Source organism: Dryobates pubescens, chromosome 4 (assembly GCF_014839835.1).
Source record: "Dryobates pubescens isolate bDryPub1 chromosome 4, bDryPub1.pri, whole genome shotgun sequence".
In the NCBI taxonomy this organism is placed as follows: Eukaryota; Metazoa; Chordata; class Aves; order Piciformes; family Picidae; genus Dryobates; species Dryobates pubescens.
In genome coordinates, this window is record NC_071615.1 from 23,912,345 (window position 1) to 24,056,523 (window position 144,179).

Sequence of the window (144,179 nt, forward strand, 5' to 3'; positions counted from 1 at the left end):
GAGGGAGGTTTGGGATGAGGAGGCACACCAGATCTGACCCATTGCTGTCATTCTTTTACTTTCCACTGTGCAGTGTGCATTTTTTAACCCCAGTTGACTTCATAGCTTTATCTGCCACCCTCTTTGGGAGCTGCTCTGCATCTTCTGATCCATACTACGACAAATGCCTAGCTGAGGAGTTTTCGTCCTGATGATTCATGAACATTTCCCAAAGGATAATTTAAAAGCTTTTGTTAAAATATGTCAGGTTTGTCTTGCTGGATTGAACAGACCTTGGAGGCATTAGTTTGCTGCACTGTGGATTACAAATGTGTCTATGCCAAAAAGCCAGAGCCCGATGATCCTGCTTTGGCTCTTGATTTTAGGGAAGGTCCTGAGAAAAAAAACACTTGAGCAAAACATCCACAGCTCTTCCTCTGCCTGGATAGATCACACTGCACATCACAAGTTTTGGGTCTAGCCTCCTTGGGTAGGCTTGGTCCCTGTGTTCAAGCTGCTGAGCTAAGACTGACATAGAGCCAAGATTTCCTTGCACAAGCAAGTCAGATTTTGGGAAAAGTTTTCATTGACTTTTAGGAGAAGTCATATTCTATGATGACACAAATGTGCAGAGCTTTGCCTGCAGTGATCCTGCTTTGCCTGCTCTCACATCCACAGGCAGCAGCCAGGATGCAGCGCAGCTTTTGTCTTCCTTCCGGATGCATGGTGCTGGAGGCACCCAAGGATTAGGTTTGCTGTGCTATTACATTCTCCTGTTGCAAGAAAATCAAATTGTTGGGTAAAATTCTCCTGATAAGAAACAAGAAGGTCTGCAAATAGACAAGGCAGAGCAGGTCTTTGTTGCCACACCAGCATGGTACAGACTGATAAAGCGTGAAAGTGTCTTCTGTAGCAGTTTTCATTAAAAGCAGACTGCTGGGGCAGATTTGCTGCAGGCAGAGGCACAGTATGCTGTAAGTGGCCCTTTGGTTGGACCTGCAGTGCAGACTTGCGCTCCTCACTGCACCAAAAGGAAAGGCAAAGCAAAGCATGGGTCCTGGCTTACGCTTGCACAGAGCACATATGCAGTAAACCCAATTATCCAACATTTTCAGAAGTTATTTGAGCAGGAGAAAAGCAAAGGAGGATGGAGGGATTTCTCACCATCTGGGAAAAATGAGACTATAATTACAAAGACACCATATCCTCTGCTTTCCCTGCTCTGGGTCTGAGTTCTCAGCATGAAATGTGCTGTTATCCTGTTATGATTTCAATAAAATCAGACAGAGCAGTGTGGCCATGTGGGCCAGCCAGGGAAACTCCACACTTGTGGACATGTGAAGAGGAAACACTGGATGTCTCCCTGTATGGCTCAAACAGAAGCCCCAGTGGAGTGGTTTGGTCCCATGCAGTGACTGCATCAAGGAACTGGGGATGGAGCCCCAGGTGCCTGCTGGTGTGTTTCTCCAGACAATGAAGGAACCATTTGCAGGCAGCAGTTGATTTGGAGGGATAAACATGAAGAACCAGAGGCCACAGCTGATGGCCATGCTCAGGGCCTGTGCTCTGTCTGCGTTTGGTCCAGAAATGAAGGCAGGAAGCTCAGTGAAGGCGAGCAACATTGGGAGAAAGGCAGCCCCACAGCATGTCTAAGGTCATGACACTTGACCACTTAATTTCTTTTCCTTTTTGAAACCTGATTATATCTATTTTTAGACCCGTGCTTGGGGAAGGAGAGGGGGCAGGGGTGGCCTGACCCTGCACCATAGCATGGCTCCACTGCTTTCCCTTCCTTGCATGTGCTTGTTTGCATCTTAAAACAATGGCCTCCTGTGTCCATGCATGTGCTAAGTTGCCAGTCAGGTTGGGTGTAGTATCAGGGTTACTTTCACCACCCCAAACGCCCTGCAGACTGATGCCCACCCTGCTGGAGCATGTGCCGCAGCTGGTTCAGACAAGGAGCAGCGCTTGCTCATGAGCAGCTTCCAAGGGGATTCACTCTGGGTGGAAGCAGGGAAAGTTTTGATGCAAAGGACTACGGCCATGGTCTGCTCCTTAACTGGGACAACACTGTGTGCACTGCTGATCCAGGGACAGCCAGGAGGTACTTGAGGAGAGGAGGGACTTGGGGACACCAACAGCAGAACACAGAAATCATTGATTTGGAGACTGATTATTGCAAAGCAGCATAGGCTCTGGGTTTGTTTGGGTGGGGTTTGTTTGGTTTGTTTGTTTGTTTGGGGGTTTTTGTTTGTTTTTTCCATTTAAGACTGGTAAAATCATGCTTGCAGAAATAAGGAAAAGGGGGTGACATAATCGTGGGTGGTGAAAAGCTGTCATCAAGCATAGTGTCTCTTTCATCATTTTAGCTTAGATGAGCAATAAGGAAATAGCAAAAAAGCCCCATGACCTCCTGGCAGACTTTTGTAGGCACACACACCAGCTTTCTCCCACTCCAGCTCCCCAGCTGCTGGGCATGCAAAGGGGGAAAGTCAGGAACTTAGCAGGTCCTATCAGCATGGGGATGACTGTGGGCAGGGCAGGGCTGTCCATTCCCTACCCAGGGGAAGCAGCAGGGACTGCCAGTGGGTGTTACTTCTCCTAGTATGAGTATTGCATTGTGTCTTTCCCACAACTCTGATCAAAAGTGTGCTGGGACCGCTGGCAGTGGGAATGAAGAGTCAGATCTCCAGTGCTTTGCCATTGGTGTTTTGGGGGAAAAAAAATGCTGAAGGTCATTTTGCTGACAATGGATGGGAAAGGAGGGACTTGCATCCCTAGGAATTGGTCCCTGTGAGCATTAGCACATAGCTTTTCAGGTGCTGGAAGATCACACCTCTAAGAAATGGAATCCAAAAGGGTGCTTTTGGCCTTACTGACACAGCAGAATCTCTCTTTTTTCTTCATTTCTGTTTTAAAGCAGAAGTTATCCTGTCCACCCAAGGCTTGACTTGTTTCACATCACTCATACAATGGCATCTCACAAACATGTACGATGGGACAAAATGGGACTCTATGGTAGTGATGATATTTACAGGTTATTTCATGTACCCCTGACAAACACACAGCTTCCTGCCTTTTTAGTCTTTTTTTTTTTTTTTTTAAAGCCCATGCTATGGTCAACCAATTCTCTTGGCTGCTTAGCAACAGGCAATTGAGACTGCCTATCAATTCTCAGTTTATAATAACCTGAGGCAGACCTAGATTTTTGTTTTCCCTTGAGCTTTTGTCCTCTCTTCCCTTTATAATAAACACCAGAAATGCAGGGGCAGTGTGTGTCAGAAATCCCCTGGTGGAATAGCTATCATTGTGCTGGCAGGGCTGCTCCCTCTGGCAAGACAGAGCTCCAGGTCTCACACAGCCTCCTCCTTCCCTTTGTTGAAACATTTGAGAGCTTCATTCTCCATTAGACCACATATCACAGTTAATTGATCTTTAAAATAGATAAATTAAAATGAAACATTTTGTGTTAAAAAAGACCCTACAGAGCGCACCTGGACAGACTGAATGCAACCTTCAAGATAAAAATTGGGTATTTCTGTCTTTGAAGGTATTATTTTTAAAAAGGCAGAATAGAATTAATTTTACAGGCTAATAGAGACCTAAAGAGCACTGCACTGCAGCTTAAAGGGCTGCAGCCAAGGGCCCCAGCTGTTCTCCCAGGAGGAATACGGCAATGGCAGTGCACTGAAGTATTGCTCCAGGATGCTGCCGTCTTGCATTTGAGAAGGGCAGCGGTACATGGCAATGATGAGGGGTGGGGTATTCAGCCCATCCTGGGAGGTGTCTGATGGGCAGTGGTGGGGGCTCTACGGCCAGCTTTGCTGCTACAGTTCACTTTCTCTGAAACACTTTTGTCCTTCACTGGTAGCACCTTAGAGATGCTGCCTGCTGACTATCACTGCCCTTAGGAAAGAGAAGCAACCCATAAGGCTTACAGTTAAGGCATACCTTTGGAGATGAGTGTGTCATCAAATGAAGTGACCATGCTCATTCTTTTCTGCCCCACAAGCAGCCCCAGGCCCAGAGGCTGGGATAGCCACAGGCTAGTGGGGATTGTGTGGTCTTTTCAGGTGTGATCTCTCCATACCAGTATGACTACACTTCTCACAGTTATTTTGTGTCAAACCTAAGCATTTGCATCACCAGAAGCATTTCCAATGACTGACATGGTTGTTATGAGTGGTGAACAGGAAGACCCCCATGCCCTGGATTGGCATCCCTGGCACTTATCTACAGCCTTCCCACTCACACACTGCTGCAAATCAGCTTCCTGCAGCCCTGCTGCTGACAGATGCTCTAACTCATGCTGCACTCCCTGCCCGTGGTGGCCCTTGCCCACCTGCAGGCAGCCTCCAGCTCTCCAGGCTGGGCTTCTCAGAGAGACAAGGGTTTTCTCCACTAGGAAACCCCATCTCTGGGCATGAGGTTTTGTAGCAAGACATATCTGATCACCATGGGTCCTTGTGTTCCCAGGCCGTGCTTCCCCTCCTAGGAAATTTGACTAAGCAAGGAACCACACCAGTATTACCTCTAGCCCCTCAAGGCTGCTGCAACTGGCTGTTGAAGGTGGCACTCTGCCACTGACTCAGTCCTTCTGCCTTTGCATCAGTGAAGACACTGGTGGATCATCTTGTGCATGAGGCAGAACGTGACCCTTGCCCACTGCAGTGGTTTCCTTGAGGAATAGGTTTGCTTAAATAAAACAAACAAACAATTAGAAGTAATTACAAAGTCCAAACCATAATAACACTGAAGATAGAAGAAACTTAAACAAGATTGAAAAGCTGCTGAGGAAATTGCTCTAGTGCATAGGAAAATGAGCCATACTGATGGTGTGTAATCTGTGTGTTAATTTACTATGCTCAAACACATGGCAATATATTGAAAATCCTGTTGGCAAAATGTCCATTCAAAATTAAATGCTTTAGCCTCGCCACTAGGATTTTCCTCGTATCAAGTCATATTTGTAATATACTTTAGTAAATGCAGTGAAATATTACACAGTTCAAACAGAGAAACCCAACAGGGAAATTATGTCCATTTCTATCAAACTAAAGAGCAGAGCTTTGTTGCTGGCATTAGGAAAACATCCCTGAGCTTCACTAGAGAGATGTTCTAGAAAATCCCTGTAGTTCTTAATAAATAACTGAAGACAATATATAACTGAGACACTTGTTTACTACCTCCAGAGTTGGATCCTAGAGGACCATTAAATTAATTTTTGATAATGTATGCTATCTTTAAAGTTATGCAACAATTCCACTTTAAATGTGCTCGTTGTACAAAAAATAATCCCAAGGTTGTAACTCCGGTAGCAGGAGGTTTGAAATGACTAATAAAGCAGAAAGGGAAACACTAGGAGAGTTTACAGCTACTCTAAACTTGTTTATGTCATGACTTCAGCAATGCACCACGATGAAAATGCTCCAGTGCAGTTCTCCCGACTTACAGTCCCTTCCCCCTGCCCAGAAGCTAGGAATTATGCAGGGCTTTCAAGTGTGCAGGGTCCATGCAAGATCCTAGCCATTTTAGTTATTTACCATACGTAGTCAATGAGGGGACATTTCCTGCTACTGTCTCAGGGTGATACTGAAAACGTTTCACAAATTCATTACCCAAGAAGACTTCAGTAGAAGGTGATGTTTGCAAAATGCATTTGTAGAGAAGAAAATCACCACTAGAAAATCCAGCCCATTTTAAGCAACTGCTAATGGCACCTAGGCTTCCATTCTTCACTGTGTATTTTACCTTAATGCTAACTCTGTCCTCCAGAAAGGCTGGTTTATTTTTTGAATAAATGAACACAATAAAGCATATTAACCATGACAGAATAACAAAACCAACACAAACTTTAAACAAACAAACAAGAGCAGGAGTACCAAATACTGTGTGCCATGGATGAGCCAGCATTTGATAAAGTCTCTACAGATTACTATGGAGACAAGCAGCATGCTAGAACTTATTTGAATGCACGTAGAGGGATGGATCATGAAGGTTTAAGACACAGAGTGACAATGCTGGTCTGTAATTTCTTGACAAGTGCTTTGTCACCATTGCAGCCAATGGTCCACGTTCACTCAATGGCACTAGTGCTTGAGACAAGTGGAAAAGAGGAAGGAGGAAGGCAGATGTGCTCAACACCCCAACCCCTTCATGCTCTCTTCTTTTAACTGCTTCTGAACAATGACATTTAGAACACACTAATCTCTCACTTGTACCTAAACAACATGAAGGAGAAACTCAGGGCACACCCCTGTCCAGAAAAACAACTATTTTCTCCAAAAGATACTTCTAGAGCAAACCAGCTATACAGACATACTGCCTTACTATACATCCCTAAACAGCTTTATTTTAATGACAGAGTATCTTCACACATGATTTTTCACATTAAAAAAGCAATTAATTTTCAAGGCTTCCAAGAGAGACATGTGAGCTGAGAAAGTCTGTCAGGACATGAAGATACCTGGAAAGGCAGTAAGGTCTGAATGGCTTTCAAATGGCTGCCACCAAGGTAGTGATGTGCTACTAAATTGTATCTAGAAAGCTCAGCTAGAACCTGCTCTTAAGATCCGCCATTCAGTGTTGACCATGACAAATTGCATTAGGAAGAAGATGGGCAAAACCTGTAAGTGCTAAGCTACGTAAATCCTAAACCTTATTGTTCCTTATCCTCATTTTTAGACCACAGCATAAATCACAGATGAAATTTGGTTCATGCCAGAAGATTACAGTTACAGTTTCCACACCTGCCAGAGATGGAAAGAGCCATACAGTAGTGACAGACATAATTAAAAAAATAGAAATAAATATAAAATTAAAGTCCTGATCTTGACCAAGAGAAGTTCACACCTGTGGGGCTTTTTGTCCCACACACTTTTCACCATCTCAAAACTGACACAGGGCATCTTGTGCTTCAGCACAGAATTCTGTCTAAACCAGAATGCATGTACGTCCCTTGTTTTACAGCACAGCTTGTTTGCCCTCCAAAGTCTGTCTTATCAGGACAGCAAAGATCTGAGCTGTGAAAAAAACATCTGAAACCGCGCAGGCTTAATTAATTGGGTTTGGGGTTTGTTTGGTTTGGTTTTTTTTTCCTCCCTGGTGGTAATACAGACTGCAAGAGACTCAGCAATTCCAGGCATCATACAAATATTAAGCGAAACAAGATTCCCTGTTGCTAAAACCCTTGTGAACTTGTTAGTCACATTTAGATTAATGCTTTATGACCTTTGGAGAAAGGTCTCAAACTCAAAGATTAAGCAGAGAGGAATGTGCATCTGATGATGCAATACACTAATGCTTTTGTGCTTAAATATTACCTGCCTAGAGGCATTGTCCATTTTGAAAACAGCAGCAGTATCCATCAGGAATTTTCCTTTACTTGAAATGTGCAAAACTGCAACAGAGAATTAGCTCGTAGCACTGCGAGCTGTTAACCTCTCAACACTGCCACAAAACCACAGAGCACTTTCACAAAGGCCATTCCTCACTTCTTCTGGAGATTTTTGTTGTTGTTTGGTTTTGTTTGTTTTGGGGGTTTTGTTTGCTTGGTTGTGTTCTGGGATTTTTTTCCTTCAAATGAGCAAGGCTCCTCAAGCCACCTCACTAGAGAGGCTGCTGTGACTGTTTGCCTTCCCTGGGGCTGCATAGGCAGTGCTGATGAAGATAGCATTGACTCACCCTTGGTAGCTTTGCTTCTCAGAGCCAACATCACCTTTGCAAATCCCTGCTAGCAGGGTGAACCTCTAATCATGTGGCCAGTGCCCTGGCTGCAGGTAGGTGAGAGAAATCAAATTGGTAGTGCTCCTTGTTGAGTACTTTCTAATAATTTTAATTAAGTGTGAAATTGAGGGATTGCATTTACTCTTCAATCATTTTTCAGTGTTGTGCAATTGTGCATTATTAAAGCTCTGTCTTGATGGACTGTCTAAACCCCATGCCAGCTGAAAACCAGAGTTACCCACGCCCTTGGATTGTAACACAAGCAAGATTTCAAAACTCTGTCTACAACTATGATCCCCGGACTCAATGAACTTGAAACATCCCATTAAAGAAAAAAACACAAACAACCCAGAATGAGAGGTTCCCAGGAGCATGGCAAACTGATGGGTGAAATAACGCGTGGGTTGGATAAAGCACTGTGAAGGAAACACCTTGATCTTGAACTGTGGCTACCAGATCACAGAACAGTCTTGAGGGGAGGACATCAAGTTCTTATCCAATTGCTGCTTTTAGCAAATGGTCCCAGAATATCCTATTACAGACACAGGGTGCACACAGCTACCACAGGCATTAGCTGACTGCTCAACTGTGCCCCTACAAAAATAAAAATCCAATGACAAAGCAGACTGTTAAAGAGAAATAATAAAACCAAAATTAAAACTGTTATCTCAAGCTCCATCAAATTGCCTTTTGCTCTCCTGAGCAGCTAGGCAGAAATGCTGGAACTAAATTAGGAAGAAAATTATAACCCTGCTCTTTTTATCTAACCTCAAGTGTTAAAACACTGTTTCATGTTGTCGTTACAGCTGTTACACTTGGCACAAACTTTGGCCACTCTTACTTTCCTGAAATCTCATTCCCTGTCACAATCCAAGAGAAGCTGACAAGGAAGTTAAGCAGCTCAATTTAAGGCATGTTTGGAGGATCTGTATTTAGCACAGCTCACAGTCTAGAAGGGGTCAATTCAAACCCTGTGTTCTTTTGGTAAACATGTTAGGAAAAACAAAAGAGTTAAAGAAAATAAATACTGAAACTTGCTCAAGATGTAATCACAAAAGAGCCAAAAGCTATGGAAATAACAAAAAAATACATTATCAGGACATAAAAGCTGTCAAGAAAATACTAAATTTGAGATCTTCTAAATAAGACACCTTCAAAAGCTTTTTCTGTTTTAAAGACATCACTGAGATCACAATCCATCAGGTTGGGTACTCAGATACACAGTGCCCCAGTGGAGGACATAGCAGATCTGAACATTTTTTCCCCACGCACAGAACTGAGATTCTATCTTGTATTTTAAAGTAAAATCATTCTAGTATTTATATGCAAAAGTATGATCTCTCTCTTTTGAAATTAACATTTTTACTGTATTTACAGCTCTATTTTCTCTTTACCAGCAAGACTGCCATCCCCTCCCCACTAACTGCCCTGCACTTCTACAAATGGGTACAATGTTAAGCTTATCAAGAAGTATTAGGGACGTCACATCTTTGGATGCAAGTACCACACACAAACAGTACATGCATATTCCCAAAGAATCACAGAGAAAACCCTGTTCAGACAAAGACTATATATTCTCAGAAAGACAACTTCAAATAAGCTTTAAAATTTCACAGGTGGTTTCAGTTTTTTTTTTTTTAGCTGTAATGTACACAAACTAAACAAGATTTATGTTCTCCACAGAGTTGTGATGAAATTTGGATATGCTTTGATACACCAGCTCTAATCTTCTACAAGGTTTTCCCTTTTTAAGTCTCTCTCATGATTCATTATCAACATTTTCTGTGTCTTAAGAAACACAAATACATGCCTATTAGTCCCTGAGGCTATATCTCAGCAGTTAATAGCCAAAAGAACAACAACAAAATGGGCATTATTTCACACAATTGTCATACACAGCTCTAAGACTAAAACTCACTTAGCAAGCTGTTAGAACAGACAAGAACCTGTAACACAGGAATTCATACAAAACAGACAGGCTGAAACATTGACACCTGACAAAATGGAAATTGCTGTTCAACCATGAGCGCATCTCAAGGTCACAGTATTAAACAGCACCAAAATAACTCCTTAAAGTGATAAACTTTGTCTTAAGCCTCCATCTCTTTTTATTCTGGTATTGAATCTAGCATTGAATTTCCTACTGACAGCTGCACTAAAATAATAAACCATTCACAGGGGCTGAATGACATGATCTGGTTTATTGACTCATGACGGATGACCGGCGTGTGTTTCAAGTCTTTGATCACTGGCAGAGATTCTCACTTGTTTTTCAAATGTTTGTTATAAATTTCTGAACAGGAGAAAGAAAAAAAAAAAAAATCTAAGCCAAACATAATGATTAGAACAGCAAGACATCAATTTAGGATTAGGATTTGTTGTTTGTTTGTTTTGTTAAGAGAATACTTTTTGAAACTTCATACCAAGCACACTTTTGGTTGTTGGCCACAGATCAATGAGAAATTCTGTACTGAATAATGTTTATATAGTAGATGTTAATATTAATTCAAACCCATTTTCATATTGCTCAGCTGCTGAGCAGGTTTAGATTCTGACAGGTGTGTCCTTCAGAACTTAGGAAAGCAAAACAAAACCTAACAGAAAAGGGAAGGACCACTCCCACAGCACATGAGGTGACCGCCTCTGGGCTTACTGCACAGACCTGAGACCCCAGCCTGGAGATAACAGAAAAGCAGGCTGCCATGCTACCCTTTGAGGGCTGACACATTTTGCCAGAGGACAGTGGCTTTTTCCCTTTGGAAGGAAAAGAGAAAATCCCAGACTGGAAGTGTTTAACAGCAACTATTTCCACCACTTCTACATTTAAACTCAGTCCCATTCTCTCGCTCCTGCCCTTACTTACTACAATCCCCATTCCAGGTCAGTCTTCACTGTCCCAGTTCACTTGTGGAAACATTGCATGCTTTACTTCATGAAGGCTCTTTGCAGTTCGTGTCTCCCCTTCAAGCCAATTGTAGTTGTCTTCTCTATGCTGAAAATAGAAGGTCCCTGTCTAGTCACTGCTGTGACATTCTCATCAGTCCTCAAGGAATTGCATCAGACTCTTGAGTCTACTCACCTTCCCTCAGACTGCTTTTTTAACTCTTCTGCAGTCAAACTGGAAAACTGCTTCTTGCCTGAAGAGTTGCAAGGTAAAAAAAAAATAATACTACACAGCTTTTATTTTTGAAGACACTCTACTGTCAGAGGGCAGTTACGGGAATATTGCTGGTCTGCAACTGATGCAGCTGGGATTACTTGCTTACCACAACTGGGACATGGCTAGTATCACCAATGCTAGATGGAGCAAGGGGAAGTAATATGCAATGGAAATTAACCACTTGGAAGAAACTATTAACTGACCTTCAAAACCTAGACAAGAATTGCTAGTAATTCAGCTTAATTAAAGACCTGAGAAAGTTGCAGCTTCCCTCTGGATGTTTTATAATGGAGTTTGAGATCACAGTGGGGAGTTTAAGTTTGGCAACTTGACAAACAATTGACACTGAGCCTGTTAAGAAAAGAAAACAAACCCACAACCATTTCCATACTCAATACAAATGTAAATACAAAGCAAGTACATATTTGACAACTCCTCTTTTGCAAATTGTTATAGGTGAACTCAGGTCTAGGAAAATTTAACAACTGGTTCTTCTCAAGTGGTATTTTGCAAATACAAAATGCATCTTGACATGTATTACAACAAAAAAGTGCTGACATACATTCACATCTTTCATTTTTTTCATGGAATAAAGTAGGAATAACACAATCCACTTGTTTGCCTTACTGCAGACTCCTTGCTTTTTACTCTTGCAGACAATCTCACACAAATCAATGCTTTCTCTCCTTAGATGTCACATTAAACTACTCATGTTTTAAGTGTTGTGAATGGGACTTGCAATCTGCTATAGTGTAAGTAGAGAGGATTGTCTGTATTGATGGAGTACATGCTGGAAAACAAACAGAATGATAGCTCCATTAAACTGACTGCAGACAGTGCAAGTGGCATATTCTGAAATTCTAAGGCAACAATATTGGAGCAGCATATGAAACTCTACTGTAAAGACCAAGTTAATGTAACTGCTTTCTTCTGCAAAACAGAAATACTCTGATGGTTTTTCCTGTATCTTTTTAAAAAGTTCAGTAACAGGTAATACGAAATGCCAATATTGCCAGCAGGTAACTTAGGTAGAGTGAATTCCTTAAGATGCTATCTAATGTCTGGTTTGAGTTGTACACTCTATTTAAGATCTGGCAATATGTAGGCATATTAAGACACACATGCACAATCTTGCAGACCTGCAATTTAATAGATTTTCATAATTCACTACAAAAATGAGGTTTCACAACTGGTACCATCCACTGGGATTCTCACAGCTGCATGGAGAAGGTACGGACGTCTTTCCCAGAAATGGCAATACTGTGCATTGTGCAAAGTGTCTAGGACTCCATCCTTCTTAAGCAGCAGTTAGAAATTTGTAGGCTGAATGCTTTTATCAAAATACAGATTTAAATAATTTACTCTTTAAAACACTCATATTTAGAGTCTCTTACATAAAATAAACAATTCATCTGATTATCAGATAAGTCCTCAGTTTTTCCAGTTCCAAGGTATACACAGCTCTCCATCCTGCAGCACAGAGTAGAAATGTGAAATGCAAAGGTGCATGCCTTGTAGGTATGGCAACGATTCCTCCAGCAGCCGCTTACAACAGTCTATCATCTGCGCACTGGAAACGCTGGGCTCCTTATACAGCCGATCCAAGGAAAATTTTTCAGTGGAAGTATCAATGAGCTCTTTTTCTGTAATCATCATCCTAGCAAATGACAACGGAGAGTGACAAAATTAGAACTTCACCTCTTAAAAAAAAACAACCAACAAACCAAACAACAACACACTTGAAATAAGTGTATTTGTAGGCTATATGCACGTACACAAAGCTGCCACTTCACGCACGGCTACAGCACAATTGAGATGTTGGTGCAGGTGAATAGCCACCCCTACCTCTGAGGCTAGACTGAATGTGCTTCCGTGACTACAGCCACCAGCACACCAAGGCAGAGCCAAATTTGAAAGCCTGCACCATGACCTTATTTTTTTTCCCCCTCACAAGTTAATGGGGGAAAAAAAATAACAAAACAAAAACTCCTGGAAGGCTCCGTTTTTAATGTAAGGGATGAAAGTGTGCACTTTGAAAGTGTAAGCTTCAAGAATAAAATCATTCTAGCAATTAGTCTGTCTTCTTAACTAAGACCAGTACTCTGCACCTCATCAAAGCAACAGATGACAGATACAGTCACCTGATGGATATTAAATGTGTCAGTTGGAGAAGTATAGGGATTTGGTTGGACACGTTGATCTTAAAAGCTTTTCTCAAACCTAAATGGTTTTATGATTCTATGGAGTTCATAGCTTGCAGATGATTTTTTGTATTCATCCCCTCACAAAAAATAGTTAAGACAGCCCACAGCAAACACAAGCTATTCAGAAAAAAAGGTTAATATACAGAATTAAGAGCCGCTGCAACTGTGACTGATCATCTGATGCACAGACAATTCAGATTTAGCAAGCTTACTGTGCCACGTTAACACAGACACACTTGAGAGCCAGCTTGGTTACAGGAACAGCTCCACTGCTGCCCTACAAGACAGACCCAGTGCCAAATGGGAGGAGACACAAAGTAGCACATTTGCAGACCTGCTGGGATGTGAATGAACTCAAGCTAAGCATGGACTCTGCTACTGTTGGAAGTCATAAGAACACTACTGTAGGGGCTTAACAGTACTTTTTCCAGAGCTCAGTATTCCAGAGCTTCATGTACTTGTCATACCACTAGGCTCAGCTGAGGCTCTCTGATTGCTGTACAAGAAGCCCAGCATAGATCTGGCAGTCCGGGATGAAGTGGGCCAGTAAGTTAACCTGGGCAAGCCTGCCCTCCCTACTGACCTATTTGTGCCATTCTCCTGTGTGTGTTCTCAAGTAACTGAGGGTGAAGCATGTTCCTGTAGGGTGAAACCTCAGCTTCCCTTGAAGCATACGCAGTTAGCTACACATAGCAAGAACTGCGAGTTAGTTTTCAGTCACTCCCACAAGAGGGCTTCACCTCTATCACAGTACAAAACTCCTCCTTGACATAAGCAATGGAAGAAGATTGATACTAAATCCTGCATTACTAGAAGACTATTATCCACACAGAAAAGGCAATTTTCTGCATTAGCAGCATTTGAACTCCTCAGCACATCAAGCCATAAGGAATTCACCCATGCTATTTACTGCATGCAAAACATTTATCTGCATGGCATGTGCTAAGTAAATCCAGTACATCTCAAAATACTTTATCTCAGCCCTCCCTTTAAGAATCACAGGAGGCTAAGGAAAAAAATCAGAAGTACAGAATGGGTTTTGTTCAAGGAAGCATTAAGTGGAAAAGGAGTTTTCAGCTTCAATAAAGGTCAACTAATTGAAATATGACATCTCCACAAAAAAAAGGTAGAGGTGATAAATACAGAATGACTGTTCTGCATTTCCTAAAGTACAAGAACAAGAGGATGACAAATGAAATCATCAGGCTGTGTGTCTATAAACCAAAGAACACCTCTTTCCTCCTTCATACACACATTGCATGTAATTCAGCTGTGCAATTTGCTGCCACAGGATATTTTGGAGCCACAAAATATAAATCAGCTCAAAATTAGTTAGACAAGGTGGTGGTGGTGGGAAGAAGTTCTAGTGAATGCTCTTTTTCCAGCTTCAAGTATTTTTTTGAATGCTGTCAGTTAGAAACTGGGAAGGAGCAGCGATTAAAAAAAAACAAAACCACCCAACAAAAAAACACCCACCCTATTTTTTGCCCCATACAGCCTTTCTATTGGCTAATGGATGATGGAGACAGACTTTCCATATGACCCAGTATAGTTGTTCTCTACCATTTTGTACAACCCATCCATCACCTAACGTACAAGATGTGAGGTATGTGGCTTTTGCATTCTTGCAACACAGCTGCTTGTAGTCTGAGGAGAGCCCCACATTTTTCTTGGATTTGTATACAATGTGGGGTACTGTCACGACTTTTGTTGAGTGAGTTATCCAGAAGCAAGTGCATACATTTGCTACAACATTCCTCCCAACCTCTACAGACATATGTCACACACGGAGATCTACGTAGAAAGCTGTTCAGCAGTTGTAACTTGTATGGCAAAAGTATAATCTAACTTCAAAGCTAGACCAGAGTTATGGAAAAATTTCAATGAGCCTCCATGTTTTACCACGGTCCATCTCCAAAATACATCCTCCATGGTCTCAACAGATAAAACCATGAAACTTTCAGTAAGACTCAAACCTAAAATAACCTTCACAAAAAAATATCTGGAGCTATCCATCACGTATACACCCATAGCAGTGTGATGTTTCAATGGCTCATTAAAAACTTTCCAAAGCAGAAAAATACAATTCCAGTAACAAACTCTAAAAGGACTGTAACACCTAGTTACCTCTCGTATTATTTAATTCAAAATAAATCCAGCACCTCTACTTCAAGCTCTTAATCCACAAAGACACAAGCAACATACAAGAGCAAGAAGAAAATTACCAGTTCTGATAGATATTACAAGTCATGGACTCAAATCTCTCACAACTGTGAAAGAGTACCAAGGAGGTATTTATTGCACCAATCTACTCCAGGTTTTTTTACTTCCCCTTGTTGGGTAACTAATCTGTTCCTCAATTAACTGACAGACAACTAGAAAGAACAATTCTCTAGTTGGTCTCAGTTACATTCGGTTTATATTTTGTGGCTTTCTTGTCACAATTTCAGTAACATAATAGAAGTTTGTTACGTTTTTAATGCAATTAAAAAAGGTCTCTTTAAAAACTCCATCTTTCCCCTGGGGATTACATGATTTTGTCTTGTAAGTAAAGATCTTTAACTTCTGAATAAGACAACTGTTTCTACTGTGTGAGGGATGGGTATTTTCTAACAATGGTTTGTGTTCACTGAACAATGAAATTTTTGACTTAGTGAAGTTGATGGGTAAAGTCCTATTTCCTAAACAGAAGGGGTTCTTTTTCCACCAAAAGAGCATGATTACATTCTTCAAAGCTCTCCTCCTCCTAATGAAACATAAGGCATGCAAAGATCTTAATAAGCCAAATTTATCAAGTCATATTAACACTTACTCCTCTTTTCTTTTCAGATTCTCTCTTGCTTCCTGTGCTTTAGCAAAAATAAACCATTGAAGTGTTGCTGGATCACAGACCGTTGGGATTGTGAAGTGTCCAAATTCATGTAAGCTTGGTGCGCATCTGTCACTAATGAGACATGAGGAGAAGTGAAAACAGAAGTTTCTTTTTCCTTTTTTTTTTCCCCCACAAGTATTGACATCAACTACTTTCAGAATTAATTCTGAAGATAAAAGAGTATCAATTAATTGCAATCAAAATAATTGCTAAAAAGATTGATCAAGTTTGGTTCAGGAGAATACAGAAGCATTGTAAATGTACCTTTTTAAAAGCTGTATTTCAAAAGTATCTGTCAACAATGCTAAAAAAAAATACAAATAGCAGCAACATACTACATAGCTGAATGTTAAGCTGGCAGCACAGAACCTTTGATTTAACCCATCAGAACACTGCAAGATAAAACCAGAACTTTGACTCTAACTTGAATGAAATAGGCAGGATTTTCTTCACTTTGATTTCTTCCTTGTTTGTAAACGTGCATTTAAAACCTTTAGAAACAAAGACTTTGATGTACTGAAAATCTGAGACAGAATTAGTTGTTTTCTTAGTGAAAGCAATAATTGGGGGAGGGGGAGAAGGAAGAGCAGGAGCTCTAAAATAAAGAAACTTCTCCTGCAAATACCTACCTTTCCAGAATCATTTGCAAGCCTCGCAGACTGCGAGGATGAAAAGGTAGTCTGCTGTCACATAACTTGTTATAGAAAGAGTCCAGAGTCTTATAGTACTCTTCTAGAGTCAACAGGGGTTGCAGCTCTTCAATATATATCACTTGTATGCCTCCCAGAAGCTGGCTTATCCGATCTTCCAAGAATAGCAGTCTTTTTTGAAGTTTGTAATAATTTGGCAATCTCTCAAAAATCTGTGCACATACACAAAACCACATTTCCTGTGTTATAAATCATCACGTTTAATTTCAAGAAGTAAAAAGAAACTATAAATAAAGTAACACTTAATGATGCAAACATTGAACCCAAGGGAAAAAATAGCAATCAAAGAATACCAAAAAATAAGAATTACAAAGTATATGCTTTTTGGGACAAGATATTGTGAAATAAGCTTGTACGTATTTTCAGTATTTATCCTACAAAGGCCTCAAGAGGCTACATCCAGACTGATGGATGGTGTCTTTCTCTCTATCTACAGAAATTCATAGTTAGAAATAAAAATTAAAACCAATAATAATCTGAGGCCCATGTAAAATGTTTTATCATCACAGTTACTGTGGTAGAGCTGTTTCACATACAGTCCAGATTGGTTCTCCCAGCCTGGTTTATACCATCTCTTAAAACCAGAAGTCTCTGTTGCTGGAATTGGTACTTTCCAAGGGTTTGGATTATAACCTAGTTTGTCTTTAGTCTGAAGGGAGAGCAGAAAGGAGGAAGGTACCAGATATCTAATTTACAAAGCCTATACCAGCAAAGATTAAGAAGTGATTAGACCCATGAGATGAGACATAGAAGGGTATAAGAGAGAAAGCTGGAACAGGGCAATGAAATGAAAGAGTAAAGTCACAGAGTAGTAACAGTCGCCTCTTACCATCTACCCAGTTATTACTGGAACAGTTTTACATTTAAAAAAAACCCAAACAACAAACTCCTGCTGTAAAAAGTCAAGTGATTTCAGAGTAATTGCTATACTGTGCCTTTGACCAGCAATCTACAGAGTGACTTGAACACTACTGCTTCGTTTTTCTAGTAATTAGCAACAGTACTTTGTGGTAGCACTCAGGATTGTTTTCTAAAATGACAAAAAGTTCTGCTCTCTAAAATACAAATTACTAACCAACCTCGTGAAAATTTTCAGACTTTTCTGTATTGCTTAACATGACCTTCAGTGCACTTTAAAATTAAAAGCCCTTGACTTCAGGTTCAAATATATACCTCTCCTCTATCTTCCAAAGCAAATACCACCACTACAACCACTCCATACGTTGACATATGACCCCTTCAGAAAATCCCTTGGCAGAAGTTAAAATGATGAAGCATTTCTCTTTTCAAAGAGGAGAGTGCATTTTTTTATTATTAGTCAGAAGAACACTTAAATTCCCATGGGTCTCAACACTTGCAAATTGCACAGCAGAAGATCTGCATTAAATGCTAGTTTCTTGGTTTGAGTATCTGCAAATCATTCACATTAACAAAACATGGTTTGTTTTCTCCTTAGGTAAAACATGTATAGGTGAAAATTCAAACAGCCACCAGAGAAAGATTTGTATTGTGCACTAAATTTTCGTATTATTCGTTGGTTGGAATATAGAATGTTCTGATATTCCAGCTCAAGTCCCAGTTGTGAAATTCCACTGATTATCTGCTTTATAAAGAAATGTTTTTGATAGAATTATCACTGACATTTCAGTAACTAAGATTCAAGAAAATCTCATGCTGATATTGCTGCCTGTTTTGTGATTCCTCACATTCATCATTTATGCCACCAGAAAAATCATCAACTCCAAACTGTACACAAGCAGCAGCAGAATTTCCAGTTGCTAAATAGATTTCTGCAACATTCACATTACCTACCTAGAAGAATGATGTGAAATGACAGGGTTGGGTAGCAGGCACTGACAGAAATGAACACTTCACAACTCCCACTTCCGTAAGAAACCTGAATTTTTCCACGGAAATGAGCTTTTCATGGATAATGAAAGATTTTGCCAGTGCTCATTTCATAGGCTGGAGCACCATATAATGAACTGGATTTCTCTGTATCTGACCAGAAGTAGGACTAGTTTGTTAATGAAAGCAGCAGGGAAGATCTGACAAAGGTTGTTGTAACAGCATATGACAGGATTAAATTTAGAATGCAATGTCATAGTCATGCTAAATATAGTAGCTATGTGTTTGCATTAAATTACTCATGAGTTATTTACACCAATTAGCATATTGTTCATAGCTTAAAAAAAGGGATGTCATTACAGGAGGCATTATTATTTACTTTGAAATCTTCTTACTTTGGTCCAATGATGGTGAACATCCATGGTCCCCAGCATTATGTGGCCTGCTGCACTCATACCTGAACGGTCTGTAAATATCACTGTGCGTCCTACAGATTGAACAAAGCTAATCTGGGTTATTGCAATTACTTCCACGACCATTTAAGGCTTATCCATGCTACTAACATGTCACAAGTACCACATTTCCATACCTCCAACACACACAAGTAGGAGCTTCTGTGTTTCTCAAAAGCTGAAAGACTGATTCTTGAAAACCCCAGTTCAGGATTGGGTTTTTTTTTTTATACAAACCTTACCTAGCATTTGCCTTCTCTCTGTTTAAACTTTATAGATATGTTTTAGTTACCTGGACTTTTTCATACTAAAACTACTTTTAAAATCAGGAGTATCTCAGCACACAGCACATTCAAAAGAATCTCCACAAGTCATGCATACAGTAGGAAAGTTTACACTATATGCTTAAAGTATATATAAATAAGGTAAGAGTTGGTAAAAAACCTATTAATTGGCACAATAATTGAACACTACTTCCACAGAATTCTCTGCAACATGCAAACTAATAAACACTTTCACATCAGGCTTTTGCCTTTAAAAAAGAGTAATAATAGAGACAACATAAAAAGACATTAAGTTTACTTTTGGGAGAACAAATCAGTTTTGAGTCTTTTAAGTGATGTACAAAGATCCTTAGTATTACTTTAGGGTAAAAGCACAGGCAACTATTTATCAAAATAACCTTCCACAACAGTCTTCAGTGTGATGTATTAATCTACAAGAAAAGGCTCAAGTACAAGCTCTTGATCTCAGAAGTGAGTTTTCCAAAATCCTTAATAGCAACACTGACTTCAAGGCATACAGCCCATCCTTGTATTCCAAGGCAAGACCAACTGTACCTGTAGAATTTCCAAGCTGCCCAATGTATTATTAAAGATCTTCAAAGATGGAGACTACAAGTTCACAAAATAAACTTATCTAGCACTCGGGTAAAACAAATTTGAAACCTGACAGTTTAAAACTACTGCTTATTGTCCTACCCACTCTGTCTTTTGACAAAGGACTAGGTGAAACCTCACATGAAAGCCACTCAGAACTGAGTATCTAGAGACAGGCATAAAACACAGGAACTACAATTAGATGAAACAGCTACTTTCATAGCTGTATGAAATGAATGGTAGGTCAGGTTTACAGAGTATTTTAGTTTTTCCCAAGAAAATACAGAGTTTAATATAGAGATTTTAGGGTATATGGATGGTAAGAGAAGACAATATGATTTTAAAAGCATTTGAGTGAGTCTTTAGCAACCTACTCGCTTTTTTGTCTTGAATCTACCATGTGTAACATCTATTGCTACCTCCATCCTTTCAGAGGTTCAGTCTGAACTGTTTACTTTCACTGTTAAGTCTACTGCCTTTGGTTCACTCAGTTTTCATTTATTAAGTAGTAGAACAGAAGACGAGTGCAGCAAATAAACTGTAAGGAAAGGTCACAAAAAAAATATATAGATTTTAAGCTACCAGGTAATTTTAAGTCATTACCAGCTTTGCAGTAAGCCTGGTAGGTTTGGTTTTGCAGTTATCAAAAGCATTTGTGAAAAGACCTAGAGCTCCTTTGTCACCAAAGACTCATGTTCATCTTGGAATCAAGACTGTATTAGGGTGTATGAAGCAAGCAACTGAAATACCTTTAACATTCTTTAATACTTCAGGCCTCTGTTGGACTAAGCGACCTAGACTGTGTAGCTGGCTGCAGCGGTGAGCAATACCCCAGCTTCTCTGCCACCTGAAGAAAAATACAATTGAAAGTACTTAGTTCTCAACATTATTAATAATAAAAAGTACAGAAGTTGAGATGCAGCTGGAAGTCTTACAACACAAAGTAACATTCATTCCCGCAGCAATGAAAGCAAAGGCATACTGAAAAGCTGTCGCATTATTTTATGCTATTTAAACAGACAAAAAGCCTGCATAAAAATTCAGTCTTTGTTAAAAAAGGTCTAAAACCCACACACAGAAAAAAATAAAACCAAAAAAACAACCTACTAGACAGAACTTGCAAATCTCTCCCCAGTAAGAAGGTTAGTCATGTGGCATGCAGTTTGTTTGTACTGTGTATAATGTTTGTCTAGAGGAGCAAATACTGTATCTAGAACAATGCTGCTGCTTTTTCCATTTGAGTTTCTAGCCCAAAAACATTACTATGATTCCAGTGATAAGCTGCTATATGTATTTTTCCTTGATTTAACAAATATTACTCAACTGTAAAATGAGGAGTCAGGACTTACACTGGAGATACATAGTTTTGACACTTCTTCCATCACAAATCAGACAAACTCCCAGCTAAATTTCAAGAAGTATTTAAAGTCCCAGTGTATTAAAAAAATTACATCCTTTGACAAACTTCTAGCTAATACAAAGCTGTCTCAAGTGGGTCTGTCTGGGATGGAGTTAATTTTCTTCATAGAGCCTCTCTGGTTTACATTTTTTAATGTCTTGACAGCACACCACTGTTCTGACTATTGTGCAGTGCTGGCATACTATCCAAGTTTTTGCTTTTTCTTCCCTCTGTCCTCCTCCATCAGTAATTAGGAGTGGGACACAGCCAGGACAGTGACTCCAACTGACCAAAGGTGTATTCCAGACCATATTATGCTCTTAATGAAAGAAGGATGAAGGGAGGACCCTTTTGATTATGTCATTTGTCTTCCCAAGCAAGCATTATACAGCAAGGAGGGTGGAACTAGATGATCCTTAAGATCCCTTCCAACTCTAGCTGTTCTGTTATTCTGTGCTGGCATTTGCCAAGGTTCTGCTTTCCAGAAGGGGCTGAACACCTGTCTGCCAATGGGGAGTAGTGAATGAATTCTTCCTTTTGTTTTGCTTGAACACACATAGCTTTGTTTCACTTCAGCTATTAGACTTCTACTTTGATCGACCACTTTTCTTGCTTTAGCTCTTCATATTTAATTCTGCCATTCCAGGGGAGGTGTATGAGAGAGCAGCTGTGTGAGTGCTTAGCTGCTGGATGAGGTCAAGCCACATCATCTCATTTAGGGAAAGCTACCTGACAAAAACCCACTCTGGGATTCAGAGAATGGCACTATGCCACAGCACTTATCAGACAATTCAATCTATTATAATGCATGGCATTCAACTAACTATTGTTACCTAGCAATATCACTATGCTTTCAGTAGCACCAGAAAGGAATGTAAAACGGTGGCTTTTAAACCCTACCTTCTCTTCAGCTGTCCTAAACTTACACATGAAATACAGCCAACGACCCAGTTATTTTTTCACACCCCTGTGAACACTAGCATTAGGCCACAGTATCACAAGTAGTAGTTGCCTATTAACATCCTTGCTTGTGATATTTCTGACACATAGGTTCCTTTCTGGATTATGGAAAATTGGTAACTCTTCATATAACACAATAGTTCCAGTGCATTTTAAAAGCACAAACTGTAAGAAAATGAAATACAAGGCACAACTAAACCCAAAACTATGCCTTTAATTCTGAAGGCTGTTTCAGAACCTTAAAACCCCCACTACAATAGAGTTGCAGAGGATTATAAATTACATCCAAAAACCTGGTTTATTTTTAAAGGAAGCCAGAGTTTTTTACAGGGTGAAAGGCTCAAAAGGCATGATTTCAGAAGCTTCAACTCTCTCTTCCCTGGTTAAAAGAAGAACTTAAAGACTAACCAGGCCTTGAAATAATCTTCTGGTTTGTTTTTCCATTGTTGAAAACCCTCACTGCCATTTTCCCATCCTCAATATCCCACACCAGAACTCACTCATTAGAAAGCACATTAAAAACAGATAGTAAATTCTTTTCTGAAAAATCCTCTAAAGAATTAAGATCAACAACTGTACACAGCCCTTTCAAACAAACAAATACCCTCCTCTGGAGTGTGGGGAACAAGACACTAGAAAAAAAAACAAACATTTTTACTAAGCCTTCACAAGATGTCAACATGTACCACATGAAAAGCTGCATTTCGCTGTCAATGCAGCTACCTTGGAGAACATTTACCTGAATTCAGCAAAACACCCCAAGTAAAGCAAATTGTAGTTCCTGTTTCAAGTGCTTATGCTTTTTGAGCTGATTGTAACAGAGACTTTTTATCCCAGTAGAATTTCCAAAGAAAAATATTATTCAGTTCAGTAACGTTTTCCCATATATGAAGTATGTCTGTTTTGCTAGAACAAGCCATTAAAGCTCAGGGTGTACACAACATTTCCCTGCTTTGACTGCCACAATACAAGCCCAACTGATCTAATTTATTACCTGATATCTGAGAGCTGGAGTTGATGAGAGAGTTCAAATTTTAAACGTTCTAGTTCTTTTCTAAGTGGCAAACTCTTTTGTAGCTTTTTTACTGCACTTGCTTCATTATCATCTAGCCAAGATCTGAAAGGAGGAGAGGAAAACAAAACAAAACAAAACAAACAACCAGCTGTATTATCTTTCTTGACAACAGTATGCCTGAATTCTTATTGTTAACAGATTAAGTAACCAGGTTAAGGGGTTTTTTAAAAGTAGAGGACAGAAACTGAAAATGCTTCAATGACCTTAAGATATCTACAAAGAAAAATCTGGTGCTTAATGTCTTTAGTGAGGACTAGGGAATCAAATTAAAAAGACACTGAAAGCGTTAAAATTGTAAGACTTAAGAGGTTTGAAAGATGTCGAGCAGCCTCCGAATTTAATGCGTTAATGAAAAATTTCCACACATCTGCCTTTTCAAAAAGCATAAGAAAACAACTGAAGTGATCACAGAAGACTATGAAATAAAGGGGGTGGTACTAGAGGGCTAAGTTAGGTATCTCTTGCAGAGCTGGGATGAATGCAGGTCAAAGTTTTACAGTTCTCGTCAATAATTGCAACCAGGCAAACACGACTCATGGAACACATGTAAAACTTGCAATACATAGATCATTCTGTTTCTAAGAAAAAGCTACTCGAAAGATTTAGCCTTTGTTCAGAGCACAAACTTACTTGCATACTCTTATTTTTACAAACGCTTCAATTCTCATACTGTATTTTAAGTGAAAAACTTCAGACTCTTAAGCAAGAGAGGTGCAATGCCAAATTGTCAAGGTATTAAAACCAACCTGTTAATATGTAACTATCTGTGAGATTTCTTGTGAATGTGTAAAAAATAAGTAAAATAATTTCCAAGTACGTTATATCATAGTTAAGTGGTTTACAGTACTTCTATTTGCAAGGTGCTAGGCAGGATGAGGGGTATTCTTTGCTCAGAAGACACTACTGTCATAGCTCTGTATTCCTTTCAAATGGCAGCTAGAACCTCATTGTTACAAAGTTTTTCAGGGCAGCATTTTTAACCCCTCCTGAAAATCAGCACATACAGCTTTTAACAGCAACCAACTTTAAATATTCAACACACTGAATTTAATACAAGTTCAGTGTACGATTGCTTCAATCTAAGTATTAGGGTTGGTATGCTGAGCAACAAATCAGATGCACAACACTAAAAGCTCTGGCAAATTAGAATGCATCCCAACAGAACGTGGTAACTGAATACTAACAATAAATGTAAAAAGCACATAGTTTTGTGTTACAGAAGGCCTGTAAGAGCTAAGGAAGTATTTGGAGCAAGTGGAACCTCTGCCTCCTTTTGAATTGCCACCAATATTCCACAAAACAGAAAAACTAGATCAAGCAGAACTGAACTGACCAAATGTGAATGCTGGGCAAAGAGACAAGAATGCCTCAGCTCAGCTGGCACTGCATCTCAAGAGCTCATTTAAACTCCCTTTAATTATAAAAAGCGTGACAGAATTACATGCTGGACAATAAAGTTTTGCATTGTTCAGAATGTTTATTGATTGCCTTTAAAAACCTCAGTACTAGAGTAAAACCAATTTAGGTTACAAAATATCAGTTAAATAGAAGCCTTACATACATTAAAGTTGTTTCCACTCTCTGGGCTTGTTCTAGCTCCTCCTCAGGATCCTTGAATCCAGTAAATGAATAATAAGTCTTATCCCATTTGATAGGTCTATTCACTGTGCTTCTTGCTTCCTTGTGGGGCTCAGAGTTCACATTCAAACTCTGAATATGCTCTGTAGACAAACTGCAGGAGTTGAGAATATCTAATACTGTGCTCAGGAGATCCCTCGTATGCAACGTAAAACTGACTGCTCGAAATCCTGTGAGGTACAATTCCCACAAAATTAGTATTAGTTAATTAAAATTATTTCAAATGCATTCACATTTCAGTTATTTTACATGAACCCAAACAAGGCACACATAGCTAGAAATTACAATTTCAATACTCACTGAAAAATTCTCATGCAGTTTAACCTTTAAAACTGTTTTATCTGAATCACTGGACTAATGGGAAACCTCACAATTTGCTCAAGTGTCAGCAGGACTTAGAACATTAAACTCATCTGTTGCATAAGGCGTATCAGTATACCAGAGACAAATATGGAGAATAAAATTAAATCAACCCTGATATTCCAACTTTGGTGGCATTTTCTGTACTCTCAAAACTAAGAGACAATGTGGTAAATTGATGCTTCAGGTATGACAACTTCTGATTGCACAATAAGTTCCAACTGAACCTACAGGTAGCCAGATATTAAGTACTACACATTATATACAATGAAAACAAGGACCAAACTGTTGTTCCAGTTAAACATAATGGTATTAGAAGCAGTAAAACTTTATTTATTTACGCCCTTATTCTGTAACTTGACCTCAACTTTGTAATTTCTCCTTCTTTCAATGCCTTTTTAAAGCTTAAGATATTTAATTACTTGGGATTGACCTGGCTGTCTGATCTCATACATATTTTCATGGTTTGACAGGATTTTATTCAATTGAAAATCCATTATGACTGCAGAAGGCTAAGTAATGATCTGAAAGACTACAAATACACAAAACTACATTGTACATAAAATAAAAGCACCTGAAGCACTGAAGGATTCTTGAACGTTAGAAGAGTTTTGTTCTCTTTCTCTTACATAAAAAGTAAGCTGAGTTGGCTTAAAGGAGCGAAACCCAGGTTTCTGAAGGTTCTCCAAGTAACCATTTAACCTCTTCAGAGAGTTTTCATTTACTTCCTGTTAAAAAAATAAAATAAAATCTAAATCATTAGATGATAAATTCTGTGATTTTTTTCATCTCAACCTTTTTTCAGTCTTACACACAGGATTAGTTATTACAAACTGTCAGCTACTCTTAACGAGTAGTGATATAGTTCACATTGTCTTGCATGAATAAATTGTATGATGTGCATACTTGCACCTTCTAATGCATTCCAACACATCACCTTTGAGGCTTTCAAATATATTGGAATCAACAGATTTCTTTACAATACACAGCATTACAAAATGATAGACCAAGTAATATGTGCTATAAAGTGGTCTGAAAGGAAACTGTATTTTCTTTATAACAATTCAACACAAAATATGAGTAATTCATAAAGGATGTTTGTTAATAACAAAAGTGCATCTTTCTGTTCTCTGGTAACAGTCATAGTCAATTCTACTACTAATTTTCTTCCTCTCAGCAGGAAAACTAGAAAATTTGCATCCTTAACATAGGACATTTACAAAGAAAGCATACAAAACACTTTTACCCTCTCTTTGGGATGCTGGCCAAAAAAATCTGGGTGCACAGCAAAATAGAAAGGTCTGAGAGCATTGATGGCATCAGCTCCTGACAAATTTCTTGACTGAAGAACACATTGTACCAGTATCTTCTCCAGACATAACCTAATAAAGTAATAAAATATTTAGGTATGATGCAACCAAGTGAGGAAGTGATACCAATTACATCAGAAACTGACAGAATGAAGTTAACATTCACAGTTGCAAGTATAGTAATTTAAAAATGGATTTTTTTCCCCTTGAGACTCATGAATCTGTATTTATAGAGAGCCAGGCCCAACAGGTTTCAAAGATGGTGGATGCTAACATGATTAAGACATGTAAGTACGTACAGTAACTTCTCCTTTCTCAAAGCAAGCTCAAATAAAAATTTCTCAGTCAGCCAATTCAAATGCTAAAGGCTGGGTTTAGTGGCATTTTTTGTAGTTATTGCTCAAGCAGTTCTTAAAAACACACACACACTTTTGAACCTCCAAGTTAAAAAGTCAAACCCAGTATTTTCCAAGCAGTGCCTAGGAATAATAATTACAATTCAATCAAAAGAAGTTCTGCATTAGTTTGAGGTCCCCATACTTGTGTCCATATTAAAAAAACAAATGTATAAACAACTGAATCTACTTTTCCAAACATACTCGTCTATAAATGACGAGCAAAAAACAATACTTTTTCACCCTTTGATTTTCACTGACAGAAGTAAACAAAGACTAAAAGAATTTTCAGTAGTAAGAAGATTGCATTGCCTAAGATGAGAAGAGAAAGTTTAAGAAGTTCTAGGAAGTTCAAAAAGTACAAAAGACTGAGCATTTCCAATTATGCATAAATTAAATGCTAGTTCTGCAATGAACACACCTGAAATGAAGACTGAAATGAAAGGCTAAAGTTCTGAATTAAAGACCACCAAAATTTCTTGCCATAGCTCAAAGCTCATTGTCAGGTTAGCAAAATTATTACCAAGAGACAGTATATGTTAAAAAAAGTGAGTTGGTAAACATTTAATAGCAGAATTCTTCTTCAGCTAATTCCACAGGCTAACAAATTCAATGGGCCAACCATTTCCTCAGTGACTGATTGTTTCAGTTTGTAACTCAGAGGGGTAGCGATTCTGCTCTATTAAGCTCTTTCACTCCTCACAGTATCACAAGAACTGCAAGCCCCAAACACCAAAATACACGGCAGACTGAAGGCAAAGCTGTCTTCAGTTTAGGGAGCAAGACAGAGGCTCTTTACCCCTTTCCAAAGGAGTGAAAGAAAATGCTCCATACAGGATTGGAAAGAATCGGAAATTTAAATGGAAGTACTACTCACCACTAAATACAACACTACAAACACATGCAAAAATACCCAACAATTCATATTCAACCCAGCTCCCCAGTCTGGGCTTCTCCAAAAAACAAAATAGGCCATCACCTTTCCAAAGCCTTCACCCAAATCAGGCCTCATACTCCAGGCCTTAAAGCCCCCAGGGCCCCCTCACCATACCTCCCTACCCAGGCCTGAATGATACAGTAAAAAAATCAGCTTGCTAGCACCAGGCCCCACTCCCCAGCATCACAAGAAAGATAGCTGTCCATGTTGGGAATGGAGCAGAGAAGAAGGGCCAAAACTGACTGTGCAGCCAGTTTATATACGGGAGATAAATCAGCAATATTATGGGATGGAATAACATGATTCCCTGTGTCTACCCATGATTCCCTGTGTCTACCCACTGGGGCTGGACTGTTCAGCTCCTGGTACCCTCTAGTACTCTGGAAGAATCATGTCTATGGTTAGGACATAGTCCTCAACCTGTAACAAAAGCTGCTTCCAATTCACAGAAAAACCTAGTTACTTTTATTAAGTACTGTAATGTAAGCAAGATTGTTTTACAAAGAGTTACTTGTTTAGCTTCCTAGGCCAAGTAATTTTCCTGGATACAGAAACATATGAGGCTATTTCCTGATTGCATTCATTAATTTAAAAAAAAAAAAAAAAGAGTAAAATGGCAAATGGTAGAGTAAATGTCAACAGTTGGGTTGTCAGGCAGAGGCAATGACCCTTACTTTACCTTTTGTCTGTCAACCCTTCCAGCCTTTCAATTAACGACATGAAAGCAGTTAAAGCTAATGTTTTCTGCCTAAGAGGTAGGCAAACATTTAATTAGAGGGTCTTAAAAGTCAGCTTGCTGAAAACAAGGACGTGTTTTTGTACCAAACTGGGATGGAAAAATCTGTAATGTAAGAGGAGTGATGAAGTTTCAAATTGTTATAACTGAAACCAATTTTTATGTGAGTGGATTACAAGAAAGACTTAAAAGATAAAACATTAATGGCAAACAGTTCTATCTTCTTCCTGGCTGCATCTCAAAGCTCAAAGACTAGTCATCACCATGATGCTAATTAAAGTAGCAGGAGATCACGAAGCTCCACAGCAATGCCACATTTTTATGTAGAGAAATTCTTCCCAACAAACAGTAAACTAACTAGTTACCTATCCAGTAGCAGTTTTGACTAACAGACATGCAAGAAAATCACATCCTCCTAGACACAGCTGACAGGAGGCATTAAGGAGCTCAGTTCGTTCTTCATCTTATTTGTACACTATCTCCCATGTCCACTCTAGAGCTACACTGCATTCTGTTTCCAGCAGTCAGGAAAAAGCATTCCAACATACCTGGAAACTATTAATCATACATCCAAATTTATTAACCAGAAACTTACATCTGGCATTCTACAAAAAACCCAGCCAAGTATGGCTAACTTTAGTTCTCTTGTTTTGTATCTAAACAACCCTGACATGCTAGTAGGAAGGCTCAGGATTTCAGCCAAAAGTCTATTTTGAACTTGCTTAAAAGAGAAACACTCAGAGGCCAAAATTAGTCTGCATGACAGAAGGAAGAATTCATTCACTGAAGGTGAAAGTACTCTGAGGCATCCTTCAAGTGAAGTGACAACATGAATAAATTAAAATAAATTTCAAGAGAGAAAACAGAGAAAGATGCTTATGGCTTTGCTCACAAGGAGCAAGAATTGTTTCAAGAGCTTCATTCAGATCTGAAGAGCAGAGAAAGGCTTCATGTTAAAATCAAGGTCATAACCACTTTGACAACAGCCGTCTCCACAAGAGATATGAAACACAATCTTCACTAGAACACATTATGCAACCATAGTCTAGGACTGATTTAACTTATTGATTAAATAATTCCCTTCAACTATTTTTTTTACTTCACATCTCTTTGAAGTCTAACTTTTTTGGTTTATAGCGTTAGCACTAAAAGGCTTTGTGTCATTATGCTCATTATTACAGACAGATTCTTTAGTTTTGAAACACCAAGTTTTAATAACTCAATAATATCTTAATAGGGGGGTTGGACAAGATGATCTTTCAAGGTCCCTTCCAGCCCCTGAAATTCTGTGATTCTATGAATGTATTTGATTTCATATTCAATTTTGGACTATCACTCCTTCATAATCAAGCTATTTTAAAAACCTTCTTTTGTTGACAGCTTCCCACCCCCCCTTTCTTTTTGTTTTACATGTCTCACTTGAGAACAGGCATATGACTTTTAGGGATTTTTCAACTGTGGATGCTCTGATGAAAGCTTCAAGCTGTAAAGCTGAGAAAGCCAAAGAAGTAAGAATTAAGCAAAAATACCAAATCACTTTTATGTATTTGCAAGTCATAAGCAAACACTTAAAAAAATATACTAAAGGCAAATTAGGTCAGCAACATACCATACCTTCTCCCGGCTCTCAAACAGCCAAACATTTCAGCAACTCAATGGTCAAGACAACTTCCAGCCATCTACTAACTCACTTAAAAAAAGAAAAGAAAACAAAAAAATCCTGTTTAGCAATGGACATGAGTATTTCCCCCTGTTATTTATCAGCGCATTCTCTAAATCCTAGGTGATAACTTTTAAAGACAAAGTAGTGACATTAAACTGAGAAATGGACACATAAAACACCAAGCTTTACATAAGAATGTTTTCAGTTTCCTCTACTAACAGTGACTCTTACAAATACTAAGAGTTTGATTCCAAGATAAATATTTAAAGGTATTCCAGTTAAGGAAAAAATACAACCAACCAACAAAATCCCACTCTTCCTGGTCTTGTAGTATAGAAACAAGAAATATAGAAGCTTTCTATAAGCACTAACACATAACAGATCATGGAATTCCATGCAAACTTTTTTACTTTGCAGAGTTCAAAGCTTTCAAACAAATTATAACAGTCTAAAATGCACATGCCAACTATTATATGGGGGCAAAATATAAAACCAAAGAGAGAGACATTGCTATACAACAATGCCTGGAAACCTTCATCAAAAGTTCACATGACATCCATTAAAATTAATTAGCAATCTTTACCAGGAACTTCTGCACTAAACTGTAACTGAGACTTTTCCAACAGGACAAACTACTTAGCATGTCAGAGTGCAAACATATACCTAATTGAGAGCTGCTCCCTATCGGCAATGTTTTCATGCACTTAAAAAACCCACAACTTTTAATTGCACTTTTCAAGATAACATCTGCACACTAAGTATGCCATTTTAAGACACCTGAGATATGCAGTTATCGGGGAAATACCATCCCTGCTCCAATATAGCACAACTCCTATGACTGCTTTGGAAAACACTGGGAAGTTTTAGAAGTGCATCTTACTAATATATATACTATACTATACTATATATACTGTATACATAGAAGAATATAAATTGTTCACTAAATGTTTTTCTAGCAGTGAATAGGATGAGAAAAAGATATGCTGAGCTAAAAGGTGCCCAAAATTCTTAGTAACTTTTGTCTTCTGGGTGGGCCTTGTGTCCCTAACAATGGTCTTACTCATAAACCAACCTAAATGCATGAACAAGCTCTGTGGCAATAAAACAGTTTTCTCTCTGTAACTTTAGCGTCAGGGATTAGGACAGGATAGAAAAACCCAACAGTCTCACTAATCTGCCCTGACACTTTATATAACCAGACAAAAGCATCATTGTTTCTTGTTTTAAATACTCTATTGACTGCTTAGAAAAATCGTTACATTGCTTAGTTAAAACGCCAGAATCTCCGGTTTTCGAGTAAGTTTCATCTGCACCCCACCTCAAACGTATGCTTACTAAAGCAAATCGAAGTGTTAATTAACTACGTTGCAGTCATTTTGCAGAAGACCTTGGAAATGTAATACTTCTACCTCACCACTCTATGGGGATGATCTCCTTCAGCTGTTTACCTGCGCTTCGCCCATAAGACACACGCAGAATACAGCGAGGAAACAAACAACGAGCCAGCGTTCTGCAAACAAGCTCGAGTGGAACAGATTCACCGCCTCTCGAAAGAGAAGAGGCTACAGCGATTTAAGTTTTAACCAAAACAGCGCCCGCACAGAATTCGCTGTGACAGTCACTACAGGCAGATATAACTTACTTAACGGCACAACAGTTACCGATGGATGTCGTGTGTCGCAGCCCCCCCCGCCCCTCAGATTAAAATGTCACGGAATAACGAACGCGTGGTCCTGCCTGACCGCCACGGCTCTCGGGCACGTCGATGCTGACCACCCCGGGCCGTACCCTGCCCCGGCAGGTGCCTGAGGACTCAGCTACCGGACAGCGACGACACCCATGGCGGCGCCGACGCGGGGAGGCATGCGCAGGCATCCACCACACCGTCTTCCTAAGGCAGCCTAAGGAGACTCCGCCGCCAGAGGACCCGAGTGAGGCGATCTCGCCCCCCGCCCCGCCGTCAGCCGAGGCGCATGCCCGCGCGCACGTACCGATACAAGCACGCAGAGCAGCCGCCGCAGCGCACGCAGCCTTCTGGCCCTCGGCACCCACACAATCGGCCCAGAAGAGCCACAGGGCCCGGGTCGCTTTCAACGCAGCAACCCCCTCACACCTCCCACCCCGCAGGCTCGACCTCGCACCGTTCTCCAGCCACCGACGCTGGCGAGGACCACCCCCGGGAAGGAAAGCGGCGGGAGCGCACTGCCTCCTCCTCTCCCCCGTGCTCCCCTTCGCAGGGGAGCTCGAGGCCCCGGCCTGGCCCCGCTTACCGCCACGGCCGGACAGCGCCCGCCGGGGCTCGGCCCCCATCGCCTGGCGCAGCCGCTGCGGCCGACGGCCCCGAAGGCGGCGGGAGGGGGCGGAGCAACGCTGAGGCAAGCCAGGAGATTCCCGCCGGGGGCGGGACCGTCACTCCCGACCTCGACGGCTTCTCCCCGCGCGGCCGCTCCGCGCAGGCGCAGTTTCCCGCCGGCGGCAGCGCGCGGAGCGGTGTTCAGGTTCTCCGGGGGGGTCGCGGCAGTTCGAGAGCTTTAGTAAATGTCAGCGTGTTGGGGGCCGCATGTAATGCCCATTGATGTCATGCTTTAGGTAATGCCGCTGCCCTTGGCTGCACGCTGCACACCTTCTGGTAAAACGAAGATGGTACCGCATCAGTTTCTCGAAGGCCTGTGACACAAGATGCGTTTCAGTGACTGCCGCTTCTTGTAGCGGAGCATATCCACAGGTGTTACCGGGGGACATAAAAGGAAAACCCCGAACAGAAAAAAATCACTGCTCTTTTGCAAAGAGGATGGAAGCAGTTTATCCAAATACCTGCACGCACTTGGCACTTTCCTTATCCTGCAAATGCAAAACGGGTGAAGAACTAGCAGCTCTGCAGTCCCAAAAGGAAAAGCAAGACCTATTTTCCTGCTTTCCTAATGCTCAGTGTGTATGTACATTCATACATCTAATTCTCTTCCAAGGTAGTTGGTATCAAGAAACAGGTGATGCAGGGACGTAAAGCCTCAGAATAAAAAAGTCTATTGCTGAAGAGTTTCAGAACAAAGGGAGACCAGCTGCCTGGGATTTGAGTTATTTGCATATACTCTATTGTATTTCCAAGCAGAATGGATAAAAAGAGGGCTAAAAAGGTTTAGGAACTATCTGCAGTTCAGTGAAGCTTTAAATCAAGTTAACACTCTCACCAACCTTTGAGGATTTGCATAACTTCCATAATGCACAGCATGTTTTTCACTTCCTGACAGAAGCCATCAATTATGTAAGCAAACTGGTTGCATAATTACACAGATGGAAAAATAAATTTAATTGATTCAACAGAAAAGTGTGCTGTTCATTTCACCTAGGATTTTTTTTTTTAATTCAGTGAGGAATAAATAAATTGGGAGAGGTAAGCAGCAGGTGACAGTACCAGATACCAGCTCCACTGCATAGGCAACGTCTTTTCTAATGGAGCCAAGAGCACCACTGCCTCTGCCACTCAAGCACAGAAATGAACTCTAAGATCAAGTTCTCAATGCTTACTGCTTACGGATATCACTACAATATTCCATGGGAGTAGCACTGTAGCTTTATGTTGTCTGATTATTCACTATCAGTTCCTAGGATACATCCCACTGGCTAAGCCAGCATGGTCCAAACATTCCTGGATTGAAAGCTTCTTTTATACCAGATTAAAATAATGTCTGAGAAAGTCTGTACTTTGACTACCTCACTCTCTAAATGAAGAATTCTAACCATTATGGTAAAGTTGCCATATGCAGCAAGTGAGCCATTTTCTCCTTGCTCCTTAGTTTCTGTTCTGGTACTTGGTCTGCAGATGGTCATAAAGTGGCATTAGTTTCTCCAGTCCCATCACATGCAATGGCAGAGAAGCTCTGAGGCCAATGTCAGCATCAGTTTTTGGTACTACCCATCATACTAGTCATTTTAGAAAATAATTATGCAGAAGGGGTGAAGACTTCAAAAACATAGACCTGGGATTTGCCAAAAAAACCCCAGAGATGCAAGATGCATCTGGAGAATGGCCTAGCTGTAGGGTCCATTTGAGCCTGCAGTTAAAACTGGAAGCTGGCCCTGTCCACAGTGGAAATTTTGAACCAAATTTATTCATGAGCATTTACTACATTATGTGCTATGGTGTGGTGAAAACCTGCGTATTTACCACCAGTCCTGGCTCACTGGAGAGGTCCCAGAAGACTGGAAGCTGGCCAACGTGATGCCCATCTACAAGAAGGGCCAGAAGGACGACCCAGGGAATTCCAGGCCTGTCAGCCTGACCTCAGTGTCAGGCAATGTTATGGAACAGGTCATCTTGAGTGCAGTCACTCAGCACTTACAGGATGGCCAAGGGACCAGGCCCAGCCAGCATGGTTTCAGGAAGGGCAGGTCCTGCCTGACCAACGTGCTCTCCTTCTATGATCAGGTGACTGCCTAGTGCATGTGGGGAAGGCTGTGGATGTAGTCTACCTGGACTTTGATACCGTCCCCCACAGCAAACTCCTGGCCAAGCTGTCAGCTCGTGGCTTGGACAGCAGCACTCTGTGCTGGGTCAGGAACTGGCTGGAGGGCCGAGCCCAGAGAGTGGTGGTGAATGGTGCCACATCCAGCTGGCAGCCAGTCACTAGTGGTGTGCCCCAAGGATCAGTGCTGGGCCCCATCCTGTTTAATATCTTTATCGATGATTGGGATGAGGGCATTGAGTCCATCATCAGTAAATTTGCAGATGACACCAAGCTGGGGCAGGTATTGATCTGTTAGAGGGTAGAAGGGCTCTCTAGAGGGACCTTGACAGGCTGAACAGATAGGCAGAGTCCAACGGCATGAGATTTAACACATCCAAGTGCCAGGTTCTACACACTGGCCGCAACAATCCCATGCAGTGCTACAGGCTGGGGTCAGGGTGGCTGGAGAGCAGCCAGGCAGAAAAGGACCTGGGGGTACTGGTCAATAGCAGGCTGAACATGAGACCAACTTATCACCCAATACCATTTAATCAACTGAACCATGGCACTTAAGTGCCTCATCCAGTCTCTTTTTAAATGCTTCCAGTGATGGTGACTCCACCACCTCCCTGGGCAGTCCATTCCAATGGCCAATCACTCTGTGAAGAATTTCTTCCTAACATCAAAGGTCTCTTCCAACCTGGTTAATTCTGTATTCTATCTATAGTCTGATTTCACACATTCTTAAACCTCTTCCTGCAGTGTATCATACTCAAGATTTGTGTTATGAGACATTCATCTAAGTGTACTTTGCCACTTACCTATCCTTCTGCATACCTAGGGATATTATTTATGGAGATGTAAATGGAATTAAATAATGACAATAATGACTCAGATATTTTGGATACATCATATCAAGACTAAAAAAACATTTATTAACATCTTAACAATTCCTCCAAACTGACCTCCCTAATGCTCTTCACAAAACACTGTAAAACAAACAACTTCTAATTCTAGCCTCGTATCTCTGTCCTCGATGTGCATTATGATACTCTCAAAATGCTTTGAAGCAGAATTGTGCTAAGTATTCCAAACAACACTATTCTGTTTAATTAAAACCCCCCTGTCCATACATAACAAAAGTAATTTTTCCAAGAGCATACCCTGTAATCAGTGAAAACTGAAGAAAGATATTCACAAAGGGAATTTCTCAGGCCACTAACAACACACTGAAAAGAGCACAGTGTTGTCTAGACCTAGCTACTGAGTGTAGTGCTTGTGTTTCAGTCTGCAAACAGGTAAAGGTACACTTTATTTCCTGTATGAAAAATTAAACAGGAGTTCTTTCAGCTACTAAGAAACAATGACATACCTAGGGAAAAATACAGATATTGTATTTTTAGCTGGCTCTGCAAAACTGCATCCTCTCTATTGTACTTCACTTTTGTTCTTTGGAAGACTCTTTTCATCTTTACAAGCTTGCTTCCCTCTTCCACACTGGAGTTCTGTCCTGTTTAGCACATGGAATTTCTGGCACCAAAATGGTTTTGTGAATGTTGCTCAAGAAACCTTTCTGCATCTTGATACACATAAAAATGACTAGATCTGTATGGCATTTCAAGTGGACCCAGACAGTACAAAAATGTGAAATACAGTACTTAGCAGTGAAGTTGTCTAAATTGCCCACTGGTTTATCACAGTGACAGGAAACAATGCTGTACTGACAGAAACACCACCAGTTCTAACAGAACTTCTGGGCAATGACGTGGGCAGCTTGCTTTGCTTGTTAATATAAAACATGACTGAGATTGCATCCTATCAGCTAAAGATGATACTCAGGAGACAGAGCCAAAACATTGCACAAATTTTACACAGTTCTAAGTTAAGCTTGGAGGTCAATGATTAACCTCTGTCGGGGGGAAAAAAAAATGGCAGCAACATTTGCATTTTTTTTCTGAGGATGAGCTAAGTGAAGAGTCAAGGTTGCTTATAATGAAGAAAATAATACCGTCACAAGAACATCCCAGCTTTGAAACCATACAGATTACCAAGGGAATTTTGTCCTTCTGTGACTCTCAAACAGAATATTTGCCACATCTGCTACCACTTACAGAAATATGGGATTTAGCTAAGGTTCAGATAACCACTAATTCCAAGGGAAATTAAGCCACAAAGGATCTTACAAAAAGTAATTACCAAAAATTACTTAATTGCTCACTGCCAGTTTTAATTTGTTGAAATCTTCCAGAATTGTTCTTGCCACTAATACTGGAGTGGCTGGACAAACATCAGTTTAGACCCCTCACCTGAAACTTAAATCAATTCTTATCCAGTCTTTTCAGCCACTGGGGAACAAAAGCAGCAGAATGCTACTGGACTTGACCAGGTAGACAGCCTTACAAATAGCAGAGCCACCTTGATGAATACCAAGTGCTGGAATTCAGAGTTTGAACTAGTGCCATACTAAGGTACTTTTAAATAAATGCCATCTGATTGTAGTACTGAGTCTACAATTTTTCAAAAGCAAAGAAGATAAGATCTTCTGAAAACACAAGAGCCTCTATCCTGTCATTTTTCTGTACAGGTGGCATACAAGAAAGGCTGTGATCTTGGTGGTCGTCAGATTCAATCCTCTGGGAGTAGCAACTCCCAGACTGGATGTGAGTGATATTGAAAAGGGTCAGGACCTGACCATGAAGAGAGTCAGACTGACATGAGATTAATGGCATGAATTTCATGACTAGAGTGGCAATGCCCCTCAACCGAAAAACCCACCAACACCCCTCCAAAACCATACAATGCTAGGACTATAATGTCTTTCATGATTCAGTGGCACAAAGGAAGAGAGCAGGACCACAAGAGCTGTATTATTGGCATGTTCAGTGAAGGCTGGTTCTGGAGATGTAAAGTAGCACTACAGAAGTGGGGAGCTCAGGCAAATACCAACTTTGACAGAGGTCCCATTGATTTGCCACAAGTTTTCTGATATGAAATGTTTGGTTCTTCTTATGCAGGCTGCAGGTCAGTAGATGAAGTATGTCTTAAGTAGTTCATGGTCTGAATCTGATTCAAGATTTGCAGATGGAAAAAAACCCCAACTTCTGAAAGAATCAGGAATGCTAGAACCAGCTTGCTAGAAGCTTCCATCTCATCATGCAGTTGGCAGAAAATGAAAAAATGGACAAACGCACTTCTCTCTAAAAGCGCAGTCAAGGGAGAAAGCAGGTTCTCCTTTTCAGGAGAACTTTGCATATATACAAATGTGAAGTATACAAGTAGTTCTAAAGATATGACTAAACCTTCAGCTGTAAGCAAGGTTTAGACTTAGTTCTGTTAAGGAAGGTGTCCTAAGTCAGGCATATCTCAAGTGATTTTGAAGTTATTTTACTCTCAGTGTTTTTTACTAGGTTTTTGGGAGAAAGGAAATTAAAATCTAAGGGGCACACAGATGGACCAATATCCTCAAAAAATACTGGGAGGAAGACAAAATAAAACATTACTTGTACAGACTACGAAGCAATGTGGGAAACATCTCACTCAAGAACAGGAGATACACTCAATCGATGCACTTACATACTCTCACACTGGGAGAAGAGTAACAGCGCTAGATTCCCTGTAAAAAAGGAGAATGTAGGTACCAATGCTGCAGCTTCCTTGTTATCTAAATATGCTATTACAAAACAACCATGTAAGTCAGTGTGACCATCTATATAGTGAGGGGAAAAAATCAGCTCTTTCTATGCTACTATCTGTGTTATCATCAATGTAAGCATTTAAAAACAGTGTAAGTTTATAAAGCCTTGCTGTAAATCTGTAAGGCACAGTCTGAACACAGTGGGAACTGCCTTAGTAATTTGTATTATTTTCAACAATTCTTTAACCACTAAACCCCAATAGTCTTTATTGTTTAATGACTACTGAAACAGCCAGACCTTCCCAGCCCATTTCATATTCTCCTGAAGCCATTTTAGAGCAGATGCAAGCTCCAAGCTGTAAACTCCATCCATATTAACATTCATTGTCATATGCTTAAGCAGAAGTTTTGGATCAGATATACGAGCAGCCAGGATGAGTCTCTCCACTGCTGCTTGATAGTCACTGTTATTCTGAACTGTTGGATCTTCACATCTGTTAAGTGAATTTTCACAAATATGAAATTAAGTACTGTAGAGGCCGTTTGTTACAGCCTGACACTTTAGTAAGATTACAAACATGGAAAAAAAAAAGTATTTGTTCACATAATTTATAATGACTTATGCTGATTTCTAGGCAAATTTTGGCTGATTATTCTGCAGAATTGGAAAAATAGAAAAGAAGTATATTTTAAACATCATTTAGGGTAATAAAAAGTAATAGGATGTAATGCCCGTGCAAAGTAGATCCGCAATATTCACAGCACATTTCACAAAGAAATGTTTGACCAAGACAACAAGCTATTCTGTATTTGAAAATGTACACTCTCAGTGCAGTAGGCATACTCAGGGAACACAGGTCATTCTGGAACAATTACGTTTCTGCTACAGAGAAGTAACAATAATAAACTTTCCAACATTTACTGTTCTTTAACCAGTTCAGAAAGAAGCATCAAAACCAAGTTTAAACCCAAGCATTCTCTTTCCCAGCCAGTGGAAGGTAAGATCTCCCATTACACAGTCACACAGATAAACACTATCAAAATGGTACACAAGTGACAACAAACCTTTTCAGTATTATTTGAAGAGTCTGACTGGTAGCCATTGGACTTTGAATATCACTGGCATTTGATACAAGAAATACTTCAATGGCCAACAGCATCTCAATCTCTGACAGGTAAGATGGAATCATCAAACGCTTGTGATATAAGTTTCCCTGCAGTGGTGGGTAGCAACCCATTGATAAAGCATCTGAAAGAAAATGCAGAAATAGAAGGACTCAGGATTACCAATACTATTTGCTTTGGTACATGGCTAAGAATGTGGAAAAAAACCTCATCAAACTCTTAAAGGGTTTTACAGTTTCACCTGTGAAGTGGCCTGGTTTGGGAACACAGTGAGTATTACTCACTTGTAATATTCATTGTTGTAAAATCTTATTTATCAATTAATATTATCAGTGATGATTAAAAAACCATGTCAGAAATTTCAGGATTGCAAGTGCATAATAATGCAAGTACAACTTAGGACAGGTCAGACAGAAGCTTTGTTTGGGATTACTTCTGCCAAGTGATCCCAATCCAACCATTTCAGAAAAAATTAATGTGACAATGCAGAGAGATGGCTCTTAGTAGACTCTATCAGAGTGGCAGACCCAGCATCAAGTTAGCTCAGAAATGGGGAGTTGAAAACAATCAAAGACCCCTAGCTTTTAGTTGAAATGAATTTTCTTTTGCAGGATAAACTTCTTAGCCCTGTGACAGTCTGAGACAGTTGGGGGGTGTTCAGCCTAGAGAAAAGGATGCGCCAGGAAGACCTATGAGGAAGACCTTGTAGCAGCCTTCCAGTACTCAAAAAAGGGTTACAGGAAAGATGGGGAGGGATTCTTTATCAAGGAGTGTAGCCATAGGATGAAATGTAGCAGTTTCAGGGGACACAGTCTCAAGCTGTGCCAGGGGAGGTTTAGACTCGAGGTGAGGAAAAAGTTCTTCACTGAGCAAGTCATTCGTCATTGGAATGGGCTGCCCAGGGAGGTGGTGGAGTCACCGTCCCTGGAGGTGTTCAAGGGGAGATTGGACGTGGCACTTGGTGCCATGGTCTAGTTGTGAGGTCTGTTGGGACAGGTTGGACTTGATGATCCTTGGGGTCTCTTCCAACCTTAGTTATACTGTGATACTGTGATACCGTAAGACAGATAGAGGGTAGATCAGGAAGAAATTCTTTATTCCAAGGGTGGTGGAAGACTGAAAAGGTCACCCAGAGAAGTTGTGGATGTCCCATGCCTGAAAATGTTTAAGGCCATGTTGGATGTTCTCTGGTTCATCATCTCTGAGATCCCTTCCAATTCAAACCACCACAGCTCTAAACAGAAGTACAAAGAAATCTAGTTTGCCTAGATGAAAAAGTGAAGATGATGCACTTTTTAACTATATCAGGGTTTTCAAATTATGAAATTAAATGTAAACCAATGGTATCAGAATTACATTTATTTCATTACAGGTAGTATGCATTGATTCATATTTTCAGCTGTCACTATATCCCAGGAAACATTTTGATTACAAATAAATTCCCAATAGTGACACAGAAATTACTGTTTTCTTACAAAATACACTCTTGCCCACTTCTCCCCTAAGATACTAAGCTGTTATGAGCATGTGTTATCCAAAGAATATAAGAGAAGGATATTGTTTAAGCAGCAACTTACTTTTGTAATAGGTCCTAGCTTTAGACCACAAAGAACTTCTTCCCAAAGCTGTGATTAATCCTCTAAGTAAAAAAAAGTCAATAGCTATGTTCTTTGAAAGCATGAAGTCTACTGCAGAAGATGAGACTCCAAGGTTCTTGCTCTCAAAACAGGCATTTATTAGCTTGTTAAAAAGGTGACTGTACTGAGAAATGTCTATAGCATCTGAAATGAAATAAAGAATATTAACTACAGAATTAAGATAAACATAAATCTAATTGAAGAATTGCTTCTCAATCAGTACCTAAATCAGGACTCTTGTTTCTGCCAGTAAAACAGAACAAGGTTAAGATAACTTATAATATTGCTTTATTCAACAAAAGTCTTTTCATAGAGTTAGTTCATTCATGTTAGAAGAGAAGTGTTAAGATCCAAGTAATAATTTGCTGACAAAACCATTAGGATGAGATTAAAACACATTTACTTGCCCAAGCCTATAAACACAACCTTCACTGACTTAGAAATTGCACCAATTATAATCACTTTGGTGCTTCAAGTTTTGCTTCTACTCTTATACTGAAGTGTCCACTTTCTCTTCTCTGTCATCTCGGCAAGCCTGAGCAAGCCTTTCATCCACCTCATGCCTCAAATTCTTTAAGTATTCTCTAAGTAGGTGTTCTTCCAACCAAACTCTACCCAGATATCTAAAAACACACCGTCAGTAACACTGAAACCTATGCATAGGAATCAGCTGAGTTTCCTCAGTGGAGCCTAAGTAATTATACATTTTACCTTGAAGTACACATCCAAAATCTGTCAAACAATTACAGCCCAAAAAGGCACCGAGTTTTTAATGTGGTATGTAGAAGCAGTTTTGGTTAGCTGTCTCAGTTCCAGAAACGCCCCATGGCCCCACCCCGATGTATTCATATAAAGTTAAGATAAAATGAAACACTTCAATGATATCCTTCTTTTACCTTACTGTATAGACTGTGTAAGATCCCTAAAGATTTAGTGGGTCCTTCCAGTTGCCTTGTGTAACTGAGTCCATCAGAAAAAGAGAAGAGGTGTATGAACTCTGCATGTGTGGGCATGTGCAGCAAGAGGTGCGCAGTGCAATGTTTTTTAACTGACATTACACTCCTTGGAAAACAAACAAACCAACCAACCTGAGCTTGTCTAAAACCATTGTACTTCTGAAAAAAGAAAAAAAGTTAGCCAGAAAACAAAAAGAACAGTAGATTCACCTGTTACATTTTTTTAGCTCTTCACACGGTACCTTTTTCTTTACTTACCAGAATGATTTTGAAAACCTGGCAGGTTCTGCAGAACTTCGAATGCCTGTCTGTATAAACTCTTCGCCAAGTATTCGTGTGCTAATGTGCATAACAGCCTATGCCGATCAAGGATGTCTGTTTTATCACAGGGCCACAATGGTGCATTTGTGGTCCACTCTGATTCTACAGCAAACAACAGTGCAGTGTTATTTCTATGAACTGAAACTGCTGGACACTGAGACTTTTGGCCATTAAGAACATACTGTAAACTGTAACAAAGACAAGTATCAGAATTTCACAGAAAATGCAGTTCTAGTTATTAAAAATTTATTTCTTATCACAGGCTCTAAGCTTTTATATTGTAAAACCTTTTCTTGAATATCACAGTAGTAAAATGGACTGCCAGTGGCATCTATAAATATGTATGTATACCAATACATACATAATACTGAATGCTAAATTTTAGATCCTCAATATTACTTTACAGAATACCTATTCTTGTTTACACTTCTTAAGTTTCTTCTCTTTTCAGGAGATCAGAATTTTTAAAAGCCAGTAATTACATGTCATTTAATTGCAAAAACATGATACCATTCTAAGGCTGTTTTCCTAAATGTGGATACTGTGGAGGGTAAAGAAACACTGCATTGCCCTGAGCCTGAACATTTTTTGACACTGAATGTTGCTTGGCTCAGAAGAAATCTGTGTGAGGCAGGGTAACTTTCCAAGCTGCACCTCTCCCTTATTATTGTAGTTCTTGAGCAGAATGGTGCTGATGGCAGAATATTGTGAAAACTCTTCTGAAAACCATTGAGTATTAGTAATAATATTTCTTACACGTGTCAAGAATTCTAAGCAGTAAGATAAGATTACATTTTATCTTTGTCCCAATATTAGTAACCTTATTCAGCTTAACCCTTATGCGAAATCTCTCATAGAAGGGAACTGTTCAAATTTAAGTAAAAACTCAAGGTTTTTTATAAGAAAGCTTACCTCTCAATACCCATGTCGCTCCTTCCAAACTTCCAGTTTTGAGAAAAATTTCTGCAGCTTTATTAACAATTTGACATCTTGATGCTAACCTCTCTGCATCTGTAAGTCCTTTCAAGACTGTAAAATGTATCTGTAGCTCGTGCAGTTTATCCAAAACCTTCCTTCCCTAGCACAGAATGGAAAGATAAAGGTCAGGGAAAAAAATACAGTAAAATTTCTAATGAAGATTTCTAATGTTCACCAACTCACTGCTTAACAGTTCCCAGCACACTGTTTCTCATAACATTATTTCTACTACACAATGTTCCGATACAGTATTTTTAACATACTTTATAAATAATTTGTATTTGCTTACTTCAGTATATTAGTATTTTTACACTTTTGATTCTATTCAGCCCTATATAACCTATAAAATTCTAAAAAGATTGCATGGAGAGTTTTAATTTGGCATCAGAGACGCATTTGTTAAATAATTACTCTAGCATAAGCCAAAGACAACACTGATAGTTGTACCCAGCAGGACAATGAACCGGAAAAAGTTGAACCTATCTGCTAACAATGTAAGAGCCAACAACTTAATGATCATATTCCAGGTTGATGTTTACACTAGTTTCCTTCAAAAGCTTCCTATTAACTTTTTGTTTGGCCTTTACAGTCAAAGAAGAAAGGCAGGCAGCAGTCTCAAAGATAATTAAGATCTGACCAATCTGAAAAAGATTATGAAGTTCCTAGACAGACAGAGACAGGCAGGATTCAGCACCTGTCCTGCCTGTCTGCTCCTTGATGGTGAAATAATGCAAGTGAAACTTCAAACCAGACATGTTTTAGCTCTTGCTTAGTGGGTAATCAATGAGGAGGGAGCTTATTAGAAATTGTGGTCATGTGTGCATACAGTGTGATGGTGGAACAAGGGTCATGGAGGTAGAGTTTCAGAACAGAGAAGCTGACAGAAAATAAAACCAGCTTATCAAGAAACTCCTTTTTTGAAAATGCTTTATGCTGTGAATTGGCATATGCTCAAAACTGGAAGGTCTACAAGTATCTGCAATGGTTTACATCAGCATAACCCATGAAAGGATAGTAGCTACATCACTGCAGTTAACATTTAAAGAACCCATTCAACTGTAGATGTGGTTGAAAGGGGAAAATACATACTGGAAAAACTCAGGTTACACATTGACAGCAAAATAGAAACTTGAAATCCAAGTGCAAATCAAGACAAAATACAAAATTAAGTAGGACCTGTATCTATTTCATTCTTCTAGCAAAAGGAAGGGCCACTAAGAGTTGGGTCTTCATAGGAAGATGAAAAGCATGCAGCTACAAATGATCTATAAATGAAAAGCACCCAATAAAAATGCAGTTATGGTGTAGGATCCTTAAATGGGAAAGAACATCTGATCAGTCTTCTGAAGTAGTAAGAAGTCAGGTACAAATAAACCATAGTAAAGTCCTTCAAGATAGGAAATAGGAACTGTAAATGTTGCAGAATTCTTTGTAAGTAAATATTCAGAATGTAGTCTAGTGCTCAACTCTGGCACAGGGGTTGGACTTCATCTTTTCAGGTCTGTTCAAACCCCTAACGTTCTGTGATTCTGTGAAAAGAAATGACTTATTCTTTTTCTTCTAGTCAGCCTCCTGTAGCCCAGTATACCTTTGTCCACTGCTGTACTTTGTGATAAGAATACATTACACTTATCCCAGTCCTTCCAATGAAAATTCTGTCTGCTTCATTATGTGGTAATTTTTTTATTACTGGAAAGAAAAAAAAAAAATTTAAATTTCACATGTAGATGCAGTTTCAAAGAAACTGCACACTTGGAAAACATGGTCACTGTGAAAATATTAAACACTCTTAAATACCTACCATTAAAAGTAGTAACTTCTGAGTGTTACAAAGTTTAGTAATTACAAGGTTTTACAGGCAGATTCTGCACCATTTTGGAAGCACTGTTGGCATTCTAGAGCAGTGGTCTCCCACACAATCAGGTGCAGGAACAAAGTATTTCCTGTACTATTAAAACAATCAAATAAAGTATTCTTTAAAGTGGGGCTTATTTAATCTTTATCACATCTTTTTTATTTCTATTTTGGTGTGCAATTTATAATGTAGTTACTGTATGCATGTACTATGGCACTAATATATTTTCTAAGTAAATAAATAAATTGGAAATAAATGCTAAAAATTTTTTACTGATAGAGGTGCCTATCAGTCTCGAGACCACTACTCTAGGAAAGACAAAGCTCCAAGCTACACCAAAATCTTCTGTCTGTATCACAACTGGAAGCTGTGATAGCTGTTTTGTAATATGAAAGCCTGTGGTCAGAAAAGTCATGTTATGTTATGCATGCAGAATAAATATTCATCATGTTTTAGTAGTTAATACAGGTTGAAAACAAGATCTGAGTCATCCATTATAATATGCATTAACATACTACTGACACTTCATTTACATATTGGTATTATTCCTCTCAAAAGTCTTTTCCAACCTGGTTAATTCTATTCTATTCTGGTTGCAGAAAATGGAGGCTCAGTGAAGAGGCACAGGAGGAGAGGGTAAGAAAACCTGCAAGAGCTATTAAAAAAATAGATGGTGTTTTGTGGACCCAGCCCTTGCAGAAAGTCTTGGTTCTTTAGAATGACAGAATTCTGAAAATGCAAATTACTTAAAATGAACACCCTCCAAAACATCCACCCCACCTAGTATCCCTTCAAACATACACATGATGTATTTTTCAAAGTACATTGAACAGGGTTACAAATAGATATATGGAGCTGTATTTACAGCTCTAAACTTTATGATGCTATTAAGAGTGTGACACTTTACATGACAATACTTAAATACATTTTCCTTTGTCCTGAGAATAAGACATTCTTATTCAAAGACCAATTTTGGTTTATCGTTTTCACAAAGCTCAAGCATTCTTCTTTCAGAACCTTCTTTGACTACAAGTGCAAGCACTGTGGATTTTACTTCTACTAGAAAATGGCTTCTACTGAGAATCTCAGCTGATTGTATTTGCACTTCAAACGTAAAATTCATTAATACTCAGAAAACAGTACACGAATTTGGGGTTTACCTCTATTAAAAACCCCTACAAATAGGGATAAACAAAAATCATTCCTGCATCTTAATTCTACCTGCATCAGCAAAATCACAAAAAGGAACTCCTGGTCTGTCTGTCTCAGAATCTTTGGTTAGGATTTCAGCAATACATGAAGAGAACTTCTGAAGATCATCAAAAAGTTCACATCCAGTTCTTCCATTAACATACAAAGCTCCCAGCTTTGTCCAATCACTCTTTTCCTTGCAATGCTGTGAAGAAGGCAAGGCATAAATATAAGCAAACCTGCTGCCAGAACAGCAAACAGAAAATATCTATAGGGTAGATTTAAAGCAGGAAAAAAAAAAAAAAAGCAGATGAAACACTACTGCCAAGAACCCTCATGTTCAATATGGCACACCTACATGTTGCCTAACTTGCATGGATTGCTAATAATTTTTGTCCCTCAAGAAATTAAAATCCTTTTTCTATTTACGTCATGACCATGACTGAGGAAGCTCATAATTTCTTAGTTGTATTTAAGAACTGGCATTCATCCAGCATTTCACTGTTGTTTTTTGGGTACTGTTTTGTATGATGCATGTCAAACTGATGTTTATTTTCTATATGTATTAGTCTTTTGCTTGCCTTATGACTTTGCTGGTAAAGGAGTGGGAAAAAACCATTGATCATTGATGGTATTAAATTTTGGTTTTAGAACCTGTGCAGTAAGTGTGGTAATATGTGAACTACATTGTAATTGTGCACAATAAGTAATCTGACCTCGAATATGAAAGATGCAAGCATCCAACTGCAGAATTTTAAAATAATACTTTCTTATTCTTTAAAATACCTTCTTAGTGTTGCAAATTACAGCCTTTTATAATTGTGCCTTTTTATATTAAATATGAATTCTATCTACTGAATAGGATATTAAATAACTTTTTGGTCTACTACCAGTTATAAGCACAACAAATTAAGCAATTACTTCCTCTGCCTTACAAGTTAGAACATCTTTGAGTTAAATGCAAAACAAAGATAAAAACTGTAAGTACATAAAATAATATACTGACATCATAGAAAAGTCAAAGACAGTTTCCTCCTGCATGTCATTCTTTCCCAAACATGTCTTTGCATAAAAGTATTTTATCATAATCTAAATATGTTTAATAATAAAGCCTAATTTTAAATTACATGCAAATTGTGATTTCTTCTAGGGTTAAAAGAAGTCATGGTTTAAATTATTCCAGCAGGCTTGGATAGATATACTGTACCTGAATTTCAGCCACTGCCAAATTAAAGTCAAAAAGCCAGTTCTTGTCAAAGTATCTTTCCTGAAATATTCTAGAACAACCACCAAAAAAAAAAAAAAGGTTAATTTTAACACATCCAACTGAACTAAACTATGAGCTAGCAGAAGGCAATCAACAAATTGCCATATATGAAGTAAAAATTGATGTGATTTAAAAAATTTTAAACAAAACCTGGACACTGAAACCAAACATTGTTACAATTACGCCTAGGGACGTCAGTACACATATTAAGCAAATAACTGACTCAGTAAAAATGTAAATAAAAGGCAAGACTTGTTATGTAAATATGTAACTGTATCATATGTATTTCTGACAAAGGTTAAAAAACGGTAATTGCATAGAAGGAAGAGTTATTCAGCTTCAAACATCTATGAGCATGTTTTATTCTGATGCTGCCCGTGGGAAAAAAGGCTACATCTACCTAGTGTGATGCTACCATGTATAGATACATAACCTATGCATGAACTAGCTAACACATGTAGTAGAAGTAGCACAGCAGCTGAGTCCTCATAGATACAGACTGCTTCTCAGTTTGGGCTGGAAGCACATACACATTGAAGCAGCTTGGAAGGGGCCATTCCTTTGTGAATCAGATTCTTCATCTGTAAAGTGATAAAAATTATCTCCAATATGTGCTAAGTTGCACTGGTAACAGAGATCCATAGCCAAAAGGTACAGGAAAAGTATGAAAAGCTGCAAATACTTTCTGTAGAGCTTCCACTTGAAACAGTGATGGCTTGTTTTCACACAGTAGATGCTGCACATTCACTTTTCTGTAGAAATCATAAGTTGCTTTAAGGAATCTCAAATTTAATTTCTCAGCTTGGGAGAGGGTGCGTGATATAGATGTGCAAGTGATGGGCAGGCGTCCATTTTGGAACAGACTTGGGCTGTCACATTTTGCCCAGCAGTACTTCAAAAATGACTCTCTTCCCTACCTGTACTGGCACAAGCACTTGTGCAGTCACACTAATGAAACTGGTTAACTACTTCAGATTCTAACTAATCCTCTTATTGTTTAGAAGGGTTGTTTATTGCAGAAGAACTGTTTGCTTATGCAAGCTGAAATGGTATGTTAGCTATTTCTAATTTGACTGTAGTTATACAAACTTGTAGTACAGCTGGGAACAGACTGTACAATGATGATCAATATGGAAAAATCTTACCAGAACTGCAGCCAGAATCAAAGTTTTGCCTTAAAAGTCCTTCATCTCTGAAGCACAGTAGACTGACAGTGCTTCAAAACACAATCATGCATGCCATGATAGTATTTTCATCCAAAACACTAAATTTGCACTAATAGCCTTTCAAACATAAATTTGTAAAAACAGAATCTGAAGAAGAATCTAGACAAATATAAATATAAAATAGCTCCTTAAAGACATACCTGGATTTTATGTTCAAGACAGTATTTATTTCCTGAGTGCAAACTTTCATCTGCTGAAGGAACTTAGTAACATAATCAAAATGTTCTAACTCAAGCAACATACCAGCATCCATGAGCTGTAATAACAAATAGGGGGAAGAAAAGTTAGTGTACAAAAAAATTGTGATCACTTACAGATTTCCAGAGGCAAGTAGCAAACAACATTGGGAAATATATGACACAGTGAGCCTTAATCAATAAATAAGGGATAAATGGAAACTTGTACCACAAATTCAGCTGCAAAGTAACTTTAAAAAAAAAAGTAAGTGCTGAAATAATATTGAAGTGATATATTTGAGTTTCAAAACAGGCAAGGTATTTCAAGAATTCCAAAAAGCAGCAATAGTATAATCAAAGTCATACCTTACGAAAGGTACTGATTAATGTAGGCACAGCGTCTCTTATATTCAATGAAGCCACATGCTCAAAAATTTTCAGAAGAACATCTACAGATGGCTAATTTAGACAAAAAAAGCACAATCAGTTTCGGAGTTCTCTTCAATTTGAAAGCTAGAGGGTTAGAGGGCTTTGTAATAGGAACGTCTGTGTTTTGAGTACCAGAATAAAACCAAACTTCTTACTGCAAACGGTAGAGTGTTCCCAAAACTAAGAGACTACAGATTGAAGATGTCAAAAAATATTGTGAGGTCACCTACCAGTGTGTGGATTTGTACAGTTACATTCAGTATCTGAAATACTTCCTGCAACAAACAGCTCTTGAGCAAAGAAATGAGAAGTTCATTCAGCACTTGAGAAGCAAAATCCATTCCTGGAGTAACTTCAGTGTAATATTTCACAAATATTTGGACTGGAAAAAAAACAATTAAGTCATTTCTCATTGTGGTAACTGATGCTAACTATTTAAACAAGTTATCTCCTAAATTTTAAATGCAATGTAGCAACCCTTAATTACCCATGGTATTATGGGGCAGGGATATGAAGGGAAAAAATGGGTGAAAGGACATTATTTGAATACAGTGTTAACTGTACTAGACTCAGACTTACTATTCTGAACATCATAAGACCTGTAGGTTTCAAGAAAGCTTAGCTGATTTGGGGAAGCACAAGAGAAATGTGCAAAACCAGGTTCAGCATCAAGCTAGTAAGGCCTTTCTAGACGTGAAGCTCCAGGAAGTGAATTGCAATATTATTGTTGTGGATAGTCTCATAACCTGGTCCAGTGCTAGAGCCTTAGTAAGAGATGTACTGTATTCTGCTGGTAGCCAGTGTTACCTGCATTACAATGCTCAGTACTTCATCATGGGAACACTGCTACGTAGGGTGCAACTGGATCCCACATTCATATTGTGCTATGCTCTAATACGTTTTCAAAAACTTAAGACTGCTCAGGACAAGAACAAAAGGAATTTTACAGAGTAGAATTTCGGATGTATCTGAACCAACTACAGTACTTGTAATATGTTAACCATAATTGTTTGCATACATGTTAAAGTGAAATGACTGAAGTGAAGCTGCACTCCTTTTTAAACTGCTGAATTCTAAAGTTTTTGAATTTGTGGGTTTTGCCCAAGGTGTTGAAAATTGCCTTAAAAATGTGGCTGTGTTAAACTTCTGCCCTGCCCCAGTTACTTGTTTCTACTCTGAAGTATTATTCTATTCAGCCTAAAACTTTAAGTAAGACTTAGTAACAATCTCCTGAGATAATTGTGCATCTAAATACCTAGCCTGGAACATGAAAACATATTGGATGTATTCTTATGGATCCAATTCATATGGATTCAATGTATTCCTTCAAAATCAAAACTTCCTACTCACTGTTGAAGTGATACCCATTTCTCTCCTGGCAGCCTATTTAACCTGATTTAAATAAACTTTAAATCAAAGACACATCAAAAGCTACTACTATGTCATACCTGCACGTTTTAGTAGGACTGATTCTTTGATATTAATGTATGCCCTAAGTATTGCCATGCAAATCTAGGAAAAGAGGGGGAAAAAAAATCTGAATTAAAGTATTACCTCAGTTTATGTCAAACAAAACTACCCACAAACATGAGTTCTATAAAGAAATTAGCTTTATGTTGTTCCTATTTAACCCATACATGCTGACAAACATTTAAGACAGTAACTTAGTCTATAGGCAATGGCACTGTGAAAAGGACAGCAATTCAAATAGCAATGAATGAAATGTTTGGGAAAGAAGCTAGTGGGACCACAACTGCAAGCATGTCTGTGTATACACTCACAGCAAACAGAAAAAATATTTTGAAAACAGTTCCTTCAGAATTAGAATAAATGTGGCAGACTGTAAACAGATGAAAGAGAAGCAAAAAAGTGAAAGTGAAAACACAATAAACAAAAATTACACAAAGGTACCAACTAAGAAGTCAAAAATCTAGAAATCAAGTTGGTTAACAGTGATCACAATATAGACTCACTCATAAGGACATAGATGAAAAATTTAAGAACTGATGTGATTTAATGAACCATCTCACTCCAGATCCACTTGATTCAAGAAAATAAAATCCGCAACTAGATATTTTAATATGTTATTTGCTATTGGATTATTCATAACATCTTAAGCTGTCAGTTTGTGTAAGATACATTTTGTACCATCTCTGCAGATGATGAAGTAAGTATCACTGAGATTAAATCTTAGCATTCCAAGTTAGAGAAAAACCCCACCCACCCTCTGAGACACCCTTTTATACTTCTGGAACATTTACAACTTTTTCTGCATAACACTGTAAACAGGTCATATTTAATACTATTTCATGAAATACTGAAAATCAAGAGATAGAAGATGCCCCCTAAATTATTCACATTATTATAGAACTAAATCATGTTCATTTTCATGCACAACTTGAAAATTAGACAAGATCTACTCAGGGAGGTTGTTACACAGCAAATGAATTACCAACAAAGCAGAAGATACTGTTTTGTGGCCAAGATGTCTTTCTTTTTAAAAAAACCATTAGCCTGTTAAGATCATCAAGTCAAAGTATATAAAATTTTTTACATGTAAGTATGTTGAATATAAACAAAGGTTATTGTTTTTATTTTGAAACAGCATCATAATATTGTTGAACTACAGTTTAAAATGTACCTTTCAGAAAATCATGTAGAATCTGTTACCTAATATATATGCAGGGTCACTTGGCAATGCATTATTTACTCCAAAACTACAATCCTGGGTGGCTGAGTGCATTTCCAAAAAACACTTTAGCACACGCTCACATTATGTAAATTAGTTTGCTTTCTTTTGGAATCTGTTTTCCCCCTGTAAATTCAATTTATGCCCACTGTCTCTTGTCCTTTCACTGGGCATTGCTAAGAAGAGTCTGGCTTCATTATCTTTTTGCCCCCTCCCACACACAGATAGACATTAAGATCCCCTACTCCCTCTACATACTTTGGAGAGTATTTAAAAGAGTCTTAACAGTTTCATTTACTTTGCCTAATACAAGAGAGAGTTCAATGTTTGAAATTAAACACATCTTAAAAAAACCCAAACACAAACAAACAAACAAAAAACTGGTAACTTCTAGAACTTGCTGAGGTTTAGTATGCTGATTTTCAAAATAAATGTTTTTATGAATTCAATTACTGCTGTGTTGTGTAATCAACCACAAATGTGAAGAGTATTAAATCCTTGTAAATTATGCATTAAAGCATCACCCAGTTACTTAATGAAAAGGAAGTAATATCTATTACAGTGAAAGGTATTTATCTTCAAAAATTCTGGTAATGATCATCACTGAAAGCATACTACAAAGTAAGTGGACTACCAGTCTGTACAACAGCTCCTAAAAAGATTTATTTTCCCTGTATTTGACTAGATGACTTTGCTGCTGCTTTACCCGTCTTCCATTTATGTACTTTGGTGCCACCATGAGGTACTTGGTTTGTTGTTATTTTTAAATGGACAGTTCTTAAAAAAATAAACACAAAACCAAACAAAACCTTCCAGACTACCAAGAAAATTTGGATAGGTTTGATAAGCAGAACAGGGAGTGTGCTGGAGGACTGCACTACAAGTAAAAGCAACGGAATGGATTTTTAATAGTTTTAGGCAAATAATCTAATTATTTTAATGTGTCTGCATATATGGAATCACAAACCATGATAATCCATAGAAACTACTTGAAAATTACTGATACTCACTACAGCCTGCCAAAGGTATTTCATAATTGAGAAAAAGGGAAAAGTCCCATACAAAATTACTTTCAAATGATCTTAGTATTTTTAAGCTGTCATAAATTTTCAAAGGCATTACACAAAGCATTAGAAAAAAAACAGCTCTCCTCTGAGAAATAAAATGAGAAAACATCAGGAAAACTAAAACCAAATTACACTGACATATTTTTAAAATTCTGACACAGTGTATTTAAGATATCTAGGAGATGGATAAGTTCCTTTAGATGCTACCCTTCTTTTAAAATGAGCATTTAAGTCTAACGAGTCTGACAGAGCAAGAGGGCAGTCTCAAGCTGCACCAGGGGAGGTTTAGGCTGGATGTTAGGAGGAAGTTCTTCATAGAGTGATTTGCCATTGGAATGTGCTGCCCAGGGAGGTGGTGGAGTCACCATCACTGGAGGTGTTTAGGAAGAGACTGGATGGGGCACTTGGTGCCATGGTTTAGTTGATTAGATGGTGTTGGATGGTAGGTTGGAATCGATGACCTCAAAGGTCTTTTCCAATCCGGTCTATTTCTATTATATTCTGTTCACCACAAGTTATTTTTACATTTTAATTCTGCAATTTCTTGCTTATTGACACCAATGATAAAATTGTACTCATACCAGTAAGAGAGTAGATAAGAAATAAATCTTCCAAGAAGTCATGAGGTGAAGTTTGAGCATTTGTCTTTATTTAGTTGTTTTAATGGTTATGTTTGCTTCCAAGTGACTTAGAGACCTACACCAAGTCTTGATTTCATATAGCCAGTTCCAAAATCTTACTGCATGCAGTTCCTGGAAATTCTACAGACTCATCTTTGTTGAACGGTTTTAAAACTACTTTGCCCACTGCTAGAAAACTGTTTTTGCTTGCAAATATTATGAGAATTGCTGCTGCATTTAAGGAGATTACAGGATGCTTAAACAAACATGCCCCTGTTGCACAAAACTTGCTAGAAGTAATACACCATAAATGGCTTTTGACTTAAATAACACATACAAGTCTACATTTCCTTATGGGTCTCTGATCATTAGGATAGAAATGTCTCAGAATCTCCCTAGTCTACTACTTTATATTTGTACAGCCTAATTCTTGCTCTTTTGCTGATGTCTGTTGGGAAGGAGAAGGGGAAGGGGAAGGGGAAGGGGAAGGGGAAGGGGGAGGGGGGGGGGAGGGAAAGAGACCAGACCAGGTTGGAAAAGACCTTTGAGATCATCGAATCCAATCTATCACCCAACACCATCTAATCAACTAAACCATGGCACCAAGTGCCCCATCCAGTCTCTTCCTAAACACCTCCAGTGATGGTGACTCCACCACCTCCCTGGGCAAGAAAGTCTACTAGCTCAAAATTCTACTATCAAAAAAAAATAGTTTAAGGTATCTTCAGAGGAAGAATTTCTAAACTTTTTTTTTTGATCCTCCAATCGCTGAAGTTCACTTTCTTTCTGTATATAAATTAAGAAAAGGAGTTGTTGTTTTGCATTCTAAAAGTGTTCACACACTCACAATGTGTTCCTTTCCTACCTTTTCATCCCCTTGCTCAGGAACATGCCGAAACCAGCATTTTGCTCTTGAACATCCACGCAAAGTCATGAAATAAAATTTGCAGTATTTACGGGGCAATTCAATCGCCTCAAGGATCTGCTGGACTGAATGAGAATCCTAAAATAAAATGAAATAAAACAAGCAGAAAACCCCAACTGATAGTATTGGTACAGCAAAAAATGCTCATCTTTTTTGAGACTATCGAAACATGTACAAATTATAAACAAAAGCAAAGAAGAGGTGATCTACAATGAAATCTTTGAAAGAACCCTCATGTCTATACTGTATTTGCAGCATTTCAAAGCAGACCAAGATCAATCCCTTGTCATGTCCTGTTAAGTGTCTAACACAAGAAAAATCTGCTTTGTAGACCACAGATAACAGAGATGAGTTAGAAAGGTGACAAAATCCTGCATGGATCTGGACAGCACCCTGAGAACTCTGAGGCATCAATTTCCTTTACCCTTTTTTCTCAGTACCCAGCATAATGGGTAATGCAGTCTGTCTTAAACTTGCAAAACCTTGTCTGTTTTTCAGTTCTACAAAAACAATAAAGCAAAAAAAAACATTGGCTGATTTTGCTTAAGATGGAAATGGAAACCAATAAAGTTCCACTGTGAACAGCTGTGCCCTCATTATTAATTTTGTTCTCACAGATTCTGTTTACTCAGTGATAACATCTTCAGAGTAGCAGAAACACAAACATACACAGGATATATAGTATAGAATAGAATAGACCAGACCAGACCAGACCAGACCAGGTTGGAAGAGACCTTCAAGATCATCATATAGTTTCAGACAAGGTAAATGTCTGAATACCTGTTACAAAATCTGTGCCAAAGGATCAGAAAACATTAAGGATTTAACAACTTACAATTGCATTTTGTTCCACCTTCCATGGCTCATCTCCGTAATTTCGCAATGGCATTAAAGAACTTTTCCCTGAAAATCTGTAATCTAAAAATCACAATGAGGGCAACAAATATGTCATGCAATAAAATGAATCATAATGATTCAAACTGATCTCATTTATCTTATTTTCCTTTACATCTACAGTTCAAGTCACAGCAATGATTAATGAACATTTGATGAATACAATCTAAACTCAGTAATTCCAGTTACAGTTTTCTTAATTATCCTAATAGACTTTACGCAAACTTCAAGAGAAAGCACAACTAAATAAAAAACTTCACTACTTCATCCAAGGTTTCAAATCTAACTTACAGAGGTAAGAAAAACTCCAGAAGTTTTAACTTCAAAGAGAAGAAAAGTGAAATCACTTCTTAGTAATCTTTGTATTTCCACATCACTAGCCATACATTTAAACTGCTTTTCCAGGACTGAAGAGTGCAGTATCAAACTTGAACCAAATATAAGTTTCCTAACTGAAACTTGGTTTTAGAACTTTTAATTATCCTTGTTAACAGACGTCTTTCTCTGAAAAATGAATAATGCTAATGGAAGATTGAAGTTCAAAATTTCAACTCCATATTTGAAGAGAAATAATAGGTTTTGAATGCCTTGCTTTCTAGTGCTCCCCTCAGGTTCCTTGAAAGACCTCAGTACTCAAAAGGCAGGGTGCTTAGCCCTTTCTGACAAACTATAGCTACTAAAGAACATCCAATAAGGATGCTTATTCTGCAAGAGATTTGCACTACATACATGGTTCTTAACCTGCATGCTATTCTAAACAGACAGTGTCACAGGATAGGAACCAGAAATATGATGTAATAATTTGACCCTACCAAACAGGATTCTGCTAAAACAAAACCAACCAATCCCAAAAATCTCATTAACCTACCATATAAAAGCTTCCATTTTTGCTTCTATGTATGCCAACTAAAACAAATTCAAGTCAATGCCTTGAGGAATTGAAGAAATTCCTTAAGATTTTATAGGTAAATAAAACCCATGTAAAAATGAGCTCTGGAGGATTCACCAGTACAAGCATACGATACCATTTGTCTGGGGTTTCATCACTGAAGCTTCACTGAGGTAATTTGGTGCATACTGCGGCAATCCTGACATCACCTGATAGTTCACGAGATCTTTGTATTTACAGTCACTGTGGAGTATTAAAAAACAGAAATTTGTTTAACCAAATTAAATGGATGCTTCTCCCATATACTAAATGACTAAAAAGGGGAATTAGGTGGATAAAAGATAAGAATTTCTTGAACAATCTACGCAATACTTTAAAACTTGCTGCAAATTTAAATAGCTAGCAGTCCCAACAATCTTACTTTCATTAGTCTCCTTGCTTGGTCCAATCTTATTATGATCTTAGCTGAGATTATTCTGTCCTAAAGTGTAACTAAATGAAATTCACTAAGTAAGTAGAAAAGTCACCCATGAATCACAGCTGACAGGATGACTGAGACGATTTCTGTCACCTCTGAACAAACATCTATTTTTCAGTTGTCTGTTATGTAATGTTTGCCAAAGAAGTAATCCACAAAGCTTTTGAAATTGCATTTGAAGAGGCAACTGTTATCTTTCCTAACAACTGACTCTACTCAGCACAAATTGTAGGCGATTTCAAAGGGAACTCCAATTAAAGACTATTCTAAATATTCCCAAATATGTACACCCCAGATACGTGATGTTTTCCAAAATAAGCTACAAACATTGACAGCAAAATGGGAAAAAAATAAAAATCTCTTTTCATGAGATCTTACTCCCCTCTCCCCTTCAATTAAGTATCTAGGTTCAGTACAAAGGAGATTACAGCCTGCTTGCTGTTTGGAGACAGAAACAGATCTACTTATCCCCTAATGAGGGATAGATACTTAATTCTTCTCATAGCCAGGTTAATTCAAATCTTTTGTAAGTTGCAGGCTGCTTTTAGTAAGAGTTTGAAATAGAAATTATATGGCAGGAAATAAATCATGTCTAATAATAATAAAGATTGATATTGGAGAATTTGGGTTTATGTATTGTATTGGTCACTGGGGGAGGGGAGAACTGACAGATTTAGTTACTCAGAATTTTCAAGCTACCATGTAAAATTTTTGTAATGCTTCCTTGTGATGCCAGCCTCAAATCTGACATCACAGGATTTCTGCAACTGTTTACTTTCAGGATAACTATCTCAGCTCTCTTTCTAATCTGGACATGAGACTACACAGAATTTTGGAAGGAACTGTAAACTACATAGCTCTACAATCAATTTATTTTATTAAGTAACAGTGTCACTAGAAGCAGAGTTTCCTCTAGTTGAAACTTTGCAACGGTAACATCTTTGGGTAAACCTAGAGAAAATACATTGACTCCAAATGAAGGCATAAATGTCTTCTCTCTAATCAGAGTGCTGCATTTCATCCAAGAAGCGAAGTAATGCAGTATCATTTGCACAAATGTATTTTATCTGGCATAATCTACTTACTGTATAGCATGAAGAACTACTTGTACTACAGAAGTAAATTTAAACACTTATTTTACCAGGAGGACAAGCTTGGAGTTCCCCACTGAATTACTGAAAAGATGCAGTGTTCTCCATTTAACGGATTTCTGGTACACTTCTAATTTGTCACAGAAGCATGACTGGTGCAGGTAAAAAGCAATGACCTTTTCTACGCCAGCTAAGTTTTCTTGATTAGTGTGAAAAGGACTCTGAATTATCTGTTATTTCTCTTCTAATTACTTCAGTATTCCATCAGTGAAGTGTACTTTTTCAACAGTCTTATTCTGCTTAATTTCTAGGCGGATGTTGAATGGAAGTTTCTCAGTCTGACACTTGAAGTCCTATGTACAATAAACCCTGTGAACAGAGCTAGATTGAAGCTAGTGGAAGAGTAAAACATGTTCTTAACTCCACATGCCATGCTGATAAGCATCTTTTGTCAGCCTGAATTTGAGTGTAATTTTGCAATTCTTTCATCAGTTTAGAAAGTCCCAAGAGACACAAAGGAAGGCTGAAAGTTTCACTGGTTTCTTTTTTTCCTAAGTTCTGGTAAGCACAGTTATGGCTGGAAATCTCTCTTATGCTGTACTTGCATTGAAATGCCAAGATGAGACACTAGCATAAAATGGTAACATTTCAACACCATCCAGAAGACAATATAACCTCTGTTGTCCTGTCAGTCTATGACTATACTTGTTTTGTACTTTGCACAGTGGAATTATATTACTTCCATATTTCTTTTCCTCATCACATAATCACACTAACATAGAAAAACTGAATTAAGACACTGATGGTGTTTCAGTAAAAACATCACATTTAATTTGTTTGGTAACAAGGGAACATCACAGCTTACATGCAGTATATATACCTTTTTTCAGCTTCATCCTTTTTTTCATGTTTAATATCAGGCACTCCATCTGCAAACAACTGTGAAGATATTTAAAATGTACTTTCATTTATAGAACAGCACTACTAAGCCTGCTACACTTCATATTACAGACTTTAAATTGTTGATGATTGTTGGAAGGCGTGATAATCTACTCTTAAAAACTGTAACTTGGACTGTAGGGTTCCTCATACACCATCTCTTTAAATGGACGCACTGCCTTTATGCTCTGTAATCTTTAAAACAGTGATTTTTACTTGGAAAATGGGTGATACGATTGTCTTCACACTGCTCCAAATGATAAGGAATTTTAAGGCCTACTGTTCAACTTCAGCTGCATGACAGATGTGTAGAAACCCACAAAAAATCCCATTAATGAAACTTTAAAGCTGTATTGAGGAGAAATCTAAGGCTTTTGCTCAGTTCCGCACCATGGTATCTAAGTTGGAAAAAACCCAAAGGTACAAGAAAAAACGACACTTCCTCACGTATTTGGGGGTGAGAATGTGAAAGGACTAGTACAGAACAAAGTCATGGAATCCTGGCTTTGTTTTGTCCATTATTCATGAAGTAATTGAACTTCATATGACACCACAAATTTGTGACAGCTGAAGAATTAGAGATGGATATGCTCTCAACAGATTTCCAACATTCACTTTTCAGTTCCCAAAATATTTTTTATGATTTCCTCCCTGTTTCGTTTTTGTCCTTCTCACAGTATTACTACTTGGAAAAGCCATCCAAAACCCCAACCCCCCAAATAGTAGAATACACACGTTCTGCCATTCCATTCCCTCCCCACATCTGCACAGCTAGTTTTCCATGCACAGGTTATGGGCTGCAGCATGTATTTTGTGGCTTAAGTTTGGTTAAGTTTGAAGTTGAATGTATTTACCATTGCCAAACAACAAAAAAGCAAACATTAGGATGCTGATTTTATAACTCTGCAACTCTATGAAATAACCCCTATGTGACTGATCTGGCAATATTGCAACAAGTACTACACCTCCAGTAACCTATAGTATTTGACACTTTTACCCTCTGTAAGAGATCTGGCACCAAAATTGCACTGTTCACTTTGAGCATCAGGTATTAGCAGCCTAATTCCATTTGCTGAAGAAAATGTTTCTATTCTCCCTTCAATTAATGATTTTGTCAAGGAAACTGATGCCCTACTGTTTGATTACCTTGTCAAATACCAATTTTTAGCCATGTGAATTTTAGAGTTTAACTTATCCAGTTAAAACCATTATTTACTCTTGCAAGAAGTGGAAAACAGTAAATACTATCAGGAGCTATGCCTGAGTGGCAGAAAGATGTAAATTCCAATCCATTGTTAAAGTACTAAATAGTATGAAAATTCAGCAAGTCTTAGAAGACCTAGACTTGTTATGTGAAGGAAGGAGGACAGAGAGAGTAGAAAGGTCAGATAAAGTCAGTGAGCATGAAAATGGATTAATGATCCCTCTGAACTGCCAGCATGTCAGTATGTTAACGTAATGACCCTTCTGTACAAGTAACGAGCCACAGAACGATCCTCTTCAGATGTGTGATGTCTATACAACTCTCCAGCTTTCCAACACCCCCCCACCCTTCTAAGACTGTGGTGAGATGCACTAACACCAACTTTTAAAACTAGGTATGTACAGTAGTGCTCTTAGGTGTTCATTGGAATAGTAATTATCATACCACTGATAACCCAGAATTACTGTTAACAACTGATGTAAGGGTATCTAGTTTCATTTCAATTTTGAAGATGAGTAAGTGACAAGGTGAAAAAAACCCACCAAGTTCTGTCAAGCAAAACATCGTCCATAGCACAGTAATAATCTCCGAAACACTGCCATCATTTTTATTACAGGAAATTAGAACAGTTAATGATAAAACAGCATTAGTAGTTAAAATTATCCAATTGCATGGACTAATTTCTTAAACTCTTTAGTGACAGGAAACATGATTTCTCAATACCTTTTCATCCACATCAAAACTCTTCAGAAATTCATCTAGCTCTCTCAATTTCCCATCTTCAAGAAAGTCCTCAGTAACACCTCCCAAAAGACTGCTTCCTCTGGAGGACTGGTGGGTTTCAGTATCTTTAGCTGAAAATTAATAAACACGTTACTGTAGGCATTTCCCAATGCCACAAAACAACAAGTCTTTTATTTATTTCATAAATATTACAAAGCCTTAACATGAATGACATTTAAGAACACCTAAGACTTGCTAAATATCATGCTTATATGTAAAATTATTTCACCTTTAAACATGCACCATTTCAACTATATACTGAACTGAATCTGCAGTTGTAGTTCTATCCAAGAGTTCTGTAATGGTCCCTGTAGAACAGTACAACAGGTTGATTTATACAACACTGAAATCAGCATTTTTTAAATAAATTCAGTTAACCTTAGTTACCAACAAAGCCAAATATACATAAGGTAATTCACTAAGCAAGCAAAGACTTAGTCTTTGCTAGAGAAGGGGATAAATTAATTGTAATGACACAGTGCAACCCTGAATTAGATATACATTGGACTCGATGATCTTTGAGGTCTCTTCCAACCTTAGTGATACTGTGATACATAGCTGTGAGAAACTCCAAAGTCCTGTAATACAATCAAGTCAGTGAGAATTCGGCATCAGGACATTTCATCACCTTTTGCCACAGGAAATGAACAGAACATCTGACTGCAGCTCACTGAAGGAGCTGTTTATACACAACAGAAGAGGCCTACATAGGAAAGATATTCACTATTTCATTGATTCTCATGAATGAATTTCAAGTGTACTGTATTGTCCAGATACAGGAAGAAAGAATCAGATTATTTTTGGAAGGGCTTTTTTCTCTCACAGTCACTAGTGTTTGTATGGTCATCAGTACTGAACACATCTGCTTCAAGACAATATATGTAACATTTCCACTTGAAACTGTACTATTTGTTGCCCTTCTTACACTGTGAAGCCACAGAGTAAGTGGCCATGACTTCACAATATGAGACACCAAAGCAGTAATATGTACTTCTACATAAATACATACATTGTCAGTAATTGACAAAAATCTTTTGTTCTGCACAGATCTTTTTAGGAAGTCATGTATCACAATAAGATACCATCTGCATATTAATCTAAGAGTTTGATGTGATCCTGAGTTTCTCAGATCTGTGAAGAAGGACTTAAACCTTTAAAAAAAAATTAATTACAAAAAAGGTAATAATAAAATACTTTTAGCCTCAAATTTCATTAAACATGAAGAATGCAACAAACAGAAGTTACAGGTACAGGACTTGCTTCCAGGTTTGCTTTCCATCACCTCAGTACTACAGATGCCACTAGACAGGCCGCACTTCCTCTTCACATTGCCTGTGTGCTCCCTCCCTATTCCTCCTCACAGAACTTGTGTCTGTCCCACCAATAAACTGCTGTCCCCTAGGACTGCAACGTCTTTCTTCATGGATGGGCTTTTCAGAAGGATAGCCCCTAAACTGTACTGGTGCCTGGTATTGTTCCTTCCCAGATGCAGGATTCTGCACTTGTCCTTACTGAACATTGTGAAGTTCACATTTGCCCAGTTCTCCAGCCTGTCCAGGTCTTGTTGGATGGCATCACAGCCTTGCAGTGTGTCAGCCATCCCCCCTCAGCTTTGTACCACCAGCGAACTTGCTGATGGTACACTCATTAACTAACAGAATTCCTAGCCTGTCGTATCAGTGATATGTTAAAACCCCCATAACCAAAACCTAACATACCACCACCACCCCAATACTACCATCACACAAGTCCTAGAGAAGTAGAGGCTCCCTCTAAGGCTCAGGCTTGTACCATTTCAAAAGGCATCCATTTTATAAATATTAAGAGACAAATCACTGTTACAATAAAAAGACACTAGTGAACTGACAAGTTCTCATTTGACATTTAAAGCCAAAAGCCTGGGTTTTGCTACAGAACATCTTTGTAGTTTTCTTCTCTTGATTATGCATTCAAAAATCTCCAAAGACTCTTACCTTTTAGTGCCCAATCACAGGAATTTTCAGTATCATTTAACATTCTAGATTCTTGAATAGCAGTGTGCCTGTTTTAAACAAAAAGTGTATTTAAGATTTCCATCTTGCATTAAACCAGACTTAAACTAACCAGTTATGTAAAATTGAAGTTCTCAGTAATCTACGGACAGAATCCTTATGTACAACATGTCTAGAACACTGTTCTTAAATCTCTCTTTTGGCTTTCCCTCTGTAGAGGGACCTTGACAGGTTGGACAGATGGGCACAGTCCAATAGCATGAGATTTAACACATCTATGTGAGAGGTTTTACACATTGGTCACAATGACCCCATGCAGTGCTACAGGCTGGGGTCAGAGTGGCTGGAGAGTGGCCAGGCAGAAAAGGACCTGGGGGTACTGGTTGATAGTAGGCTGAACATGAGCCAGCAGTGTGCCCAGGCGGCCAAGAAGGCCAATGACATCCTGGCCTGTATCAGGATTAGTGTGGCCAACAGGAGCAGGGAAGTCATTGTTCCCCTGTACTCTGCACTGGTTAGGCCACACCTTGAGTCCTGTGTCCAGTTCTGGGCTCCTCAGTTTAGGAAGGATGTTGACTTGCTGGAACGAGTCCAGAGAAGGGCAACAAAGTTGGTGAGGGGTTTGGAACACAAGCCCTATGAGGAGCGGCTGAGGGAGCTGGGGTTGCTTAGCTTGGAGAAACGGAGACTCAGGGGTGACCTTATCACTCTCTACAACTACCTGAAGGGAGGTTGTAGACAGACGGATGTTGGTCTCTTCTCCCAGACAGTCAGTACCAGAACAAGAGGACACAGTCTCAGGCTGCGCCAGGGGAGGTTTATGTTGGATGTTAGGAAAAAGATTCTATACAGAGAGAGTGATTGCCCATTGGAATGGGCTGCCTGGGGAGGTGGTGGAGTCACCATCATTGGAGGTTTTCAGGAGGAGACTTGATGGGGTGCTTGGTGCCATGGGTTAGTTGTTTAGGTGCGTTGGATTGGTTGATGGGTTGGACGCGATGACCTTGAAGGTCTCTTCCAACTTGGTTTATTCTATTCTATTCTATTTTAAGAAATTTACTATTATACAGCCTGGCTGCTTCTTAAGAAGTTAGAAGCTCCTACTAAAGACTTGCCTTGATTGTCAGAGGCTTGTTTTGGAAGAAGTTGTATTCTATTAACAACTGAAAGTTTTATAGTCTCATGTCTCAAAAAAACTGTTTAGCACCTCAAAGAAGATTCCTTTCCTCTTTTGCACATAGGTTTAGTGAAAGGGAAAGGATAAGGAGGGCAAAGAGTTAAAAAAAGCACTAGAAACTAATGCAGTTACAAGATGGTACAATGTTGAAAATAATTAAAACATTCCCTAAAATAGGGATAACAAAGTCACCCAGAAAGAGCAGAGGAAGAAAATTAAAGCACCCCTCCCAATAAAAACTAAACTAATTATCAGAGGAAAATTTTGTACCATTTCTATTTAAGCTTTACATTTTTCTTTGTAAGATGAAAAATGCAATCTTAGAACTCATTTATCAAACAGAAGTATCAAAGCTTAGTGAGAAAACAGACTAGAGAGTTGGTAAATTCATCCCATGAAGGACTAATCTCCCTTTTATGGAAGTTTCTATTTTAAACTTCTCTTCCTCCTTCAGTGACTTTTATCATCTCAGAATACAGACAAATGTCAATGCCTAATAATTTATATCAGGAACCTGCTGAAAATGCAGGACCATAAACCTCCATGATGAGTTAGTCAAATTACAGATACAAAAACTACCCATGTCTAGGGGTAGGAGAAAAGCAGGGAAGGAGAATGGCAGAATGGAACACTACTGCAGTGATACAGATCCAGCAAAAGAATAAGCTACATTTAAAAAGTAAAAAATACTTGTAAGTATTACACCCCTTTACAATTAAAAAACTACCCTCAAAGGGTATTTCAAGTCAGGCTATTTCAAGTCATGTATTTTTAAATACTATGTTGATTATTAAGGACATTACTCGTAATTAGCTTTGTTTATACCTTCATATTTCACTTCACTTGATCTAAACAAATTCCTTAGGATACATTTTCCTTCAGTTTAGAGGTTATTCTACTTCAAATTAATTTACTTACTGCATTGAATACTGTCATGTTTAATCAAATTTTTACACTTAAAATCAACTCCCAAATTAGTGAACTATTGTAGGGAAGCCCAACCACTACAACCAAAGTATACTGATAGAATAATATTTAGTATTATTATAATAAAAAGATGACATACATACCTAAATTGATCACCTACTGATTGTCTATTTTCTGAGATAACAGGATACTCTGGCGTAAGATCCTGCTTTTCATCTTTAATGCCGATGCCAGCATAGGCTGCCTCCAGAGGACAATTTTCAGAGTCTACAAGTCCAAGCTCCTTTTCATTCTTGGTTCCAAAAAGGTCAGGGTCATCCTGAATCACATCAATAACAAGGACATCTTTTTTGTAAGCTTCAAGGATATCTGGAAAATTTTGACTTTTGTGTTGTGGAACATTGGCTCCTGATTTGCTATCGCTATTTATTTCTAAAGCAATACAGCTGTCAACTGTATTCCAAGAAGCATCAGGAAAACTAGGTTTTAGTACATGCTCAGTAACACAGAAATCAAGCACAGAAGGCTCTAGTGGTCTGTCGAGAAAAGAATGTGGATATGAAGAAAAATGTTCATGCAGTGCAGACATCTCATTTGAAAGGTTTTCAGAGCAAAGGTCTTCAGAACGATCATGCTTAAAGTCCTCACTGTCAATGTCATCTACGTTTTGCTTCATGGAAGCTGGAGATGTAGCATAACTCACAACAGGAAGAGGTTGCTGCTTGGCATTTACTAAAAAAGTTTCTTCATCTGTTTCCTGCCTTCTTGAAACACTAGAGCTGTCAAGAACCTCTAGTGGGCTACATGTTTCTCTTTCAAATGAATGGCCAGATTCCAGTTTTCTGGATTTAGGCTTGTTTCTGCATGAAGGAATTTTGAATTTTTTCAGTTTCCTAGAGTTTACTGCTTTCATTGGCTTTAAAGCAGACACTAATGATACTTTACGGCTGCAGTTTATTCCGTCTGCGTTAGCTCTAGACGTATCAACCTGGACTGTCACAGACAGGCTTCTTTTTGCTACAGTTCTTTTTTCTTGTTTGTTTAGTTTTGTTGTAAATTTCAAGGTTGCCTTAACATCTTGTTCATCATCCTGGTTAAAAGCCACAGCACTTTTATCACTATTGACCAGTGATTCTGTATTTTCATGGCTCATTTTCGATGTCGCATAAGTATCCACGGCAGAGTACTCCGATGTTTCGAGTGAAGTCAGACTATTTTTATCTGTTATTTGACATGTAGATTCTTTGTTAATTTCTGATGATGATGTATACAAATCCAAGTGTCCTAATTGCCCAGTCACAGGACTCTTCTCTACAGCTTTAACACTGCTTTCACCAGGGGATTCTTCACAGTCAGCCCTTAAAAGTCGTCTTCTTTCTGAGACAGGCCTGTGTTTTTTGTGAACCCATGCAGAAGTCCTGGCACAAGATTCATAAGGCCAAGTATTTTTGCCAGTCATAGGTACCGCTCTTTGACAGGTCAACAGCTGCAATTTCCTATTACCTTTCTTCATTTTTTCATATGGCCTGCTTTTGTGAGAATTAGAAACTTCATGAACCTGAGCTAGCACTCCCAGGCTAGCCAAGTCAGCAGAATGATGTGCTACATTGTTTGAATTTTCTCCTTTTGCCATTACAGAAAGCTCAGATATCTTCTTAAAATCACCTTCAAATGCAAGTATTTCAGTGTCACTCTTTTTCCAGATTGATCTCTTTTGCACATCAAGAGTTTTCTTTCCTGCATGAAGATCTGATGTATGACCACATGAAGCTGACTGTGTAAATTCTTTATGACTTAATCCTGAAACTGTAAAGGAGCTTGACATGGCAACTGTTCCTTCTGTTTGTAATTCACACTCGCTGCATTCATTAACCACACCTGTGAAAATATTCTGCATTGTTGATTTCTCAGTGATTTTCTTATTGTTTCTAGGCTTTCTACCAATTTTCTGCCTTTTTTGCCTTAAACTATTACTGCTTTCACTCTGACAGCATGAAAAACACCCTTCTCTGTTCTGACGTTTTTCTCTATAACTCTCATTTTGCATTTCACTAGTGATGCAATTCACATCACTCTGCTCTACAGTACCATCAGGGAAAACATGTTTTCTTTTATCCTGGGTTACATGGAAGAGTTCACCTAAATTATAACTGCTGGTAGTCCCATTAGCTGAAGATTTCACAAACTTATTGATGTAACTACAAGCCTCTAATCTCACAAATGGATTCTTCTGTGTTGCACAGAGCAACCTATCACAATGGTTTAGGGCATTTCTGCAACATTCAGCATAACATTTTGCAGATACATTTCTCACTTTTTCAGCTATAGTTCCACTAAAACTTTGCAAGCACTTGATTTGATCAATTCTGGGGTTTGCTTTTTCACACCATACACCACACTTTCTTCTTACAGGATGACATGGAAAGCTTTTGCTTTGAGTCTCACCTAAAGTAGCAACTGGAGGAGATTTAGTGTAGTGATACTCCTCTTCTTTGGAATCTTCTGATGTATTTTGATTTGTCTTAAGCTTCTCCACAGCCTGTGTACTGAAGTCTTGCTCAACTGCTTTCAGTTCTTCCTTTGCTGATTAAAAACCAAAGAAGTGTCATTAAAATGTGTTCAGGGAAGAAGACTACCCTACAGCAGTATGTTATAAAGTGAACAAATAAAAAATATTCATGGCTACTAAATAACAAGGCACTGTATAAGGTTAAAACATTTCTGGAAAGATTTATCAGTTTCATTTTTAAATAAGCACTATTAGCAGACTCACAGTAACAAATGATGTTTTGTCTTCAGAAACAAATGCAAAGATGAACAGAATCTTAAGGTATAGCAAGGACATTGGAAGCTGTATATTTAAAACATAGGCGGAAACCAAACTACATCAAGTCTGGCAAGAAAATGCAGATTCTGTTCATACACTCAGGCTTAAAATCTTTTGTTTACACAGTTAATTCTCAGTAATAGGAAAGCTTGTTTGTAAGAACATAGCAGTTTATTTCAGATATATAATCCAACCAGATGCATTAGACCATTCAAGATCCAGGAAAACCACAGCACTTCTGTTTTTATAAAGCACTACTTTTTACTTAAAACCAAATATAGATTATGTAAAAATTGTGCATCTGAAAATTTGTCTGAAGAATGGGCTCAAGAATGAAGCAGCAGTATGTTTGGATTTTTAGACTTTAGTTTTCAAAGTAAGATACAATTCTAATATCTCAAGTTTTTCAGAATATGGTTTCTAGATATCAATAATAATCTACAACACACATTTCTTATTTAAACATACCCCCTTCAAAAGTGAAAAAGAATGTCTTCTAGACAATTATTGTGAAGAAACTTTTTAAAATCCCTTTCAAAAACAGTTCCAGTTTGATACAACACTCTCTAAAACATCAAAACACAATCTTTGTTTCTGTATTTTTTAGGAGTTTGCAGAGAATAGCAACTAAACCCCAGAAAGTTATCAAAATCCAACATCCTATAAAGGTGAGCACTAAAACAAGGTACTGTGATACATATAAAAATAATAATCAAATAATATAGAGATTAAGAATTTAGTGTCTCTTGTGCAGGACCTTCTATGCATAAACGAACCAACTGCTTTTGATTTTAAAAAATTTTGTTTTCTTCTCCCCATGCCCCCCAAAAGGGTATCTAGTCTTCTCTCTCCTTTGTGCAAAAGAACTGTTTTTCTCCTTCAAGAAAAGTATTTTCTCTCCCTACAACTCTATTTTCTTCTAAGACTAGTATTCACAGAACTGTAAAACAGACCCCTAGTTCTTATCTGTACATTTAGTTAGCAGCCACACACCAAGAGTCACTTTAAGGTAGCATACAGGCCACTCTTTCCTGCCCTCATTATTTTATTTCACAGAGACACATCTGCAAAAGGAAAAATACCTCTTGTTTTTAACACTTTTTAACGGGGGTCTCACTTCATCACCAGTTTCTTGTCCTGCAAGCCCAAATTATAGATCGGTACTTCCACAAAGGGGGACAAGCACTTACCACTTTCTCCCAGGCTGTCTGACGATTTCTGAGGGTTTGAGCTTTGCTGCTCTTCTTTCATGCAATGCTTGTGCATCTTTCCTCTAGTTGTTTGTTCTTGGCCACTTAGACCCTGCAGCAAGGCAGACTTGCCCCTGTCCCGGGGCCCTTGTAGTTTTAGTTTCATCAAAGATGCTTTGCCTTTCTTGAACAAGCATCTCTTTCTTTTCTTCTGTGTCCCTGGTTTCCTCAACTCAATTAAAGAACATCTATCCAACTTCTCTGGCACATCTACCAATTGTAGATGTTTTGGTTCGGACAAAGACTCCTGAGTCCCCAAATTCAGTATTGAGTCAGTGCTTTTCATTGCAGTAGTGAATGTATCCCTTCTGGGTTGCAGCACCTCTGGTTTTGGCAAACAGGCAATGCCATGGCTCTCTGTGCTCTCAAGTTCCTCCTCGGAGGATGACATTTGTAATTTTATTTCTGTATTTCCAGAGCTACCTGAACTGTCCTGGAAACTTGAGAGGTTCAGTCCTTCTGAGGTATGTTCTTCCCTTTCAATCTCTGCTGAGAACTTACTTTGCAAAGTAGGTACTAAGAAAAAGAGCTGTTCACCTTGTCCCGTTCCTCTCGTTAGGTGCTCTTCCCAGGACGCTGCTGCAGCCATGGTCACGGTCTGCCAATCTTTACATAACGCAGCGTGTGAAATTGGCAAAGCTACACCCTCGTCGCTTCTGGCAGTTCTCTCGCACTGATTCCCCTGTGTTTTTTCATCTGCGGGTCCCTGGCTACTGTCACCTTGCTCCTTCTGCATGGGTGCAAGTGAAGCACATTGCTCACAGGAAATGCTGGAGAGTATGGCAGGTTGCAGACAGGATGAAAAAGGCTGCTCAGATTTTCTCTTTGGTGCCAGGTGAGGACTCTTCTTGACTACATGGTTTTTTACTAAGTCGTGTTCTACCCCGGCAGTCAGAGAGCCTGGGGTGGTGACCATCCAGGCAGATGACTTCACCTTGCTGCCAGTTACCACCTTCCCTGACCTTAACTGCGGCATCACAGGAGCCTATAGACAGCAACAAACCCCAGGGCATTCATTTATCATCCGTGCACTTTTAGGGGCACCCCACCCAGCTAGCCCGGCAGGCAGGGCGGCAGAGGCCTAACCAGGAAGCGAGTACAACCTCCCTCGCGCTACTGCGTCAGGGATCACCCCTGAGGAGTTCAGCCTAACAGAAACAAAGCCCAGGCTGTCTAGGGAAAGTCCAGTGCCATCAACGACAACCCCCCGCCACCGTCCTCCCCGCCGGCAGCTGCCCCTCACGGCTGAGGGAGAAGGAAGCAGCTCCGCACCTCCCCCGCCTCAAAGAGTGCTCCTGGGCCGCCCATGCCACATAGGCCGCGGCCTCTGGCGCTATCCCCGCGACCACAAGCCACCCCCAAAACAGCCTCCCTCTCCCTTCGCCTCGTCTGTTATTCACCGGCTCGTCTCTCAACGCTTCGTCTAACCCTCGCCAGTGCCGCCTGCACGCGCCGCCAGCAGGCAGGAGCAGGCGTCACCCGAGCTGGCTAATGGCGGCCGGCGCAGGGCGGAAGGCGCCTGAGAGTGGCGGCGTGAGGGAGGCTCCGAGGCGGGCCGACGGGACAGGCAACCTTACACGGCTGCCATGCTGTCAGTCAGGGGCAGGCGGAGCGGTCTAGTTTTTTCGGTGTTCTCGCACTCTGGGCCAGCGGTGCCGCCTTCAGGGTATGAAGTGAGCACGAGAGTGGCAAACGCTGCTGCTGTGAGCGGCAGAGCTCGGCGAGGCGGAGATTTCTCAGTTTCAGCGGGCGTGCTTTCGTGCTGCTCACTTGTTGCCCGAAGCCCTGTGCCTCAGCGGTTAGGGGGCAAGGTGCCGACAGGGGTTCAGGGGTGGCCCGAGGTACCGCGGACCTGTGTGGAACTACCAAACCCTGGGAAATGCCAAATGGTGGCAAGCGTTGAACTCAGCCAGAGCTGAGAGACTGGTGGGGGAAAAAACCCACATCCTTCCAGGCTCGCTCGTTCTTTCACGTGTTTGTGAAGCAGCATTTACCTCCTCTGCCCGCAGCACTTTTGAAGCTCCCCAAAAATGACAGGCGATGCTTCTGTTTCCATAACTATAGTTCACGTAACCTTTCTATTTCAAATAACATAGTTTCCCAGAATTTGAGTTAAGAAAAAAAGAAACAACCAGCTCAAATATCTAGGCTATATTGTCTGAAATCAGCCAGAGTTGATGTTAGGGCTTCAGATGTGTTTATAAGTTCAACACGAGTATAGGACACCAAAGGCTCAGGACCATTGACTGCAGGACGATGTGCAGGAGTTGGCTTACAAAAACAATGTTGTACAAAGATTGAATCTAAGTGACAAGTGCTATGAAAATCATAACATTTTAAACTTAATTAGGATACTTCAATGCCAACAGTGAGATCAGCAAAATTATCTGGTTGATAAATCACTGTGTTGTGTGAGCAGCCCTTTTCTGTTCACAAGTGATTTTGAAGAGATCACAGAATCAGAATCACAGAATCACCAAGGTTGGAAGAGACCTCAAAGATCATCAAATCCAACCTGTCACCACAGACCTCATGACTAAACCATGGCTGAAGTGCCTTACGCACAAATTCATTCCACTACGGCTTAATACTTGGCGACGTTCACACTAGATGTGTCTTGGTTTGAGATGTGCACAGAAATAAAACCTTTCTGGAAGTGCAGAACTGTGGATGCAAAAGAGTAGTTGAAGTGTAAAAGCATTTTTTTACCAAGTAATATTGGTTCACTATGTGATTTCAGTTCATGTTACTCTTGTTTCTTCGTCTTCTGTTAAAGATAATACATCACTGTCCAAATAAAGACAGAGAATGGTGGAATTTTGGCAAAAGCTTTCCATAAATGAGAAAAGAACAAGCAAGCTGGGAAGCTGTTAACTATCTTTTGTCTGTCATCTTAGGTTGCATGTAGATGCTTAAGTACAACAAAAAAGCTGGCGAGGGGCTAACTAAAGCTAAGCAGAGAAGAAAAAGAGATTTGTTAGGCAGTTTCTTCCCCAGTTCAGTATTGTGCTTCAGGTCCTTGGGATAGAAAAGAACCAATACAAGGGAATTCACTGTGCAGCATTTATCATCATCAGTGTTCTGCATTCAGCTCTGGCAAAATCTAACCTTCTCCAGTTCAAATATAACCCTCTGCAGTGTGTAACATAGTCTTTGAAGTTTGATAGCAAGTCAAGAAAGATAAAGATATGCCAAAAAGTAATGGTAAAGAAAAACTGGAAGAATGACATATGAATTATCTCCAGTATAATTTTTAAGATTTAGTCAGTCATTTACAATGGCAAGAACTCTAGTCAGTCCAGATTTTTATGAAATGAATAAAAAGTGTACTTGAAATGGATACTCATTAAAGACATTCTTTGAAAAAAGGGCTGGAGCCTCAAAAAGGATATTTTGAAGCAGCTGTGGATTATGTTAAAAAACAGATTGCATTCAGTTTACAATACTGGTAAAAAGAGGTAGTATAAACATTGTCTTGTAAAGTGGATCAATTTAACCATCTTAAAAATGCTTGAAAGAAAAAGAGAATTTTAATATTATTTAAAGAAATTGTGTTGTTTATTAAAATGGCAGATTATTAAAGTGGAAATAACTTTATAAAAACATATTAAGAAGTCCTGTATCTCAATGCTATACCTAGATTTTAGAACTAATTCAACATTTGCTCATCTGTTGCTTTGTTTCAATGATTTCTTGTTGATTGTAGATACTTAGTCATGGAAATATGAGGTACCAAGTGTCTGGAAGTAAGAAAGTAACCCTGGTGCCTTAAAAATATGTATTTCCTGAGTAACCAGTATACCAGATATGTCTGGAAATTTCCAGAAAGGCAAAAAGAACTTGTGTGACTCTGTTTATGTGAAGTCCATGAAATTATGGTTTTCTTCAGAGGAGTGTGTGCACTTAGCCCCCCAGCTAACGCAGTTTACCTTAGGATTGTGGAAAAATTGTGGCTGGAGTTCTGATACATTTGAGTAACCTTCCAAAATTTTTTGAAGGATTGAAACTCATAAATGCATAAACCAGCTACATAGCTGAGGAAATAATACACATTTTTTACGGGATTGTATTTTAGGCTTTGCTAATACACTCACCTAGCAAGAGGAATTAAGTTGTCTTTTTTAGCTAGGGAACTGAAAAGCATTAACTTGAAAATTAATTTGGGTTCTTTTATGAGTCAGCATGGAAAATGTCCCCCTGGATCACTTCTTTTTTAAACTGCTGATACCTTTATGCTTGGCTGAGGGATAGATTTGTTAACTCTAGCAAACCTTAGTGGAAGGAGCTTGGCCATGTTGAGACTGAGATCTGAAGAACATGTGAAGTCTGTTACATTCTTAAAATGTGCCAGATTAATCCCATAAATGATACAGCTAAGATGAAACAGGAAAGAATTTTAGTCTGATATGTTTAAGAAAGTATCCTTTTATAACCCCAAGTATTTATCTATTAGCATTTCTGAGCTATTGATTTTGTGGAGGTAGCACCCAAAGGTAGTAAACATAGATATGATTTTTAAGTAACTTCTTTACTCCTTGCCTTTCATTCCAATAGATGGCTGCTTTGCAAGTAGGTGTATTGCTAATCTGTTGAACTAGAAGTTTTGTCTCAAGCTGTTCATGTATAGCCTCCTAAAATTGCCTTTGCTTTCCCTTCCTGGACACTTAGGCAGGACTCACTTCTTATACATGACAGCTTGTGAAAATCATGCTAACTATGCTTGTTAAAGTTCAGGTAAAATGTGCACATTAAACTCATGTCCTAGGTAGCTCAACTGTATAGGCATTAATCCATTTTATACTAACAGCTGTTTGTCTGCCTGTCTACCCTGGTACTATGAGGTCTGTTAGACAAGGGCCAAAACAGTGTTGAGAGCAGCAGAAGTACCTCAGAGGGAATGTGTGATCTGTTTTGTGAATTAGCTGATGGATTACACCATGTGGCATCATGATATGGACTAGTTGAATCCAGTGAGTAGCTGGATATTTCAACCTTTGTTTTCTCATCTGTTTTTATTGTAGAGATGTACAGGGTAAATTAAACTAACTTCATTTTCCATCAGTTTAAAGTGAGATGGAGGAAAAAGGACAGCTGGTGTATTTCATAATGAACCATCTGGCATTTCTTGGTAGATCCTCTGATTCCTAATTTACTACTGCATTGTGACAGCATGAAAATCAAAATTATTGATTGTGTGGAATCAATGTACATTTTGTGCTCCTTCAGTTTCTGTCAAAGGACAGTCATAGGAGGGATAAGGACTTCTCACATTGAGCTTTGCAAAGATTGAAAGTAATCTATACCATTTACCTGTCTTTAGGTAATCAAGCTGCTTGACATTTATTCTGGAAGATCGACTTTCCAGATGATCACATGTGACCAGAATATTACAGAAAGTGGCACCAATAGGCTTTAAGGTTCCACAAGGGAACTTCTGTGTGTGGATGTTTGTATTGGTTTATTACCCTTCATTTATGGCTTTTTTTTGCCTTTTTTTTTTCTCCCCACTGCTAGGAGTTTAAGAAATAAACTAACTAGCTACCTGGAATTTGAGATTCAAAAAAATACAGATGCAGTACAGGATTAACTAGTCAAATAGGAGACTACACATTCAGTCTCAGTTTATTTTAAAATGCTCTAGATAAAGCATATTTCTGCTTTCACAAGATAGTACATAACCATGTACCTGCCACTGAATATGCCTTTGGACTCAACATCTTTTAGTGACTGGATGAAAGAGATGGATTTATGAAGAAAACATCTGCACACCAGCAAGTACATGACACCTTCATCTCACTGCCAAAAAGGATTATGAAATGAGGTTTCTAAATGGCAAAATTAAAAAAGAAAGGAACAGAGGAAATGGAAGTTGAGTAAATCAAAGCTAGAAAAAGCCTAGGATTAGAAATGGTACGGGTGGAGTGAGATATAGATAGAATGTAATAGAACAATAGATAAACAGAAAAAGCAGTCCTAGACAGAAAACATACACTCGTCTACCTCTCGCTCCCCCCAAAAAGAAGACAAATGGGTTCAGAAAATGGCTCTAAAAAATAGAGGCAAGGTGAAGACAAAGCACAGCAATAGAAAACTTCTCTGTGGTTCAGACTGACTGAAGAAACGGTGGAGGATCATCTTCAGTAGTGCTCCTAGGAAAAGTCAAGAAAACCTTGAACTTTGAGTGGTGATAGTGATCAATCACAATCTAGAATCCAGATTTGAATCCTAATTAATCTTGCTGTTGGGCATTGAACACATTCAGTGCTCAAGGCTTTTACGTTCAATTTCTTGTACTATGCTTATCCACTAAGTCCTGACACCTCTGTCTGCTTAATAGCATCAGTATGGATCACATACTCAGTGTGGAGCTTCCTCAGAATAACTTGCTGTTCCTTTTCTTCCTTGGGCAATTCATCTCTACACATCAGATCACTCCAGATCCCTCAGTGTATTATATGTGTATAATACAAGTTTGTATGTATAGCTTTGAATCTGAGGAGTGTATTTACAGTTCCTGTATTTTTTCAGAATTTCAATGTGAGTTTTTTTAGTGCTGCAGATTTTTTTTTTGAGACAGTATTACTCTCTAGCAATGCATGTAGCTTTTACAGTGGATAAAGCAAAATTGTTTCATCTGTGATGACTCTATTGAGCAAATGGACCAACTATAAAGCTTCCCCTATCTAAAGCAGCATACAACTGTTTAAAAACGTTTACTGACTTTACTGCTGAACATTTTCTCACTGGCATGGGAATAGTTGTGTGAAAATTGACATTATTGGTTCATAGGTGCAGCAAATAGCTGTGTAGAAAAGGGGAGAGGAGATCAAAGATTGATCTACTTTTGCATTCACTGGCTTGCTTACTTCCTCATATGTGGTTAATTATGCTATTTGAAAACAACAAGCACATACCAGATGCTGTAGCGAGAGTCTGAGGTGAAATTCATTGAGGCTAAGTCAAAGCAAAGCATCCATTCAGCAGGGAGTTTCATCCAGCATAAATTCTTCAGGTAATACCAATATCACTTACATATATTCATACTTTGATGAGCTGAGTGGCTGGGTCATAGCCTTTAAGCAGTATCTCATCTATTTGTATTCTGTGTGGGGGAAGATAGGTTCATTTGAAATACAAATATTCCTTGCATGTATGCTCTGCTACTTAACCAGTGTTTGGGGATGGATAATTTCTTTTTCATCTCTTTACCTAGATCAATATTTTTCTACCCAGCACGTGAACTGGTCATGTGTGCGTGGCAGCCCAGGTTCCATACTGGGTTAACTGCAAGCATCTGCTATTCTACTTGACTGTCATCTATTGAGTTAGACTGAGCAGGTAAGTAATTATGGATAGTGTTATCTCTGGATTCAATATCCCACTAATTGCAACTCTTTGACTGCAGAGAGCTAATCAGAATGTCTTAGTACCTGTCAGGTGTAGACAAATGTGTAATTACTGAAGAAATTAGATGTTTCACTGTTAAAGGAGGAAAGACTTGCTGGACTGCTTCTTGGCCTTGCTGCTTTCTAGAGCAATTCCTTTGATTCTAAATAAAGAAAAACTCCTTTAATGACAGAACACTCACAGCAGCTCTGAAACAATGAGTCATGGCTACACTGTAGGCTTTCTACATAATATTACTATTACTATTTATTGCTATTACTATTACATGAATAGACCCCTAAGATGATTAATTATACTCCTGCTGCCCAGGCCAGTCAGCTGAGGATGGTTGAACGAGACATCTCACGTGCTCTTCTTTCACAAAGGTGTTCTGAACAGAGACTGTACATGGATAGTTTAAAGACTTTATTCATGATGATAATTAAAACTGTTATTTGGCATGTTGCTGAACTTGAGAATTGGGGTGCTTTGTATTAATGTAGAATGAGAAGTGAGGTTACACATTTGCCTGGAGTAGGGTACAGAAATCAAGAAAAATAGGTCTTCTCTGTTACTGCTTTATGCATATGCACCTTCCTTGCATCTTGGGAGCCTCTCTTTAAAATGCTTACTCAGCTATAATAAGGCTGGCAATAAGTAATAATTCTCATTTAATACCAGTGCTTTAGTCACCATTCAACAGACAAGGCAGACAGCAGGGCAGTCTTTTTGCTCCTAGGCTGCAGTGGTGATAGTACACTCACCTCTTGTGTACCTGCTCATGTCAATCAATTCCTTCCTGGCCTGTGAATAAATATCAAACATTGGGTGATTTTGTCTAAATTTGACTGTGATGGAATAGACACCACAGAGCTATTAAGTTCCTGCATATTTCATGAAGATGGACATCCACACAGATGAGATATCATCCATGGAAAGAAGGGCTCATCCTGTACAGATATCAAGTCATGTCCTGCTGCTTACAGAGGTACTGATTAGAAGCTCATCAACAAGAGTTTCAAGTGGGAACTCACTGTCAGGGAACATCTTGCTTATGAGAAGAGGTGCTGGAGGGGAGAGAGCCACCAAGGGAATTACATTTGCTATGAGGGGTTCATGACCAGAAATCCCCAAGTGGTGTTCTTGAGGGTTTCCTCAAAGTTGGGGCACACAGGTTAGTAGCTGCAAAGCAGTATAAATGTTTATGTGGATTAATATGTTTCTATATGCAATGCACCTGACTGATTTTTCAGGACTGTTCTAATAACTAAAAAAAAAATTTTTTACATATAGCTTATGTAGTGTAATAAAACTATAAATGTGAGTAAATGGTATCTTTGTTTACATTTAAAAATATAAACTGCTCTTGTAAATATGTAAATAATTACTTATCTTTGCAGCCTGTGTTTGAGTTTCCTATTCTGTTTTGATTCTTGGAAGGAGCCAGGTAATAATTTGTATTCATTTTGCATGCTCAGCAGTCTGAAAAGAGACAAGTGAAAGCAGTGAGTTGCCTTACGTAGGCTAAGAATGATGCCTTCAGGGATTCAGGTGATCAGGGTTAGGCAGGTGCTGAACTGAAACCTCTACCTGTGGTGCAGAATACAACTGATACCTTGCTTTGCCCCCCACTCCCCACCCCCCAACATTTATATTTCATCTTCAGGTAGTGGTTTGTCACAGAAATTTACATTGTGGTCTTCCTGGAGGGTGTTCTCTTGTTGTTCCATGCCATTGGGGAAATTAAAAAATGTAACCAAACCCAAATAATTGTTTTTAATCAAGAATCTGTTTGGATTTTTTCCTAAGGTTTTCTGTGCTGTAGCTACAGGCTTCTGTGAATACAATACATTCCCTTACTTCACAGGCTGTATTTATTAAAACACAAAGATGAATGAACAAATTGCTGCCTCTTAAAAAATGTCAGCACTTACTTTTGTTGCAGTCTTTTTCAGAGACCTGTTTTCTGTTACCCTCATCTTCCTCTTTGCCTAAGTAAATGTCTTCCACAGAATGAGATGAGGAGGTGAAAGAGGTTGTAAATAGTTCAAAGGCTGCACCAAGTCCTTCTGTTTGCTTTGGAATGTGTTGGTGCAGCTGGACATAGCACACTGCAAGAGGCTACCTTTGCACTCGGATATGCTCTTTTGTCCCCAGAAGACCTGAGCAATGAATGCTAGGCAGAGATTGTAATTTCAATTAGATTCACTTGGGTATTATTAGCAATACAAAACCCAACACAAGCCTTGATAAAATGTAAAAATGAGGCAGAACCCAGCAGCATCTGTTTGAGGCAGGCACAGCCCTCTAATGCTAGCAGGGGGCCTGCTAGGAAGCTCTGCTCTTGCTTCTGCAGGCTTTGAAGCATTATCTGATGTTTTAGTTGACCCTTTATTTTGAGTAACTGCTCAAGTTTCTGGTATTCTTTTAAGTGATGTAAGGGTTTAAAGATGGCCTGAAAGCTGTTTGAAATCAATAGCTGGTCAGCAGTTCCCCTGGTACTTATATCTTTCACTTCCACTGACGACTAGGTGCTAAGGGCATACTCCACTGTGAATGAAAACCAGTTTTCATTCAACAAATCCCTCCACGCCAGGACTGATACACTCACCTGGGTTTTTTACCTGCTGTTCTTTTTCAGACTGACAGCTAACCTCCTTGACCAGCATGTGCTGGTCCCATGAGCTGTAGTTTGTGCTCTGCCACTGTGGCCAGACTTCACACATGTAGAAACCTCCATGCTTTGGGAGAAGAAGGTAAAAAAAGAGAAGCAGGAGACCTTAGAGAGAAATACTAGCATGCTTTGTGAGGAGACTGCCATTTCTTTTTGCCTCTGTTCGCTGCTCCAGCATGCATGAAGACTTCAAGCTCTGTAATGTGAATTTGTGAAGTAAAAGCGAACTCAAACAGCATGCCTTATTAGTTGGATGGAGATTCAGAGATACTGTTCTAAAAACTATTCAATAATATTCACTAGAATACACAACATGAATTTTTATGATTCCCCTCTCTTAACACTTCCTTTATGTCAATTTTTTGGGGACACTTGTCATTTAAACTGCAGGCTTATTCTGGGTATCTTTGAGTCACAGAGCAAGGCATTGGCTGATGGAGCCTGCAAGTTGCTGCTGTGCCTTGTACATGTGAGGTTACAGCAATGTTTGCAGGGGCAACTGAAGAAAGAATATTATAATATATGGCCTTTAAATATTGACTAATTGATTTAGCGCTTGAAAAATATTTGAGGCTTGTGGATTTGCCTACTAAAACTGTTAATAGCTACTGCTAGCAGTCTCCAGCTGGATTTGGAGAACACTGTTGGTCACAGTGACCTTCCCTCCTGTTCATTTTTTGTTACTAAAAGTAGCTGGAGAAAAGAATCAGGAATGTAATTCAGATTATTCAAACTATAGTAATCTTCATGTTCAAATGTACCTTTTGTGAAATCATAGGATGTTAGGGGTTGGAAGGGACCTTTGAAGATCATCACATCTACCGCCTCTGCCAGAGCAGGACTGTAGAATCTAGCACAGGTTGCACAGGAACACATACAGATAGGTTTTGAAAGTCTCTAGAGAATGAGATTCCACAACTTCTTTGGGCAGGTTGCTACAGTGCTCTGTGACCCTCACAGTGAAGAAGTTCCTCCTCATGTTGAGGTGGAGCCTCCTGTGCTAGAATTTCTATTCATTGCCCCTTGTCCTATCCCAGGGTGCAAGTGAGCACAGCCTGTCCCCTCCCTCTTGGCACCCAGCCCTCAGATATTTGTAAACATTTATTAAATCTCTCATTCTTCTCCTCTCCAGACTAAAAAGCTCCAGGGCTCTCAGCCCCTCCTCATAGGGCACATGCTCCAGTCCCTCAATCATCCTAGTGCTGTCTGCTGGTATCCAGGGAAAAAAATTCACTCTTGCAGAAGTTTTTTTTTTTTTTTTGTCAAAACTTGTAATGTTGACCTGAAAAGCACAGATTTTCCCACCAAGCAAAATGATAATTATGGAAAGATTTCATTGTAACAGCCACCATTGTGCTTTATTTTATGAAGTACTGCTGGGTTTGTTCTTTTTGCATGGAGACAAAGCAAACCATGAACTGCAGTTGTGCATTATGAAAGATTTATGGAAAATAAAGTTATTTTAAATTCCCCTTCTTTCACCACCACCTCCCCTTCCCCACCAGATCTGCCCCTTTTCCACCCCACCCACCTCGTTTCCCCCTTTTTCTCCTCAAACACAGAGCACCTGGGCTCTGTTGGAGTCTCCTCCCACCCCAGGTGTGGCCACTTGGTCCTCCCCACCCACTCCCCTTTTTAATCCGCCCCAGGAAAGGCAGAAGCCCTAAGCTGAGCCCATCTGGGCTGGAGGATCCTCCTCTCATTGCTGGTGAGTGCCCATGGTGCACGCTGGGTGATGGTGGTGGTGACAACAAAGGCCGGGGGGCCTGGTGGCCCCCTGGTTGTTAGGACCAGAATTGATAACTACTCTTAATGTTATCCACGGGTGCTGGCTGGGTTTTCTTACTGAGGCTGAGCTCTTCTGTGTGGTATCTTGGCTGGCTCTGGGATATGTGCAAAAATAGTGGTGGTGAAGCAGAAGCTGTTTAGGCAGGGTGGAGGATGGTGTAGAGAGAGTAGGAGCTGCTTTGGGAAGATGAAGTGGGGTTGGGGGGAGAGTAGATTTTGTTGTTGCCTCTTCTTGTTTCCCTGCCCTTTTGGATAGGGCAGCCCAAGGTAGTGGTGGAGTCCTCCTTCCCTGGAGAGGTTGAAAAGCCATAGAGATGTGGTGCTGTGGGACAGGGGTTTAGTGGGGACCTGGTAGTGCTGGCTTGGACCTGATACTCTTAAAGGTCTCTTCAAACCAAAACAATTCTGTGTTCCTGTGACCCTTAGGGTGGGACATGAAGCTACTTGGCAGGTGAACCTTCAGGTATCCAAGGAGGGTTGTGTGAAGGATCATAGGATGTTAGGGGTTGGAAGGGTCTTTTAATCACAGAATTTTAGGGGTTGGAGGGGACCTTGAAAGATCATCTAGTCTAGCCCCCCTGCCAGAGCAGGATCACCTACACCAGGTTGTACATGAACGCATCCAGGTGAACTTTGAGTATCTCCAGAGAGGAAGACTCCACAACCTCCCTGGATAGCCTGTTCCAGTGTTCTGTCACCCTCACGGTGAAAAATTTTTTTCCCCTCATATTTACGCGGAACTTCCTATGCCTCAACTTCCACTCATTGCTCCTTGTGCTGTCACTGGGCACTACTGAGAAGAGCCTGGCTCCATCCTCTTGGGACCCACCCTTTATATATTTATAAACCTCGATGAGGTCACCTCTCGGTCTCCTCTGAGCTAAAGAGCCCCAGCTCCCTCAGTCCCTCCTCATAAGGAAGAAGTTCCACTCCCCTAATCATCCCTGTGGCTCTGTGCTGGACTCTCAAATAGCTCACTGTCTGTCTTGAACTGAGGTGCCCAGAACTGGACACAATATTCCAGATGTAGCCTCACCAGGGCAGAGTAGAGAGGGAGGAGAAACTCTCTTGACCTACTGGTCACACCCCTTCTAATCCACCTTCTTGGCCACAAGAGCACATTGCTGGCTCATGGCCACCATTCCATCCACTGGGACCCCCAGGTCCCTTTTGCCTTCCCTGCTTTCCAGCAGGTCTGTCCCCAACCTATACTGGTGCATGGAGTTTTTCCTTCCCAGGTGCAAGACTCTGCACTTGCCCTTGTTGAAATAAAACCATTTTAATGAGGAAACTAAACTGTGTCAGAGTTTAGGTATTTACAGAGACTTACACACTTCATTTTCCTTCTTTTATGAAATTCCCATGATAGCAGTTGTTTTCCAGAATCATAAAATGTTGTGGGTAGCTGCTCTGCTTGAAGTTACCATTGTGGTGCGAATGACAAAGCAGTGTAGTGAATTTGCAAAGATGTAGGCTTTGCAGGTGATGAAAACCTAGTAATACTTTGACACATTAATGAATGTAAACAGGAAGAATTTGTTTAGAAAACATAATGGGGGATGCTTTCTTGATTTTTATTCGCTGAGAATATCTTCAGAGGCTAACAATTTCTTGCTAAAAGTCTAAACACACAAGCAGATTTGCCTGTGTTAACTCGGTCCACTGGAATTACTATTGAGAGTGAAAAAGAGTTTCTTTAACAAAGTAGAACCACCTTTCCTAACTGCATCTGGTCTCTAAATCTCTTGATATAGTTTGTTATCTTGAAGTACTTTAACAGCATGCATAACCAGTAGCTCATAACAAATATTGTCTACAACTGCATCAGCAATTCTTGTGCATCTTTACTGTATTTCTCACACTGTAATATTTTGTGCTGTTTTGATCTCTACCCAGAGAGATTTACATTCCCTTCCCCTCTCCCTTTTCCTGGTAAGGTAAAGCAAATTAGGCAAGAGGAAGGAGAAGCAAAAATCATGGAAGAAAATGGTCTGGAATTGGTTTGGAAGTATAGAAAGTAATTTTTTAACAAAATATACATATAGCAGTAACAGGGGAGGTTACAGAGGTATAGAGTAAATAGAAAATACGCAAAACAAGGCCCAGCTGGCATTGGATTCACTTGATGCAAGTGGATTCAGTTGCAGTAACAGAGAGGTCTGTCAAGTAGGTGGTGTGCAGGGGAAGGAGAAAGAGCTTACAGGTGTCTTGCCTTAAATAGGCTTGCTGGACAGGAAGAGGAGGGGGAAAACCAAGTCTCTCTGCACACCTGGATCAGGTTTTCTTTTGTCTACCTGGGGGCTGGGTTCTTTTCAGCCCCCATCAAGGATGGGTGTAACCTGGCACACATTTAAACCTTAAGATAAAATAATTTAATTCAATTCATTCTTGCCTACATCTTACTGAGGGATTCTTAGCTCTTGGAGGCTTTGTTTTATCGTTTAAAGGCGATCCAAGAATTAAGGTTTTGCCAAAAAGGCCCCATCCCAAACCCACAAATCTGTCAGGATCCCACTGAACAAGAGTATTTCCTTCTTCAAGCAGAAAATTGGGCATTTTTCAGTAGTCCTTCTGATCATGCCTGTGACACATGACACGATGGGGAGAGGAGATTGCCTGAGGAAGGACAAATTGAGAAATTTCCTGCAGCAGTGTGGTTGTCTCAGTTAGTTGCCCATACCCTTAACTAGCGGGTGCAGAAATTGTGTCCTGGAGTACCCTTTCAGGGTGGAAGATTTCTGATTTCCACCAAAGATTTAAACTCTTCTGATGGATGTTTTTCTGAGCAGAAAAAGAATCCCAAGAGGGGGGAAAAAAGAATAGCCTGCCAAAATTTTCCAGCTGGCTCTTGCTGTTAATGCAGGGAGAATGCATGGTGTTTTTCATAGCTAATAAAGATGTTGATGTCCTACTTTATAATGAAGCTTAGTTTTGGCTGTTGAAATGTGATTCACTCTTCTACAGATTTAAAGCTGACAACATACTCAGTGCTATGCTTACTAGCTTAGAGCTCCCACCTAGCATCACTTTCTGCTGAATTAACTATGGTCTTTTCTATCCCACTTTTGAATGTCAGAAACCAGTTTTCTTGGAAGGGTTGAGCATCCAAAAACATTGTGCAGTCCAAGGAGTTCAGCCTCAGCTCCCTGCTTTCTTTTTGTCATCACTAGCTTGCACCAGCCTCTTGAAAATGTCAGCCTGTGACGTTGGCTCACAGAGCAGTGGCCACTCTATCAGAGTGACTTCTTGGATAGGACCTTGAAACACAAACTTTCTGCAGGCTTTACTGTGCTTTGTGCCAAATCCTCCAAGTCCATATGCCAACTGGTCAAGTAACAATAATCTGATTAGCTTGCAGTGACTAATGGCTTAATCTCTGCTGAAAAGAAGCGTGAAGAACCAGAGAGATGGAAGTTTTCAAGGAGTCTTGTTTTTAGGAAGACAGGTGGTGACAAACACTGGTGCTGGAAAGCTTTGTCCAAGGTGTCTATGTTTCCAGCAGATGGTGCTGCTCTGGTGGCCATGAGCAAGGGATCCTAGTACCAGATCTTGTCCAGCACTTTATGGTCTGCAACTTGAGATGCAACACTTATTGAGGGAAGTGCCACAGTGCAGTGTGGAAATGCTCTGTTTACCCATATGCATAGGTGCTGTGCAATCTGAGTTTCCCTTTGTGGCATTTTGTTATGTTTGTGTTAATCTTTGGTTCATTTGCACTATTAGTTTGCATAATTTGTATAAATGTTTTTTGCACTAGAAATTATATGTACCCTTATTTCATTAGTTGTCTTAGATGTGCCAGGGCAGTGCTGCTCTTCCATTTTTGATTAAAGAATTACTGAGGGTTTTGACAACAAAAGGGACTCTCTCATCCCCTCATCCTCTACTGTATTTGAGTAATTTGTAAATATGAACATCACCTAGCAGTTAGGTAAGCAAAACTGCAATTAGTGTATTTGTTTTATGAAATCACATCTTTTGCAAGCACTGTATTTGGGAATTGACACTAAAATTGGGAGTGGCCACCAAACTTTGACTTCTTTCTCAAACAGGAAGACACTGGCAGCAGTCAGAAGTTACTTTGCTGACATCATCCTGTCGTATGAAGGACCAGTTGTCTGTGGCACAGAGTTCCTGAGCAGTGGGGAAGGGATTTCTAAGTGACTTCATGGCTTGATAAGTCTAGCCCTAGCAATAGTAACTTTTTAATATTGAATTTGTCAAATCATCTGACCAGACAAACTTTTTAGGGCAGCCTTCATTATCATTCACATATTTTGTTTCTGTGAGGCACATGCCTCAAAGTCCTTAAATGTTATAAGCATGGGGGAGCAATACAAAGTATATGCAGAATATTGTGGACTACCTTGTGCTTTGAAATACCACCTGATTTTTAAAGACCTTGTTACAGAGGTCATAGTATCAATGTATTAGAGCCTTTGACATTCTGCGGTAGGAAATCTTTAACCCCAGAGTTAAAAGACCTGATTATCTGTGAGTGTAATCAAGCAGAATGAGCATATAAGAAATATTCACAAGTAACACAACAAAGCAGTGCAGTGTTGTTTCCCTTGCAAGGCCAAGGCCTTTTCATCACGTTGACTGTGGAGCTATAGCAGGGCTTGCAGTGTTTTCATCTTTGCCTTTATGATTATCACTAAGCAACTGGCCCCTCACTGTTTCTCTGCTTAGAACTGATTTAAAGAGATTTGCATCATCTCAAAACTTTTTCATTTTTAGAAACTGTATAACAAATGCATGGGCTAAAAGAAAAGTGCCTTAGATGAGTGACACTTCTTTATTGAAGAATTATGGATTACATTATCTACTCCAGCCCATACAAGAGTTCTATCCCATGCTCACTGAATCTGCATTAAAAGAGTGGTAGCTTATTCCAGAGATGGTGAGCTCTTGAAATTGCATCACACATTAGGATATCATCCAAGTAAAGCCTTTTGTTAGCCTCAGTTTAGGATCAACAAAGAGACAAAAGGATGTCCTGGAGTTTTTCCAGTGCAGATTTTGTCCCTGTTTCTTCCATTATGACATGAAGAGACGTGGCTGAAGGTACCATGTATTTCTGATACAGGTAGCACTGAGACATTTTACAGTAAAGTAGTAAGAGGAAAAAAATGTGCAACCTAGTCATTAGGAAATAACACACATGTGGTGTTTATAAAATGGCTATTGCTGACACGAGTTACCTGGTTAGTTCCTGCACAAATCTGACCACATTCAGTGTCAAATATCTTCAATGGAAAATCTAGTGACTCTCAGATCCATGGTTTGTTGTTTTTTGTGGTATGGGGTTTTTTCCTTCCTTTGGGTGGTTTGTGTGCTGTTTTTTGGGGGGTGTGTGCTTTATTCTGCTTCTGAATGCCATGAAAATTTGGGGTGGTGTGTAGCAGAAGTTTTTATTTTTAAATTGCATAACCAGCTAGGGAGTTAGGCTCATTGTTGTAGAGGACTTCCATTAATAAGTAGCAGGAAATTATCCGAGAAACTCCACTGCTTCACACAGATTATTGTGGTGAGTTTATCACTGGTTCAGAATCTCCCCCCTTATAAGTAAAGTTTCAGACAGCCTGATGTCTTTTCTTTAAGATGAGTTGTCTTTCATTAATGATTGGTTAATTTCATTAACTTGCAACTTCTGGTTTTGGATGTTTGGTTTGAACAAACCTCATCTTGATGTGCATAAAAGCCATTCTGCACTCTCCATTGAGATTGTGTGGAAGGGGGGCACATGTCATCTTATGAAGGTGGTATGAAAAATCCCATTTCTAGACTACAGGCTTAATAGGAAATGCCTTCCCCACACTCCACAGAAGCACCAGGGAAAGCATGCTTCTGCCCCAGAGAGTCAAGCCTTTAATCATAAGGCTGACAATGACTTACTGCAGTTTACAATGTGATTTTTGCACCCTGGTACTTGCTCAGAGCAGCCAGGTCTCTTCTCTTTCCCTCTTGCTATTCCTTGCGCTGGGCACACGCAGTGGACTAAGGTAGCTGTGTTCATGCCTGGAGTTGCAGAACTCCCCCTTACAGCAGCACAGCAAGTCACCATTTATTTTTAATTGCTCCCCACCGTGTAGGCCAATTAAAGATGAAGCCAGCAGGGCAAGGATCACTGGCAAAGGCTTTGAAGGGAGCAGACCCAGCATTTGCTTCGCCCGAAGGCTGCCATTCACACATTTGTGCAAGAATGCAAACAATTGGTCTCACTCAGTGGGATCGTGCGCTATCTAGTTCAGTCTGAACCGCTTTCTAGTGCAGATGGCAGTGAGCGTGGCAGCCCCACTGAATATTAACCCCCGGGTTAGAAACTTTCCAAATGAGATTTACATTTCTGACCCTCCTCGTTTCAGCAGGAAACACCTGCTAAAGCAGCTTTAGGAAATGGCTGTCGCTAGCAGCTTCTGTTTGAGCTCGGGTTTTCATATTCAGGCTTTACAGCTTGTTCTTTTGATAGTATGAGAGGGAAAATATTAGAAGATAGTGGGTACAGGCTCCATTTTTGGCTCCTGTTTCCTGCTGTCTTAATTACTCCTTTAAAATTCTCAATTGGCACATTTATTTTCCTAGCTTTTGAATCTTCCAGGAAAGAGGGTTGCTAGATATCTTAAATAGCTTGGTCATTTCCAGGAATTCCTAGATGAAGAGTTTACTGGGTAAACTGAAATTAGCAAGCAAATATTTTAGATGCTTTGAGAAAGCAATGAGTCTGCAAATTTGACAAGAAGTCAAGTAAGCAGACTCTGCTTTCCTCCTCCTGTGGAAGAGGGTTGTCATTTATGTTCAGTTTCACTCAGAACTGGGAAATGCCAGTGTATGTAAAGCTGTAAAGTAGGAAACTGAATGGAGTAAAATCAGGTTTATCCTGGGAAAAGTTTAGTACTGATTTGTTCCTGGATTATGTGCTGTTCCTTGCAGTGGGCTTGTACAAACTGCTGTCTGTGGCTCGCCCATCAGCTTGGCATTAGGGAGATACAGATGCTGGGCTCAGGAGAGATTTGGTGTCTCTTGATGTCTGAAGGAGCATCCTGCAGGTAAATTTCAGTCAAAACAAGACCAAGTTCTAGCTTTGTTCTTTTTCTGTGCATTACACAAGAACCCTGTTGGTCTTTCCATCAGCGAGTTCCCTAGGGAAGCCTCCCAGTTGAATACTGGTCAGGATGGTGAAAGAAGCAGCCAGGCTGGTTAATGATACTATCTTTCCCTGCTGGTTGCCTGTGCATCTCAAAGGTTACAAACTGCTGTATTGGCATCATTAATAAAATGATTTATAAATGCCTCCATTTGTTTTCCAGTGGAGAGGAAGACCCTGTAAGAGGAATCTTAGACTAAACAATTCACAAAAAGCTAGTTGTTATAAAAGTTCTGGCCACAGCTCATATCTGTACACAGGGGTTTTTCTAGACAAAGATAGTATTTTCAAGACTCATTCCACCTATTACCTGGGCATTTATTTTGCCATTTGCCTGGGGAAGTCCTGTGAAAATTCTAAGTGAGTTCTTCATAGAAAGTGTGATTGGCCATTGGAATGGGCTGCCCAGGGAGGTCGTGGAGTCACCATCACTGGAGGTGTTTAGGAAGAGAGTGGATGGGGTGCTTGGTGCCATGGTTTAGTTGATTAGATGGTGTTGGGCGATAGGTTGGACTTGATGATCTCAAAGGTCTTTTCCAACCTGGTTAATTCTATTCTAAAAGGGCCTATGTCAGGGTTTAATTGCTTTTCTTTATACAGCAGCAATGGAAACCAAGGTAGCTGAGTTGAGGCTGCAATTCCACCACGTGTAGGTAGGTTTAATTTCACGTGTATGTCACACAGCCTGATTTTGCACATCACAGAAAATAAAGCTTGTCTGTAAATCAGATGTTCCCTGCAGAAACTCCTGCAGGTGCCTGTGAGGTGGAAGGCCAGTGTGGCTTGGGTTATTCCCAGGTGCTCCCTGGGTCCTTGCATCACATCTCCCTCTTCTGCTCCTTAAGCTGTGCTGCCAGCAGGAAAGAGGAGGAATTTCCTGACGCGTGCTGAGCCCCAGGAGTGTCTGCTTCCTGAGCTGCTGAGCTCCCACTGACGTGATTCTGTGAAGAAACCTCAGTGCTGCAGATGAGAGAACAGCTGGCACATCTCTAGGGCTCAAATAAAATAGAATTTCTGGAGTTACTTTTGTTCTGATTCTGGTTTGTCTGTGCTATGAGACTTTAAAAAAACTTCCCTGCGTGCAGACTCCTGGGGTTACTGTGGCTTTCTGTGGCACATGAAATCCCTGTGAGAATCTGTTATGGATAGCCATTCAAGCAAGCTAGTTACTAATGTTAGTAAAGGTTTGGGGGTGGTTAGTTGTTTGGGTTGTGGTGGTGTTTTTACATTAAATGTATTTCAGCAGTAATGGAAAATTTTAATTAAATTTCATCCTTCATGACACCAAGAAAAGCACTGTTTATTTACAGAATGTTCCCATCTCTGACAGAGTCTTCCTAATTTTTAAGAAGCTAATCATTCTATACAAATACACATTTAATAGGAATTCCTGCATTTATTTTTTCCCTTTTAGAAATCTGTAACATTACTATATTGTAAGCAGGGGAATTCTCACAGGTTGTTTCTTCTGGAAAGAAATGAAGCTTCCTAAACATGTATAAATAATATCTGAAAGGAGACATTTGTTCTCTCTGAATATTGGAATAATATGGAAACTATATACATTTTAATCTGGCATTTAGCGATTGTACAGCAAGGTGATGTAACAGCCTTCACATGTTAGAGCCTGGCTACAGCAGGAGATGCAAAATTTTTTTCAACATGGTAGAGAATAGCAGCAAGGGAAGCAACAAAGCTGTGAGACAAGGGGCTTATCGCTCCAATTGCCAGTACTGTATGTTTTGTAAGTTAGGATATGACTGAATGTCTATTTATATCACTGTTACAGAAGTGTGTGTGTTTGGAATAAAATTGTTCAAAAGCAAGCTAGATGTGTACTCCTGTATGTTGCTAATCCTTTCACTATGATGCTTATATCATGAAAGCCCAACAGTTGTGTTACAAACCCCCCAATATTATGATAATTTGTCTTGTTTCCCTCATGATTGATAAATTCTCGATGCATAAATACATCAAAGGCAAGTTTATATACTAAAAGAGGTGCACGTCATATCGGAGGAAAGCAAAAACATTAGATAAAAGGAACCTACTAATATTCATGAGTACCTATCACCATTTAATAAGATGACATCCCATTCAGACCAAAAGCTATATCCTGTCTTGTATAACTACATTATCTCAGGCTGGGGATTTGACTTATATTTGTTTCCCATGTTTTTGCAGTCTTTGAAGGAAGACTTTTGTTCTGATTTCTTACTGGTATGAGAATTGCATTTCACTTGCCAGAGAACAGCTGTGTCTGCAGTTACTTCAGTAGTTTGGGTGTTTAAGTAAAAGAAAAAATGTTGTCCTTGTGGCCTAGAAAGTGCTTTATTGCTTCTCTATAGCCTAAATATATGTTAGAGCAGCTGGAATGAGGAAATGAACTCCGCTTGCCCTGACTATCCATGCTGTTAAAACAGTGTGCACAAAACACACCAGGCATTAGAGACATGAGGTATGGCATCCATAGCAGCTGAGTCACTGCTTCCTAGGGAGGGAGGGTGGTCACTGGAGTACAGGCAGGGCTCAGCAGGGAGACAGGGTGACCAAGCTGCAGGAAAGCAGATGGAAAGAACAATGCAAATGAGTGATGGGATGAAAAGATGGCTTTAGTTGAAGTTGTGAACTAAGACCGCAAGGACCTGGGTTCGGTATGTACTTTTACTTGGGCTCCCTGTGTTCTGGTGGGTAAAGCAACTTCAGTATTTCTGTCTTTCAGCCAACCATGGGCACCTGAGAGGTAGCAGTGTATCTGTATGCAGTACTAAATGGGGGAGGAGCTACGTGGAATTGCGATTACAAGTCAAGGTGCCCCTCATGACCATCTCTGTTTAAGATGATCATGATGTTGAAGGACTTTGATCAGCAAGCTCCAAATACCTTAGAGGAGTTATTTTTCCAGAGAGAGTTCCATGGGAGTTTCCCTGACAGGATTCTGGCTGGTTCAAGCCTCTACTACCTCTCCCAGAAGCTGGCTGTTGCTTTCAGAAGAGAGGGTTGTTCCACATAGGCACAAATATTTGCCTTTCAGTTTTCATCTGATTTCAGTATATGGGTAACACCCAGTATTCAAGAAATGTATATTTGCTGTTGATAGAGGCATTGCTTTTCTTTCCTCTATTGACATCAATCACAGGAACAAACATCTTCCTGAGCCTGTGCTTGAATGAAGCTGGAAACCAATACTGCAGAAGAGCTAGCACCAGCCTAATCCTGTGTTGACTCAGCCAGAGTCTTCCATCTCTCTTTTGCATCTATACTGAGAGGAGAGAGCACAAAACTGGAATTACTGCATTCCAGCAAGTATTTGGAATAGCATAAATGGGGACCTGTTTCTGTTTGTCTGAGATATATTGATCTCTTGTGGTCACGCTGAGTTGCACAGGGGATGGTCAATGGTATGCTTCAAGAACAGTCCAGTAAGACTTTGTGTATGTATTTTAAGTCCCCACTTCTATCATGCAAAGACTAAAATTACAAATGCCTTCTCAAGAATCATTATGCCCAAAATGTTAGCAAAAATTACTTTTTAATCAAACTTATGGTGCTTTTTATTCTCCTTGTGCAGCCTATTGTCTATCTTATTAGCCCAAATTTGCATTTAATGAAGCTGCATGCCACAGATTTTGTCACCAATTATCATTCTTTTCAAGGGAGGGTGTTTGTGATTTCAGCTTAAATATGGTAAATACTGAAAACTGTTGACATGTGGGGAACTCGGTGTTTCAGCCTACTCCCCATACCACCAAGAGCAGCAAATGGGGGATACCACCTGTCAAGTACTTGCTGTAGATACAGTATAGGTTCTGTGGAGTAAGAGAGATGTGGGAAATAAAAGTGCTGGAGGTTGTGATGCCATTGCTTGCCTCTGTGATTTCCACACGGAGCAGCCCAGCAGTGTGGTGTGGAAGGAATTCCATAGCTTGGTACAAAAGGCTGCATCTCAGTGAGCTGCTGAGCTTGGTACTGCTCCTTATACCACAGAGGGGGAGAAGTGTGCACAGGGATTTTTTTTTTTTTGTTTCTTTAAAAATGCATACTTGCAAGCCAGCAACTTACAAGAACAACACTGAGGATTATTTTGAAAGTGCTTTAAAAAGACTGCGAGAGAAGGGGACTGCTGATTGTTCAGAGCAATGCAAAGCTGCTGCTGCCTATTAATTTCATTCATCCTAAATACCCAGTCACAGTTTAATTCCTTGATGTACTGTATGCCCTTTTGTATATAATCAGACTAATTTGTCTTCAGCTGCAAGCAAGCGAACCAAGATTCATTTAGTTAAGCAAACTAAGCAAAAACATTCTTTGCTCACAGATGGGTAAACCAGTCAATATCTTAAGATAAATGAAGGGAATTTTGTTTTCTTTTCTTAGCTACTCTAAGGAGTCCTATGGACAGAAGAATGACAAAACAAATTTTGTCCTTCCATGTTTTTAATTAGTTAAACAGGGAAAGACTAATAGATCTCATCCTGGATTCTGGAATCCTAATTTGCAATATTGGGCATTGTTTTGACTTCAACTGGTGCTTTTAACAAATAGACTTTTCACTAGAGATTTTCAGAAAGACCACATTTAATATTAGATGAGAGGTACTTAATTAACGTAGGAAAGCGCCAACAAACTATCAGCCAGCACTGGCTTGTCTTGGGCTTGAAATAAAAGGTATTTGCTCTGTGCTGCCTGCCTAGCAATTACCATTAAATGTGTGTGGATTTAGGCCAATTCTTAATGAAAAAGGGGCCAGCTCACAGCAAATGTCACCCATGTTGTCTTGGGTTACACTGATAGTGTGGTGAATGAATCAAACAAAATGCAAACATTAAATCTGTCTGACCCCAGGACAAGCAGGGGAAGGCAGAGATCAGTTACGACTCCTCTTATCCTTGTGCCTTGTCTGAGGACATAAGGCAATAGCCAAATCTGCCTGTTACATCTCTCTTCCAGATAGCTAAAACAATTTGCAGAATAGCTGCAATAAGATGCTGTATTACCAAAAGACAGTGCAAACAGAGGGAGGTGCTGAAAATGGAAACCTTTTTAATCCCAGCGATCATGATGAATAGTACCAGAGAGAACTGTGCAGCCCTCTTCCAGCTATGTCTTCCTCCTGACTGCATGGAGGTGAAAGCAGATGGGAAAGGAAGAAAAGTCCACTGTCCCAGGTTCTGGCATTTTCTTTGTGGAGAAGCAAAGTTCAGGAAAAGTTGCAAATGTCTCAACTCTGTCACAGGGTTTGCATCTTCACAGGGTCAGAGAAGAGGTGAGCATGAACAACTCTTGCTTCTTATCTCCATCTTCCCAGAAGAAATTAAAAAAGCTGCAGGAGCAAGGGAGGAATGTGTCTTGTTCTGCCCCCAGGTTCTTGAGTGGGCAGTCACCACCTCCAGCTCAGGATGAAGTGGAAAAAGGAACAGTTTGCTCTAGAACCAGTGGAGACTGCAGTGAAGAGGTTTGTGTAGGAAAGAGGAGACTAGGTCTTCCGCAAGGACTATATAGGGAAGCCAAATACTGAACAACTGCAGAAATCCTGCTAGCCTTTGGTAAAAGCCTTTTGCTCATCAGAAGGCAGAGGCCTTAGGACTAGTAAGAAACCAGGGAGTTAGTTTTCTGTCTCCCACTCATCATGTGCTGGACCATGAAGGCCCACTGCCTGATTTCTCACTCATGTGGTTCAGCAGGGAGCAGGTGAGCAGGTTGGCAGCTCCCATGAGCCTCAACATACAGCAGAGGTAAAATGTCTTCTAATTCCCTGGGCTAAGATCTCGTATCATCATCACTGCCTTCCTTCTCTTTTTGAACAGTTTCTGCATGTCAGCTGAAGGTAAGGGATTTTCTCCATCACTGTCCTACCATCTTTCCCTGTCCTCTTCTCTGTTTCCACCTCCTTTTGGCCAACCTCTACACTTTGTGCACATGCAAATCTTTTTTTAACCCCTAATTCCAGCATTGTGCAAAATGGATTTTAGCCCTGAGTGGGTCGCCATTTCAAGCTTCTCTGGGATTTTGAACTCTTCTTGGGGCACCCAAAAGCTGGAGCATGCCCTTTATGTTGCACCCCCTCAAAAAACACTAACACTACCCAAGACTGCATGGCATGGAGTTCAGGGAGGTTATAGTGGGCTGCCAGTGCACACCCCAAGAGCGACTGCGAGGAAGCTTGGCTCCAGTTCCCTGAGCAGTGACTCGTGATGGTTGCATCATTTTAGTCTTATCAAAAGCAAGTTAGTGGTCCCAAGAAGAACAGTTGTTGCTTATCACTTTACTTTCTCCTGTATGTTTCTTTGGGGAATAGAATAGAATCAACCAGATTGGAAGAGGCCTTTGAGATCGAGTCCAACCTATCTTCCAACACTATCTGGTGGGTGTGGTCTTTGAGAAAATGAGTCCCTTTTTTGTGCAATCCTTAGGAATTGTCTGGGCTCATCCTGCAGCAGGTCAAGGTATCTGCTCGGAAAATAAATTCTGTTTAGGGAACTTCTTTCTTTACATTACCCAGGCACAGCAGCCAAATGGGGCTTTTTCTCATAAACTTCAGGGGAGAAGTGTAGAATAAACAGCAGTTATTTGGGAAGGGACAATCATATTTTACACTGGCTGTTCATCAGTGTAACCATACCTTCAGCCTCACAGCCCTCAGCTTTTCTGTAGCAAGCCTTTCTCTTCACAACCAACTTCAGATGCACTGAGGGAGTGACTTTCAAGTATCCACCTGCAGCGCTGGTTGCTTCCCATTAATGTCTTCTGGCCCCTCACCATTTGGACAGGCAAACTGATTTTGTTTGTTTGTTTGTTATTACATATATATTAAAAAAAAAAAAAGGCAAAAAGGAAATTTTCAGCTGCCTAGATATGTGTATAATTGAAGGAAGTGGTTAATTTTAGAGCACAGTGGGTTACTCTCAGCACTGAAATTAGTTTTGCTTTTGTTAGACCAGAGATCCATTTGTTGCTAACAGTTAAAGCACAAACTGGTATTTTGTATGAGAGATGAAAAATGAATTGATTGACTAAAACCTTCTGTGCCACTGAACATTACACAATGATCTAACTAGTGGTGAAACAAATAACTTATCACACTATTGGAATTACATCCACGTAGCAGGAAATTACCTTTTTTTTTTGTTCACAAAAGGACTTGATCACATGTCGTTATTCAGAGAGAAGCTGAAATCTCTGCAGGCCTTCTCTCTGTAGTCTAAAAAACCCTTTGCTTTTTACCATTGTAGTCTCTGGCAGCTAGAGGAAAATGTAAAATGATGACTGTGCTTGTATCGATTATTATCCTAATTCTGCTTCCAGTGAAGTCCATCACAAACCTGCCACAGCCTCCTGTGGGAGTGACTGCAGGCTGTGTATAATTGCTGTTACTTTGATGCAAATTTGTTTGCTTGACACTTGAAACTCTGCATTCTTGCTGCAGTTATGCTGTGAGCAGCATTAAATTAACTGGCTCCTCCCAGAAAAAGGCTGAGATGGCTTGTGCTCACCTACACTCTTCTGCTGGAGAAGTGACAGGCCCTGCCAACTGGCAACCGCTCATTTTGATGCCCTGCGTGACAACTCTGCTTCACATTGGCTCCTTATCTTGTTATTTATTTTATGACTTCTCCTGATTCTGACTTTCAGTCACCCGAAATTCTCTTTGCTCCCTATTTCTCCTGCCTAGCTTGATCTATTTTTTTGGGTCACAGAGAATGAAGAAACTCTGGTTGAATGACTCCTCCTTTAGTCACAGAAGAAGATGGTTTCTTCTAACATTTCTAAAGCTGTTCAGCATCTTATATCAGTTCTTTGCATTGTCTGAATGCAGTATGCATGGCCATTTAGCTTTGCCAATAGGGCACCTTCAGTGCTAATCTTTGATTCAGTCTGTTCAAGAGGTCATGAGGCTATGGCTTTATCCAGGGTGGAGGGTAGAGAAACAAAAATTGGCCACTTTTCATGAGCTCAGAGGTGCAATGTAAACCTGGACAAACCTAATGCTGTGTTATGCAGAGGAGCCACTACCAGGGAAGATTCGCCTCCTCCAGATTTCTGTAAGTGCATGCCTGGAGCAAAACCTCTTGGCGATAGCTCTTGAATTACCTGCTTCTGCTGTGGGCCTGGGCAAGGTTAGGGTCCCAGTTTAAACTCATATTAGGTCCTGGGTGCCTCCATGCATCCACTTGTTGCACACAAGAATCAGCAACCTATGCTACTTAATAACCTCCCTGGGCAGCACATTCCAATGCTTGACCACTCTTTCTGTGACATTTTTTTTCCTAATGTCCAGTCTAAACCTACCCAGTTGCAGCTTGAGACCACTCCCTCTTGTTCTATCACTAATTACCTGTGAGAAGAGACCAGCACCAGCCTCTCTACAATGTCTTTTCAGGTAGTTGTAGACAGCAATGAGGTCTTCCCTCAGCCTCCTCTTTTTCAAACTAAACAGTCCCAGCTCCTTCAGTCACTCTTCATAAGATTTATTCTCCAGGCCCTTCCCCAGCTTTGTTGCCCTCTTCTGCACTCACTCCAGGATCTCCACATCTCTCTTGTATTGGGGTGCCCAAAACTGGACACAATACTCAAGGTGTGGCCTCACCAGAGCTGAGTACAAGGGGACAATCACCTCCCTCCTCTTGCTGGACACAGCATTTCTGATACAAGCCACTGGCTTCCTTGGCCACCTGGGCACACAGCTTGTTCATATTCAGTTGCTTGTCAATTAGAACCCCCAGGTCCCTTTCTGCCAGACAGCTCTCCAGCCACACTTCCCCAAGCCTGTAGCCTCACACTGCCATCCTTTCTCACAGGGTTTCGAGGTACAAGGCATCCCATCACTTATCACTCCCTGGGCACCCACATAGACATGAAAGACAGCTAAACATTCCACTAACTACTGCCTTGGGTTCCCACAGCAAATGAGTAACTGTACAAAGCGCTCAGTGAAATATAAGCCATGACTATTTTCCCCTTACTCATCATGAAATAAAATTAAGGAAGTGACAAAGATACCAGCTGAAATACCGTGGGAAGGACCTAGATGTTGGCTGCCTGTACTAAGGAGGTGAGGAGCTCGGGTATGTGCCTATATAAATGCAGGTCTCCGGTTCCTGCTCAGCTGAGATGTTTCCAGATTGCACTTGAACACTGTAGAAACTACAGCTGCTTCTGTGGTGGTTCAAGAGGCAGCATGTTTTATTCCTCTTTTAAAGTGAGCAGAGAATTCATTTTACCTGGCAATTGCACATAGGCAAGGAATTTAATCTGAGAGCAAACTGGTCACAAGTCTTTCTTCCCTCCCAAAGCAGCATGTTTGAGGACAAGTGCCAGCCCTTGCTTCTCCAAAGCTCATGCACCAACTCCTCTGCAGAGGCTGAGACTGGAAGAACAGCTGATCATCTGTTGAGTCTGGAGAAACTTTTTTGTGGATGAGACTTTTGGGTTTTTATTCAGCTGACAAACAGGAATTATTTGAAACTAATTTGCATTGCAAGTGTGCATTAAAATGCATGAAGCCTGTAAGGCTGGAGCTGATGGAAGAAAAATGTGTGCAATTTGTGGAAACTGTGGATTGTTATGACTCCTGAATTGACGTTTTTATATGCTTCATTGTTCTTAGATTTGCCATTTTCTGTTTGTCGGATCAAGCATGTGATATACATTCCATGAGAGACTTTTCATTTTTCTTTTGCTGAAGACCTTTCAATGCAACCTATGTCGCAGCGTAGCCATGGCTGCTGGGGGCTAGGCTAGATGACCCAAGAGAGATCTCATCCAGCCTGAATTGTTCAAGCTAAGGTATTTCTTGAGAATTCAATGCATTACAAATCACAGTTAGGAAATGAGTACAGAGATCGTGTCTGGTGTCTCCAACTGAGACTGTTTTTAAATCCTTTCTCAGTTGTCTACATACAGTAAAATTGAAGGCAGAATTAAGAACTGTTATGCAGAAGGGTTAAAAAAATTGTTTCTTGAGACATAACTTTAAGAGGTATTTTTGATTTGGGGATGCAAAATGTTTTCCAGCACAGGTGCAGAGCCCTGTAGAAGTGTAATATATGCATAAATATACTGAATAACAGAAAACCTTGTTTATCTTAATCCTCTTTTGAAAGACACTTGGGGGAAATTCATAGATCCTGGAAGAGCTTCAGACTCTTGCAGGTGGACAAATTACTGGTGTTAAGATGACAAATGTAACAATCTTAACCACTTTTCATATGGTGCTCTCTGGGACCAAAGAGTCATAATATGTCACAGCATGCAAAACATTATGTCACCAACTATATAAACTATACTTCTTCTGGTCTAACAAATATACAAATGAAAGTTATGACAATATGTCACAAATTGGATAATCCCACATCATAGGTATCACTTCTCCATTAGAGGTATTCAGCGTTCCTCTGAGGATACAGATTTAGTAGGTAAGGTTCTTTTCATCCCCAGAATGATGATGAGCAGCCTCACCTTTAGCTCTGCAGACCACCACTGTTCAGACATGCCTGTTGCAAGTCACCTGGGTCACTGTCATAACTCAAACCACAGGGGCATGAGGTGGGTTACACCACATGTTTCTAATTCTATACAGAGAATGAAATTATTGGCAGCATGAGCAAAGCAGCAGTAGAAAAGAAGGAAAAAAATTAACATGTTGTAGTTATTACCCTACAGGAAACAGGACAAGCTGTCAAAGGAAGGATTGATTGACCGCTGCTGGTGCTGTCTAATCCTGGACTTGGATTTTTGGGAGCTACTGATGGATGGGAAGAAGGGGGAGCTAGGGAAGTCCCTTTTGTTCAGAGGTGCTCTGAGTGAGAGGCCAAAAAACTGGCATCCTCTGGTATGACAGAGGTGGTGACAGAAAAGCCCTGTTTCTCATGAGGCAGAATACAAAGAGAAGTTGTACAGCTTCAGGCAAGAACAAGCTATCCCTGAAAATAAAACAAAACCCAGTGTATTTTTAATGTTTGTGTGGCACTTTGAAGCTAGAAATTTTTATGAGTGTTAAATATTATGTTCCCTAATGTGTAAAATGGTAATGCTATTACATTCTGTCATGCAGAACCCCTTGGGATGCAAATTCAGAGACACAATAAATAACTGTAAAATAAAATAAATAAGAAAAGTAAAAGGAAGAGAATGAAATCCATTTTGGTGTGAATGTGCTCATTGACAGTAGACTTGCAGAGGCATTTTTCCTCCCTGGTTGGGCTGCAGAGCCCAGACCCAGCAGAGGTTGAAGAGGGATGCTCGCTGATGGAGTAGCAAGCTAATGGGTCTGGTTGGCCACCACCTTGCAGCCACCTATGGGCAGTGCCTGACAGCAGGTACATTCAGTTTGTGCAGAACTGATGGTCACAGATCCAATTCTTCTCCCCTTAGCCATTTTGAACTGGTGAACATAGGCAACTGTGCTGCCCAAACCATACACATACAAGCCATTAATGCAAAGCTCTCAGTGGCTTTTTGAGAGCCAATCAGCAGCTTTTTCCTGCTGCTTGTAGAAAGTGGCATCTTGCTGCCACCCATTTTTCCTGATTCCCACTGTACACTGCCAATGCTCTGCAGTCAAGGATGTGGCCCTCCTTCTCCTACACTTTGCTTGCATTATTTGTTTTTCCCTGAGTTTTTGCATAATTTGTGTGTGTTGTTGTCAAATTAAATGTACAGATCAGATCTGTAATCAGGGGTGGGGGGAGGAACAGGGTCATGCCTAACTAAGCTGCTTGCTGTGGTGAGGTGAGATAACAGTCCAGCTTTGGTAGCCAGGGGAGGGGATGGCAATGGTTGCCCTTTGTCCCTACTTTAGCAATTTTTTTGGCCACAATATCCCGTAGTATTCTTGTAGATGAAATGTAGTTTGGTTCTTAGGGGAGTTTGGGAGCTGATGCAGTTTAATGTTTCTACCAGTGAGCTGGGCAAGGGTCAGAGCACATTGGTGACAAGTTCCTGATGGCGCTCTGGCAGCTGCCAATCCTTACAGGCTCTGCTGCATGGACAGTCCCAGATCAGCCACCATTAATGCCCAGTGCCACTGGTGATGCCTTGCTGAAACCCCAAACCAGTCACCGCCACAGATGTCCTTGTGGTCCCACCAGCAAGTGCTGGTGGCTCTGCAGAGAGGCGGGGTGCTGAAGGCAATGTGCAGTGTGAAAACCCCATCCATTAAAAGAGAAAAAAAAGCCAAGGGATTGCTTCCCTAAACCCTGATATAATAAATGGAGCTTGATGAAATGTGCTGTGTGAGTGCAGCTTGTGTGTGGCTGTTTCTAGGGAGCAATTTTTTTCTTTTTGCATTTAATTAGCCAAGCTTAAATTAGCAGCATCTACTGTTGATATTCCTCTGTGAGCAGCTAGAACACTTTCAATCAGGATCCTTATTAATATGCAAAAAAAAGTGATTTGTTTTGATTTTGATCTGGAAGGGTTTCCCCCCTCCCTGCATTTCCATTTCAGTATCTTCTGCTCTAAACAAAGGTGAAATTACTGTGTTGTGGCCATGTAAGAGAGCTCAGGTTATCTGGGGAAAGAGGAAAGACTTGATGGAGAGTTTCAGATATTTGTTCCACCACATTTTACTGTGCTGAAAGAATACCCTGCTGTGGCATAGTAAGAGACTCACCCACCCAGGTTGCTGTGCTCCCTCACAGAGTTATTAAAATGAACATGATAGAACTTTGTTTGCTTCCCAAAGGCTCAGCCATCTCCTTCCCACTCAACCTACAGTTTTGAATAGGAGGAAGGTAGAAGAGTGTTTATTCCTTAATTCCTGATTCACTTCACTGGTATATTTACACTGCAGATGACAGAGATACATGGCCCCAGCAAGCCTCACACATGGCAGAAGGTTTCATTCGGTCTTGTTAAGAATGTCAGGTCGAAGGTCTGTTTCCTTCCTCCAAGGTTTGGGGGCTGATATTTGCAGCAACCTTAATTCATTCACCTCTCTAATCTGCAAGTCTTTGGAGAGGTGTGGACACTGAGATTGAAACAGGGCCAAAATGGCGATGCAGTCAGCTGAGACCTGAATAGGGGCTGTAGAGAATTGGCGGTCTCCCCCCACACATTGCAGCTGGGTACTGGGATTTTGTGAGCATCTTTATGAGCTCTGACCCTGTCTGTAGACAATGAGTTCTTTAAATCTCTTTCTGTGAGATACCCAGAGGGGGATGGTTGGGGCTTTTTATTATTACTTTTTGTTACTAAGAGTGTTTGGAAAACCATGCTGTGTGTCATAACCCCACTGGGTTATGTGTGATGTGTATATGGAGAAAGCTGGGGAAATGCTGAAAGAAAATATGAAAGGAACCAAATTTCTTGCCCTTTTAAGCCCCTGCTGGCACAGCAGGAGTGTCTGGAGGAGAGCTGTGCCTGCCCACTTCATGTCTTTGCAGGAGTCACTCAGGACACCCAGACCCTTGCCACTGCACCGTGGGAGAAGGACAAAAGTTTTGCTCCCCCCCCACTTAATCCTTTTTTTTTTTTTTTTTAATGTGGTTTGGATATTTTTTTTTCCCTCTGGGAAAATCCTGGAGTTTGTCACTCTTAATTTGGGTTATGTTCAATAATAGAGTGTCTGACTTTTTCAATTAAACTGTTTCCAAATATGGATTCTTCCTTCTATGAATGGATGTGAAAAAGTGATTTTTTTTTTCCTGACCAGATCTAACTATGAGACTTGATGGATTCCTGTCATGTGCTTAAATGAGAAGAGACCAAATTCTTCAGATGTATTCTAAACTGATTGATGTTGGGTTTGAACCAAGCAGATTGTGAAAAGCAGTGATTTACACTGCATAAATCATCTGGTCTGGCACTATTTGCCTTAGGCAGATTGTGTAATTACAAGTGTTGAGTAACAGGAGCATTATGCCTTATCTGATGTTCATACCACCTCCCTAGCCAGGTACATGTCCCAGACAGACATGGGGATACAAACTCAAGAGAAAGGAGGTTATCCCATATTAAGGAAGAGGACCTTGGTGAGGTGTAATGTGCTCATACTCCCCAAGCAATAGGTGGTACCTTCAGCCAGGGACCTGACTGCAAGGCCATAAGCCAGGCTAAAAGGGTTTGAGTAAACTGGAGACAGCACTAGTAGGGTAAACTGACTACAGGACAGAAGCTGTGGGACTAGCATGTAGAGAGAATGCCAGAGTGCTGCAGCCCTGCCTATGGGCCCGACTCAGGAACATTTCATTTTCACAAAAAAAAGATGAAGAAAGGGACTTGGATTTCCCAAATATTGCCCTCACAAGAAAGATGAGGGTGATAATAGCAGTGCTTCTGAATGACATTTCCTTCTGAGGACTGGAAGGACAGACTTTTGATATGTGTTTTCAGTGTGCCTTTCTTTAACTGCAGTTCCTCCTGTGTCTGGGCAATTGGAGCCCCGTGTGTCCCTGGAAATTAAAACAAAAACTGCCTTCAGTGGTATTTCCTGAAATGCGTTTTCATCTCATTGAATCTGTCCTAACAGCAGCCCTGAAGCATCCCAGATTTCATTTTCATCCAGCAGTGATCAAAAGCAACATCAGCAAGGAAAAAAAATACACAAAGCCATGCTGTGGGGATATTAATTCACATGACAAGGCAGTGCAGTTTGCTTTATTAAAAAAGAAAGCTTCCACAAGGGTTTTTGTGGTCACTGAGTGTTTTAGTCACCAAGAAACATCTGTATTTTGCAACTGGGTATTTTTCTGGGGCTTAGCTTTAAGGGCATACGCCTTCAGCTCCTGTGAACAAAGCTGCAGCCCCGGTGAAGGTGTCTGAATGCGTGATGCACATGGGACACGGGCAGCGAAGGGCAGGCAGGTGCTGAGTGGGAAGCTTGGCTGCGCTGTGTTGGAGGCATTGGTGTTAATGGTGTTTGGCTGCTGGAAATCTGCAGGCTCTTCCCATCTGCAGACTTTTTGGTGAATGTCCCCCTTTTCCTCAGCACAAAAATAACTATTTCCTTTGCAGAGGCAAAAGAATCCAACCCCAACTAGGTATGCTGTCTTTCACATGAGCTAAAATAAGGCAGTTCCACCCATAGCTACCAGCGAACGAGCTGTCTGTTGCAGTTCAGAGCACGGAAAGCTCATTTTGACTGCTCTGGCCCTGGGATTATTCTTTTGCAGGGGCACCATCACCCACTGCAGGTACCTGCCTACATGCTCCCTGTTGTATTGCAGGGGTGAGTGGGATTTCCAGCTTACTTTTCCATGACGGCAAATACTTCTCCCCCATGACAGGATGAGTGATGCTGTTCCCTTGGCATGTTCTGTTGGGAGAAGTCATCAGCTCTACTTCCCGTATCTTGTCATTGAACAACGAAGACATTGCCATTTTGAATTCAAGGCTTGAAGAAAGGGTGCTTTTAATTCAAGTAATAAAACTAGAAGGGCTTTTTCAGCAATGATTCAATACATTTGAGTTTAGACTAGCTGAAAGTGGAAAGAGATCAAAAAACATCCCTGGAGGAAAAGAAATGCTGCTTCTCACCAGAGAGTTGCCACACACTGATGTGGAAGGTGGTACTGTTGTGTGGTACCATTGTGTTATGTGTCTCTCTGGAGGGCTCTAAGGTAGAACAACAGAATTTATTTTTTTAGCAATTAAATAATAAACAAAATATATCAAAATCCAGTGAAGGGAGGGGGAAGTTACAGAGAATAGGAATGCTTTCCCCTGCAAACACCCTGCTGATGTCCAGAAGTTCCTGGGGCATATGGGGGTTTTATTCAACAAGAGTCTCCTGCAACCTAAGTCCAGAGTTGGGGTAAGTGCTGGCCCCTATGTCAGTTACTATGGAAACCTGTACTTTTACATCATAAGAAATAGTCATGTGAAAGCCCTGTAGGGTCAGTGCTAAAGCCTTTTGCCATTTGACCAGCAATAGGGCTGCTTGAATTCCAGGGAGAGCAGTACCTGAGAAGACTGTCCTGCTCTTTATTATTTGTAGGTGCTGGGCACCTCTCCTATTTCAGTCATCAGGGGTGGCTTTGAGGAGGGTAGCAGTTGGGTGGGTGCCTATCACTACCCACCTCCTGCAGACACATGCCTCAGCAGGACAAGTTAAAACCAGCACCAAGTGCTGCCTCTTCAGAGCCCCACCAGATCTGACATCTCTGTGGCAATGAAATTCTGCCAGAGTTTTGGAAATTAAATGCATTTGAAGCTGCCACTTCAGTCCATGACAATTCAGAGCATGAGATCCCCATGCAAAGGAAGGAATTAAAATACAGGTTTCGTCATCTTAACAACCACTTCCCTAAAGGCACATGTGTTTGGGAGACAGTGTATTTGGGCATTGAGATTTTGTCGAAGAGTCTTCTCTAGACTTGGGCTTTTCTTCCCAAACTGCAAAATTTTTAACTGAATCATAGAGATGTCACAGACTCAAAATATTAATACAGACCTGAGGTCTCTTCCCAGTTCTGCTTTTTTTTTTGTGCTGTCACAGCCCAGGAATTGTAGAATGGTGTGGGTTGGAAGGAACTTTAAAGATTTGTAGATTCATAGAATACCAGGTTGGAAGGGACCTCAATGATAATCTAGTCCAACCTTTCAGGGTAACAACATAATTTACATGAGATAGCCCAATGCTCCTGTCAAGCTGGGCCGTGAAACTGTCTAATGTAGGGGAATCTAACACAGCAAAGTCTCCATTACTTGTAACCCTCCTCTGAGTAGTTTATATGATCTTCTGCTCTGGTCTGCTGCTTACGCCAACCTTTGAGTGAAATGCTTATTTAGTCTTACTTTGTGATTTTTATGCTTTGTGGTGCCACTTCATAGCACAATGGGGATGTTTTGTCCTCTTATGTGTGCATGTGTGAGGCATGATTATATTGGGAGGACTCTTGATTTTACAAAAACAAACAAACATCTCTGATATGTACATTTGCATTTGTGAACTGTAAAAATCGCTGTCAGCCATTTACTACAGGGTAACCAAGCTGGTAACTCCAGGCATGTTGCAGTGCAGATCACCTTACAGCAATGCATACAGGGCTATGAAAATCATGTGCTAAAGCAGCATGATGTCTCTGCTGCCGAAGACCGACATTTCACAGCTGCTTTACCCACAGCAAGATAATGTCCACTCAGTGCCATCAGCTGAGTGGTGCTTGCTCTCTCCCTTGCCATTCTGCCATTGCTTTGCTTGCTGCTGGTGAGGCAGACCAGCCTCAGTATTTGCTACAGAAATGTCATCCTTTTCCCTCTCAACTCTTTTTCGCTTGTTCATTTTGCCTTTTTAGTCTGTTTTCCTGCTTTCTTTGCCACCAGCCATCTCTTTTTCTTTTCCCCCAGGTGCTGGATAAAGCGCAAGTCCCACAGAAATTATTTCAAAGCAACCAGCACAGAACAAACAAATGGGAGTTTCATAGGTTATTTAATTTGATCGGCCTTCCTATCAAAATCCTACTTTGGTGTTTAAAGCAGTCTCTGTGAACAAACCCCTTTTCTTCCTCCTTAGCATCACTGTGCTAAGATGCCTAAAGACTGCTTCTGTACTTTCTCCCTCCTGTTAAGCTGCTGTTACAGCAGTGAACTAAAATCTGGCTCAGGTTGGTGGGTACCAAAATTCAGTCCCACCTACTGTTTGCTTTGCAGTGTTGCCTGAAATACAATTTTAATTTTGCATTAGTAGCTTGCCAAAGAGGAGGCCCAATTAAAGTAACAAAAAGGAAATATGTTACTGGCACTTTTCATGAGGAACCCCACAATACTATAGCAGCGTGACTGCAAACACAGAGAGAGAGATGCTGAGCCCTACTGTGCCTGTCAGCTTGGCTTATGCATGCAGAGGGAAAAGAACAAAATTTACAAGGATGCTACTCTCTGAAGTGCTTTGTGTGCTGCCGCTGAGCTCGGGAAGGAGACAAAAGATAACTGAAGACTAACTGTAGTACTAAGTAAATGTGCTGAGAAAATAAATGTTAAAGGGTTCAAGGGTGAAATGAGGTATCATTTGCTTAAATACAAAAAGCACTTTTGGAATAACAACCTCTTCAATAAAACCCAGCTCATGAGAGATTACAGCCCAGCATTTCAGCTTTTACAGGCATTGCTCCTCATTTTTTTTCCTTTTTTTTTAACCCCCCAACACTGTGTTTTAAGATTATAAAATTAGGCCTTTCAACAATTCTAATGGAGTATTTTTTGAGGGGTAAACCAACAGTTTTGATAACCATATGCAAGTGGAGGAAAGAATCTGGAAAGCAGCAGAAAGCTCTCCAGGTGTACACACAGATAGCAAGGGGCTCCCATTTTGGAGGCTACCCAGAAGCCCAGTGAGTCCCCGTTCTTCCCTGTTCAGCAGCCAGGATGGAGTTGACAGGAAACCAAACTGTAGGAGCTTATTTAGAAATAACATCCACACAAATGTAAAAGCCACACTTAACTATTTATTTTGTTCATTCACCTTTCATGCTCATACCAAGTATTTCCAACTGCTGAAGGAAGCAAGCAGAAATGCCTTCCATTACCTGTAGATGATGGTCAGCTAGTCAGCCTTCAGTTCCCCTCATAAGATGACACAATCAGGATCCTCAATGACAAGCTGGAGTGCCTGACTTTCAGTAGTAATGCTACATTATGCCATGCATTAATTTGCTGGGAAATAATTTCAGAAAAGCATAAAGTGTGATGGAGTGAAGTTAGAAACAGGGAGTACAATAAATGCCCCGAAGGTACCTCTGAAATGTGATGTTCCCAAGAAATTCTTTTACAAAGGGAACTGAAAATGACCAGTCTCCACATAGACTTCAGGAATTATGGAGATAGTCTGTGAGGCTGCCTGGCAGTGGATATTAAGCATTAACATATTTCAAATGTTATGTGTATTTACCAACAGAAACTGAATAGGTCAGACAGGTTTCTGGCTCACAACAGAAGATGAAATAGTGTTTAGTTCTATATATGAATAGCTCCTCATGTAAATCGGTATGTATGCAGAGGTTATTGAGGCTATTTCATTGTTGCCTCCTGTTTCAAAACAATTGTGCATTTTACCCCATGAAACAAACCCTGGAGTGAAAGGTATTGAGCTTTAAAGGTTATAATGAAAAATGAGACTACCACACAGAGCACACTGTTTCTGTTAGCAGAGTACAAGTTTAATAAACCAGACTTTTTGTGTGCTGGTTTGACAAATTCATACTCCTCATTGCCATCCTGCCTGAACTAGAAGCACAGTCTTGATTTTCCTGTAATCAATGAGAAAATCTCAATGCTAGCCTTCAACAACAGGTTGCCGTCTCCTAATGTACAAGTGAGCTTCCATCCATCCATCTTTTAGATTATTCATGATGTTGCTTGGGGACTTTTTGCTATAAAAGGATTTCAGGGTTACTTCTGTAGGAAGCCCACATGAATAGAAAGATTAGGATGGGTCTAATGCAATGACCTCTGTCTCACTTGTGTTTCCAGGCTGTCCCATGCTATTTCTGATCTTGTGTATACCCTGACTGTGCCCCATATCTATCTCCCTGCCAGCAATCAGACATCCAGGAAGATATTTAAGCAATTTTTACTGCTGGCTTCAATGAGATGAGTTTAGATAACAAAGAAAAAATTTTTTTAATTACCTTGATTGTGTGCTTTCTGCATTTCTCCACTCATTGCTTTAGACATTTCTAGTGTTATGTCATACAGGACAACCATCAACTGACCATTAATAGCATATAGCCAGTCCACCTTGGAGGGTGGAAGGGAAAACCCACAGGAGAAAATCCAAAGCTGCAAAAAGCAGACGACTGCTTTCAGAGGTCAAAACTCAACAGCATTACAGTTTGACTTAAGGGTTGTATACAGCTATTAGCTTTCTGCTGACCTCCATGAACATGTTCTGGATTTGAGTGGAAAGAACTTTGCTGTAACCCACTCCTCTCAAACTGCTGGCACTGCAGTACAAGAGAAGCAGCAGTAAAGAGTCTACATTTCAGACCTGAAATGCGTGGCACATCTTACAGGGCCACTCTGCACCTGGTTGGTTTGAGTGCACTTTACTGTGTATGCCTAATAATTTATGAGCATTGATTAAGCAACATAAAAATCAAACATTTTGTTGATTTTTATAGGAGCAGCTGTTGGTATGGCTTCTGGACAACCCCACTATGTAGTTTTGGTGCTTTTTCACTCATTACAATGCTGAGGGCTGTTTTAGTGTCATTTCCAAGGAGGCTGGCTTCCTTCTTGGTATGTACAGCATCTTTACAGAGAACATGTGATCAGGTGTCTAGACAGGGAAGGAATCAGGACTAGTCACAGGTGAGGACCACAGCCACAACTCTCAGGAGCATGGAGCATACTGAAGCCTTTTTGTTTTTCATTCTTCACCAAGGCTTAATCAAAGTTACCTGTTCCTTAACACACACACAGTATGCCAGCAGGCAGTGACAGTGCTGCTGACAGCACTGGCCTGTGCCTGCTGAAACACTGCTCTGCACTGTACAGCAGAGCAGGGTCTCAGGCCAGACTCACAGAGATATTTAGGAGCCTAACTTCTATTTCAGACTTCAGTTGGAGGCTGGTGCCTAAATAGGAGTTGAGCACCTGATTACCTTTGCAGGTCTAGGCTTGGGTGAAGGCAGTCCAAGGTGCTCCACATCCCATGCCTGCCCATGAGAACCTCTGCTTCTCTCCAGCTGGTGGTTGAACTGTGATGCGGTGCGACCCTGGTGTTGTGAAGTAGCCGTTCTCCAACTGGTGACGGCCTGATTCACAACACCAGCTGCTGCACGGCACCCAAGGGGGCCCCACGACCAGGTACCCCACTGCCTGGCTCCTCCACGCTCTGCCCTCTTCCAAGGTCCATCTTCCACACCACCGCGAGCTGGAAAGCAAAGTGACAGGGTTAGGTCCATCGATCCCATGGGTTATATGCATGTTTAAAATGTGAAAGTGTGAGGGGCATATGACACAACCCCCCCTCCCCGCGCAAAACAGAAATGAGAGCGGCAAACTAGTGCTGCACTCAAGATCTGTGCTCCCCAGTTCCAGAGAGACAGAGACCTGCTGAAGAGTATCCAACAGAGAGCCAGGAGGATGACTGGGGGACTTGAGCATCTCCCCTAGGAAGAGAGACTGAGAGACCTGTGGCTGTTAAGTCTTGAGAAGAGAAGACTGAGAAGGGATCTCATCAATGTGTGTGAATATCTGAGAGGTGGGCATCAAGTGGAGGGGGCCAAGCTCTTTTCAGTGGTTCACAGTAAAATGACATGAAACAACAGGTTCAAACTTGAACATAGAAGATCTCACCTCAACATGAGGAGAAACTTCTTTACAGTGAGAGTGATAGAGCACTGGAACAGGCTGCCCAGAGAGGTTGTGGAGTCTTCTTTTCTGGACACATTCAAAACCTGCCTGGATGTGTTCCTGTGTGGGCTACCCTAAGCGATCCTCCTTTGGCAGGGGGGTTGGACTCGATCTCTGGAATCCCCTTCCAGCCTCTAATGTACTGTGACACTGTGATCTACTGTTTTGTAGAGGTTGGCACTGCAGCATGATGCTGGTAGTGGTACAGCTGCATTCTTGCTATGCATTTCCTCCATCTCAGGACGGATGTGGGCTTGCAGGCAGGGGAAGCAACATAGAAACTCTGACAAGCCCTCAGAGATACAGGAGAAACAGACTGCTCTTTCACAGATCCCAGAACATTGTCAGAATCAAAGTGATGCCTCAGGGACCATGTGGCTTTCTAAGCACGACACCACCATTTACCCTCATGCTTGTACATTGCCCTCTCCTTTGACATGGGTGAGATACCAGCAAGTGTGCTCCCTTCCTAGAAGCTCTCCAGTGTGCTGGCAGTCAGGAAAATGTTCCCATCCAACAGAAGTCCTGCTGGGACCCATGAATGTCTCAATATGCAAACCCTTTATTTGCCTCCAACACACCCAACCCTCAAGAGCTCACAGAAACTGAAGAACACATCCTATTGCTGACCAGAAAAGCTAATCTCTCAAATCCACACAAGTTGTTATGGGTTCCAGGACATTCACATTGCTCATGTGAAAAAGAAATCACAGAATCACGGAATGGTAGCAGTTGAAAGGGACCTCTGGAGATCATCTATTCCACTCCCCTGCTAAAGCAGGTTCACCTAGAGCAGGTTGCAGAGGATTGTGTCCAGGCTGTTTTTGAGTATCTCCAGAGAAGACTCCACAACCTCTCTGGGCAGCCTAATTCAGTGCTCTGTCACCCTCAAAGAAATTTTTGCTCATGTTGAGGTGAAAACTTTCTACATTCCCGGTTTGTGCCTGTTTCTCCCTTGCCTGCACAGGGCTGACACAGATGAGCATATCATTGTAACCTGCACGCAGTGTATCTCCTTGGTAGCACAAGAGCTCAGTGTTGCAATGCTGAACCCTACAGAAACAGCCCAGAGGAGGGAACAGGCCCAGGTTGTCCTGCAGTGTTTCAAGGACACAGGTTTCTCTGCGATTCCCCTGAAAATGCTGCGTGGGTAGTACAATGACTTGCTTGAAACAGGTCATTCTTTCGGGGTTATCAACTCTTTTACCGGGTTAATTCATCAAGGCACATGCAAAAAAATAAGCAAATAATAAACTTAATTCTGTGTATTACAGACTTTCCTCAGCAGAGCAAAAGAAAGCAGAAAGAGAAGATATTCCAGAGGGACAAGTTATGTAATTCAGTTCCTGGAGGAAATGGAGCTAAATTTTCTGAGGTCTGTACACACACAGAGCCTTGTAAAGTCTCAGTCAAGTTGTACTGGCAGATTTTTTTATTCAAAGAGCAGTTTCTGGAATTTTAACGTGTTGAAAAAGACCAATATATTTATATTTTACGTGTATCTATTATTCAGCCTTCAACCCTGATAGGAAGAGCCTGAAAACTGAACTTGTGTTGTGGCTGGTGCTGATCAATGGTGACACAGTAATGCCAAATGAAGGTGAATTGCCTCCCCTGAGCAGATCTGTCACTGCGTGTGATGGCACTGAGCACACTTGACAAAGCGCATTGTGTCACGCACAGAGTAATGCCAAATACTTTTTGTACATTCTCTGTTCCCTGGGAACACCAAAGTCTATCACTAGTAATGTGGGTGGGAAAAGAAAAGCAAGCTATATGAGCCTTTTACAAGGTTGTTTAAATCCTTCTGAAACCCTTCACGCAATCGGCACTGAAGTGTATCACACCAATTACAAGAAGCAGGCCACTGTATATGCATTGCTTGCTCCCCAAAGAAGCCAATTTAAAAGCCTTTTCAAGTAAAAACCAGTATTATATATTGTACAAGTAAGACATGAACAGTTCATCTAAGACTTTCTCTCCCCTTAATGTACTCAGTGGAGGTTGGGTTTCTTCTTCTTTACTTCTTTGGTCAATTAGTCCAACACAAGAGTACATCAGAGCTGAAAATTTATCATTCCCCTATTTTTACTTAGTATGGATTTATTAACTTATTTATTGGCAATAGGTTTCACATTATACAGGCTAGGGTCAGAGTGGTTGGAGAGTGGCCAGGCAGAGAGAGACCTAGGGGTACTGGTTGATAGTAGGCTGAACATGAGCCAGCAGTGTGCCCAGGTGGCCAAGAAGGCCAACGGCATCCTGGCCTGTATCAGGAATAGTGTGGCCAACAGGAGCAGGGAAGTCATTCTTTCCTTGTACTCAGCACTGGTTGGGCCACACCTTGAGTCTTGTGTCCAGTTCTGGGCCCCTCAGTTCAGGAAAGATGCTGAGTTGCTGAAACATGTCCAGAGAAGGGCAACAAAGCTGGGGAGGAGTTTGGAGCACAAGCCCTATGAGGAGAGGCTGAGGGAGCTGGGCTTGCTTAGCCTGGAGAAGAGGAGGCTCAGGGCAGATCTTATTGCTGTCTACAACTACCTGAAGGGAGGTTGTAGCCAGGTGGGGGCTGGTCCCTTCTCCTAGGCAGCCAGCACCAGAACAAGAGGACACAGTCTCAGGCTGCACCAGGGGTGGTTTAGACTGGATGTTAGGAAGAAATTCTTCACAGAAAGAGTGATTGGCCATTGGAATTGGCTGGCCGGGGAGGTGGTGGAGTCACCATCACTGAAGTGTTTAAGATGAGACTGGATGGGGTGCTTGGTGCCATGGTTTAGTCGATAGTGTTGGATGATAGGTTGGACTTGATGATCTCAAAGGTCTCGTCTAACCTGGTTAATTCTAATGCTACATGGTTTAAGAAGTTTTCTTACAATTTCAGCTAGGTTACGCATATATAAGTATACAATCTCCTAAAGAGCTGAGTAACAGCTACAGAACAGCATTCCCCCATGCTGTCCAGCCAGCTGGCTCTAGAAGCCCTAAAGACACTAGTGCATTAGGAGGAGAATCTCATCTCCGATAAAGAGTGAAATAAACTTCTGAAACAACCACCACCACCAAACCCCAAAACCCAACAACATAGATAATCTTGCCCAGGAATTAGCATTTTAAAATATATTTAGAAACAGGAAAATGTAATGAGAAACCATACAAGCAAGCAAGGTTCTGTATGCTGAGTTTCTGGGTGGTGGGCAGTGCATGGGTGCAGGGTCAGTGCAGGACTTGGGACATCAACTGCATCCCACCCCTCAAGGTTATTACCACCCTTTAACATCCTATGCAAATAGATTTCCTTGCTTTGATCACAGCAGTCTATTAATTCAGGCCTCTTGTCTGGTACATCTTTATCCTCTACAGGTTAATCCTGCCAAATTCCTTTGTTGTAGTACATGTCACACAGCATATAATATCCAACAATGCAATTTTGCTAATCCTGTTTCATCAGCTTTGTTGCCCTGTCTGGTCAATCCAATAGCGAAAAACTGCACATAAGGTTTTTGCCAAGATCTCTCTCTCTTGCTCTCCCCTCCTCCTGTATGGTTTCAATTAAATGGTTTGAGAGCAGAACATAGCATTTGGATATCAGCCAATGTCCTTCAGAAGCAGAATGTCAAGGCACTCGATTATATAGGTCTCCTAGTTCTTTCAGACATCCCACCTCCTCAGTCAGCTGAATTTACTAAATGCAAGTGTAAAAAATCAGCTCAAATCTCTTTTTAAAACACTCTCCATGCATTAAGGGCTTGAAGATGGCTGAATAGCAATGTATTTATTGCTCATTATCTTACTAAAAGATTAAATAAATGGCTAAAGACTCTCTCATTAACAGTTCTTTGTTGTCTTGTTTACTGTTTAGTGGACTCATTAACATTAATTATTAGAAGAGGAACATCAATTATTACAATAACCTTTGTCAAGCCTAGCAAACTCCCTGTTAAACAGCAAAGGGATCTGTATTTATCAGGCAGGATTTGCATGGACAGAAAGAAGAAAAAGAACCACTTAAATCCTCGAGGTTGCTCTAAGGCAGCAGAGATCCAGCATTGCTTGTTAAGTCTGGCATCAGCAGAGTGTTCTACTCAAGACCCCTAGACAGAGATTGAAAGGGTAAGTAAATCCTGAGCTTAACTCCACAAGACTTGTTTACCCAGCTCTAAGTGGCGAGATGTGAACAAAGGGATCCCTACTTCCTCTGGCGCTCCCAGGCTGTATTTATTACACTAATTATTTTAACACAGGGAACAGCCTTCTCTCTCCCTTGTCATCAGAGCAGTGCATATGCTTGTATAAAGATAATGCAGACTGCAGCATTGATTTCAGGACTCTCCATCAACATGCTGCTAGAGCTGACTGCTTTACTGCCTCAGGTGAAGGGCTTTTTTACACTGTTACAAGGTATTATGGCTTGTGCTGCTCCTCCTCCGATTTCTTTTTCCTTTTGAGAAAACCAATCCCAGGTGGAGATCATCTTCCCTGCCTGAGCAGAGATTCCACACTGTATCATTATTTTAAATGCACCATATATTTCAGCAGCTCTGGCAGGAGTTAAATATCAGCAGTAGCACATCCATTATTTAAAATACAGCGAGGAAGAAGGCTGAGTTACTAAGCTGGATCCCTCACCAATGACACTGTTCTCAGCCTAAATACAAGTGCTAGTCTGTGCCCAAGGGAAAAAATGAACCTTTTCAAAGGACCCTGAGCCAAATCCAGGACTCATAAGGTTATATTTATATACAAATAGAAACAATGGCAGCTAAGTGCTGCATTTATTGCAGATGCTTCCACAACTACAAGCTGTGAGCTGCTGAGAGCGAATACACAGATTTCTCCTTACACCAGCCAGATTTTAAAGAAAAAAAACCTCCAGAAATTTCTGAAAAGCTGCCCTTCTGCTCAGGATCAGCAGGAGCCTTCCTCCTTGCTGCACGCTCCCACCAGTGCAGTCCAGCAAAACCTTCCTTCTTGCTGCCCCTTGTAGCACATTGGCTCTGCCTGCATCTGCATGCCAATTAACAAGTGAAACAGTTAAGCTGTTTGTTAAATTAGTTATTCTAGCCCTATAGCCTCCTGGCCAGAGAGAGGTATGCAGAGATGGTGTAGCCTGTTACCTCTTCATGAATTTGTGCTGACAGGACACTCCATCCATCTTCACGTCTTTAGACAGCTGTGCTTACCTAGCAGAATGTAAATATCTCTGAACTTTGCTTACTGGATAAAAGGAAGCATTAGTTTCCTATTGCATTTCCTCCTACAAGATCAATCATACATGCAGGCTAGACACAGCATCCCTATGTTTGTAATTAATCTTGGAAAGGAAGAACATCTCTAATCGATTGCTGTATTTGTATGCAGCCTTCCTGCAAGAGAGGGAGTGGAAGGAAAAAATAAAAGCTGGTAACAGAATAATAATCAGCAGATCCCTTAATAAAGGCTGGTACATGCTCTATATGCACAGCAAGATGGTTTTCAGTGATCTGATTCTCTGTTGGAAAAATCACCTTGTACTCAGTGTCGATCACTGGGGACTTCAGGATTGCTTTTAGATATCCTGATGGAGGGACTTTGTTTCAGCATGGTGAAATTCAAAAGGACTTTCTGGTCTTTCTCTGGTGTTTTCACCAGAACAATACCTGTGTACTTCAAAATAATCTTTCATATGCTTTCTTTTGCTACGTGCTATTGATTGCAGACAACAAAAGTGAACATCACAGGGTTTGTCCACTGCCCTGTTTGTGCAGAGGAGACTCCTTCCCAACAACACATCTGTTCACAAAGGACATCTTCATGTTTTCCTTACTGTGTATGGAAATGTTTAAAATCCAGACAAAGGAAACATTTGTTAAGATACAACTCAAAACTCCCATATGTCAACCTGCTAGGTCATCTGCTTTCTGAAAATTAAGTTCTTGTCCTCTGAAAGAAAGAGGTGTGTGCAGTCACTGTCCTTATGAGGCTAACAGAGACAGAAGCCAGTGAGCACAGGGACTCACACAGAGTGTTTAAAACAAAACAAAAGGGAAAGCAAGCACTCTTCAGCAGTTACTAGGACCCAGGCCTGATTCTTGCTACTGTTTTAGATCTGTTTGCTTCATTGCACAAAATGCATTCTGCTCAGACATTTGCATTGGGCCAGCATAATCTTTAGAATGAGAAAATCAATATTCTCTGAGACATGTTTAGATGAAATGCACACTTCTGATAGGCACCATACTAGGGTAGGGTGTCACTGCCCACTCTAATTCAAAGGCATAATATGAAGATTTGCTTGCTGAATGCAATATTGAGACAAATCAGAGCCTTTCTGCCATTATGTGAGCAGCAGGAGGACAGCACTGCTGGAACTCCTGACAGAGCTCACTCTGTGGTACTTCACACAACCTGCTTTCCAGGCTTGGATATTTGGGTCCAAGTCAAAAAACCACACATTTCCAAGTATTGAACAGTACATGTCTAAGAGGAAGAAAAATCCCAACCCATACCCGTTTTAGGAAACTGATTTACAAGAATATAGAACAGCCCAAGTAAAACAGCACTTTAAATAGCAAAACTGATTGCCAGCACCACAGCTACATCAGTAGGGCCTGTGAAGACCTGGAAGCAGCCTTCTGCCCACCAGTATCCCACCACTGGAGCAGCTAACTATGTGGTCCTTGCTAAATGCTGTGCTGTAGTATGGCCTCTTCAGGGACACAGAGTGATCATTTCTACTTTGTACTGTTCCTTTGAATTTAAACATCTTTTAGCTTTAGAAAAGTTAAAAGTTTTGCCTCACATGAAAAAGGATCTCAAATATGCACAGAATACTTAAGTGTACCATTTTCTTCCAGCATACTTAAATACTGCAGCCTTCACATATATATTTATACACACACACACACAATTTTCACAAAGGACTGGATAGCAATGCCTCCATTACAGAAACTCCATAACTGAAAAACCTCACATCTGTGTGACAATGGGCTGGCTTTCATTTGGAAATCTATGACTCATTACCAGTTTTACCTGTTCATTGTTCAGAGGAATTATAATCAAAACCAAGTGACAGGTCACCAGTGTGAATATTTTTCACCTCTCTTCATCCACTCCCCATGTGATAGACACACAGCCCCTGGACCAGTGGTTCTGGCACCTAATCTGAAATGATGGACACTTCAGGAAAAGCATTTGGATGCTCATCAGCCCCTTGCCTCTCCCTTCTGGCTGCAGCAAAGGGCATCCTCCCTCACCTCATAAGGATTTCCACATCCGTGAGGTGGTAAAGGCTCAGATGCCTGCACAGCCCTTCATATGCCTCCTTTCTGCCATTCCTTTATCACAGAGGTCCTGGATGAAAACCATAAAGGTGCAGCAATTCAGCAAGCAGCATCTCACCTCCCTCATCTTCCGCAAGGCAGTACTACTGAGCATCATCTTGAGCAACAGAGGTGGGAGCTGCTCCCTGCCTTTCCTACTTTGCTCAGTCCCTGGTGTTTGACATTTTCAGGTGGATATCAGTTGCTCCCTCTCTTAAAAGATGCTGTTTTGCAAACAATGATTGCTAAAATTTAGGTCCTGTTCAAGCATTCAGTGTTTCATAAGATGCAGAGAAGATACAATCTGGCCACGAGCCACTAGTGATATCAAATACAAATGTGGGAAGTATTCGACTAAAGGGCAAATAGTAAGCCCAGGGCCGGGTACAGAGTGTTAACCTCCACTTTCTCTCAGTGCTTGTTTAACAGAAGACTTCAAGACACTTGGCTGACTTGGAAGTTTTGATGCCTTGCCAATTGCCTTCAGGCTGCAAATCATAGAAGATGAGATCTTCCTGTGGCGTTTGACTTTCCTGGCTGAAATCCAGAGAGCTCGGAGGAGCAGACAGAATGGAGAGAAATTATTTTAATGATAAAAACAATAATACACTCACTGCATATTCTGAGTAAAACTTGCATGGAGTGCAAAAGGAAGGGAATTTTCCTATTTTCTCAATGTCCTTGTGACTATCACTGTGCTTTGCTTCTATGTGTATTGCTCTCAAAACTGTAAGATCGATAAATGCTAACATTCTTCAACCAGCAATGACTTTCTCAATCTTGATCACTGAAGAGAGGGTCCTTCTCTTCACCTTTCCTCCTTAACAAAATTGAAGGTGAATATAAAGCCTAGTCTCTCCCTCCTCCCCTCAGCCAAATGCTACAGGTACCTTCAGCTCTTGTCCACCATACTTTTAAACAGCCAAGTCACAGTCCAGGTATGGGGAGAACTAACATAATGTGATGGCCAGGTTTACAGAAGATCTAATTAAGCTGTAGGAAATAGAGGCCTCCAGAACTACTAGTGTCTTCAGTGGATGGGAAGCATATTCAGCATTTGGGACAGAACCTCAGGGATCAGCAAGGCTGTTGTAGGTCAGAATGAAGACAAACCTTCTTAAAGATGCTGACTTTATTGGACAAGGTTTGCAACAACCTACCTTTCTCTCTTAAGTCAGAGATACCGGATGTCCATTATTGTATGAGCAAGAGAAGAATATATAGGAAGAATCTATCTATCTATCTATCTATCTATCTATCTATCTATCTATCTATCTATCAATTTATAAAGAATATATGCATTAAAAGACATCAATGAGAAATTCAGGGCTATGAACTTATACAAATACAATCTTCTTGGCAAAGGGGGTTAGACATGATTGAACTGTACATGCATGAAAGGTTGTAAATCACATCCTTTACACTCTTTCAAATATATTACACTGAGGTCAGAAATATCAGAAAAGTTAACCAGAGGTCTAATAGTGCTGCTTCTTAGAAACAAACAAAAAAAAAGACTCCAAACTCCTCCAAATTCTGCTGTTTGTTATGTTTCTTTCACAAATAGCTGCCTTTCTGTCCCAGACCTACAGAAACTGGCAATACACATTTCACAAAGCAGGCAGGAAGACTATTAACAATTAGCAGAATTATTCAGTTCTGTTGAAGCCAGATAAAAACCACAATCAGCATAAGAATCCAAATGGAAATGTGGTTTCTGGTCCTAGACTTCCCCCCCCCAACATCCCCAAACACACCAAAACAAAAAAATCAACCCAAAGCAACTGGTAAGGATAAGTATGCAAGATCTTCCCTTTCCTTTGCAAAGGCCACACTGCAACTGAGGTTAGTGCAAGCCAGCTGCACAAAGCCAGCCCCTCTTTTGTTACCAAAGTAGTGAAAATAAATGAACCAAAGTGCAAATACTTCAGAGATTTCCCATTAAAGATGCAAACTTGACAGAGAATCACATATGGTCAGTTGTACCACAGAAGCAAACTCACGGTCCTAAATCCAGCTGGTCTCCCTTATGACAACAGGATGCGTCTGTCTAGCAGCAGTCACTGAAAGAATGAAGTAATCCAGGGCCTGGAAGATAAGTTGGAAGGAGGCATGTTTGAGGATTTCAGCTTAATTAATTACAATGGATTTTATTATCTTCTGCCTTCAGTTTTGCTCTGTGCTTTTTCAGACTCACTCTCCATTAATGAGCAGAAAATATAATCCAGGAAAAATCAGGAAAATTCAAGAGTAAGAGTTCAGTCATTAAAAAACCCCAAACAACAGAACACCAAAACCACCACATATTTGGAATTCTTACTATACAATACTCATGTATTTTTTTGTACATGTATTATTAAGGCACTGACTGTTTAACACAAACAAACACAAGTATCTGAAGATGAGAATGGGTACCTAAAGACATAGCTGCAGAAACACACACTCGTGCAAATAGGATGCTCAGCAGTAAAGCTAAGCTTGGGTTATTTGCACGTTATTTTTTCTCTTCCCCAGCAGAGCTGACAATAGAGGTAACTCCTGTCATCATCACAGCCTCCTGCAAGGCTAACATGGAATTCTTCTCTCTGTGTGCACACGTGTGCAGGCAGCTTTTGTTAGCGTTTGTCTACAAAATTACAATAGGTGTCTTTTGTTGTGCACTGGCATGTGTGATAGCAGTTTAAAAGACAAACCCAAGTCCTGTCTTTAATATACTGTTATCAGAGGCATCTCCCTTCGGGACGTGTTATGGCCACCTAGCAGACACCTAGATGAGATGTGTGCTTCTTTGGAGAGATATTGCCACAAAGCATTCAAGAGAAAGAACGGTTGCTTAGCTAATAGATGCGCATAATTACTAATCTGCAATGTTCCTTAATAGGAGATTTTGACAGACAGTATTGAGTGGCATCATAAAGACCTGCCATAGTGCTGCTGAGTTTGCAAGTCATTCTCCTGGAATCCTCCAAGCTTAATTTTTATTAGCTGTAATTTCCTCCCCCCTCCTGCTTCAACAAATATTTGTTGATGACAGCCCATCACTGCCCTCCCCTTCAGGAGCAGTATGTCAGAACAGAAACATGCATCCAGATTTCCCTTGTCTGCATGTGCTGAGCATGAGCACTGCATCACAACCAGGCAGAGATGCTTCTAATGGAGAAGAATTTTGTTCCTGTTGTGAGAGAGGTTAATGTAAATGTTAATTCCTAGTTAAGTTGGAAGACTTAGGGGGAGACAGGTTATTTCCACAGAAATACATCTTGGGAGGCAAATCACCCTAACTCAGACTGAAAGTAGGGGGGGGGTCATGTTTTGCTGTCAGTATCAGACCTGCAAAACCATACATACCAGTTGGGTGTAAAGTAAAACCCTGAAACTCAGAGGTGGGTGACTGGTCGTGTTTCCCAGTGCTTTTCCACTGTAACCCTGTGTGCCAGCACAGCTGAGGGCAAGATTTCTTGATTCTTGCTATTCCTGTCCTGGAGAGGCAGGGTGGCCTGACTCACTGCTCAGCTGGTTTTGCTTCCGTGATTTCAGGGGATGGCCTAGATGCACTGCAAGGAATGAACCCCTCACCTTCCTTCCCACACTCACTGTTCTGTTGTGAAGTGCACCACTGAAACAAACCACAATGGCAACACATCTCGCTGCAAGTGAGAATGCTTGGCACAAAGCATGAGAAGTTGAAGCCCTGCTAGCAGACTATTTGGAGTATTTTCACGTAGCACGCATTTGGATTTTGTTCCTGTCTTTACATTTCCATTATACATGTCCACTCTTGCAGGAAGTGATAGTTCTCGTTAAAATTCCTTATTTGCCTCACTGTCCATCCCAACATTAAAGCATCCCAAATGCTTTGAACAAGCAACCCAGAAGCTTTCACCTTAACACTGAAAAGTGTGACTCTGAAAAAGCGTAAGAGACTGCGTGTGACAAGTTAATGTGGATTATTTTTGAAGGTGAAATAGGCACTGAGATCTGAGGGCAGTGGGCAGTAAGCTACACTCTTCCAACCATGGTTCATGATGAGAAAGGCCACTGAATGTCTGTGGCATACTGGGAGCCCTGTCATGCATTGCAAACATAATTGTGAAAGGTTTCATAAACAAATTAAAAGGAGGCTGTTAAATTCACCATTCTGTGAATAGATGACCTGAAAAAAAATGTTGTGAATCAGGTAAGTAAATAGAATTCTATCTGCAAATAACAAACCTACATAATTAATACAAGAATGATGACTAGATTGCTGTACTTTGAGTGGATTTGAGGCAGATGTGAAACAGGGGGCAATTATTTGCTACAGAGTAACTGCAATTTACTTGAATTAACTGCATAATACATTTTAGCCACAAATCCTTGCATTAATGCAATGTTTTCTGAACTTCTCTGGGAGAAAAAAAAACAGTAGGGAATCAAGTTCCATTTTACCACAGGACTTGCATTTTTTTCATCATCAATAAAATACATTTGTTCAGGCAGACCTCTGAGGTTGGGTGAGCTGTTGAGATGGCAAAGGCCAGGACCTCCAGGGAGAAAACAAGCACTGGCTACATGGCAAGCACTCCCTTCCAGCTGGTTTCACCCCAAATGCAAATGTGGATGACCACACCATGTCTCCTGCTGCTGTGTGCACAAATGCCACCCGAGGCACCCCTGTGGGCCTTGTGATGTGCTTGCAGGGTAACTCCTGTGCCTCTGTTTCCCAGTCACTGACATACCTACTGCATCACTCCCAGTTTCAGGCACATAAACTAATTACAGCAATGTTCCAGGGGAAACTTCCTCTTCAATTTGACATGCTATTCTTACAGCACACGATGATGAGAAAAATCTCAACTTGCTTCAGACAAGTCTGTTGATTCTATTAATAAATTACAATGCCAAAAATTGTAACAGCAGCGTCTTAAACTTCACCAGTGAAAAAAAGCATCAAGCAAAAAATACTAAAACTACTGTGCAAGGCATGCATTTGCTATATGCAGCATTTTGCCCTGCAGGATGATAATCCTAAAGTAGAATGAAAAACTGCTGAATCACTACATCTAAAAAAAAAATAAATGTATCCTTCTTCAAGCAAAATGTATCAGCCACATGAATCTGAAGTTAAGTGCTTTTCACCCTACATTAAAATACTTATTGAACTGAAAGAGATTGAAGCATGGAATGGAATGGAATGGAATGGAATGGAATGGAATGGAATGGAATGGAATGGAATGGAATGGAATGGAATGGAATGGAATAGAATAGAATAGAATAGAATAGAATAGAATAGAATAGACCAGGTTGGAAAAGACCTTTGAGGTCATTGAGTCCAACCTATCATCCAACACTATCTAATCAACTAAACCATGGCACAAAGCACCCCATCCAGTCTCTTCCTCCAGTGATGGTGGCTCCACCACCTCCCTGGGCAGCCCATTCCAATGGCCAATCACTCTTCCTATGAAGAACTTCTTCCTAACATCCAGCCTAAAAGAACTTCTTCCTAACATCCAATCTGGAAGCATAACTGAGACCTTCCCAAACATATGCTTCAGAGGAGCAGGGAATGAAATTAGAATCGTGTGCTCAGAAGTTGGTATTCAGACTGTTTTGTAGGAGGAGTGCTCTATCTGTTTTGATAACCCAACACACTGTGGCTGCTCCAGAAAACACCTCTGATGTGAAGATTGGATCCCATACTGCCTACATCACTTGGCAGTAAGGGCAAGATAGCCAACACCAGTGACGCTGCTCACACGGAGTAGGATTTAGTTCTACAAACCCTTCATCTGCTGGTGACGCTGACAAAACTCTGTGTGTGTGTGTGTGAAATAAATGCAGATCCTCACTGTAATTTGCAGCCTTGTGTACAAAGCTTGTCAAAAGCATGGGCAGTGTGCATAAATAGAGCAAGTCTCTAAAAGTGCAGACAAGTGTTCAATTTTTGAAGATGTATTTTAAGATGGGAGGCATATTTTGTCAGCTAAACAACTATTTTTAGAGGCACCAAATGCATCAGGTTCCTACCTTACTAAGCAGCACTACTGTAGTGGGTTGAAATTACCCACCCTCCTACCCCCCCCAACAGAAAATTGCCAGACTAGCTGAGAAGGAAGCAAAGGGAGCTATATTTACAAGCAAAACTACAATCTAGAGATATGTAATGCAATTAATATGTACAAAATATACAAGATTAAGATGTATTTACAATTTCTAAACAACACAAGAACCCCCCCTAGATAAAACCAGGGGGTTACCAACAGCTTCCTCCTCTCCCCCGGGGAGAGGGGGACAAGGGAAAGAGAAGAGCAGAGCTTGTTAGTACTTCATAGTACTTCTTTGTAGAAAGAGTGATTTGCCATTGGAATGGGCTGCCTGGGGAGGTGGTGGAGTCACCATCACTGGAGGTGTTTAGGAAGAGACTGGATGGGGTGCTTGGTGCCATGGTTCAGTTGATTAGATAGCGTTGGATGATAGGTTGGACTTGATCTCAAAGGTCTTTTCCAACCTGGTCAATTCAATTCAATTCAATTCAATTCAATTCAATTCAATTCAATTCAATTCAATTCAATTCTATTCTATTCTATTCTATTCTATTCTATTCTATTCTATTCTATTCTATTCTATTCTATACTTAGCCACAACAAAGAAACACAGCCAAGGTCAGGAACAGCTAAGCAAAAACCAGCTAGTATCTGCTAGAGTGAAAGAACGTGAAAAGCAAAACAGTTAATTTACACAACTGACTTTATGTTATTAATCAAACCAATGGGACTATTGAGACCTTATCACTATTTTCCTTCTTAAACACAATGGCAATTTATTTACATTCCACTACTTTCTATTCAGGGTTTGTGGAAAATTTCCTAGGCACAGCCTAAAACTGCCACAGCTATGCATATGGCAACTTCCACCAATGGTGGTGTAAATATATTTTTTAAAATAATACCCTTTTTCCCCCTCTCAACAAGGTTTACAGATGTGCATAGAAAAAAATACTGCAATTGAATTAAGCAGATGCTTATGACATTCCTCCTGGCTATATAAAGTGATTTATTGAGTTGCACTGCAGTCTTCAGCTTTTCAACCAGCTTAAGGCTGAAGAGAAGCCAGCCACTAAAACATTTTCCCATTTTTATTTATATTTTATTTAGGTATTTTTAGTTCAATAAACTTGAGGAAGAGTACAGAACCTACAAGACCTAATGGTCCAGATATGTAATTAATTCAGATTTGACAAGCAACGGCCATTTATCTACATAAACCAAATAAAATCTATTTTATTAAGCTAACTTATTCAAATCACAAACCTAACTGCTACTAGTGAGAATATTTTGCTTGGCAGAGGTCCTAAAGGTTCTAAAATTATGTATGCTATTTTTATTTTCTCCTTGGATTGGATTAGTTACTAAGCAACTGAAGAGTTCAGTTCTGTTGGTTAACAGCCATACTGTATTTCATAAAATCAGTTACTATATAGGATTTAAGAGCCCATGAAGAAAAGGTAGTACAGTACTCTTTTGGAAGGTATTTGCATGCAAACAGTTTTGTACAACCAGCTCTCCTGGCTTACACTTCAAATGCACATAATTACTGTCCATGTCAAGTTTATTTTTTCCCCAAGTTTTATCTCTAGGTTATATTATTTAAGAAAAGAAGTTTCTCCAAGTCAGCACTCCCCTTGACAAGGGAATTTTATCACTTTTCCTAAAGATGCTGCTAAGGGATTGGTGCTATATCAGCAGAATGTTTACTCTTTGGTGCAGAAGTAGGACAAAGCTTAATTTTATTATTTTTTTTCTTTTTTGTAAAGAAGGTAAAAAGCATCAGAGAAGATAAAGAAGGTGCTTTGAAACAGCTCTCACTCCTGGAAATGGACAAGAATTCTGTTATGAAGGCAGAATACTGATAACATCCTTTAAGGCACATTCAAATGTCCTGTCTTTAGCTGATCCATTGCTATCACCTGTAAGTACCTATGTCCTTCATAAGGCCATACTAGGGAGGAAAACTTACTTCAAGCCTCCCAGGACTGTGAAGCATGCTGCTGAAGCCTCACAAAACCTCTGCTGTGCACCAGGCTGTTCAAACCCACAACCTACCTGCCAAGCCCACCTTAAGTAGCTTAAAATGTGGAGCTGATGGTCACTTGGGTTTGGATGTTTCTCGGTAACTTCAGACTGTCAGCTCAACCCAGTCCCCTCCTTTTGCAGACGTACTCCTGTCTGAAGATTTATGTTATTTCCAACACCCCCTTACCTTTTTTTTTTTTTAACCCCATAGATGAAGCCTCTGACACCTAGGAGGAATGAAATATTCACTTCTACAGAGGGTTACTTTGGGAGAATGTGTACCACCAGCCATCCAGGCATATCCTGCCACTTTTTGCGAAACAAAAATCTCTGCCTAGCTGCCTCTCTGAGTCAGCTGACTGCCACTTTCCTACACTGATGATGTAGTGTGGCTGTGGTTCACAGAAGTGCTCTGACACTCCTCACCTAGGCAGGATCCTAGTCCAGGGATCTTTCAGAGCTGGACATTAATAGCACACATTTGTGTAACCAACTGCCATGTCAATCATCTTCCCTCCTCATATGCAGCTAGGTCAGGTGAACTGCCTTCCTTTCCAGCCTACAAGAAATAAACCCTATTAAGCTTGCAGGGCATTTCTAAGCTGAGGATGCACTGAGTACCTAACTTTGCTTGCTTAGTTGTGAGAAAAAAACAAGCTGAAGCAAAAAGAGTGCCTGACAGGGCTTCTCTTCCCTGTGCAAATCACTAGGAAATACCCAGTGAGCAGAGAGACAAAGAGAGATGCTGGAGTGCATATCAGTCCCACAGCTGCTTGTGCTATCTGTTTCTTCTAGGCAATGTATTTAAGCTCATCTCCATAAATAGATGCTACTGGATGATGATAGATGTAATTGGAAATGCTTAAAGCAGCTACTCTGTAAAAATAATTTGCATTCATTGGGTTCCACCTGGGCCCTTGCTGTACTCTCCTTCCTCTGCTTGCTTTGACAGGCAGTGAAAAAAATGGGTCACTTTCTGCTGCCTTGAATATTTTATCACTAAAAAGGAAAAGCAAAAACTCGGGTGTTCAAAGGGATTCCTTGTCCACATCTCTGCACAGCTTCAGCAATCTGTGTAATCTCAGGAGCTGACCTCCCAAGATCCACACAAGACTTCTGACAAAATCGCTGCCCTGATACCACAATGCTTTCACTTGCGTGGCTCCTTGCTGTCTCAAGGCTTACATGCACACGCGCACACACACACTCAAAAATCTGCTTGTAGATACCAAAGCTGACCCACAGCATGTAGTGCACTATTCTGGTAACAAGTTCAGGCAGTTAAGCTCCTTCTTTCAACTACAGCCTGTTCTTTAAGCATCATTCTTCTATAAGTTTTAAATAAAGCAACACTTAAAGAATGCCTACATAGGTACCAGCCCACACTGCTGCAGGACAAAATAAAAGTCTGTCTTCTTCCAAACTAAGGAGCAGCACAATTGCACTCAAACCTGCCTGCTTCAGGACCAACAACCTCTGTACAAGTGAATACAATTACCTGCAATGAGCTATTTTGAAAGGGAAGGGAGAGAACCTATAGTTGTGACACTTCCTATGTCTGCTTTCCGGCCAAGTGCAGGGAGAGGGAAATTTTGATCACTTCTGTGGTCCTGAAGCAGGCAGGGCTTTATCAGGGAGAGAGTCAACACTACAAATGACATCAGGATCACTGATTCCTTTTTTCAACAAGATGCCGCACTGCAATATAGAGTGCTGTGGCCCACAATAAACTCCCTTAGCCTATGTTTGGGTACAAAGCACATGTAGTGATTTTAAACTGTTTAAATACTGATGTTGAATAGTGACATGAATGAAATGCATTGGAAAACATGGGGTATTTAAAAATCAATGGGAAATGTATGAAGTGCTGATCGATAGTTCCAGTACAGAAGTCAGCATTGCTGGTAGACATGCTATGCTGCAAAAGCTCAGAAACAATCCCCTACCTTAACACAAAGCAAAGCACAAAGCCAGTCCTTAGACAGTTGTGGGGTTTTTAGGGTCATCTTCTTTTGCTTTTCCAAATGGTTGCCTTAATGTGCAGCAACACAGCAGTTCCACTGAGAGCCTAATGGCCACACAGAGTTAACATGATTGCAGGCATTTGCACTGTTAGATCCAAGGAATAATATCAAGAGTCAACATTTCCACAATGGAATTGCCACTTTGAAACTAGCTGTTGTACCATCTGTTATAAACCCATAAGTGAACCACAGAAGAGCCCCTTCAGAGATCCCTCTTATCAGATGCTATCCTGCAAAACCTCTGAGCAAGGCTGACTAGGAGGTCTGCCTTTTCAGCATGTACACATGACTTCAGTAGGACTGCTCAGGCCCAGGTCTACTTGATCCACAGCAGAGCTTTCAAAGACTTCTTATTTTGAAGGAAAAAAAAGATAAGCAAGGAGGTTGAACCTTACAAAAGAAGGAATTCTAATAGAAATGCTTCAGCAAACACAAACTCTTCTAGACCTGCAACCTATATTCCAGTACAAGTTCATACTCTACAGCCTGCTCCTGCAGGGTGCTATGCTTCGGTGTCTCCCAGGACTTGCCTGCAGCAGGGTATCACCATCTGTTTCTGTGCAGTAGCTTCACCCTTGCAGCTCTGTCTCTCACTGCTCACATACAGTATTAGTCTCACTGCACTACACAAGGACTCGAATTTCATTTTCTTGATTTTCAAACGAATCCATTCCCCAGACCACACCCATGCAAGTCAGGCTGCTGATTTAAAATGACAGTACTTGCAGGTTTGCAAAATCAGGTCAGAGTGAAGATCAAAAAACATTTTAAAAAATCCTGTTTTGTAATGCCTGAAGAAGGTATGTGTGGGAGAGAAGGGGTTTCTTTCTGAGGAAACAAAACACACAGTGAAACCTCAAGGAAGGGAAAATGAAGCCTTGCCTCCGAATCGAGACAAATTTGTGTCTTACTGGCACAAGTAAATTAGAGGTGAATGCTTTGTCAGGAGCTGTGCTCTATGGAAGACAGCTAAAGAAGAATTTAAGATTTCTGGGACGGGAAGTGTCACAAGAGATGAACACTCTATGATTTAATTATCCAACTGGAGGGATAAATTAGGCTTTTGACTTAGAATTGCATATAAAGAGAGCAATTAGGCTTCTCTTTAAGAAAATTAGCATATTTTTTAAGAAGGGAGCAATAGTTTAAAATGCTAGTATGAAATAGTTACTTACATGCAATGGTAATAGATCTCTATGCTATGTGGATAGAATGGAATGGAACGGAATGGAATGGAATGGAATGGAATGGAATGGAACGGAATAGAACAGAATAGAATAGAATAGAATAGAATAGAATAGAATAGAATAGAATAGAATAGAATAGAATAGAATAGAATAGAATTAACCAGATTGGAAAAGACCTTTGAGATCATCAAGTCCAACCTATCATCCAGCATTGAACTAGATGTTCCATTGTTTTGTGTGAGTATTCCCTTTTCAGAGCCAAAAGATCTTGTGCTGGTTTACAGTGTTAAAAGATCTGTCCCAATGAGTCCATTTTCAGTGCTCCACCTTGCTCTGGAGTTTTGTCCATTTCTAAACACACACTGCTGCTATGTATCTTGGATGTGTATTGTTCATAGGTTATTAATACTCTTAAAATTGGTACATGATGTGAATCTGGCTCTTGAAAGGGGCTCTGCATATACCTGTACATGCTTAGCTTGGGTTCCAGTTTTCATTACAGATTTTTGCCTAACAGTACACTGTAGGAGTAACCCCTTCCTCCTCTTCTCTTCTTGTAAGAAGTTATGTGTGTGTGTGTGTGTATATATATATGTACCTTTACTCTCCAGGTTCAGTTGGCACCACATTAAGCAATTACAGTGATAGAAAGGGCTTAATTTTCCAAAAAGAAACAATAAATCTCCATCAAGCTTCAGCTTTTCCAAGAGACTAAATCTGTATGAGCCCTTTGACCAAAATAAAGCCCTGCCAATCTATTCTACCTGTGGAATAAGCCCTAAACCATTAGCAAAATATTAACAGATTTAAGGTTTAAATTAAGTGATTTTCCAGATCAAGATCCTTTATGCTGTACAGCAACTTTCAATAAACGATGTCCTCTGTTTGGAAAAAAAAAATGGAGGGAAATCTTACCAGTACAGAGGAGAGTACTTTTGACCCTGTCTCAGATTTTGTTACAGTGTCCTTATTTGAATAAGCAACAATTCTGAAGAAGTCAATGTCTGCTCTGCTATCATATTTCTATCTAACAGCACTGTCCAGAGCAAAGAAATCAGTCAATACTATGCATACAGAAGCACTTGGCTTGCACAAAAGGAGTCCCTGAGGGTTAAAAAACCCCCAAACAACAAAAAACACAACACTTTTTGAAACCCTATCAACATGCACACAGATTACACACCACAGAGCTGGCTAGTATAAATCTGAATGCATTTAATAGTCAAGTGAGGAGCAAGACAGTAACTCTGAAGCAAGTCTTTCCTCCTTGTGTAACTCACTGTCCAACAAAACTTTAAAAGAGTAATAATTTTCCATTTCTTTTACCATGCACTTTCATGGTCAGATAATGAACTTCTCTAAATGAACACAAAGTAAAATCAGTGTAGGTTTTAGTGCATTAAGATAAAGACACACTAGTTTAATTTTCAACTGAACAGATTCACACAGCTCTGTTTGAAACCCCAGGATTTCAATAGTAAAAATCTAATATGATTTGGCCTCTTTTATACACAAAATGGGTCGGTGGAAATAAGATGTAACATCTGCAGCTTTACACATTTCTCATATTCATTAAGTTTTTATTACAAGTGATACTGAAGGAGAAGGTGTTAAAAGTAAATTAACGTGCAAAAGGTATTACTGTTAGTTATCAGTTAGGAACTTGTGTACGTAACTTCTCACTATAACACAGCACCATGAAAGACCAGGATGTATGTTTACATTGCAAAACATCAGCTCTGCCTTCTGTAAATCACATAGCTTGACTTATTCCAAGCTGAATTTTAGTTATGAACATTTGTGAAAGTATAACAGCAGTAAGCATCATGATGACTGAGGTCACTGTAGGAAAGCTTCCTTGGGGGATATCAAGTGCTTGGGTCTCACTGGTGTCAACCAAGCTGCTAGTGTGGTTTTCATCTGCTCCCAGGGGAGAGCCCAGGCAGAAGCAAACATGTGCTAAGGCTGCAGCTATCAAGGATACACCCCTATAATCTTGTGCCATTGGGAACTGATCTGTTTACCCACACCTTGTACTGGTGCTCCCACCTAGAACAGACCACTCACTAATGGGCAGGAGCAGGTCTTTAGGACTTGGTACATTCATGCTTTTCTGTTTTTGTGCTGACAACTGCTGCTTTGATGTCCTGTATTAAGGACTCAAGGTCTAGAGTATTTTTCCCCCCTCTATCTGCAACCCCCTGAAAATGCTGCTTTGTACCTATTCAGAGCTTCCTCTTGGGAGCAGGTTCTTGTGACAGCTTCCCAAGATGACAGGTGAATATGTAATTCTCTCTATGGTTTAGTAGTGTAAACTGTCCTCATCTCCCATGCTGTAGGTAAAGTTCACATGGTCCAGGCAGAGCTTCTGAAGAAGCTGTTAGAGAATCATAGCGAGTGGGCTGTGGTTGCCAGATGTTTGTCTATCTGTTTCCCACTTGCTAGTGCTACCTCGTCACATAACATCAACTTTGAGCTTCAGTGGAAGATTAATGCTCTCCTCTGCTTCTATTCAGGAAAGTTTCCACATCACCACCCACACTGGAAGCTGGGGAGTGAATTTGCACAGCCCACTATCAAGGGTCAGTAATGCCATGTAACAGCAAGGCATTCCTGGCAGAGGTGGAGTTGTACTAAGATCTGCTCTTATAGAATAGAATAGAACAGAATAAACCAGGTTGGAAAAGACCTTTGAGATCATCAAGTCCAACCTATCACCCAGCACCATCTAATCAATTAAACCATGGCACCAAGCGCCCCATCCAGTCTCTTCCTAAACACCTCCAGTGATGATGACTCCACCATCTCCCCAGGCAGCCCATTCCAATGGCCAATCACTCTTTCTGTGAAGAACTTCTTCCTAACATCCAGCCTAAACGTCCCCTGGTGCAGCTTGAGACTATGTCCTCTTGTTCTGGTGCTGGTTGCCTGGGAGATGAGACCAACCCCAACCTCCCCCCTGAGCCTCCTCCTCTCCAGGCTAAGCACCCCCAGCTCCCTCAGCCTCTCCTCATAGGGTTTGTGCTCCAACCCCCTCACAGCTTTGTTGCCCTTCTCTGGACACATTCCAGCAACTCAACATCTTTCATAAACTGAGGGGCCCAGAACTGACACAGTACTCAAAGTGTGGCCTGACTACATTTGCCAGTTTAAAGCTTTGCATATATTTCTGAAAGTGCATGGTAAAGAATACACACAAACATTCAATGCCTTGGATTTCTGCTAACACCACCACCAACAGCACATATAGAAGCCTACTTAGATATAACTACTTAGAAAAGAAAAAAGATCACATTATTCTCAGGAGACAATAAATTATCTCCTCACTCTTTTCTATGTTCAGGACAGCAGGTTGAGTATAAAATATTATGGACATAATTTAGCAAGTAAACGTTGTAAATTCTTACTTAAAACAGTATTTTATGATACACTGTCCCAAGGCTTTCTTTTGCTAACACCATTGGATACCAAGGTCTTACATGGGGACATGTCTCCCTGGCAACCCTCTCCCTTCTTGTATATACTGGTCTCAAGAGAGGAACAGCATGCCTGAATTACTGCTAGCATGGGCATGAAATACATTAATGCAGATCTTATAAAGGCTGGGTTTGGAGGCTTATAAAAACCTATATATTCTTTTGAACAGTTAGCTCTGGCAGCAAGCCCTTTAATCTAATAAAGCCTCATTATGTCAATAACAGACCTCATGCAACATGCAAATCATATAGCTGCTGTAAAGCAGCACGTGTGAGCATGAATTAGCTGTCAGGAGCACAGGTCTGGGCTGAAATTATCCCCAGTGCAAAGGCAAGCGATTCACAGCGAGTCACACTTCTCTCTTGCAACATCCAAGGGCTCAGAGCCCACTGCAGAATATAGGACGTCCTCTGTGGACTTCAACAGTCCTAGTGATAAGCCCCCTAAAATGAGGCTTCTTTCCAGTCTTGGGCCACCCAGACAAGTTATTCACCTTAACCTAATAATGGGAGAAGAACCTCCTCTGCTGTTGCAATAAGAGAAATGGCTACACGGTACAAGAATGATGACCTCAGAGTGAGTTTCCAAACAACACATCCTTAGGTGAGTAGCCTCCTTCTGTGTAACAGGGGCTACACCCAGGAGCAATGAGACTGCAGAAACTGGCTTCTTCATCAGACCTCTGGCCAGGCATAAGAACAAAGGCTGTGAGAAGACACAATTTGTGGGCTTCAAAGGCCTGTGTTTCAGAAGGATATAAAGGGATACGCCGTCCCTCTTAAAAACAGGCCCTTGCATACAGAAATGAACCTAAGCCAATATTGTTATATCTTAAAACAAGTCAACTGCCACAAACATGCAGAGAAACAGTGTGAATTTTATTTTATTACAAAATAAAAAGGACACTGATACTGTGCTTGGAAATTTTATGATCTGTTGACTTCAGTATCAATTCCCTGCCTGGTCAACATTACTGAGAAGGGTTGAGGAGGTATTTCAAGGCTTTAGGGACTGCTTTTCTTTAAATTCATTTTGCTTTGCCTTTTTTTGTTTGGTTGGTTTTGGTTTTTTGTTCAGCAGCAGTCCCTAAAAGCTAAAGGTTCCCACAGCATCCCCAAAGCCCACTGGGACCATTTCTGTGTGTGGTCTGGTCTGGAAATGTCAGGGCCACTGCTTCTCATCACCTCATGGATTTCTAACACATCCAAAGCATGACAAACCCTCTCCCCTTTTGCTTTCCAGCCCTTTCCCTCTCACATCAGCTTGTGAGCCTCTCCTCTCATTGCACCAGATTCAGCTGTGCAGAGATAAAGACTCTGATTTGCTTTGCAGAAGCTAATGTGGAGGGGGGGTGGGGAGGGAAAAAAAAAGGGAGGGGTCACAGGAAAAAAAAAACAAAGGCAGGAAAACACCAGTTATGGAGGAATTTGGTGTTTTTACCAGACCAGCTCTGGGCATCAGCTCCAGTCAATTCTGCCCAGGCAATGAAGTCATTCATCACTCGAGGACCCACATAGGTTTGATACCTGATGCAAAGCAGATGATTCGATTGCTTTCATTGATTCAGATGAAATACCCGAGCAGAGCTGCGGCTGGCCGCGGCTAGAGCGCATGCACCATTTGCGATGGTTTAATAAATAAACCATTGATTACAAAATGGAGCCTGATAAATCCTGACAGGGCAGATCTGCAGCTGTACCTCTCCTCTGACTCCTATAATTAATGGCTTAGTACTGTGCTACTGTTAAGTGAGGACCAGCTCATCTAGAAGCAATAACACGTTAGAGACGTTTATGCAAATGTGCATAATTACTGCACCCGGCATAACTGACAAGGTCACTCTCCTTGTTTTGGCTGAGATTTTCTTGGTGGAGACCTTCAGTGTTGGCTGGGGATGTCTTGACAGAAGACAGACCATTTCCAGCATCAGGGCTTCAGCTGGCTTAGAGTGTGATGCCATGGCAGGGAGGCAGGAGACAAATGCCCCAGCAAATCGGAAAAGCCCTTAAGCTCATGTATTATGCAACTAGCAAAAGATGCTAAAGAACATGCAAGGACTGACTGGGCTCTGGATGGTCTGCAGGCTGGGGAAGGGACCATGATACACTTTGGTACAGGTTTTAAGAACAACTTAATGCAACACACCCCTTGACAAAGAGCATCTTGCAAGACTAGAGAGAAATTTGGACAACTACAACCTCATAAAGTGCCTTTCTCCTAAGCAACAAAACTACTGCCTTGTTGTGAACAGTTCTTTAAATGACCTATTTTTCTCTTGAAGAAATGCTGGATTTAGAAGACTGCAACCAGCCCATGAGCTTTACTGGTATGTAAGAAAGGAAACTCAAGCTGAATCAAATGGTGTTCATCTGTCTGTGCAAGTACTCCTCCCAAAAATGTCATGCACATCCCCAGAGTTTAGCCATGACTCTAAGCCATAAGGTCTTCAGCCACAGCCCCCAGTATTAGCAGCTTTTGCCTCTATGCACATGGGTGACAACAGGAGAGAGCTCCTGTCTTTCTATAACTGACATATATACTCTTCCAAGAATGTGCTCTGGTATCAAGCTGGGTTAATACATGTCCAATTTCCAGTGAAATTGCTTTACTATTTACCAACCTGCCAGGTATCAAAGAAATCTAATACAACAGCTAACCATTTACAAGAGTCTCATTTAACTTCATAGTACTTTAACGAGGTTGCAGCTTCCTGATCACATTCATCTACAGTTTCAAGGCAAAACACCAGATCCTTAAAACATAAATATATTGCAGACGAGACTAGCAGAGAGAGGAGGAGGAAGAGAAGGAATTTAAGTTTTCCTTTGACTCCCTCCAGACTGACTGGAGACAGAAATAGACGCATGATTTAAAAAACCCAAACACACTAGATTTTACTACAAGAATTTTTTTGCAATTTAAAGAGCTGACTTTACCCATTTCAATTTGAATAGGAAATGGTCTTTGCAAACATAAAGCATGGACCTACAGAGTAATGTCCATCAGAAAATATTCATCTGAGTTAATTCTGTTTCCCCAATGAAATAAAGTGCAACAATAAATAATGGCTAAATGTACGATACCATGTAAAGTCTTTCCCTTTATTAATCTTAGTATGGTTTATGTGCTATGCATTTTTAATACCTTTAAATAGTCTAGGAGACATAGTACAGACTAAGATTGATAGGAAATAGTCTAACCCCCTAATTTCAGGTAACAGCCTATAAAATGAAATTTCAAGAGGATATAACTTCTTGATTAAAGGCAAATTGTTGTTGTTATGCCCAGAAGAAAAGTGTAATATTAAATCTTATTGCCCTAATTTATCGAATTTATTACTGTAATTTAGGAATACCACAAAGACAACAACCAAACAATCACTGCCTAGGACCTCATGGTGTTACATTCTGCCCAATCACTGCAAAATAAACAGCAATGACTTACGTTATTAAAGCAAAACCCAGCTCCTCTTACATGCATGCATCAGCGTCTGATTTTTGACAGGCAGAAACAGCAAATATATTTCCAACTCTTTCCATTTTCTTGCTGGCTGGTTCTTAAATGTATCTCTCCCTCCTCCCCACCTGTCACTCCTGACCCTTATTTCCTGCATGCTGTATTTCTGTCCTTCCCGTGAATCTGATGTGCCTGATAGACCAGGCATGCAGGATGCTGATTAGCACTGTCAGCTTTAAAGTTTCCCTAACCCATTTCTCAGGTAATCTTGTACAAACACCTATCTACGGCCAGCACATGTGGCAGAGATGCAGTAGTTCACCTCTTACTCTAGAAACACCCACCATATAGCAGAGAAAAGCTCTGAGCCCAGATGTTGAAAGGTGGGGGAATAACAGCCCGGCTGAAGCTGGAACTTGAACCCAAATCCCACTGTGTGCTCGTTCTCTTCCCTGCAAACTCATCACGCTGAGGAGTGGTAGTGGATTTATGGAAGGAAGATGAAAGGAAAAGCATAATGTATGAGCTTATGCTGGCAAATAGTGATGCAAATAACTACTCACACGAGCAGTCTCCATAAATCCCAAATCATGTTTGTGTTCAAATACTTCCACCCACGGCTGCAAAATGTGTGAGGAGGCTGAGAGAGTCATCCACAAGTATAAGGATTCACACCACCTAAAGTCATCCTTAATAAAGACAAACTGTACCTATTGACTACAGGAGACCCTTTTTTATTTTTTTATTTTTTTTTAATGGTTTAGGGCAACAAAGCTGGTGAGGGGTCTGGAGCACAAGCCCTGTGAGGAGAGGCTGAGGGAGCTGGGGTTGCTTAGCCTGGAGAAGAGGAGGCTCAGGGGAGACCTTATGGCTGTCTGCAGCTACCTGAAGGGAGGTTGAGCCCGCTGGGGGTTGGTCTCTTTTCCCAGGCAACCACCAACAGAACAAGAGGACACAGTCTCAAGCTGTGCAGCAGGAAGTTTATGCTTGAGCTTAGAAAGAAGTTCTTCACAGAAAGAGTGACTGCCCCTTGGAACAGGCTGACCAGGGGGATAGTGGGGTTGGTGTTCCTGGAGGTGTTTAAGAAAAGCCTGGATGAGGCACTTAGTGCCATCGTCTAGTTGATTAGTTAAGGTTGGGTGCTAAATTGGACTTGATGATCTTGGAGGTCTCCTCTAGCCTGGTTGATTCTGTGATTCTGTATGACCAACCTCAGCCATCTCCTTTTCTTCAGTCAGAGCACAAAGAGACAGAGCTGCTCCAGAGAAGACCAAGAAGAATGTGGGGTTTTTTCAGCCAAAGGGGCTGAAATAGCTCCCACTTACACTTGGGGAATTCGCTGCAGAAAATACCTCGTTTAAATCACATTTTATAGCCTGTGTCATGCTGACTTAATAATTTAATAGCCCATTTTAGCTTTAAAATCTCTTAGTTAGGAAAATCTACCTACTGCACCACAGGTGGTAAATCCTTCTACCAGGGGAAGAGTAAACTTGGCCTTGAAATATAGGGCTTTTTAAAACCAATCAACAAAAGCCCCATGTAAGCCAGTGGGTGGTAAGTTTATGCCATTATGAAAGAGACCAGATGAGTTATGATAAAATCTTAGAGCCATGAACTTTTTGAACAGTTTTTAGTAAGCTTTAAAAGACTGCACAAAACATCTTGCCATAAAACACCAGTGTCTTTGAAAAGGAAATCATACATAGAAAGGAACAGGTTACAGTATGAACCAAATTAAACTCTACTAAAAGCTATGAATAGCTCTACCACAGTGTTTCAGAGACCCTAAACAGGAAAAATCCAGGCATTAATTACACAGCATCCTGGGCTGCAGAGAGCATATCAGGTTTACTGGGGGAAAAAACAAACAACAAACAATATTAAACCTAAACAACAACGAAAAAGCAACGCTAGAGCATGTTACTCTCAGTCCAAAGAGGACTAAGATCAAAGTTGTCTTTGAAGGTAAACTGCTGAGCCACAGGCTCACATCTCACAGCCAAAACAGCAGCTCTGAAGCCCCTTGGACTTTTCTCTTGAAGACAAGCAGCACAAGGCAAATTTCTCACATGGAAATGGACACAAAACTGTGACATCATTGAGAAAATGTCCCCTGAACTTTAAGGAACTGTGCTATGTTGGGATGCTCAGTGATTGGTCCTAGTTAGGTCCCAAGTACAGCACTTCCAATGGTGCACTGGGTCGTTACCCTTGAGGCTCCACAGGAAGATGTAAATTTGTTGTTTGTTTTAATGTTAGGTAGCACCCCTGATATACACAATGATTTCATTAATCACTTCATCTGCAAAGTTTAAGGCAGCTTCAGGATGAGGTGGAATCATTGAACACACAGGATGAGGGGTCTGTGTTACTGGGATGTCAGAACCACTGCTGATGGTTCAACACTGATGGCACATCTTGGTTAGGAGAGTCCTAAGGACAGTGGCTGCTGCCCACTACACTGCTGTGCAAGCATATGCAGCTTTTCAAAGCACTTGCATCTTGATATGAGTTTTCTTTGTCTGATTGTTCCTGTCCTTTAAAAAAAAAAAAAATAAAGACCACCAGGGACCAGGGAAACTCCTTCCAGCCTTAGAGGCAGAAGCCAGTGTGTTTCCCTTTTAAAAGTGAACTGAGGACAGGAATTTTAGTAAAGCACAGAACCGAGCAAGACTCAAATAGGGAATACACTTCTGTTTTTCCTCTGTACAAACAACACCTCTCCACCAGATCCTGCCCTAACATTCTTAATTTCTCAGCAGTTCAAAATCCCTCAAAAATACCCTAAAAATCTGCTTAGCAGAAAGATGTTGTCTTTTTTTTCCTTTCCACCTTGTGCCTAGTTTCAGAAGCAAAGTGTACAGCACCCAGGGAACCAGTGACAGATTTAGAGGCTAGCCCCTGATGCCTGTGCTGCATTTCAGATGAGCACTTTGGGACTAATATAACTAACTGGGAGGTTCACAGTTTTCCAAATTAACACAGAATAACAGCTTCTCTTTTTTCATCTGTACTCAGCAGCAGAAGGCATGCAACTTCTGGGGGAAAGTAATTTAAGTGTTTCTAATCAGTAATAGCAGACCTTTCTAAACAGCTTCTCTATAAAGCCATACACAGTGAAGAGCTAAATAGAACTTTCTCCCCCCCCCCGTCCTCACATGAAGTGACCTGCATAACTGAAAATGCAGCTTTATTATCTAATAAAATCTTCCATTGCCCTGTGCATTCATGCACACAGATAGAATGTGTGTGTGTGTGTGCACATGGGTGCACACACACGCAGCCCTATTGCGTATCTTTGTGTTTCACCATCTGGCATTGTTCTAGGGATTAATAAAAACAAAGTTAGGTTTAAAATACCACATATGCACCCAGGGAAGGAGAATTCTCATAGAAGGTTTTAACAGCCTATGTGGAGGAGCTATGAGAAAACCAAGGCAAGCCAGCTAAGACTGCATTAGGAACAGAAAACACACATTTATCAAACTGGTGGAAGCAAAAAGTTGCATTTTATGTAGCGTAAGTAAGTTGCAAACCAATACAACTGATCCAAGCTTGGAGTCTAAAGGAATTAAAATACAACAAATGCTAATGCAGCAGAGAAATGTCAAAATAGATGAGGTATTACACATGCCAGCAACTGAACAAAAACTGGCTGAGATTAAGTCAGGGACAAAGATGAAATGCTAGATTGCCTAAAGCTAATTATCTGGACAATTAATGGAATGCCTGCAACTCATTTTGATTATTAAGAGCAAGTCTATTGGAGAAAGGACAAAGCTATTTGCAAGAGTCTGCACTGATTTCCTCGGAAGAGGATGCTGGCAATGAAGTGGAAGAAATTCTTACCCTGGAGATCAGTAAGCCAGCTGCTAAACTATGGTACGGCCATGGCACCTGGTACCAAATTCATACCGATCCCTTTCTTAGGCTGTCACTGGTGTCAAAATTCAATGCACATCTTATTTCTCAAGCTGGTAGCATGACAGGGATCCTAGATACAGAAAAGTATTTGTGTCTTCAGTGCTACAAAGCAAGACACATACAAGTCCATACCTTGACCTGCCAGAAATTAAAGTGAACTTCCTCCTGTTCTTAACTTTATCATGCACCAGTTTCCAGGAAATGCCTACACTCTTCTGTATTTATACACTCAAGAACCAAATACAGTTCCCAGATAAATTCTTTATATGAGAGACTTATTAAAACTGGCCATAGGCCAGCTACTCACTCAGTTAATATGAACAAGTACAAAGATGTTTAATAAAAATGCTTCACTTCTAAATGGGGGGGGGGGGGGGGGGGGGGGGGGAGGAGCCTAATGCCAAATATATAGAGACTATCTATGGAGAGTTTTCTGAGCTTTTTACTATGTTGCTGGTACAGGTCCATGTTATTCAGAAATGAGAATCACCCAGCAGGCTTCCCTTCTAAGCACATATTTGTGACAGTAAAAAGCACAGGGACCATGTGCTTTTGAAGATGTGGTACTGGATTCTAGATTTTTTTTTTTCTCCTCTGTGGATTCACAGAATCACAGAATGGTTTATGTTGGAAGGGGCCTTGAAGATCATCTAGCTCCAAGCTCTCTGTCATGGGCAAGAACACCCTCCACCAGACTAGACTGCTCAAGGCCCTGTCCAACCTGGACTTGAACATCTCCAGGGAGGGGGCACTCCCAGCCTCGCTGGGCAACCCATTGCAGCATCCCAGCACTCTCACTGCAAAGAGCTGAAAATTAATACATTTATTGCTGTTAAATCAAAACTGTGTCAAACATACTCATCCGCAACAAGCAGTCTATGCATCATTTAACAGCTCCAGATGTAGGAATTTCCAAAGATGCCTTTCAGTGTAGGGACCAAATAGCCAATCTGTTACTGCTTCATGTTTAAATTCAGCATTGGTACCTTGAAAACCGAGAGCCTACAAAGCAGCACTTGCTACAGAACAGATTGCAATCCACTGTGCTTCTTGGGACAAACCCTTTGCCAGGTTAACAACAGTTTAATATGCTGTGAGGAGGTTAAAACTGGATTTACAAACAGTTCCTGAACATGCACCAGATTTTAGCCAAGGAGAAGGCCAACAGATTTGCAACAGGGAAACCGACTTCAAACAGGCACGCTAGAATGAAGCCCATGCCTTCAAAACATATTTTATCAATCTTTGGATGAGAGAGAGACAAAAATGACATATTGGGGAAGATGCATTTCCTATTTTATTCTCTGTACAAGAAGGGTTGGAAAATGGATCAACATTTAGGGATTTAGAGCTGAGGTACCACCTCAGCAAAAACCTGTTTGGTGATCAAGCAAAGTTTTGCTGTTTGGTGAAATGACACTGGGCACCAATCTAAATCCCAGAATAAAGTGCTTGTATAAAATCCTAATGAGTTTTACAAACAACGGATGCAGTGCACATTATCTAACAGCAGCAGCCTTTGCCCAGCTCCCTGTGAAACCCCAATTCCCACATTGTGGTCACAGGAGTTTGGGGAGTGATTGTAAGCCGAATGGATATTCACCTCCTTTCCGCTCAAATCTTTGCTAGGGTGCAGGTCACACTTCACAATCAGCTCCAGGCAGGGTTATAAGGAGAAAAAAAAAATTGAATCCACAGGCTCAAAAGGTATTTTTCTCACAAACAAGTACCTTGGATGCTTTTCAAAATGTTTTGTCTTTCTAAAACTTGAGGGTTTTCCAGGTCCATAAAGAAAAACAAAACCAACAAAACCCAATGAAGCAAAACACCCCACCAATACAAAACCACACAAACCAACCAACCACCACCAACCCCAAAATGTTAATATCTAATATTTCAGATAGGTCAAAACTCTTCCCCCCCATTTTAACTGATTTTCAGCTTGGTGATTAACACTTTGATCAGAGACATAAGCATAAAAAAATAAACCCTCTTGGCATCATACTGGTATTCAAAAAATGTGCTTATTCTGTTTTCAGCTTTTATTTTGGTTTGCCAAAACAAAGAAATCAGCTGTTTCCCAGGGCAGAGTTGACAGAAACTGATTTTCAAAACACAAATACGATGGAGGCTGTTGCAAAACCAGACATACACAATGAAGTCACAGAGCTGTGCCCTGCACGCTGAAGTCAAGGCAAAGAAGTAGGGGAACAAAGTGCACTGCACTGTTTTAAGGGAAGAACAAAACAAAACAAGCTCATATGCTTATCTTAGATGTTGCAGTAATGTTCTCTGATCTTTGCTCAAAACAGATGATTTAAGGATCTGAAAGATTTCTCCCCCCTCCTCCCCAAAACAGCGTGTCAGAATAATGCAGGCTTCCGCTCAACCCCATGGGAGGGAGAGGAATTGTGCTGATCCATCATGCTGATGCCACTGTCCACTCAGCGTCTAAGCATGTCTGTGCTTTTAAAAGGTTAAAAAAGCTCTTGGTTTTTTAAAAGGCTGTTCCTCTCTTTACCTCAGTCTTAGAAACAGTGGCAAATATAGGGGGAAGCCTCATTGCTGGACTCCAAATGTCTATACGGGCTTGACAAAACCCAAGTCATTGCAAAACAGGAGAATCGAGCACAAGCTGAGCATTGCCTTGTGCTTTGATTCCCCTTGTACCAAACAGAGGTTAAAAGACTAATGAAAGATGTATTGTAGGCTTCTGCATTACAATACATCCATCTCAAGCACGGACATGAAAGATCTTGCAAGACTGAGGCTTTGGTAAAGCAGCAATTCTGTATTTAAATGATGATTTGTTTGGACAAGGTTTTTAGGAGTAATCCTGCACTGCAGCCTTTCCCAGCTAGCTCAGCATGAGCCAGAGTGCTCATTTTATCCTACCTTTTCATAGCCTTAAAAAAATGGCAGCTCTCTCTAATTGACAACTCTTCTCACATCTCAGGAGAATTGGTTTTTTTCCTTTCCACACAAGAATAACTTGTATTCTCCCCTAAATCTCACAGATCTTAACCAGGGGAAGAGACGATGTGAGGGGAGATTCCGCCTTTGTCAAAAATTCTGACAGGGTAAGCTTCAGAAAACATCAACATTTTGAGACATTTTAAACCTCCAAATTAGAGGAAAATGAGTGAGATTTTTAAAATGCATACACATCCTTGATTTAAATGATGAAATCCTGCTTAGGAAAATAAGTAAGGTATAACGAGGTGGCCAAAATGATAGTCTGCTCGTCCCATTAATCATATTTATTCCAGAAGTCTAACAATGTTATCTTTGGTCCCAGATTCAGCAGCCTATAATTTAACACAAGCACCTTTTCTTGGCATGCGAATCAGGTACTAACGCTGTCTCTTTCAACCTCTTTTGTGCTTCTAAATTAGAAAACCCAAATGTCAATTTTTTTTTTTTTAAATTTTTTTTTGAGATATGAAACAGAGTCAAGGTCACTGCAAAATAGAAAAGATCAATTAATGTTGCAAGGAAACTGTTGTAGAGGAGTGAAATACAGCGCTGGGGAAAAAAATTGCTAAAAATGAAACCTGTTCCTACAAGTGGCATTCTGTGTTCAGGCTAAAATGACAGAATGTGGTTCCCGAGATTCCTGTGAAATGAAAATAATAATAATAATAATAAAAAAATCCTGGAATATATTCCCTCCACCCAACTCACTTGTAGCTCAGTGAACAAGGTAGGAAGAGGCTTGCTGCTTTGATAGCTCTGATACTGGGAAGCTGTCTCTGTCTCCATGCTTATCTTCCCTCTCTTCACATGAGCCCTGAATGGCTAATAAACATTAGCACAGAATTCCTCCTTTTGTTTTCTCTGTCACTCAAATGACAGAATTTTTGTGAATTCTCTGAATAAAATTCAAGATGGAGGTAAAGAGACAAAGCCAAACCCTTAACGGGGGTTTGAGTTGATAAGCATTTTAAAATACAAAGTTATCTTGGCTCTGACCTTTCTCTAAAATCAGCCAAGATTCTGTAACTCAGTAAAATTAAATGTGTTGTTATCAACACATTGTGCTACTGAGCAAAGATGAATTATCTTATTAGTACCACAGAAATCAGATGAGGCAGGCATAGTAAATGACATACTAAATGCAATTATAAAACTCCACTGAAGTGATGCTAGTGACCTGACACATGACAAACACCCCAACAAGGCAATGCAAAATCCAGGATGGAAGATGCACTTGATATTATTTCTATTCAGTATACATTAGATACAAAAATACCACTCAGCCATCAGTGCAAATCTTGTAACAGTCAGAAAAATTCAAGAAATGATTAGCATGCAAAGAGGGGTTTTGTCTTCAAGAGAAGCAGAGCTACCCACGAATGCAGCCATCTGCAGTTGCTAGGATGGGGTGAGCAGGTTAGGAGAGCTACCTTCACATGCTGCCCACCTCTGTCCCTGCATGCACACCACAGTGATCAGTTGCCAGCTAGGCTTGTTCCCACTTTTCACATCTGCACTGATAATTTCCCAATATTAATTATAATTAAAATAAAGAACAAGGGAACTACACAGCTCAAAGAGCCCATGGGGAACCCCCTACCCATCTCCTGTTGGCAGTATCAGTGACCTAGACACTTACTCAGCTCTCCTCAAATCCTTGCCTGGTGCCAGAGACCCCATGACTGCTGCAAACACACTCTGGTGCTTTTCTTCCTTCTTTGTTGCAGAGTTTTTTCTTAAAATCTAACCTACATTTTCCTTGCTGCAACTCACAGCATACTGGTTACTGCTGTCTCTCCAGCAGATTTTTACACCTTCCTGGGTCACACAGCCTAGCCGAGAGACCAAATGACAGCTTGCTGTCCTACATCTTATTTTCTAAATTCCTTGTCATTCTTGTTGCTGAACTTTGCCCTTCCTTATATTTTTCTTGAAGTGCTGTGCCCTAAAGTAGACACACAAATACTCCGAGTCCTAGCCAGTAAAGGTCACCTGGAAAGGATTCATTCATGTGCTGTATGTAGAACACTGTTCACATCCAGCAAGTCATCTTGCAGAAGCACATCACTGTCAACTTGAGTCTAGTTTGACACACTTTTTAGCTTTCAGATTACAGAAGGCACTCTACATAAGAGTCATCCCCTGCTTGGACAGCCTAAATATCACACTTTTCACTTGCCCATGGATCTACCTGTATGA

At 40.4% G+C, this 144,179-nt stretch overlaps 2 protein-coding genes across 4 annotated transcripts; both read right to left on the minus strand.

The window, feature by feature from the left end:
- Window positions 1–11,956: 11,956 nt before the first annotated feature.
- On the minus strand, window positions 11,957–32,791 carry TCAIM (T cell activation inhibitor, mitochondrial). 3 transcript variants are annotated; one of them, XM_054160946.1, is made up of 11 exons: window positions 32,572–32,791; window positions 30,253–30,328; window positions 26,507–26,642; window positions 25,835–25,988; window positions 24,824–25,070; window positions 23,182–23,304; window positions 20,578–20,675; window positions 18,894–18,985; window positions 16,570–16,802; window positions 15,881–16,012; window positions 11,957–12,521 (listed from the first exon to the last, which is right to left on the minus strand). In XM_054160946.1, exons 2-11 carry the CDS (start codon window positions 30,279–30,281, stop codon window positions 12,296–12,298), a joined length of 1,470 nt encoding a protein of 489 aa, XP_054016921.1. In that variant the 5' UTR covers window positions 30,282–30,328; window positions 32,572–32,791; the 3' UTR covers window positions 11,957–12,295. The 3 variants fall into 3 exon arrangements, with proteins under 3 accessions (XP_054016921.1, XP_054016922.1, XP_054016923.1); XM_054160947.1 differs by lacking the exon at window positions 32,572–32,791 and adding an exon at window positions 32,293–32,518; XM_054160948.1 differs by lacking the exon at window positions 32,572–32,791 and adding an exon at window positions 32,123–32,278.
- On the minus strand, window positions 32,711–70,268 carry TOPAZ1 (testis and ovary specific TOPAZ 1). Its single transcript, XM_054161271.1, has 22 exons — window positions 69,233–70,268; window positions 65,359–67,798; window positions 63,094–63,161; window positions 61,061–61,191; window positions 59,075–59,133; window positions 56,762–56,868; window positions 55,678–55,760; window positions 54,783–54,920; window positions 50,990–51,053; window positions 49,772–49,923; window positions 49,479–49,571; window positions 49,077–49,192; window positions 47,651–47,720; window positions 46,474–46,648; window positions 44,986–45,086; window positions 43,332–43,497; window positions 42,357–42,521; window positions 41,083–41,286; window positions 39,446–39,629; window positions 38,679–38,874; window positions 36,184–36,276; window positions 32,711–32,830 (listed from the first exon to the last, which is right to left on the minus strand). The coding sequence occupies exons 1-22, from the start codon at window positions 70,266–70,268 to the stop codon at window positions 32,711–32,713; spliced, it is 5,961 nt and encodes a 1,986-aa protein (XP_054017246.1).
- Window positions 70,269–144,179: the final 73,911 nt, after the last annotated feature.

Coding starts and splice junctions, on each gene's coding strand:
- TOPAZ1 (XM_054161271.1), bottom strand. CDS start 70,268: ATGCCGCAGTTAAGGTCAGGGAAGGTGGTAACTGGCAGCAAGGTGAAG. Junction 56,869..59,074: donor AAGGATGAAGCTGAAAAAAG/GTATATATACTG, acceptor AATACTCCACAG/TGACTGTAAATACAAAGATC. Junction 49,924..50,989: donor AGTCCTACTAAAACGTGCAG/GTATGACATAGT, acceptor TTTTTTTTCCAG/TCCAAATATTTGTGAAATAT.
- TCAIM (XM_054160946.1), bottom strand. CDS start 30,281: ATGTTTGGCTGTTTGAGAGCCGGGAGAAG. Junction 25,989..26,506: donor GCCAGCATCCCAAAGAGAGG/GTAAAAGTGTTT, acceptor TTTTTTTAACAG/GAAGTAAATGAAAACTCTCT. Junction 16,013..16,569: donor TTGCAAATGATTCTGGAAAG/GTAGGTATTTGC, acceptor ATGTCTCATTAG/TGACAGATGCGCACCAAGCT.